The 144,179-nt window shown below is 43.2% G+C and overlaps 3 long non-coding RNA genes across 4 annotated transcripts, besides 1 other annotated feature; 2 read left to right on the plus strand and 1 right to left on the minus strand.

Annotated features, from left to right (window-relative positions):
* Nucleotides 1-760: 760 nt before the first annotated feature.
* LINC02763 (long intergenic non-protein coding RNA 2763) lies at nt 761-60,445 on the plus strand. 2 transcript variants are annotated; one of them, NR_120559.1, is made up of 3 exons: nt 761-984; nt 4,198-4,308; nt 59,822-60,445. It is a non-coding gene; the product is annotated as a long intergenic non-protein coding RNA 2763 (long non-coding RNA). The 2 variants fall into 2 exon arrangements; NR_120560.1 differs by lacking the exons at nt 761-984; nt 59,822-60,445 and adding exons at nt 2,874-3,145; nt 6,288-6,365.
* LINC02764 (long intergenic non-protein coding RNA 2764) lies at nt 52,749-74,331 on the minus strand. Its single transcript, NR_104155.1, has 4 exons — nt 74,206-74,331; nt 71,694-71,890; nt 66,776-66,886; nt 52,749-54,381 (listed from the first exon to the last, which is right to left on the minus strand). It is a non-coding gene; the product is annotated as a long intergenic non-protein coding RNA 2764 (long non-coding RNA).
* Nucleotides 139,610-139,659: an enhancer, noted in NCBI's record as "active region_5534". NCBI's record gives its function as "activates an Ori minimal core promoter by ATAC-STARR-seq in GM12878 lymphoblastoid cells {active_cell/tissue: GM12878}" and the evidence as "EXISTENCE:reporter gene assay evidence [ECO:0000049][PMID:35858748]".
* LOC124902757 (uncharacterized) lies at nt 140,033-143,096 on the plus strand. Its single transcript, XR_007062892.1, has 2 exons — nt 140,033-140,294; nt 142,343-143,096. It is a non-coding gene; the product is annotated as an uncharacterized LOC124902757 (long non-coding RNA).
* The last annotated feature ends 1,083 nt before the right edge of the window (nt 143,097-144,179 follow it).

Below are 144,179 nucleotides of genomic sequence, written 5' to 3' on the forward strand. Positions count from 1 at the left end.
ATCACTGAATGTTACTAACAGCTATCCCTAACAATGCCCTCAGTGTATACCAGGCACTGTTGAAAGTGCTTGACATGGAAGAAGTTATTTAATCCTCACATAATCCTGTAAGGTAGGCACTAGTATTATACCCATTTTACAGATGAGAAAGTTGAGGCACAGAGATATTAAGTGACTTGTCCAAAGTAACAAAGAAAGAGGGGGCCAATGCCGGGCTTTGGACTCACATAGTCTGGCTTTAGAGTCCACACATTTAGTTAGTATGCCACATGGCCTCTCAAAAACCATTTAGGAGAAAGATTTGGAAATTCTATTGGAAATTAAATGATGGGGAAGGTTTTAAGCCTGGGTTGGTGGGAAGACAGGTGAACAGTTGTTTTAGGGGGTAAGAGGATGTACTTCATTGGGTCATCTATGGTCTCTCTGTTTCCTCCAGAGAGAAGGCATATGCTTCAGGCCTCAAGTATCAGCAGACGTGCAGCTCTGAACATCAGTAGGTGGTTTGTGTGTACATGTTTTCTCTTTTTTTCCCTACAGTGTATTTACACTCAAGATTGAGATAAACATCCATTTGCTTTAACACATGTGAAAATACCTTAGCAACTTCCTGCAGCTCTGGTCTGTTGCTAAGCAGTGACCCTACTGCTACCATGGCAACATCAGAGACTCCGGAGTGCTGCTGGTACCAGCCTCCTGTTCCTGACAAGACTTTGGGAAACTGTTAGCAGGGCCTTAGGAGCACTTTTGCTCTTGGGGGGCAGCCTTGCTCTATTGCTCGTTGGCACTGAGGGAAGCTCTCTGGGGAGAGGAGCCCACCAATGCTTGGCTGACAAGACCTCAGTCATGTCTGATGTGGCTTCACCTTTGCTGCCGTCTTCGTATCACTAGGGGAGCCCTGTGGAGTGGGGTGGAGTTCAAGATGGATTCTCAAGAAGTTATAGGAAGCTCTTTATCAATTCAATTCCTGAGAAGGGCCCACTTCAGGTACCTCCACCCAGCAGAGAGGAGCTATGGTACACCTTGGGGTGTGATCAGGCGAGACGACTATGTCCCTCAAGGGTTCTCAGTAGAAACAGAATCTTGCTCAGAGGTTTAGGAGACTTCACTGAAGGAACTGCTTACAGCAGTGTAGGCAGGACCAGGGGAACAGGTGATGGGTAGTGATGCCCCTGAAATAACAGCAGGAAGCCATTACCACCCCGAGCACTGAAGGGACAAGAGGAGGAAATGGCTTTATAGAAATGATATTCCAGTTTTAAAGCTGGTACCATGGAGCAGGGGCCACTCAGCAGAAGAGACAGTATGGGATGCAAATATTGCGAGAGATACAGCTCTGAGGAGGAAGGAGGAGAGTGAACAGCTGAAACTCATCTGTCATCCTTTGATCTTTGCCAGTGTGTCCCTTTAGCCAGATGGAACTGGAAACAGGCCACAAGGTAGCCCAGGTATTGTAGTCTGTGAGGGTATCAGCCTCTTGAGTACAGAGCAGAGATGGGAGAATAATGAATTTGGCGGGTGTGTATGATCTATAAATGTGGGGAAGGGAAACAGGCTAACTAACATGGCTGGGTTAGCTTGACTGGGAGCAGGCGGGCTGGGAGGAACAGAAACTCCAACAAGGTCTACCTGTGGGGTAGGATGAGACCCTAAGAGCAGAGCCAGCCACAGACACTGGAAGGAGCCATGTTTAACAGGGGGCATAGCATCTGGGATAACGAGTAGTCAACATGATGGAAGCCCAACATCCCACTGCCCTAAATGACCCTATAATAGCACTCTCCCTGACCCACAGGCAAGGCTGAGGGAGCTTTATAGGAAGTGTCTGGCCTCTGGGTTGCACAGCTGAATCATATCCCTTCAGGTTCTTCTAAACCTTCCTGTTACCTCCTCCACTTGGCCTTCCATTGGTCTCAATCTGACTGTTATTTCTCAGCCCAGTTACCTTGGATGGACAAAGTTTAGACCAGAACAGCATCAGCACTACCTGGGAACTTATTAGAAGTGCATATTTGCAAGGCCCCAGCTCAGACCTGCTTAATCAGAGGCATTTGGGTTAGGGCCCAACAATCTGTGTTTTAGCACTCTCTCCAAGTGATTCTGCTACACTCTGAAGTTGTGAAATAACTTCAACACCAAAACACTGAAGTTTGAGAACTAGTGATTTGGATTGTGTGATTAGCTTGCAACCCTCCATTTAACCTGAATGATGCTCCTACTGTCTTCTCTGGCTCATTGTTCTGCAGCCTCTGGCTAGCTCCACACATTCTTATGTTCTGTTCTAGCTTGGAGAGTTCCCACCAGGGATCAGAGACTTGGGCACCCATTTGCCTGAGAAGAAAGTTTGGAGAGAAGTAATCTAGGGAATTATGAGCAATTCAGGTGCTTGGACATAGGTAGTTAGCTGTTAGGTCCCAGCTGCAGAATTGGGATTCAGAGGTAGGACACTCTGAACTAGCAGGGGCAAGCTGATGAGCAAGTCAGGGGCTCCAGCATAGGGTGTGATGAGAGGCAGTCCTTCACAGATCTCTCCCATTTCTGCACATTCTGGAGACAAGCACCAACTTCCCTTTGCTCTGAACTATCTTTTCAAGGGTGTTTGTGTAGTGAACAGCCTGGAAAATAGAGATTGTATTTCTTTCTGGAGCAAAGAGCAGTCATAGCTATTGACCCTTATAAAGATTTAAGTTTCCTAAGTTCAGGGTTTCTATCTTATAATACAACCCACTGTGTGTGCAAGTGCCATCTGGCCTTCTTTATGTTGCCTTGTAGACACTGGGGCCTAGGGAACTGGTGCAAAAAATAATGATACACTGGCTGCTGCAATTACTGTAAGTAGTAAACTGCCTCTTGTCTCTGACCCTGGAGTCTCATATCTTCTATAAGTAATCATGAAAATATGGCAGGCTAACTTGTTACCTTGTAAGTATTATAAAATATCAGGCTCTTCACAGTTCTTGAGAGGCACAAAGTAGGCCTGAGCCTCAAGAAAGAAGGGGATGGACAAGCAGCAAATATGACCGAGAGCAGCAAAGCTAACCTGGGTCAGGGTTAGTGCTAGGGGTAGGGCAGAGCTGTGTGGGGTCACAGGGCTCTACCTGGTGGAAAAGGAGGGAAGAAGAGACCAGGATTCAAGATACCCTTTTAGGTAACAGTACCAATAAAGATAATAGACTTAATAGGCTGTGCTACTCCATTTGTGCTGCTATAATAGAATACCATGATCTAGGTAATTTATAAAGAATATAAATTTATTTTCTCGCAGTTCTGGAGGCTGGGAACTCCAAGATCAAGGTGCCAGCAGGCTTGATTGTCTGGTGAGGGAGGGCTGTGTCCTCTGGTGGGGAGAAATGCTGTGTCCCAACACAACATAGGGGCAAGAAGGGACAAGCCCCCTCTGTCAAGCCCCTTTATAAGGATACCTAATCTCATTCATGAGGGAGGAGCCCTCATGGCCTAATTGCTTCTTAAAGGCCCCACCTCTTTATACTATCACCTTGGCAACACCTGAATATTGGAAGGACACATGCAAACCTGCCTGCACATTTGAAACATCTGAAGAGCTTTAAAAAAAAAACAACTATAACCGATGCCTGGGTCCTGCCTCCACAGATTCTGATCTCATTGGTAGCAGAATATGGTTGGCTACCAGCTCATCAGGTAGTCCTAAAATTCAGCTATATATGAGAACCATGGATCTATACTAGCTGTCTCTTTTTACCCATGAGGGAACTGAGGCTCAGAGAGTTGAAGTGACTTGATAAAAGGTCTGTTTGCTTTGAATTTTTCTAGGCTGAATTTCTAGATCCCAGGCTTTGTGTCTGGCTCAAGCCCTCAGAGCCATGGATGCTGCTTTCTGTGGTTCAGAACCTAGACTTGACTCTGGCCAGAGTCTCACCTAAAACTTGACCAACAGAGGCATTCTCAGTGTAGTGCATCAATACTGTGACCCAGAGGGAAATCTTTTGCTTTATCTAGTCAAGTAGGAGTCTGGGTTGCTAAGCAACCAGACACTCTTAGGCAGTTGTGCTGCTCTGTGGTGGTGCTTTGCATGTTAAGGCTTCTGGGGTGGTTTCTAGAGGCCCACAAGAGTTCTAAGGGGCAGCACATGGGAGCTTAGCGTGCTCCCATGTGATCCCTATGTGTGTGCTCCCCAAAAATGGGGGTGCGAGTTCACTTCCATTTTTGCCTTACTTTCAGGGATGTTACAGTGCAGACAAAGATTCTGGTGCCTCACAAGATTTGACACAAGCCAGCGCTTTGTTGTTTTTCTCACCTGTTGGCCAGAAGATTATCTTGGAGCAGGAAAAGGTTTGTTTTAGTTTTGGCCTGAAGGCCTCTTATAATTTTTTAAATTTAGAAAGAATTTCAAACTCACTGAAAATTACAAGAATAAGAACAGTACAAAGTGTGCCCTGATTCCTCTATTTTTAACATTTAATCCATTCGCTTTATGATTTGTCATCTCTTTTTCTCTTTCTCTGTCTCTCTCTGTATTGTATGTGTGTGATATATATTCTTTTTTTTTTTTTGAGATGAAGTCTTGTTCTGTTGCCCAGGCTGGAGTACAGTAGCATGATCTCAGCTCACTGCAACCTCAACCTCCAGGGTTCAAATGATTGTTATGCCTCAGCCTCCCCAGAAGCTAGGATTACAGGGGCAAGCCACTAAGCTCGGCTAATTTTTGTATTTTTAGTAGAGACGGTGTTTCACCATGCTGGCCAGGCTGGTCTCGAACTCCTGACCTTAAGTGATCCGCCTGCTTCGGCCTCCCAAAGTGCTGGATTACAGGTGTGAGCCACCGTGCCCAGTCGGCTCAAACTATATATTCTTTAACCGCATGAAAATAAGTTGTATATATTGTGATCCTTTACCCTGAAATATTTCAGTGTAAAGTGTCTTAAAAGAGGGGGTATTCTTTTTCTCATTCTCTTACAGAACCACCTGTGTAACCACAGGTTCGTTATCAACCTCAATAAGCTTAGTATTAATATATGTTTATCTAATCCATTTTCTGTATTCCAATTTTGTCAGTTAACCCTATAATGACCTTTGGAACACTTTTTCCCACCAAGGCAGGATCCAAACTTGGGATAATGTATTAAATTTTATCGTCTTGTTTCTTTAGTCTCCTTTAATCTGAAATATTCTCATAGCCTTTCATGTTGGGTTTATCCTTTGCTTTGTCATCGTGGATTTGGGCTATTCGTTCCAGGTCAGAATGCTACCTAAGTGATGCTGTGCTGCTCTCAGGGTATTACAACTAGAGTCACACAATGTCAATATGCTCCTTCTTAATTTTGATCAACTGGTCAAGGTGTTGTTCAATTTCCCCACCATATAGTTACTATTTTATCCTTTGCAACTAATAAGCAATTTAAGACCATACAAGCATCAAAACTCCCCGCTGGATTTAGCATCCTATTGATAATTCTTGCCTGAACCAATCTTTACTCTGAAGGTTTCATAATGATTTCCCAACTCCAACATCCTGAGAGCTCTTATTAATAAACTATGAAAGAGGCTTCCTGGCAAGATTCATTTTTGACTTTGGGAGGCAATTTGAGGCTGCCGAAAAGGCACCCCTGTTTCTTTGTCTCTAGGCAGGGGCTGCACATAGTGTCTGCCCATGAAGTTCACTCCCTCCAAGCATGCTGCACCTGCCTGATTTGGGTTTTAAATCTCTGCTTGGATACATGTTTTAATCTCTATGTTATACAGGGTTCTGAATAGTGAATTCATCTTATAATCATTGGCATTAGCAAAGCGTTTCTGAGTTTTGGGGTAATGCATTCATTTGTTTATTCATTTAGGTTAGGTGGTTAAGAAGGATTTGAGAGTCTGTAATTACCATGCAGGGCACTAGGTGCTGGGCAGAGTGGTGAATAAAACAGGCATGGAGCCTATCATCAAGAGGCTTAAAGTCTAGTGGGGAAGACAGACATTGTGCAGGTAATTGATAGTACACTAAATTTTACAACAGGGCAAGTAGATTGCCTTCTGAGCATTTATCAGCAGAAGCTAACCTAATCTGGGGGCAGGGCAAGCCCTTCCTGAGGAAATGAAATGATGAGTTATAATGATCTTGGCAGAAGTGGGTGAGGTGGGAGCAGCAAGTGCAAACTCCCAGAAGCGACAGAGCATGGTGTGTGCTCCCATCTAGATGGCTGGGTGTGGGGGCAAGGGCTGGGTGGCTCATGAGAAGACTGAGAAATGGGTCAGATCCAAATTATGGATCTTTTGGATCCAAGCCTTTTGAGTCTTGATAAAGATTTTGGTTTTTATTCTAGGAGCCAAGAGAAGCCTCTGAAGGATTGTAAACAGAAGAATGATCCAATTGTGTTTGTAAATTAAAAGGTCACCCTGGCTGCTTTGTGGGAAATGGATCTGAATGGGTGGGAAAAGAATGAAGCCAGGTAGAAGTTGGGAAATCAGTTAGGAGGCTGTAAAGAAGTCCAAGTGGAAGATGATGATGGCCCAGCTAGGACGGCAGCCGAATGAATGGGAGAAGGTTTATCAATTCCTCTGATTTTCCATCTCTCAATAGGGATCGTGGATGCTGTATGAAGCTTAAATTCCTAAGAACCATAGACACTGTTCAAACACAAGACAGTGCCCCATTAGAGGAATGAAGCTCTCAATCTAGGTGGGAAACACATAGAATCCTTAAGAAAGAAGCTTACTCGTATTTACAAAGAATAGCCAAGCATGGACCGTGGTCTTCCTTGTAGTTAATGAGTTAGGTTTGCTGGGTAATAGCTCACTTGCTCCTTTCTATTTTTACAAAAGCAGATGATTCTGTTACTAAGTATTCCACAGTTTAATTTGATCTGCGTGTCCATTTGCACTTCAGAAGTATTATGGACATGGCCAATTTTGGCTCCCAGACAATACAAAATTATCATGGAATCTTCTCCCCCAGCCCAGCATTCTTTGCTTTGTCTGCAGTTTTTATGGCACATGATATTTTCCCATTAACTTTTATTAGATCCATAATTTTTTTATTAGCATTGAGTAATAACTGTTTTCAGTGGCCCCACTCTTCCGAGGAGTCCTTGATTAGTAGTCCATGATAACAGTTGCTAAATTGAAGTTTCTTCTGCCAGCATTTCACCCGCAATAAATCCAACTATTCTACCTCATCTTGCTTAAAAAGCCATGAAATTCCCAGACATTATCAGAAAAATGACCACAGTCAAAGTGCTCTAAATGGAGATGGAAATTAAGCTCTTGCCTATTTGAATCAAGATGTTTCATAGTTATGGGCTGAGAGTGAGAACTTTCAACTCAAGTGAAAACTCTCCTCACTTCTCCTCTCTGCAGGATTTCTCTTATTAGGGAGATTGTTTATTGATCCACAGTTCCAGATTGGGACTGTGTCTGATGGACAAAAAGGAATTGTTTTAATATTAGCAATAGTAGTTGTTTTTCTTCCCTCATATTAAGGATGAAATGAGCATCAGGTGGGAACTTGCCCAGAGCAGAGTAGGATATGGGGCTAGCTGCTCTTGGAGATATGTTGTCCGGTTCAAAAATCTCTCATCTTGTGCTTCCAGTGAAGTTTCTGTTACCTAAATTTAGTGTATCTAATATTTAGTGTGCCTAGTATCAGTTCAGTTCAATTCAATTTGATAGGAGATTTTTGATATTTCTTACGTTGTGGCCAGCCAAGATCCCTATATTCATTAGGATTGGTTAAACTACAAGTGACAGAAACCCCCAAATTTCTCTCATGTAAAAGAAGTGTAGAGATTGAGAATCCAGGATTTACTGGACAAGTTACAAAGTGGTCAGGACCTAGGCTGATATCTTGCTGCTGGGACATCCTCAACATGTAGCTTTCAGCTCATGATTCAAGATGGCTGCCTGAGATCTAGCCATCTGTATTCTAACAGTAGAAAGGAAGAAGGGAAAAACAAAGTCATGCCGCCTTCCTTTAAGGACACTTCCAGGGAGTTCCACGTGACCCTTCCACCTAAATCCATTGGCCAGAATTGACTCATATGGGCATATCTATCTGTAAAGGAGGCTAGAAAATAAATATTATTATTCCAGGCACCTTGTGCTGAGCCAAAATGTTGGGGATTCTATTACTAAGGAAGAATAGGAGAATCCATTTTGGGGGACATCTAATAGGATCTAACAACAGATATTCAAGCTATCTTCTCTAGATTTTTTAAGAGCTCCCCATTTGTTCTTGAGTATTCAGGAAACCAATTTTAAAACAGATGCTTCCTGTCTTTGGAAAAATGAGGTTCAAATTTCACAATCCAAAGACTGGAAACTGAGCAAAGAAATGCTTCTGGTATATATATAGCTGATGACTTTGAGAAATACTAGGATACACAGCAGCTTCAAACAATTATCCATCATCCATCTATCCATCCATCCATCCTTTTGACACATTTATTGAGTACCTGCTATATGCCAGACCCACGCTCATGGCTTAGAAAAAGCATATGATGAATAAGTTATTTCTCACACTCAAGAAACTCATGATTTGGTGTAGGAAAATGGTAGGTAAATTAATAATTTCAGGTGATAAATGCTATAATAGAGATAATCATTCATTTACTTTCCCATTCAACAAATACTTTTTGAATACCTACTATGTACTAGGTGCTCTGCTAGACACTGAAGATACAGAAATAAAAAGTCAAGTTCTCTACCAAAAAAAAGTAAAATGCAGAGTGATAAAAGGATCTAGTGGAGGCATGGCTGGGAACAATGGGAACTTGTGGAGGGTAAGCTTACTTCTGCCTGGTTGAGTCAGAAAATGCTCCAGGAGGAGGTAACTGCTGAACTAAAGCATGAAGGAGGAGTAGAGCTTTGCCAATACAAACTTGAGCCTTTTCCTTCTGCCCATTAAGCATTGATAGAATTACCCACCTTTACTTTCCTGCTTATATGTAATTCAATATGTCATGGGTGGGTGGTATTTGGTACCAATCTATACTAGAGACTTTGAATGATTCTGCTACCCAACTGGGTACAAAAAGGTATTTACTTGGTAAGGTTTCTTGTGTGAATGGGTAATAGGAGATATTTCCAATTTTGCTTGGTTTTAAGCAGAGTTGTGATGGCAATATTTTAAATCCGTCTTGGGTCTAGAGGGCCTGACAAATGCATTTCCACCATGGCAAGGAACTGGAAACCAAAAATGATTGTGTCTCAAATGAAATGAAGAGTCTGACAAAATATGTCCTATCAATAGAATGAAATTAGTTATCTGTCAAAATGCATTTGTCCTCTAAATAACCATCCATATGTTTTATGTTTTGGTATTAAATAGACATTCATCAGTTTATCACACTAGCGCTGTCAGAGACCCAGCAATTTGGAACAGAATTTTAAAGATCCTTCTAAAGCAATAACCTAGGAAGAATTTTGGAGGGTTTGTTTTTCTTATTTCTCATTTCTTTTCCATTTCTTCTTTTGATTCCTTTGGCTCCCTTCGGAGCCTGCCGTTTATTACTAAAGAGAGGAGGATCATCTATTTAAATCAATCCAATAATACTATGTTCCAAGGCATTAATTCCTGCCTGCAATCCGCTCCTTGCAGAGAGTGTTGTTTGCCTCCTCAGCTTTCCGTCTTCAGGTGTGGCCTGTGAAGGGGAATGCTGGGTTTGTGACCACTGAGTGCATGAGGTGTGGGCTCCCTTTGGCTCTGTAGCTTCCTTACTGAGAAGTGTGGCCCTGAATCAGGCAGAAGAGGGGGAATGGGTAGGGGGGGTTTGCTGGGAACTCTCCCTCTCTAGTCTGGGCCACTGTCCTTTCTGATTTGTCTGGGAAGTGGGTTATAGGCAGTAAAAATATAGTTCCAAGGGGGCAAGCCAGAGGGCTAGTGAGTCTGCAAGCCTCAATGGTGGGTATTTCAGTCTGTTTCTGGGTAGGGAACTGGCTGCTAAAATGATTACTATCTTGTCAAGCATTTTGTCCATTGAAGAAAACTCATGTAACTTTGCAGACAGAAGCACATTTTGACCAAAGCCCAAAACTATCCATTTAGATAAACCCTAGAATTAATGCTGTGGTTATTAGCGTTAGTATTTGCCCAGGACAGAAATTCATTATAAATAAATGGTTTAGGAGTCAAGCCAGCTGAAGCTCCCCTGGAAGAAGGAAGAACCATGTGGAATTTAAATGACATTTTCACGATGGACACACTGCATTTCCTGAAGCAGGGAGGAACATCGGCCTCCTCTGTTGGTCCCTTCTCCTCTCAGGAGTTACACTCCCAGAGCCTCTGTTACTTGTGCTCTGGAGTGGTGTTTTCAAACCCCGATGGAGGCAGGGTGGGAGGACAGAAAGCAGGCATGAAAGGAGACAGTAGGAAAACCAGGTCCAGACTCTTTGGGAATTCAGGTTTTAGATCTACATTCCTAGGGGAGAAAAAGAGAGAAGAATGGCCAGAGAAGAAATAGATGAATGGAAACATAACATTAATTGCCTACATCGGACTCTCTGGATCTTGGCTTCAAACTCTTCATTTCATCTCTGCTCTCTGTATTTACCTGTCCCCATCCCAGCACACCTGGTCACATTGGTCAAAGCAAAGTTCCCAGCAGGACAGACCTTAGTGCTTCAAGCTCCACCTGCTTACTGTGAAAAATTTATTTCTATTCTAAGGGTCCCAAACATATAAAATTCCTAACGATGTTTGCAGCAATATTGTAATTAGCACTTACTCATTACAGTATCATTATTTGTTAGGGATTTGGATTATCCATAAGACAATACTTTGTTTTTTTTTTGAAGAAAAGTAGTTGACATTTTCATCTTTACAACCCAATCCCCTAGCACAGTGCCTACTCCGATGCTTTGATCCTACTATTTTGACCCCACAGTTATGGCACTTTGTTAAGTGTCAAACAATGCATTTTGACACCACCAATCAAAATGAGAGCTGTTGATACCACTACGTGATCAGAGGTTTGTTCTTGGCTTTTTTAGTGACTTGGAGAAGTAATATACATCTCGCCAAGTTTTCAGAAGGACACCAAAATTTGGCTTCAAAATATGATAGACCACTCTTGGACCACAGAGTGAGCCTGAAATATCTCAGGAAGAATGTTTATAATTTTTTCATGGGTTAACTCTAAAACACTGTAGCCAAATCATAATAAACATCCATGATTGAAATAACACGAAATAAAACTGACAGCAACTAAAACCACACATGGTTTATTGGTAAGGATCCACATGATACAATTGAGATATACAAAACCAGATTAAAGAAGACTGGAATTGTTCAAAATGGTGGCAAAGGAAGCTTCCTAATGGTAGAAATAATAACTAGTCATGTGATATGGACAAAACTTAATCAAATATTTATTTAAAATGTTATATAGAAAATGATTTTGATAAAGATTGATTTTGTTAAATGAAAATATGTAAAGAAAAATGGAAATGGTTTAATAGTGACAGTATGTAAAACTGAGGATTTAAATGAACTCAAGAGCATGCATAACTGAAAAGACTTGCTCTCTGGAAGTTTAGCAATGTTTGTATAATTATGAATTAAATGTATGAATTGATAAACATGAAGAAAAATGTCTCCAGAGTCAGGGGTAAAACTGTAGGTGAAAAGGTAGGGTAAAAACAGTAGAGCCCCCAAATTCTATATTTTCCCTGGCATGCACTCAATAGAAATATAAGTAAGCACTCTCCTTACTATAAAAAGCATAATTTAAAAAAACCTTTTTGCTTTTTATCTCATTCCCTTTTTTTCTTCAAAAAAAAAAAAAGTGAATAGGCAATACAAATAGTACAAAGATATGTGGACAAAGTCAATCTCCTTCTACTTCTGACGCAGTCCCTTATTTCAGTCCCTAAAGGCCATTTACCAATTTGTTGTTTGTCTTTCCAAAGACAGTCAATACCAGCGTTCTTCAAACTTTTTTGTCTATAACCCAGAATAAAAAATACGCTTCCCATTTGTCTTAGTCTGTTTTGTGTTGCTATAGCAGAATAGCAGAGACTAAGTAATTTATAAAGAAAGAAACTTATTTGGCTTATAGTTCTGGAGGGTGAGAAGTCTAAGGTTGAGGGACAACATCTGGTGAAGGCCTTTCTCCCTCATCCAATGTTAGAAGGTGGACAGTGGAAGGACAAGAGAGTGTGAGAATAAGGGAACAAGAGGGGGCCACACTTGCTTTTATAACGAGTCCACTCTTGAGATAATTAACCCACTCTTGTGATAATGACATTTATCCATTCATGAGGGCAGATCCCCCATGACCTAATCAACTCTTAACCTTCGCTCCTCTCAACACTGTTGCATTGGGCATTAAGTTTCCAACACAGGAACTTTGGAGGACACATTCAAACCATTAAAAACCCACTAGCAATTATATAACTAACAAAAGTTGCACCAAACAATACTTACCTTTACTATATATGATAAAGAAAAACATAATAAAATTAATATCAAATGATCTAATCAGTATTTAAATAAAACATATAAAAATCTCCAAATAAAATATACAGGCACTAAGGAATCTTGGTTGCAATTTACTAAATTGATTTTGCCAACTATAAATGGATTGCTACCTAACTAGAAAATCGCTGATCTTCTCCATTTAAAAATATGTATTTATATACTCCACTTAAAAAAAGAGATATTATAGAATATTATACACACTGTTCTGCATTTTTCCTTTTGCATTTAACATTTTGGAGATTGTTCCATATTAATATATATAGGTCTACTTTCTTTTTCTTTTTGTTTTTTTTTTTTGAGACAGTCTCGCTCTATCGCCCAGGCTGGAGTGCAGCAGCTCAATCTGGCTCACTGCAGCCTTCGCCTCCTGGGTTCAAGTGATTCTCCTGCCTCAGCCTCCCGAGTAGCTGGGGCTACAGGTGTGTGCCACACCACGCCTGGCTAATTTTTGTATTTTTAGTAGAGACAGTTTCACTATGTTGGCAAGGCTGGTCTTGAACTCCTGGCCTCAAGTGATCCACTGGCCTTGGCCTCCCAAAGTGCTGGGATTACAGGCAAGAGCCAGGGTGCCTGGCCTGCTTGATTTTGTTAATGGCTACATTAGATTCCATTTTATTAATGTATCGGAATGTATATAGATTCCTATTAATATGCATTCTGATTTTTTTCTTTTGCTACTGTAAATAATATGACAGTAAACATCATTGTATACACTATCTGATAAATTTTTAGATGTGGAATTTTAAGTTTTATCTTATTTTTTCATAAATTATTGGGGTACAGGTGGTATTTGGTTACATAAGTAAGTTCTTTAGTGGTGATTTGTGAGATTTTGGTGCACCCATCACCAGAGCAGTATACACTGCACCATATTTGTAGTCTTTTGTCACTCAACCTCTTCCCACTCTTCTCCCAAAGTCCATTGTATCATTCTTATGCCTTTGCATCCTCATGGCTTAGCTACCACATATCAGTGAGAACATACAACGTTTGATTTTCCATTCCTGAGTTACTGTACTTAGAATAATAGTCTCCAATCTCATCCAGGTCTGGAATTTAAAATTTTGACAGATATTGCCAAGCTGTCATCCAAAGAGGTTGTACTGTTTAGAACTCCTAAGAGCAGTGCATTAGAGTGCCTGTTTCCCTAGTATATTATCAAATGTATTGTTCTATGCCAATTTAGTAGGCAAAAAATGAAATCTCATTGTGATTTTTACTTTGCATTTCCTTTAATGTGAGTGAAATTGAGCATCCTTTCACATGGTTAAAAGTTGGTTGCATTTTTTTTCCTGTAATAATGTTTTTCATTATTTTTTTCCATTTGGCATTTTCACTTTTTTTCAATTGACTTGTTTAGAACTCTACTTTTATGATGAATATTAATCCTTTGTTATATTTTTTCCTTCCTTACTGCTTGCTTATTTTTACTTGGTTTATGGTATTTTTGTTATGAAGACATTTAACGTTTTATGTTAACAAAGTTTATCCACTTTTTTCATGTGTTCTGGGCTTAGTGTTATGCTTAAAGAAGTCTTTGCTATTAAATTATGTTAAAAAATTCTCTTGTGTTTTCTTCTGGTACTCTTATGATTTAGGTTTTTCATTTAAATATTATATCCATCTGAAATTTATTTTGGTATAAATAAATGAAGAAGGGATTCCTTTTTTTTTTCTTTAAGATGGCCTAGCTAGTTAGCCCAAACCATATATTGAGTAATTAATCTTTTTCACACTGCATTGAAAAACTACCTCTACGTACAGCAAATTCTTATGTATATTTGGGCCTACTTCTAATTTTTTGATTCACTTCCATTCCTTTGGCTATTAATTGTTATGCCAGTGGAAGACAATGTTAACTATGACTTTGCAGCATATTTTAATATCTGGTAGGGCTAATACCCCATGTTGTGCTGAACTCCAGTCAACTCCAATGGGGACAGGACCAGATTCAAGAGGCCCAAGAAGAGACCCAGAGTCAGCGAGCTAGACATGGGATTTTACTGGGGACATACCTACAGGGGATTGAGTCCAGTAGCAGTGGGGTGGGCAGGAGAACCGCAATCACTTGCAAAAGTCATGTAGTTTACATTAAAAGTCTTCATAACAAAAATACCATAAACCAAGTTTTCACTCAGTGCCCTCCCCCTAACAACCTCCACCTGTCAACCTTCACTCAAAGCCCAAAACAAATGGACTCATTTCCACAGGAGCGTGCTGGAGCTCAGATGTTCCTCATAGATAGGAAATGCATCTGGGGATTGGCCACTGCCTGATTCCTTAGCTGGGAACTGTGAACTGTATTCAGGTGTGTCTGCCTTACAGGGTCGTTCTCAGAGTATGCTTAAGTTATTGCTATCAGGTGCGTTTACCGTATACCACCCCTCCCCTCCACTCTACCAGGCTGCTACTCTACCAGGAATATTGTGGCCCTTCTTGCATTTTATTTTTTTATTTGAAATTCACAGTCTGATATGGTTTGGCTGTGTCCCCACCCACAATCTTATCTTGAATTATAATCCCTATAATCCCCATAGTCCCTATGGGTCTAAGGAGAGACCAGGTGGAGGTAATTGAATCATGGGGGCAGGTTCCCTCTTTCTGTTCTCATGATAGTCAGTGAGTTCTCACGAGATCTGATGGTTTTGTAAGTGTGTGGTAGTTCCTCCTTTGTTCCTTTTCCTTCCTGCCACCTTGAGAAGAAGGTGCTTTTCTTCCCTTTCACCTTCGGCCATTATTGTAAGTTTCCCGAGGCCTCCCCAGCCATGCTGAGTGGTGAGTCAATTAAACCTCTTTCCTTTATAAATTACTCAGTCTTGGGTAGTATCTTTATAGCAGTATGAAAACTGACTAATACGCAGTCCACCTGAGGACTCTACCCTCCCTTTTACTCCTTCCCCTGTTGTTTTGGTATTGACCATGTTGAGTTTATAGATTAATGCAGGAAATGAACATTTTTGTAAGGAGTCTTTCTCTCCAAGAAGAGGGACTGTATTTATGTTTATTTAAACCTTTTCTTTTCCTTTACATGGTTAAAGTTCACTTCATATAGAGCTTACATATTGCTTGTTAAGTTTTTTTTGAAATATATTTTCTTTGGATTATAATTCTAAATGGGATCTTTTCTTCCATTATATTTTCTGATTGGTATTTATTTCTGGAAAAGCTATTGAATTTTGTATATTAATTTTGTAAGCAGTTATCACAGTCTTATTGTTTGGGTACTCTTTAAGTTGATTCTCTTTGGTTTTCTAAATAAACAATTATAATATTGGAAAGTAACAATAATTTCTCTCCTATCCAATTTTAATCTTTGGTTTCTTGTGGTTTCAAAAAGGCACTGAAATTATGGGGTTTTATTGTAAGATGTTTTTCCAGCCTGACTTGAAGAATGGTCAGGCATCTGTATCAGGAGTCTTGACTGCTGAACCCCTAGTGAGACATGGTAGAAAGATGTTATAAGAAAGGCCTTTGGCTCCGAACTGCTGGGTTCAAATACTAGCTCCACCATTTATGAGCTATGTGATCTTAGGCAAGTTATGTAACCTTTCTGTGGCTCAGTTTGTTAATTTATAAAATAATAGGATCTATCTCACAGGATGTTAGGAGGATTAAACAAGTCAATATACATAAAAGTACTTAGTAATGTCATTAGCATATGGAAAGCTGCAAAGCATTCAAGTGTTGGTTAATATTGTCAATAGAACCAATAGTCATAGATACTCTGGCAAAGCTTAACTCTACAAAAATATATAAAATATTTACTAGATCCTTAAACCATAAAGAATCCCCAAACTCTTCAGCATTTTTCCATAATTAAAACTGGTTCTCTATAAAGAATCTGATAAGTCTGATAAACTTATTTACATTAAGGCATATATGACCTCTAGATATTAAAATAGTGTCCTCCTTTTCATGGGGACTTGTCTTGGACTGGAGGCAAAGCCTGAAGAAACAAGGCATTCCAGAGGGACCAGCTCCCCCTGAGAAGCCAGTTGACATCAGAGATTTGGTGATCATTCTGTAATTCAACAGCTGTTAATGACCGGGTGCACCAAATGACACAAAGATAGTAAGACTGTTTCCTCCACTGAGGAAAACACAGTCCAATACCTGAGATAGATGCTCATACAGCTAACATTTGCTTTGCAGGTGTCTCAGTTTGTTTTAGACACTTTGGGAGGACCAGCTCAACAAACCATTAGGGATCTCTTGTATGAGGCAACAAACTGTCTGAGGGTTTCACCCTATGGCAAGAGTTTGAGGTATGAGAACATGATCCCAGGGAAGAGGTGAGGAATAATTTCAGTGTCTACCGCTCAACAATCACAGATACCATTTATTGAGCTCTTGTTATGGACTAGATCCTTTAGATATGTGGTTATTACCTCCTTTAATCCTCTCTATACCCCCCAGAAGAATGCATTAGGGGCTTCAGTTAGCAGTTAAGAAAACAAAGGTCCAATGGGCTGAAATCCTTGCCAAGGCTAACCGAGTGGTAAATGGCAGAACTGGGATTTGAACTGGTGACTGTCTATCATGTCACCATGCTTCATTCTGATTGTCTTCTAACTTAGTTCACATGGGCTTATGTCAGATTTCTAAGTGAGGGGGCTGGCTGTACTAGTGGGGGAGTAAGAACTGGAAATGGTCGTTGGCTCAAATCTCTGAGACATCAGTGCTTAACTCTACTTTGTAGCTCATGTTGAGTTAGCCTAGTAAGGTTATGTAGGTTGTTCACTGCATAAGGGCACCTAGCTGAAGGGGCTGAAATCCAGCCTGAGCTGCACTCGACAAGGGCAATTTGGTGGGAGCTGCATGCATTAGAAGGGGCAAACCTCTTTCCAGTTCATACCATGGCAATGTCTGGAATAACTGCAGCCCTGACTCAGAACGCAGCACACATGGGGGTTATTACTACTTTCCTCACTTGGGGTGGCCACTGGAGCACATAAATAACACATTGCCGTGGGCAGTGGACCAAATAGCTTTCAGGTATGTCTAGGGATGACTGTTCTGCCCCAGGCTCTGTAAATGAATTCGTTGGTTCATGATGCCCTGCTTCTGGCATTCTCACTCAAACTCCCCCCTCTCCCCTCCCCGCAACAGGTTGGGAGTAAATTCAAGGCTCTGATCTTACCCAGGAGACAGGGGAAATAAACCAGAGAAAGCTGCTGAGTGATTTTGTTGGGTGGTTGTGGGGGACACGCAGGTTATATACCCATCCTTAGAATAAACCCAAAGATGTGGGAGTGCAGAGGAGGGGAGCTTGCCCAGAGGAGGTGACAGGAGAGCTTGGCCTTGAAGGGTAGGGAGGTGTCTCCTAGGCAGAAAAGGAGTGGCTGGCATGGGCACCTTCAGCGGCAGGAGGGGAGGTGGTGAAATGGACCAGCAAACCACCTTATTTTTTCAGAGAAAGTCCAGTGGTAGGTAGCCTGGCCTCAAACAAATGTCTTGCTTCCACCCGCCCTGGGGCAGAGGCTGGGAGATGTGGGAGAGCAGCCCACTTGGCTCAGAGGGCAGCCTGCCCTGCAGACAGAGCCCTGGTGACTGGCTTTCAAGCCCAGCGTGGGAAGGCCCCAAGGAAGCACACGAGGAAGTGGGTACATCAGCATGAGAGCAGGAAACGTTTTCATTCACAGACGCTGTGGATAAATCCCAAAGAGAGAGCTAGCAAAAGAGGGAGCTTTTTTAAGTTTAAAGAAAAAAAAATAATAAAAGGTCCGTAAATCAGAAGGCTCTGACAAGCTACCCAGGAAATACGCAATTACAGAGCAATCAGCCAGTGCAGGGATCTCAACATAGCCATTGTGTGTGCCTCTGCTGTTCCAGAGGACAAAAGGAGCCAGCACGGCTGGGGATCAAGGCGAGGCGGGCGCGCCCACACCTTGTGGGAAGCGGAGGCGGCCACCGCGTGCAGGAAGGGTCTCCCAGGTGGCCGGAGAACCCACAGGCGTGTACGGACAAGGTGCCCTGGGTGCCCTGGCTGACCCCTGGTCAGCCCGGCCAGGGGTAGAGACCTTCCCGGAAGGCGAAGATCGCATAGGTAACTGGGAAAGTGTGTTTTTTGAGGTGGGGGAACCCCATGCAGCCAGGTCAGGGCTGCAGGGTAGGCCGCCTGCCCCACAATCAGAGCACTGCCTCGTTACCCGCTCAGGGTTGGGATTTTTCGGTGTGACTTTGAAAGCCCAGTGCACCGGCTTTTAATGTGACCTGCAACTTTACTGTTCCCCTCTGTTTGAATCCTGATCCCCACTTACGGTTACATAAGAAAACTAAACTCATGGTACCCCAAGGAAAAAGAAAACCATGGAAGCTAGAGTCCAACAGATGTGGCTTATATTAGATTTAGATACACAGAAAAGTTGCTGAGATAGCAGAGTTCCCATATAGCCCACACCATTTATATTAATATCTTTATACGGTACATTTGTCACAATTAATGAACGAATACTAATATGTTATTTTTAACCAAAACCCATACTTGAGATTTTTTTTAAAGTTTTAACCTAAAGTCCTTTTTCTGTTCCCATATTTCTGATCACATATTTCATTTAGTCATCACGTCTCCTTAGGTTCTTCTTGACTGTGCCAGTTTCTCAGACTTTCCTTGTTTTCAATGACCTTGACAGTTTTGAGGAGTAAGGGCCAGGTATTTTGTAGGTTGTCCCCCAACTGGGGTTTGTCTGTTTGTCTTGTGATTAGATTGGGGATATGGGTCTTTAGGAGGAAGACCTCAGAGGTAAAGCACCATTTTCATCACATCATACCAAGGGTGCATACTGCCAACATGACTTATCACTGTTGACGTTGATCTCGATTGCCTGTGTGAGATAATGTTTGTTAGGTTTCTTTTATAGAAAGAGTTACTTCAAGCCCTCCTCCTCTTTCTAAACTACTCTTTGAAAGGAAGTCGCTGTGTGGAGCCCACACTTAAGGATGAAGGAGTTATGTTCTGCTTTCTTGAGTGTGGAGTATCTACATAAACTATTTGGAATTCTTCTTATCCTCCATTTATTTATATCACCATGGACTTGTGGATATTTATTTTATGCGCTAGGTTATAATTCAATACTACCTTATTTTCTTGCTCAAATTGTTCCAGCTTTGGTCATTGGGTTTTACTTTATTTTTAATTGGTAGTTTGTTTTCTTACTGAGTTTGAAGAGTTCTTTGTATATTTTGAATACAAATAATTTATCAGATATGTTTTACAAATATTTTCTCCAAATCTGTCATTTGTTTTCTTTCTCTTGACAGTGTCTTTCATAAAGCAGAAGATTTTTAATTTTTTTTTTTTTTTTTGAGACGGAGTTTTGCTCTTGTTGCCCAGGCTGGAGTACAATGGTGCGATCTTGGCTCACAGCAATCTCCGCCTCCCAGGTGCAAGCAATTCTCCTGCCTCAGCCTCCCGAGTAGCTGAGATTACAGGCATGCACCACCATGCCTGGCTAATTTTTTTTGTATATTTAGTAGAGATGGGGTTTCTCCATGTTGGTCAGGCTGGTCTCGAACTCCTGACCTCAGGTGATCTGCCCACCTCGGCCTCCCAAAGTGCTGGGATTACAGGCGTGAGCCACCGCACCCGGCAAGATTTTTAATTTTAATAAAGTCAAACTTAAACATTTTTTTCTTTCATTGTTCTTTTGATGTTGTTTCTAAAAACTCATAATTAAACCCAATGTTACATAAATTTTCTCCTTTGTTTTATTCTAGAAGTTTTAGTTTTGTATTTGCATTTTATATTTAGACCAGTGAGTTAATTTTTGAGTAAGACATAAAATGTCTGTGTTCATATTTTGCATATGTTGAAAAGACTATCCCTTTTCCATTGAAAATCAGTTGACTATATTTGTGTGAGTCATTCCCTGCACTCTCTTCCATTCCATTGATCTTGTGTCTGTTCTTTCACTATGTGCTGTGTTGATTATTATAGCTTTACATTAAGTTTTAAAATCAGGGAATGTGAATCCTCCACCATTGTTCTTCATCAGGATTGTATTAGTTATTCTAGTTTTTTTGCCTTTTACCATGTATTAGCCTGCTCAGGCTGCTGTAATAAAATAGCATAGACTGGGCGGTTTAAACAACAAAAATTTATTTTCTCACAGTTCTGGAGGCTGGGAGTCGGAGATCAGGGTAGTAGCATAGTCGGCTTCTGGTGAGGACTTGCTTTCTGGCTTGCAGCTGGTCTCTACCTTGTTGTGTCCTCACATGGCAGGGAGAGCAAAGTCTTTGGTGTCTCTTTTTATAAGTACATGAATCCTATCAGATTAGAACCTTAACTTTATCACCTCCTTTAACCTTATTAATTCCATAAAGGACCTGTCTGCAAATAGTTACAATGGAGGTTAGGACTTCAACATATAAATTTGGGGGCAAGGAACACAATTCAGTTCATAGCACCATATATACTTTATAATTGACAAGTTTGTTGATATCTACAAAATAGCTTGCTGGGATTTTGGTTGGAATTGCATTGAATCTATAGATCAAATTGGGAAGAACTGAAATCTTAACAATATTGAGCCTTCCAATCTATGAACATGGACTATCTCACCATTTATTTAGATATTCTTTAACATCTTTCATCAGTACTATTTTTAATATTTCTTGCAGGATAGGCCTATTGGCAACAAATTCTCTCATATTTTTTGTCTGAGAAAGTTTTTATTTCTCCTTTGCTTTTGGAGGATAATTTCATTGGATATAGAATTCTAGGTTGGTGGCTTTCTTCTTTGAACACTTTAAATATTTCACTTAATTGTCTTGTTTTTGCATGGTTTCTGATGAGAAGCTCATTGTAATCTTTGTTCTTTTATAGGTAAGGCATGTTTTTCTTCCTTTGGCTTCTTTTAGGTTTTATCTTTGTCTTTGGTTTTCTGCAATTTGAATATCATAATACCTAGGGCTTTTCATCTGTTTGTCATATCTGATGGTGACTTTGTTCCTTTATGCTGAGTTTTTTCTTGCCTTTTGGCATGGCCTGTAATTTTTTGTTGAAAGATAGCCATGATGTATTGGATAATAGGAACTGAGGTAAATAAGTCTTTAGAGTAAAGATTTATGTTAATCTGACTAGAAGTTGGACTATATTTAATGTTTGCTATAGCTAAGATACCAGAGGCTTCTGATTTCTCTGTTGTCCTTGTTTTTTTCTCCTATTGTCTTTAGGCTTTCCTAACTGTTCCTCCTCAGAGTGAGTTTGTGTCTTGCAGTGATTTCAGCTGTAATCCACCATTATTATACTGAAGTCCTGTTGGTGTGGTGGTAAGGTGCAAAGGAAGGGGACCATTCTATAATCCTATGATTAAGTCTCAGTCTTTTACTATGCTTGTATCTCAGGGCTGTGATCTTTGCAAGTGTTTCTCTGGTGCTATAGCTTTTTTTTTTTTTTTTTTTGTCTCCTTCTAGCTCCTTACTCTCTACTCTGGCTCCAACATTCCCAGTCTATTTTCTTGAAGCCCTGACCACTGTTGACTGTATGCTTTCCCCCTTAGGTGGGACAGAAATATTGAAGTGGGGTAAAGTTGGGGGAGTTTCTTCCCTTCAGCTGGAATATGGCTTAGGTAACGTCTTTTCCCTTTGAGAGCAGGTCCTTGTTGTGGAGAAGGCTCTGGTTTTATTTCACGATAATTAATCTTCCTCTCCTCCTGCCAGAGTCATCGGAGGGTTCCTGGAGGTAGGGTGGGGGCTCCCCTATGACTGTGGCCCCAGGAATTTCTCATTCTTAAGCTACTTGATGCTCAGCTTCCAGCAATTTGTCAAACTTTCGATTTAATCATTCCTACCAGATTATAGCTTCAATCACTTCCATTGCATGTAAGCAGATCACGTCTCACTGGTTACATCTGTCTCTCCAGATTTGGAAATTGTAGTTTTCCCTGTGGCCTCAGTTATCTGATGGGTCCAAGAAGTCACTGATTTTTTTAAAAATTTATCCAGCCTGTTCTTGGTGTAAAGGTGGGAGTGATGATTTTCAGGCCTTTTATATGCCAGAGTAGAAATCAGAAGTCCCCAACACAGTTTTTATGAGAATTCATACATATAGAAAGTCACTTAAAACCATACCCTATTTTAGGGGTCTTGGCTGAATTAATAAGTGGGGTTAGCTTCAGGACAGGTGGGAGAAAGAAAAGTTTTCTGTGGATGCCTGGTCATCACTGGCTTCAATAACATAATATCCTTTAAGTGGGAGATGACAAAACTGACATAAAGAAAGAGAAAAAAGAGAAAACTGAGATAAAGAGAGATGTTTCCCTTGTTTACCACCTTGTCCTGCTTTCTCATGCCATTGCTATTCTATTAGTTAATTCCCTGGCTTCCAGAAACTCAATCCTTTGGTATTTGCTGTGTAACCAGCCCTGGGGTCCATTAGGCTGTCCACTGGTAAACGCTTGATGCCCATAGCTGTTCTGAGTCTATGGGAGGTTGAAAGGGCTACAGAGGGGCTTCATGGCTGGCTGTGGCCTTGGAGCTCCTTCCATGGGGGATATAATCACAGAGCAAGGGGCTGGACTGAATTGTCATCTCTGGCTGCCTACACACTAAAGGCATTTACTTCCTTTACTATGGTAGCTTGGGATGAGAAATGGGACCACCTCCAATTATGAAAAATGAAGGTGCCATCAAGATTAAGTAGTTAGGCCACATAGAGAACAGATCCCACTGCTCTTCCAGAAAGCTCAGATCTGTTCCCTGCACCCAGAGGGAGGAGTCACAGAGCACTCCCAGGAAGCAGCACCACGCTGAAGAGGAAAGGGTGCTATCCGAGTACGACACAGGCTTAACATGTAGCATCTCTCTTATGAGCTGTGTGGTCTTGTGCAAGCTATGTAATTTCACTGAGTCTCAATGCTATTCTCCAGTGAAATAGCTAACACTTAAGTAGCACTTTCTATGTGTCAGACATGGTTTTAAGATCTTTACTGTAATTCATTCCATTCCTATAACTATCTCATGAGGTATGTTCATATTATCCTTATTTTGCTGTAAAAAAAAAAGGCTCAGTAAGTGGGGGAGGGGCACTTAGGATCACTAGGATTATTATTATTTAATATATGTCAAGTGCTTAGCATAGTGCCTAGTACCCTGTAAATATGCAATATATAATCATAGATAAACCATATAAACACTCCACTCATTTGTTTAAAACCTCTATTTTTTGGTGAAACGTAGCATAGAAAAGTGCACACAACAAAAATATACAGATCAATGATTTATCACAAAGTGAACACCTACAAAATATCACCCAAATTTTAAAAATAGGATATGCACAGCACCCTAGAAGTTCCTCTAATCACTACTCTTCTCCCAAAGGTACTAATATCTTGATTTTTATAGAAATTACTACTTTCTTGTTTTTTTTTTTTTAGCTGCTGAAGATTCTTTTTTTTTTATTATTATTATACTTTAAGTTCTAGGGTACATGTGCACAACGTGCAGGTTTGTTACATATGTATACATGTGCCATGCTGGTGTGCTGCACCCATTAACTAGTCATTTACATTAGTTATATCTCCTAATGCTATCCCTCCCCCTTCCCCCACCCCACAACAGGCCCTGGTGTGTGATGTTCCCCTTCCTGTGTCAAAGTGTTTTCATTGTTCAATTCCCCACCTATGAGTGAGAAAATGCAGTGTTTGGTTTTTTGTCCTTGTGATAGTTTGCTGAGAATGGTGGTTTCCAGCTTCATCCATGTCCCTATAAAAGACATGAACTCATCCTTTTGTATGGCTGCATAGTATTCCATGGTGTATATGTGCCACATTTACTTTTTTTTTTTTTCTTTTTGAGATGGAGTCTCGCTCTATCACCCAGGCTGGAGTGCAGTGGCGTGATCTTGGCTCAGTGCAAGCTCTGCCTCCTGGGTTCATGCCATTCTCCTGCTTTAGCCTCTTGAGTAGCTGGGACTACAGGTGCCTGCCACCACGCCTGGGTAATTTTTTGTTTTTTTTTTTAGTAGAGAGAGGGTTTCACCATGTTAGCCAGTGTGGGCTCGATCTCCTGACCTTGTGATCTGCCTGCCTCGGCCTCCCAAAGTGCTGGGATTACAGGCATGAGCCACCGCGCCTGGCATGTGCCACATTTTCTTAATCCAGTCTATCATTGATGGACATGTGGGTTGGTTCCAAGTCTTTGCTATTGTGACTAGTGCCACAATAAACATACATGTGCATGTGTCTTTATAGCAGCATGATTTATAGCTCTTAGTGAGTGAGATTGCTTGCAGACCTTGAGGGAGTCATAAAATACCTTCCACCTGTGCAATACCTGTATCTGTTTCCTGTGGCTGCTGTCACAATATGCCACAAATTGGGTGGCTTAAAACAATGGAAACTTTATCCTTTCACGTTTTCAGAGCCTAGGAGTCCAGAATCAAGGTGTCAGCAGGCCACACTTCCTCTGAAGACTCCAAAGAAGAATCCTTCTTTGCCTCTTCTGGCTTCTGCTGGTTGCTTGGCAACCCTTGATATTCCTTGGCTTATAGATGCATCACTCCAATCTCTGTCTCTGTTTTCACATGGCCTTTTCCCTGTGCATGTCTGTGTCTCTGTGTCTAAATCTTCCTCTTCTCATAAGGATACCAGTCATTGGATTTAGGGTCCTTTCTTATCCAATATGGCCTCAACTTGATTCCATCTTCAAAGCCCCTATTTCCAAATGGGGTCACATTCACAGGTTCCAACTGGACATGAATTTGATGGGGAACTATTCAACCCTGATGTAAAGGTGCCCTTTACCTCTTGGTTTAATGTAAATAGAAATAGAAATCTAATTTTCACATTTATTTTGTAACTCATTTTAGAAAGTTTGCTGGCATCTGCCATGCCCAAGAAGGATGTACTAGGTAATGGGGACACAAGGAAGGCTAGACACAGCCCTTAAGCCCATCCTTCAGCCCCTTGGAATCTTGTGTGTGGCTAGGGTTCAATTTCAGTTTTTTTCTGGGAAGCTAATAGTGAAGAGCCATTTTGTTTTATAAAGTTTGGGCATGTGAGAGAGGAAATCAGAGACAGCAAGGTGGAGAACCCAGTAAGCTTAGGGAGCAAGCTAGGTGTGGGGAGAGTCACACCTGGAGCCAAGCTCTCAGTTTGAAGGGTGTCTTCTTACCCTAGATGCTTAAATAAACTGTAAAACCTTAGTCAGAGGAGGTGTTAATAATATCACCTCCATATTATCCCTGTGCAAATATAATTTTGGGGTGGTTACATGAATCATGTTAATGGAACTCCCTTTGCAAAGGAAATCTATTTTGATACCATTATAACTTATGGCAATGAACAATTTTCATATACCCGGGAGTTATCTGGATGTTTTAATGAGCCCTCCACAAAATGGGATTTTAAAAAATTGTCTCTTTATTAGAATTTGATATTGACTCACCAAACAATAATGAATTTCTCTCAATCTAGCCAGGAAAAAAAAAAAAGAGAGAGCTGGGGATTATTTTTTCAAATGAGACTGATGAAACTCAGACATTCAATTAAACACATTCCCTGCACTCTGCCTCTGCCTCCTGCCATTCTGCCTCTGCCTTCCACCTTCCCCAGAGCCTATCAGGGCCATCCTTGGCAATACTCCACATTCCTTAGGAGATAACTACTCGCATATACTTTGTACAGGAGAAAATGCCTAAAAAGTGACTTAGGAGTCTTTATTGGGGTCTGTTTTGGTATGCAATTGAACTTTGCATGAATCACTCCCTGGCCCCAATCAAATGTTTTTCTCGTGCAGTGAGGTGCTTTAGGCTGGTCCAGTTCCCCTGGGGTGGAAGAACGCTCTGGCTGGTACTGGATAAATCTGATAAACAGCTTCACCATTGCTCACATTAGTCCTTTAGAAAGATCTATAATGGTTTTTGTGCAAAGCTAATGTGAAAGTTGAGTGTACCGGGGCTCTCTTTGGGTAACCTCCAATTATTGTGTCATTATTAATGTAAGCTCTTCTGTTTCCTCTCATTTGGGAACTCAACTACAGAGACTCCCTCTCAGCTTTTATGTCCTTTTCATTTGTTTACCACTGGTTGGTGAATATTTTCAGGTGGGGGCTGATCTACTGGGTGCTAAGGAGTGTGGCCAGTCCTATGTCTTTTAATTGAAGTGTGTGTCACACTATTTTTCAGAACAAGAAAAATTGTAATGGGGACAGAAGAACATTGATTATAAGTGAAGTGCTACTAGAAGAATTAAAAGGCTCAGAAGGTGAATTTCATTAATGCTGTGTTATCTTGAGAGCTTGGCCCCTTGCTAAAAACCTTCTGGCAAATCTCATTTTCTTTCTTCGGTGGTAAAGGTCTGTGGAGGTCTTAGAGAGTCTCATGAGGCCATGGAGAAGCTGGATCCTGAGGGGAGACCAGGAGTCTCATACAGTTCCTCTTCAGACTGCTGATAGGAATTTGAAACAAGACTTCTATTAACACAGAGATGACCTCCCTTCTACCAGGACCCTGTACTTCAGGTGCAAATTTGGAACTGTGATGAGATGAAATGGGAAAATGAAGCAATTAATTGAGTTGGGTGATGAGAACCTGCTGTGGAGAGAGAAAACATAGCGTTTAGCCCCGAATTTTCCAGCTTTATCTTTTAAAATACACAACTAAATTCCAACCCTTCAAATAGGCTTCAGATGAAAACTTTTATTTGGCATAGTCTGAACTGTCAAAATGTTTTATTACACAGGAAAACATGTGTACTGCTAAGGTTTCCAAAACAGACACACTCGCCAGTCGCAGCCATCACAGATCAGGTGTGCAGTGGGTTGGAAAGGCTCCCACCTGTACTGTCTATTGAGGGTAGATCCACCCGTTGGTGGAGACGTGTGAAATGTCTTCCAAAACACCCTGCTTGGTGTTTGGCCCAGTCAATGGGAAAAGAGATGAGACTCTAGGAAAAAGGTTTTTAAGAAGAGTTTCTGCTTCTCAGCAACACTTTATGTGACGGTGCAGACATGTCTTGTCAGCTCCAGTGTCTCTGCCCGAGTCCCCTAGGATGGCACTTTGCATGCATGCAGTATAACATTTAGCAAGTAAGTGTACAAGGCCTGTCACTGAGGCTTCAAAGCAACTTTCCTGATGAAATTTATGTTTCCAGCCATTAGTATAATAACCATAATCAATCTTATTGCCAAGCACACAGAATCCCTGTACAGGCAATTCTCAGTGATGTGATGTAACTGATATGCCAATCAGATAAATATTGTGTAAAATTGCACTAAACTACAGTGACAAATGGCATGTTATACACACATTAAAATCATGTTTTTCCTTAAATCCATCTCAATATTCAAGGGCATCAGATTAAAGTCCATCATCAAATCAGTGAGTGACAGAGTTGGAGGTTATCAGGTCTTTCAGGGTATTTAGTAAATACTAAATTTGTTTTGTGATAAATATCACAAAACAAACCATAGCAAAACTTAGTAGCTTAAACAATAATGATGTTTCATTTTTCATGATTCTGCAACTGAGGCTGGGTTCAGCTGGGTGGTCCTTTGGTTCAGTGAGTGGCTACTGCGGCTGGGCCATTCAACATAGCCTCCTCACCCCATGGCTTCTGCCTCAGCAGGGATGGCTGCCATGGCTGGGGCCTGGCCAGGGCTTCCTCTTTTTCTCTTCCTCTCTCCATGTGGCCTCTCCAGTGGGTTGCTGGATCTCTTCTCACAATTGTTTGGGATCCATGTAAGAGCATTCCAAGAGAACAAGCTCCAGTAGACAAGTGCTAATCCAACCTCTGAGTCGTGCTTACTAATGTCACATTGACCAGAGCAAGCTACAGAGCCAATGTGGGAAGGGACTACACAAAGAGGGTGTGATTATAAGGAGGGTGTGGCTCATTGGTGGCCACCAGAATAACAGTCTAACATACTAAGAGTGTTCCCGACGGAACCCAGAAAGTACACACACACTCTCTCTCTTATAGCTTTGGATTGGAGTATATTACTCCTGCCACCAGGAAGAGCTATCCTCTGTGGCTCTAAAATTCATCATAGCCTCTTCCTCCTCCTCTTTCTCCTTCCATCCTTCCTCCTTCCATCCTCTTCCTCCTCCCATCCCCTCCCTCCCTCCCTCTCTCCCTTCCTTCCTCTCTTATTAATTTACATAAGGTCCACCTGTTTAAAGTGTACAATTCAATGATTTTTAGTTTGCAAAGGTGTATAACCATAATCATTATCATAATCCAATTTTAGAATAATTTTATCGTTCCCCAAAGAAAACTTGTACCTATTAGCACTTGTTCCCCATCTACCTTCACATTCCCTGTTTCCAGCCATAGACAAACCATAAATCTACTTTCTTTATACATTTGCCTATTCTGGATATCTCACATAAGTGAAATTATACAATATGTGGTCTTTTGTGACTGGCTTCTTATACTTAGCATAAATGTTTTCAAAGTTTATTCATGTTATAACATACATCAGTATTTCATTTTATTTATGAATAATATTCCACTGTTTGGATAGATATACCACATTTTGATTATTCACTAATCAGATGATAGATATTGGGTTGTTTCCATTTTTGTCTAAGTAATGCTACTGTGAACATTCAGGTACAAGGTTTTGTGTGAACATACATTTTCATTTCTTTTGGGTAGATATCTGGGAATGGGATTGATGGGTCAAAGCTCTATGTTTAATACTTTGTGGACTGCCAAACAGTTTTGGAAAGTGGCTGCATCACTGTACGTTCCAATGTCTATTTTCATACTAGTAGAGGGCAGGTACTCTGCTGTTTAAGATGGCTTCGTAAGGATTTAGAGGAAAGACAAGATACTGTCTCAAAACTACTTTTGGCCTCAGAACTTTGATTCAATGGTTGATTCCCAGTGCTGAAACAAATAATGGAATTAACAGAAATGTCTGAGTATTTTGGTGTCCTAGATTTTAGCTTCTAAGACATCAAAGGCAGAAGTGGTGTGGCTGTAGCTTCTAGGTTCTCGGCTTCCTAGGTGATATGCCTTTGCATCACGGTCAGATCCGTCTATCTTGGCAATTCTGCCTGCATCACCCGAGTGCCGCCTCCTCAAGGATGAGGGCATGAGGCCATTAACACTGCCATGGGGAAATCTGAGGTAGACTTGAACCACTTTGTCAGAGTTTAGTAAATCTCTGCCTAATCAAGTTCACTTTCCAGATATTTCTTGTTTTGCTGACTCCCAGCATTGTATCCTGGCCAGCCAATAATCTTATGGCCCAAATTCCTGAGATAAACCTGAGGGATATCCAATTCAAAGCCCCGAGAGTTCCTAGCATAGAAGAATTCCCAGCTACTATGTCCTGCTTACAGCCTAGTGGAAGTGTTTCTGTTGTAAGAATCAGAGGCCCTGAGAGGCCAGGGAATTCAGGTGTGTAGACTGAGGAGATGTTATCTTTCTCCTTGACTTGGCTAGAGAGCCAGGGAGTCATTTTTCCTTACCTCTCCTCAGCCCATCTTTGGAGAGTTAATCTCCTGAAGTAGTAGCTCAGGTTTCTTTTAGATACTCTTGGATTACCTTCTACTTGATGGGTGTGGGGTGGCTGGATCTAGCAGGCAGAATCTGGCCACCCACTTGGCATTACTCATTCCAACCTGCAGGATCCCTTGTTCACATGAAAACCAAGTCCTCTCTGAATCACCACCTGACATAAACAGGCTCCAGCTAGAGCCTTGTATGTTGAAAAATATCTTCATAAAAATATTGCTAAATTCATTTTAGTGGATTCCTGAAATGCCCCAAAAGGACGGGCCCTTCTCTGGACTCCTATCCTCTCTGTGTTGAAGTTGTCCACACACTCCCCATCTACCACAGGAAACTCTCTGAGCAGCTGAGGGCAAGGCTGGCTTTCTTGACAGTTGTTTTGCCACTGCTCTGTTGCTGTATGTCACAGAGGAGGCTCACAGTAAGCATCTGAAGAGGGAATGAATGAATGGATGAGGAAGTGAGATAAAGGACAAAACGTGTCCTTCTGTATCTGATGGGTTCCCATTAGATGAGGAGCCAATCTAATCTATCTATGTAGCTCCCAATTGAAGACCATGACCCAGGAAATGGATGTTGTGGGCAGAGTTGCTCTCAGTATAAGGAAAACCTTTCTCAGTTTTAGAACTGCTGCCTTAGGGAGTAGGGGAGCTCATTTTTTTTTGTGCTCAAACAAAAGCTGGACCTCTGTCTGGAGGAATGAATCAGATTACTGGTGAAGAGCTGGATGACTTTTGGATCTCTTCCAATTCTGAGGTGATCCAGCTGTCATTGGGGTAGCTGTTTTTCCAAACCAACCGTGAAATAGATGCAACTCTCCTCACACATTTCCATCACCAGGTATTTGGGAAATAATTAATTATTTTTTGAGGCAGAATCTCATTGATCTATCATCCAGGCTAGAGTGCAGTGGGACAATTTAGCCTCACTGCAAACTCTGCCTCCCAAGTTCAAGCAATTCTCCTGCCTCAGCCTCCCAAGTAGCTGGGATTATAGGTGTATGCCACCATGCCTGGCTAATTTTTTGTATTTTCAGTAGAGACAAAGTTTCACCATGCTGGCCAGGCTGGTCTCAAACTCCTGACCTCAAGTAATCTGCCTACCTTGGCTTCCCAAAGTGATGGAATTTCAGGCATGAGCCACCGTGCCCGGATGAAAATTTAGATTGGACTTAAGACCTTGTAGTGAAAACTGGGGAAGGCAGCAGCTGCTCTGTCCCCCATGTCTCCCTGGGATGTATCTCCCAGTCTCCCTCATTGGATACCAGCCTCTGGCCTCTTCTTTGTTTCTCCAGCTCTGTGTCTCCCCATGTTCTCATGCCGGGATCTCACCCCTTTGCTCAAGATGTCTCTACTATTCTTCCCTGAGTACAGCCATTGGACTTCTGGGATCCTCTCATCTTGTACTCTCATGCCCATCATCTCTGCTTCCACCCACACCATTAGCCAATGAGGAAGCCTATGCCACCAGGAGCCATCCCTGTGGAAAGTGGTTTATGTGTTTAAGGACATGGAGTTTCCTTTAGAATCTTTGTTGACAAACATTTTCAAATTCAAAGGAGATAGGCGAGAGAAAGCAAGAAAACAAGTGAGCACATTTATCTTTCTCATTTAGAAGAGCCTAGAACCTCCTTTCCTTCCAGCCCCACAACCTCCACTCCACCCAGAAGAGGAAACAGGCACCATTTGATGTTGGTGAGGTCATGGAGGGTGGCGAACGGTGAAGCTTAGTATTCCCCAAGAAATAGGGTCACCATCCTCAGGAAAGCCTTCCCTAGCCCCTAAGATTAAGGGAGCAGCCCCCTCCTTCCATGGCTCCATATGCCTTGCCTTATTATACCACAGCTGTGGCTTTATATTTATTTGTGAATTTATTTGATTATTTTCAGGATTTTCCATAATGTTTTAAGCTCCATCTCTGTGTCTCTCCCCATGTTGTCATACTGGGGGCTGTGTCTGTTTGGAGTCGTTACTGAATCCACATAGGGCCTAGCAGAAGTTCTGGGCTAGGAGTAAGTGCTCAATTAATATTCGTTAAATGAATGACTGAATATGTGGAAATAAAAATATAATTTCTAAAAATATGGACAGGCAGTCTTTGGCATGAAGTTAATCCTCACGGTTGTGTTTGCTCAGGTACTTGAAGGGAAACCAGATGAAGCCAGATGAGAGCACCCACCACCCCAGCCTCACTGCCTTTCACTTCCAGGAACTAGAACTCACCCTCCCATTTCTCAGTCAAGCCTGCAGATGCTGAGACCAGAGCTCAACCCTCACCTTTAGGGGGCCTGCCAAACAGAAAGAGAAAGTCTTTGGTATGCCTGTGGGGCCAAAGGACAGAGACGTCTTCATTTTATAGGGAAGGTGCTTAGACAGTTGGAAAGGGGGAAATGGTTAGGAAAAGTGGTGTAAAGTAAGGGCTTAAAGGGAGAAGACTGGGGAGGAAAGAGAAGCAGGAGGCATAGGGAATGAGGAGTTTCCATGAGGGTTTTCTTCCAGAAGCCCAGGTGGGAAAATTTGCTCTTTGTTTAGTGCAAGGGTTCAAGGTGGCCAGACCAGAGACCAGCACTGATGAGCATGAGTTCTCTGCTTGCTGAGTGACAGAAGAGAAGGGAAAGGGAGGAGAAAAGAAGATCAAAGTCAAGTGCAGAAGGAAAATTGCAGGTAGGCCAGGTTCACTCATCAGCTTATTTGCATCTAATATGAGCACTGGGATGACAGAAAATGATGCCTACAATTTCAGGGCAATTACATCCAACTACCACATTCTCTCCTTCCCCTTCCCCCGTGCTGCCTCCAGCCCCAACTGCGCGGTTCTACTGTAGACCTTGAAGGATGGCAAGGAAGAAACAATGGTGCCAGTGGGTCCCTGGAGAGAGGGGACTGCAGGAGATCCATGGGGAGGGGCTGCAGTAACTGAGACTCTATGCCCATCTCCACCAGCTTGCCTGCCCACTGCCAAACTGCCTATTGCCATGTTTTTGTTTCTTGTTTATCTGACAGGATCACATACATACATATAGTTCCTTGTATACCCAATTCATTGGGTGGAGTACTTTGATTTGTAGCTTAACCCTGCCCTGTACTTAAAAGGTCTGGGTCCCAGAGCCCCGTGGCTGTCTCACATGGTTCCCTAGCAACCAAATGAGACAGCGAAATGTGCAGTTTCATCACCACAAGATGTTAGGTCAATTAATATTCATTAGCAGTGCCTGTGTTTGGCTGCTAGGAGACATTGTGGGGAAAAAAAAATCTTTGTTGCTTGAGTGGGGGATGGAAGGAGTGAAGAGACCAATGAATATGTATATTATGTACTGAAGATGTGTTTTCTTAGACTAGTACACTGGCCTGTCTGCACATGTGCATGCAAGATTTTAAAAGATTAATCTTTGTATTTACAATTATCCTTCTAAGTTTATTATATGGAAATAGATTACAGAAACAATAGGAAAGTTGTACCCCAAAATATTTATCATGGCTCATTCAGGACACCTAAAATTGTACAATTCATAGTGATTTTATTTATTCTATAATTTTTTTTCTTATTCCATTGTATGCTCCAGGTGGGAAACTTGGATGCTTGAATAATACATAAAAGAAGCATAGGAGGAAAAAAATTCAGAAATTTCCTGTGTACTCATCATGTAAAGATAACAGCTTTTAACGTGTTGTTGTATGCCCTTTTAGTGTTCTTTTCATTCCAGAGAACACACACACAGTCACATACGGTTTTACAAAAATATCATTTTATATGTACTGTCTTATAGACTACATTTTATAATGTGGCATTGTCATTACGAACATTTTCTTGTGTCTAACATCATTTTTATTAGTCACATAATATTTCAGTGATTGTATTTCCTATGGTTCATTTAACCAAACTCCAATTTTTATTCACGCATTTAGGATGTTTACTTTTTTTGCTATTAATAATGTTGGAATGAGTATCCTTGTACATTCATCTTTCAGTCCTTGTCCAATTATTTCCTTAGAGCAAACTCCTAGAAGCAGAATTACCCACTTAAAGGTCTTTCACATGCTGCGTCGTGTTTTCTTTCAGAGAGAACAGAACAATTTCCATTTGTACCAATAGCGAATGAAGGTACCCTATGATCTTCTTTATAAATAAGACTGGAAAAGATCATGAAGTTCCCAATGTCCAATATCTGAGTTTTATCAGAGACTTCCCTTAATGAGGCTAAAACGAGAGCCCTGGCTCCCTTTGATGGGGAGGGCACATATTCTCAAAGAGGGGAATCTGGGCTGCAGAAGACTTATGATTTTGACTTGACCCAGCTAAGTATTTTCAGGAAATTTGTCCTCCATAGCCCCAAAGTGCAGCGTGAAACCAGCCAGCATCCAGGTGCTCCCTGCAGTGAGAGTGTACACCACTGGCCTCCAGACTCTTGCCCATCCTGTGTTCCCGATGTTTCTGCCCACCCCCCTCCCCTGCCCACAGATCTAGTTTTAGTCTCATGGCTCTGGTTGCCCCAAGCCCCAGCTCCAGGAAGATGACAGAGGGATCAGGCAAGCCCTGAGGTGAGTGGTAAGCTTGTCTCTGGGAAAGAGAGAGGACAGGTCTCAGTTCCCTTGGGAGTCCTGAGGAGGAAGACAATGTAGTATCAGCAAAGGCCAGGGGCACCTGTGACCTGAGAAACAGGTGACTAGAAAACCAAACCAAACTGCTCCAGATTAGGGCAGTCCTTCCAGTTCTGTTCTAATTAAGAACAGTTTCCTTTGTACTCCTAGAAAACAGAACCCCCCCCACCCTCAAGCTAGGTGGGACAGGAGGTGGGGCAGAAGAGTGAAAACAGAAGGCCTATTTGGCCCCCTTTCCTGGATTCTGTTTAAAAATAGGTTCTGGTCATGGATGACCAAGGACCATGAGCTGAACTTCCCAATCAATGGAACCAACACAGACACTTGTGCCCACTGGGCCAGGCTGGGCAAAAGAGCCCACTCCAGAAAAAATTAGTGGGCCTTGATGGGAGAAATGGGACAGAATAGGGCAGTGGTTATTTATTGAGGTGTGTGTGGACCAGCAGCAGCTGCATCATCTGGGAGCTCATCAGAAATGCAACTGCATGGGCCCCACCCAAACTGCTGAATTGGAATCTCAAAGGATGAGGCCTGGAATGTGTGATTCACCACGTTCTCTATGAAGCACTTGGGGACAGGAGTTCTTTGCAGAACATGGGGACAGGAGTTTTCAGTCTTGGCTTTTTCTGCCATCCCGTGAGATACCAAGCAAGCCTCTTTGTCTCTCTTGGCTTTATGTAAGGATAAGTAGACTTGATACTTTTTCCTTCAACTCTCTCCTTGTTAGTATAAACATCTAAATAAGGTATGCATGTGTGTGTACATGTATGCATGTGTGTATGTGTGTTTGTGTGTCTGTGTATGCATGCACATGTGTGTCTGTATATGTGCATATATGTGTGTGTACGTGTTGTGTGTGTGGTTAGTTTACTCTGGTTCTTCTTTTCCCTTCACCTTCCATTCCCATGAGATGATAAAGAAAGCTTATTGGAAACAAAAACTCAGAGTCAAAACCAACCAATGATGTTTACTGTGAAGTCATCTGAGAAACAGGATGTTGAGGTTCTCTAAGGAGCTGCTTCGCAGCTCCTAGCAGAATAGTGGGTTCTCCTGTAGAAGCAGGACACAGGTCCTTACAGACAGAAGCACAAATAAAATACCAGTTGGATTAGAGGTGATTTAAATTTATGGCTTTCCATCAACTTTATCACTTTAGAAAATGCTCATTCCAATTGAACTATGTTTTCTTTTCTCTTAAAATTAACTGGTTGAGCTTAAGTTTCAATGAAACATTGCTATCCAAGTTTTAAGGGCTATTAAGGGTTCATCACATTAGTGAGGTCCATTTGTTTTAGGGTATACTCTGGAGCCAATGTGTCTGGGTTTGAGTATAGGCTCTAACAGTTATAAGTGAGTAACCTTGGGCAAGTCACTTAACCTCTCTGTGCCTCAGTTTTTTTCACCTACAAAATGGAAATAATAGTGACTAGCACAAAGTATTGTGAGGATTACGTGGATTAATATATGTGAAGTACTTTATAATAAACAAAAAAGCAAAGTACTGGTATGAAAACAGACACATAGACCAATGAAACAGAATAGAGAACTCAAATAAAGCTGTACACCTAGAAACATCTGATCTTTGACAAAGTCAACAAAAATAAGCAATGGAAAAAAGACTCCCTATTTAATAAATGGTGTTGGGACAACTAGCTAGCCCTATGCAGAAGAATGAAACTGGACACCTTCCTTTCTTTATATACAAAAGTTCACTCAAGATGAATTAAAGATTTAAATTTAAGACCTCAGGGCCGGGCACAGTGGCTCAGGCCTGTAATCCCAGCACTTTAGGAGGCCGAGGTGGGTGGATCACCTGAGGTCAGGAGTTCAAGACCAGCCTGGTCAACATGGTGAAACTCCATCTCTACTAAAAATACAAAACTTAGCTGGGCATGATGGTGTGTGCTTGTAATCCCAGCACTTCGGGAGGCTGAGATGGGTGGATCACCTGAGGGTCAGGAGTTCGAGACCAGCCTGGCCAACATGGTGAAACCCCGTCACTACTAAAAACACAAAAATTAGCTGTGTGTGGTGGCATGGAGCTGTAATCCCAGCTACTCAGGAGGCTGAGGCAGGAGAATTGCTTGGACCTGGGAGATGGAGGTTGCAGTGAGCCAAGATCATGCCATTGCATTCCAGCCTGGGAGATAAGGCTCCATCTCAAAAATGAATAAAAAATAAATACAAAATTAAAAAATTAAATGTCAGACCTCAAAGTATAAAAATCCTAGGGAATATCATTTTGGACATTAGCCTTGGCAAAGAATTTATGACTAAGTCTTCAAAAGCAATTGAAAAGTGGAACCTAAGTTAGCTAAAGAGCATCTGCACAGCAAAAGAAACTATCAGCAAACAGGCAACCCACAGAATGGGAGAAAATATTTGCAAACTATGCATCAACAAAGGTCTAACATTAAGAATCTACAAGGAACTCAACATGCCAAAAAAAAAAAAAAAAACCCATTAAAAAGTGAGCAAAGAATATGGATAGACACCTCTCAAAAGAAGACATGCAAGCAGCCAACAAACATGAAAAAAAAATGCTCAGCATCACTAATCATCAGAGAAATGCAAATCAAAACCACAATGAGATACCATCTCACACTAGTCAGAATGCTATTATTAAAAAGACAAAAAACAACAGATGCTGGTGAGGCTGTGGATAAAAGGGAATGCTTATACACTGCTGGTGGGAATATAAATTAGTTCAGATCCTGTGGAAAGTGATTTGGTGATTCCTCAAAGAACTTAAAAGAGAACTACCATTCGGCCCAGAAATGTTATTAGTGGGTATATACCCAAAGCAAAATAAATCATTCTAACAAAAAACACCTACACGAGCATGTTCATTGCAGCACTGTTCACAATAGCAAAGACATGGAATCAACCCATCAATGGTGGACTGGATAAAGAAAATGCAGTATATATACATGGAATACTATGCAGCCATAACAAAGAATGTAATCATATCCTTTGCAGCAACATGAATGGAGCTGGTGGCAAAATCCAAAGTGAATTAATGCAGGAACAGAAAAATAAATACCAGATGTTCTCACTTACAAGCAGGAGCTAAAGATTGGGTACACATAGAAATAAAAATGGGGGCCGGGTGCGGTGGCTCATGCCTGTAATTCCAGCACTTTGGGAGGCCCAGGCAGGCGAATCACCTGAGGTCAGGAGTTCAAGACCAGCCTGGCCAACATGGTGAAACCCCGTCTCTACTAAAAATACAAAAATTAACTTGGCGTGGTGGTGGCTGCCTGTAATCCCAGCTACTCGGGAGGCTGAGGCAGGAGAATTGCTTGAACCCGGGAGGCGGAGGTTGCAGTGAGCCAAGGTCACACCATTGCACTCCAGCCTGGACGACAAGAGTGAAACTCCATCTAAAAAAAACCAAACAAAGAAATAAAAATGGGAACAATAGACACTGGGGACTATTAGAGGGGTGATATGATTTGGCTTGGTGTCCCCACCCAAGTCACATCTTGAATGGCAATCCCCACCTGTTGAAGGAGGGACCTGTAATCCAAACGCGTGAAGGGAGGCAGGTGATTGGATTATGGGGGCGGTTTCCCCCATGCTGTTCTTGTAATGAGTGAGGTTTTTTTGTTTGTATGGTTTTTTGTTTGTTTGTCTTGAGATGGAGTCTCACTCTGTTACCCAGGCTGGAGTGCAGTGGCACGATCTCGGCTCACTGCAGCCTCTGCCTCCCAGGTTCAAGCAATTCTCCTGTCTCATTCTCCCAAGTAGCTGGGACTACAGGTGCCTGCTACCACGCCTGGGTTAACATTTGTATTTTTAGTAGGGGGGCGGGTTTTACCTTGTTGGCCAGGCTGGTCTTGAACTCCTGACCTCAGGTGATCCAACCCCCTTGGCCTCCCAAAGTGTTGGAATTACAGGCATGAGCCACCGCGCCCGGCCCCTGAGTGAGTTTTCACAAGATCTGATGGTTATAGAAGTGGTTTCCCCTGCTCTTCTCTTTCCTGCCACCTGGTGAAGAAGGTGCCTGCTTCCTCTTCTGCCATGATTAGAAGTTCCCTGAAGCCTCCCCAGCCATGCAGCTGAGAGTCAATTAAACCTCTTTCCTTTGTAAATTACCCAGTCTCAGGAAAGCTCCTCATGGCAGTGTGAAAACGGACTAGGACAAGAGGGAAAAGTAAGAGGGCTCCAGGGGCTGAAAAACTACCTATTGAGTACTATGCATACTACCTGGGTGATGGGACTCACTTGTCCCCCAAATCCCAGCATCATGCAATAAACCCATGTAACAAACCTGCACATGTGTTCCTGAATCTAAAATAAAAGTTGACTCTATATATTACATATAATATAAAATATATATAATATGAAAATACATAATATATGTAATATATATATATATATATATGCACTAAGCACTAAGAATGAAGCTTGTCATACTTTGGCTCTGATCACTATTCAGGTCAATTTGACTCAAGTCTCTTCTGTTCAAATTCAGAGTCACGTGGCTTCTCTGAAGCTCAGCCTTGCTGGGGACAGGGCTGGTACCAACTTTCTCTGTCATTTCTACAACAGGATCCAGCTGCATTTGGTGCTAACTGCCTCTCATTTGTTTATGAGGTAACTGCTTTCTCTCTTTTCATTTCACTCTCCCTTCCCTCCAATTTCCATTTCTTTTGTGAAATGGTTAAAGTGCTTGACATAATTAGCTGTTAATTGTTAGCAGCTGTACCCATTATCAGTTTAATGCCTAATTAATTGCAACAATTAATGCTGCCCGTCCTGTCTTAGGAACTGTTGAGGGAAGGCTGGTGTTGTTGAAGTTATATCTTAATTAATTTACCTCCAATTTTTAGCATTTAACTAAAAATCCCAAATTGGAAGCTGTTTTCCTCATATGAGTAATTGATGAGCAGAAGGTCTCAGTTCCACCCTTTGCAAGTTGAGTGTCTCTCAAAGTCAGTATCTGCAGTCAGGAAGTGGAGTTTCCAGCAGCCACCTTACTAGATGGTGGGGCCCTGTGCACAAATGTACTCTTCTCTGTAAATTTTTCTGTGCTGTATTGTTTTGAGAAAATGACAAGCCAAGAACCTCAAGAGCCAACAGCTTCTTCCACCAGACTTTGTTCAAAACTGCACTGGAGTACATATCCCATTGTAGATGACTTGTGTGGGAATCTGACCTGGGTTGAGCATCTTCATGGCAAGCCTGCCTGGGTCATGACTGCACCTCCAGCATTAGTAGGATGTTCAGTCCACTATTGAAGGGAAAACTGAGTGGATGAGTCCTAGTCTCAGCGTATCTAGCTTCTCCTGTGAGCCGGGCTTGGTGCTATATGCTTCACACACATAACATTTTTTTCCTAATTCTCAAAATAACCCTGCAATGTGGACATTATTTTCCTTTCTATCTTCTTATTTGTGGATGAGGAAACAAAGGCTTATAGAGATTATGTAACTGGCAAGTGATGGCATTATAGCTCAAGCCTACATGATTCCAATTGCAATACAGGCTTGCCACCTTACAATCTTACCTTTCTTTGAATGAATGAATAGGTGAATCTTTTGTCACTTTGTTCTGAGGTGATCCATTGACTTTTAGAGTCCTAGGACCCTACATCCCTTTGGGCAATCCCACTGTCTATCATCCTATGAAGAGGCCAATCCTCGTACGGGAGATGGAGAATGGGCCAGGTGGGCTTTTGACTTGGCAGTGGGATATAAAGGCAGGTGGCAGAGGCAAACATAAGAAACAGGTCCCTCTCTTTGGGTCTGGGGGAGTCAGGAAACTATGTATACCTCAGCTATGGGAGGTGTGCTCCAGGACTCTGTGCTGGACAGAAAGCTTGTCCTTGTAGTATGACACAGACCAGGACCTGGGTGGGGGACACCACCACTATAAGACACCACTATCGTCTTAGGGCTTCAGCTCTGAGAGGAGCTCTCCGTAACATCCAGGTGTGGTAGGCTAAAATAATGGCTCCCCAAAGATATCCATGTCCTCGTCCCTGGAACAAGTGAATATTACTTTATATGGCAAAAAAAGGCCTTTGCATATGTAATTAAGGATTTTAAGAAAAAGAGATTATCCTGGATTGGTTAGGTGGGTCCTAAAAACAATCATATGTGTCCTCCTGAGAGGGAGGAAGAGGGATATTTGACATTTAAAAAAAGGAGAAGGCAATGTGACTGTAGAGGCAGAAATTTAAGTGATGCAACCACAAGTCAAAGAATGCCAGAAGCCACCTGGAACCGGAAGAGACAAGGAAGGATTCTCCCCTAGAGCTTCTGGAGAAAGCATAACCCTGTCAGCACCTTGATTTCAGCTCAGTGATACTGGCTTCAGACTTCTGGCCTTCTAGAACTCCAGAATGAAGAGAATAAATTTCTATTGTTTTAAGTCATCAGGTTTGTGGTAATTTGTTAGGACATCCATAGAAAACGAGTATGCCAAATTTGTTTCCTTTGTTATAATATTTTTGTTATCTCTAAGTCTTCAGCAAAGTTTTGTTAAGCATTAAAAAAGACAAGAGAAAAAAATTGCGATGAGAGCTGGAGTTTCTTCAGAATTATCTGGTTGAGAAATTTCTTGGGGTACATATACAACTCATTATAATAACTTCAGGGTGGCAAATTTAGGATTAGGTCTTAATGCATATTTAAGAAAACACTCAAATACTATATAGCTTAAATAAAGGAGAAGTTTTTTTTTTTTTTTTGCATAAAACAAGTCTAGAGTTAGGCAATCCCAAGCTAGTGGGGGCAGCCAGCAACACAGAGTTGTCAGGAACCAGTTCCCTTCTAATTGCTCAAGTGTACAGTCCACATCCTCGTGGTCCAGGATGACTGCTAGAGTTCCAGGCATCACATCTGAGTTCCAGAAGCAGAATGGAGAAGGCAGAAAGAAGGGTCCACCTTCTCACTCTTAAGGAGGCTTCCAGGAAGTTTCTCACACATTTCTGCTTATGTCTCTTTGGCTAGAAATTAGTTACATGTAACACAGCTGCAATGGATGATTGGAATTGGACTGTTTTACCCAGGTGACAGTATGCCCAGCTAAAAAATTAGATCCTGTTGATGAAAAGAAGGGGAAATGGATATTTGGAGGCAACTAGCCATTTCTATCTCACCAACTATTCAAGTTCTAGACAGTGAGGGGGAGGGATATAAGTTAAATTATAATTAACTAATGTGTGGGCTTTTTTTTTTTTTAAGACCTCACCTGAAGTAGATTTTAGTTCTGATGCTGCAGTGTAGTCTAACGTTTGTTTGTGTAAAGTATCCAGGCAACCATGGATAGAATGGCTGTGGGTCTGAAAACCATAAGGAACAGGAGAGGAAACAGGTTGTTTAGGTGAAAAAGAGTTTTTTTTTTTTTATAAGGACAAAAAGATCTGTTTTTCAATAAATTCCTGTCCTATGGATGTGAAAATGAACTACATCTGTGATAAGATAGAAGGGGAATGGGGTGGAAGGGAGGCCAATTTTAGCTGAATAGGGAAAAGAAATTTCTAACAACTGAAAAGCCGGCAATGGTACAGCTGCCTCTCAGAGACGTGACTCCCTTTCTGGGCTGGGAGCTGCGGGGGTGCTGGGAGTGAGCCTAAAGCAGGGGCTGGACTGGATGACTTCCCTCTGATCACATGACTCAGTGGGGAGGCCCTCTAGGAGCTTGTCAAAGATCACAGTGGAGGACACAGCACCGTGGGGGACTGTGTCTAATTAAGAGACAAATGAATGAGGCTGTCAGGGAGAGGGAAATTTCCATGCCCCAGGGTAACAAAGCTACAGTTGCTGCTGGGCTAAGGCCTGGAGGTCTGTGCCAGCTTCCCAAAAAAAGAATGTAGGGAGTGTGGCTTAAGCTTGGTGCCCAGCCCTGAATCTGGACAGCCCAAGGTGGGAGGGGCCCAGGACAATGGGATGGCGGGGCCTCATTTTATTTGCCTCCTGCTGTGCTTAACTTGGTAGGGGCAGTTAGACAGTTCCCAGCATCTTCTGAGACAAGCCTGGCAATCCGAGGGTGTCAGGGCCAAAGATGAGGGCTGGAGGGGAGAAAAAACCTGGATCTTTTGTCTGTATCTATATGGAATTACAGACTAAAGTCTTCTGGACTTCATGCTGAAGCTTCTCCAAAAGGCTGTGACTTGGTGCATGACTGTAGGCTATTTTGTGGATGTTTGAATGATGTTAGCTCTGTTGTGGGGTAATCATAGGTCATGCACTAACAAGAGCTGCCTTTCTATCCAGAAGAAGCACAGTGGCTCTCCTTCCATGAAATGATGGCTTGTCCCCACTGTTGTGAGCATACAGAGAACAGGAAACATGTTTAAGGCTCTGTCTCAGGAACCTGTGGTGGTCTGGCCTATTTTGATTGCAAGTGGCAAAAGCCACCCCCCGAACTAGCTTGAGCAGAAAGGGAAATTTCTTGCCCCCTGTCACCAGAAGTAGATCTGGCACAGTGGGTTCAACACCTCGCACTCTGACATTGGAGCTCTCCTCTTGCTCTGCTTGGCATGGTTCTTTTTGCATATTGGCCCAGACTCTCTGACCTCAGCCAAGCAGTCACCTGGAAGAGATGGTTCGGGGAGCTTCAAACTTACAGCTTGCATTCCAGCTACCCCCAGTCACCTGGAAGAGATGGTTCAGAGAGCTCCAAACTCACAGCTTGCATTCCAGCTACCCCGTGTCTTCATCTCCCCTCTGTTCCTTAGCCAGAGGCCAGTTGTCTCCTAGACAAGTGTCCTGACCAGAGGGTCTTTGGAAACAGGAAGACCCTTAGCAGGGAGCGTGTAGAGAAGTCCCAGCATGGTTCTCAGGGTCTTCCATGCCTTCCTTCTTCAGTTCCTCAGGAGTGTGGGAAGGATAATTTGTTTATATGTGACCAGGCACCTTGCCAGTATTTCTGTCAGCAGTGCCAGGGCTCTGGAAGGGCTTAACGTGGCTGCTCCCAAGCCCTGGACAGGAGCTGCAGCCAAGGAACTCATGACATGTCTCTGAGCGGGCCTGAGCTCCTCAGTCTTTCCCGTCACCATTCCTTGTGTTGGCCTGACCTCAGAGCCCTCAAGCTCTGGACCCAGGCATGACCTCGGGCCCTTTGCTTACTGTGTGTCAGCTGCCTGAGGAGGGCCTTTGGTCTCAGCCTGTAGCTGTGGCCCCTGGAGCCTGTTTTGGAATCATCCCAACAAAGACAGCTTTGACCTCTCCCCTGGAGGAAGCTGCTTTGACAAATGCTGAGATGCTGTTTATGCCTTCTCAGGCTGGATTGCAGGGTCACAACCTGCTCCACTTGCCTAAAAAAACATAAAGTCTGAGGTTTCCTTTTGGGACAGGACCAGGGGCACAGGAATTTAAAGGGTTTGGACATATCTATTAAGCAAGAGAGATCTCAGTAAGACTTGACTTCTATGTTGCCACCATGTGTTCCCTGTGGTTTTTGCCTGTAGGAATCGGGGTTCCTCATGGTAAGCAGTTGAAGCCAATTCTGGCTGACACAGCAGGAAAGGTTTAGTAACAGGATGTTGGGTGTCTCACAGAATCAGCAGAGCCTGGGAAACCAGGCCCCAGGCTACACGTGCAGAATAATGTTCCACTACACGTGGCAGAACTGGCTTAATGAGAAAACTGCTGTGGCACCGCCACTGCCGCCAACTGGATGTTCTAATTTGTATCACAATTTGCCAGGAACATGACCATTGTCACCACTGCTGCCTTCAGTGTCCATGCCACATCTGGCCCCAGAATGTCACCTTATCATCCCAGCAGCTCCTCAGCCACCTGCTTATGTCTTAGCTGCAAAGGAGGCTGGGAAAGTGACTGTTATTGTTTCTACTTTTAGGAGGCAGGATGCATAGGATGGAAAATTCCTCTAATGTAAGAAGGGTGTTTAAAGGGGCTGGGCAGCCAGGAAACTTGACAACGGCCCACCATACCAGCTGTGTAAGGTGTGTACCGCAACTTTGAGGGGAAGCAGTTTGCATGTAACTCAAGGGTGCTGCCTGAGATGGCTGATGCAGTGACCGCATCCTCAGAGGGGAGTCATAGAGGAGGAGAGCCCTCCAGGGTCAAGTCATAAGTGAGAAACACAAGTTCCTGGTGCAGTGATGGGAGGTGGGGGCTTGCAAGGCAGTTTCAGTGACGGTGTCTGGTGTCTTTCCTTTCTGCATCTCCAGGGAAAGATGAGATTTGCTGTGAGTCACTCTAGTTGGTCCTAGCTTCCAGCCCTGGGTTGCTAGACTAGATTAGCAGACTTTCCAGAGTGTGTTTTCCTTAGAGTTGATTGAAGCAAAATGCTGGGCACCCGTCTAGGATTCACCTAGAAGGAATCAAAGGAGAAAGGCAACAGAGTCCAAAAGTGGGACTTAACCCAGCAATGTAATCTGTTTTAAAAATAACTTCTTCCTGTCACTCTCAGCAAGATGTGGCTCCCACAGAGCCTTGCTTGGGGTCTGGGCTATCCAATACCTAAAACGGGTTTCCAAAAATAAAGCTGACATTTATTGAGTGCCATGTGTCAGGCACTTTATGGAAGGCTTACACAAATTATCTGAGTTAATCCTCACAGAAACACCATGAAGTATGAGCTATTATTACCCCGTTTTACAGTTGAGGAAACTCAGGTTTAAAGAGGATAAATAACTCCACTAATGGTTAATTAACCAGTATCAGAGCTGGGATTTGAACCTTAGCAGCCTGACCTCAAAGCCCACGTTGCTAAATTGTCTCTCTAGAATCTTGAGCTAGAAAGTAACTTGACCTCCCCAACATGAGGTTTACATTCTGCTTGGCTCTTCTAGAGTTCAGTCTAAATCAAAGTTAGAAAAAGCTATGCTGGGTAGACCTATCTGTGCTAGGTCCTGCACACAAATATGTAATCTAAACTTCTGGGTGGGGCAGCCCCTTCCTTAGTCACACAGCCCATCATCCTCAGATGCTTCAATCTGAGGTCTGACTAAGTCAGCAAGTGCGAGCAAAGGGTGACCAGGGTGTTGAGCTGAGACTGCAGGCAACACCTCCCTGTAGGGGTGTGAGGCTCTCACTATCTACAGGAGAAGCAGGAAACTGCCCACATCAGCAGGAGACTCCAGATGTCTAGGGAAGAAGGAAAAGAGAGAATCATTGAAAAGGAGATAAATGGAGAACAGAGGGCTGACTGGGAAAGAATGAGGATCCCCCAGGGATGTCTCAGTGGGCTGGAGGAGTGCCCTCAGACTGGATTAGACTTCTCTCTGGACCCCCTCCCTCCACATGCTTTCTGATTGTGTCTTTGGGTGGTTGCAGCCTCTACCAGATGACTGCACATTACACAATAACAAGGGCGAGTTGTGGGATCCTCCCTGTGGTAAGTGCTCAGTGCATGTTTGTTTACTGAGATGAATAAATGAGTCCTATCCTAGGGACAGCAGGGATTTGGGAAAGTGGAGAGAAATCCAGCCTGAGGAAGGAAATCCTTAAAAAACAAAAGTCCTCTTTGAGATTAGGTTCTACGTCCAGGCTAGGCAGAGGCAGTCCTGGAGAGGTGAACACCTGGCAGGTGGCTATGCTGCCTGCTGGAGGGTCCACCACAGAGCCCTTCCCACTCCATGGAGGCTGCTCATGCTCTGTGAGCCCCTGGGTAACAGCCTGCCTGGAGCCAGGAGCTGAGGCTCTTTCCATTCTTGCTTCCAGGGAAAGAAGTGGGTGAACTCTCTGCTCCGGAGTCTGAAAACTGTCAGGAAGGGAGGCATAAGTGGCACCAGGGGTGGAGAAATATGGAACATCAGGAGTCATCCTGGTATTTTGGAAGAAGCTTCAGTGTCAGAGCAGAGTCATCCATTCAGTAGACATTTATTGAGCGTTTAGGCTATATCAGACATTGTGCTAAACACAGAGGGGTGAGTGAGACAGACAGCCCCTGCCTTTGTAACGGTTATAATCGGGTAGAGAAGACAACAAATCCACACTTACAATGTAGTCTGAAAGAATTATTTTGGGGTGCTATGGGAGACAGAAGATAGCCATGGAATCCAGATTTGGGGTTGCTGGGTAGTGACATCTAAGCTAAAACTGTGAGTAGGAATTGGCTAGGAAAAAGGAAGTATTATGGCCTGAATGTGTCTCCCCAAAATTCCTGTGTTGAGATCTAACCCTCAATGTGATGGAATTAGGAGGTGGGGCTTTTGGGAGGTAATCAAGTCATGAGGGCAGAACCCTCATGAGTGGGGTAAGTGCCCTTATAAAAGAGGCCGCAGAGAGCTGCCTTGCCCCCTTCCACCAGGTAAGGACACATGAGACACATGCCCTGTATGAACCAGGAAGCCAAACCTGTTGGCACCTTGATCATAGACTTCCCAGCCTCCAGAACTTGGAGAAATAATTTTCTCCTGTTTATAAGCCATCTGGTTTATGGTCTTTTCTCATAGCAGCATGAACTGACTAAGAAAGGCAGAAAGGGAATAGGAAGGTAGTTTCAGACAGAGGGAGTAAAAACCTGACCTATTAAAAGGATCTGAAATAGCCCAGTCTGGCTGAATGTGAACTCTCAATGGAACAATGGTGAGAGATGTGTCTGCAAGACCTGGTCCGCCATGATGAGGAGCTTAGGCTCTGTCTTGATATAAACTGAAAAAAGCTGTGGCTCTGTGTTTCTTAGTTTCTGTATAGAGCTGCATTTGGAGAAGAGCAAGCCAACCAACAAATAATAATTTGATTTAAATCTGTATTGAGATCTCTTAAAGAATGCTAAGAGGAATCCATTTCACCCACATACCACTTCTCAGAAATCCCCCCTTTTCCTCCCTAATTGTCTCACTTCCCACAGCTCCCAAATCCCAAACTGTTTCTCCAGCCCTACTCACTTGGTTTCCTTCCTCTCTCTTTTGCCCCCTGCCCCTCGCCCCTAGCCAATGCTGTGTGAATCTAATGACTGAGTCAGCTTAAAACAACATTAACTCAGAGCTTAAAACATGAGCTTGATAAACCTTTCTCATCCTAACAGCAATTCCTGATTTTACGTGTGTCCAACCAGCCTTACAAGGGTTGAGGAGGCGGAGTATCTTTGCATTTGGACTTTCTTGAGGCCATCACATACCCTTCTGATGCTTCTACCGTGATCCAGGCAGGGTAGAAATAAAGGTGATCTGAGAAGACCTAACCCAAAGGAAACAAAAATCAGAGCCCAGATCCCCCAGCTGAGCCATTAAACCAAAGGGGCTGGGAAGAGACAGTAAATCCAGACATGAGGCCATTGGATAGAAATGGGAAATGACATGAAAACGAAAACCACTTCAAAATGAAAAAGATGGAGCCAGGAAAATTTCCCTGTACTGAGGAGGGTAGCACCAGAATTTTTCCAAGGCAACTGCAGCCTCATGACCTGTGATGGAGGGAAAGAAGGCTGGTGATGGTAGCCAGCCAGCCTGCTGAGTGGCCCGTGATTGTACATTTCAATTCCTGCAGACAGAGAAACAAGGATAGAGAAAAAAGAAGGGGAAAGGAGGTGAAAGAAGGTGAAAGGGAAGGGAGGAAGGCAAGACGGAAGCCGAAGCAGAAGCAGGAATAGAAACCAGAAATAGAGAGGCAGCATGTCATTCCGGATTCTACCACAGCTCCATCACAAACTGAGTTCGGGGAACTCTCTCTCCAAGAGTCCTAACTCCTGGTTTTTATCTCTAATTGGTTTTAGTAGGAACTGTTGTGGAATGTTTTTTTTCCTTTTTAAAAAATCCAAGGAGATTTTATGCTTTTAATAAGCTTTCCTGTTCCTGAACTGCTGTGGATAAACCATGATCCCAGAAGCCAGTTCCAGTTCTTAGTAGACAGGCAGGAAGCATTCAGTGAGAGATGCTCCCCAAGCACCTCCGAGTCCAGAGTTGTCTTGTAGAAATCCCAGGCTGGACAGCCTTAGGGATATGTGGAACAGACAACCTGAAGGCCAGAACAATCATGAGAGGGTGTGGACCACACCCCAGCAGCCATCCAGCTATCTCTAGGAGCCAGATCCCAAACCGCTGAAGGTAACATTGGTCCTGGATGTGAAAGGATGTTTACTAAGACATGTGTACCCCAACTTCTCAGGCCTTAAGCCAGCCCGAGCTGCTGTGTGTGTGCACAAGTGAGTGCGCGCATACACACACCCTAATATACCCTCATCTAGGATTAGCAGCTGGAACCTAGCCTGATAATGTATACACATGGGTGAATCTAGACACCAATGTGGCCTGAGTTGTCTGAGTAACTGGTCTAGGCTTTTCCACTAGTTCTATGGGCCCTGCTGACACTCCCTGAAAGAGCTGGGCCAGCCAGGCCATTTCCTGGACCCCAGTCTCTAAGAGTATGTCAACATTGCCAAGTGGTTAAATAGAAATAACTTCTCACAACAAGAGTATTCTTTTTTAAAAAAATTTTTATTTCCATAGGTTTCTGGGGGACAGGTGGTGTTTGGTTACATAAGTAAGTTCTTTAGTGGTGATCTGTGCAATTTTGGTGCACCCATCACCCGAGCAGTATACACTGCACCCAATTTGTAGTCTTTTATCCCTCACCCCCTTCCCACCCTTTCTCCCTGAGTCCTCAAAGTTCATTGTGTCATTCTTATGCTTTTGCATGCTCATAACTTAGCTCCCACTTATGAGTGAGAATATACTATGTTTGGTTTTCCATTCCTGAGTTACTTCACTTAGACTAACAGTCTACAATACCATCCAGGTTGCTGCAAATGCCATTGATTCATTCCTTTTTATGGCTGAGTAGTGTTCCATCATTCATATATATATATATATATATATATATATATATATATATACATATACACACACACACATTCATATATATACACATTCATATATATACACATTCATATATATATACACACACATATATATACACATATATACATACATACACATATATATACACACATATACATATATCTACACATACACACACACACACACCAGTTTCTTTATTCATTCCTTGATTGATAGACATTTGGGTTGGTTTCACAGTTTTGCAATTATGAATTGTGTTGCTATGAACAAGCATGTACAAGTATCTTTTTTGTATAGTGACTTCTTTTCATCTGGGTAGATACCCAGTAGTGGGATTGCTGGATCAAATGGTAGTTCTACTTTTAGTTCTTTAAGGAATCTCTCCACTGTTTTCCATAGTGGTTGTACTAGTTTACCTTCCCATTAGCAGTGTACAAGTGTTCCCTGATCACCACATCCATGCCAACATCTACTATTTTTTGATTTTTTGATGATGGCCATTATTTTTTTTTTTTTGAGTTGGAGTCTCACTCTGTCACCTAGGCTGGAGTGCAGTGGTGCAATCTCAGCTCACTGCAAGCTCCGCCTCCCGGGTTTATGCCATTCTTCTGCCTCAGCCTCCTGAGTAGCTGGGACTACAGGTGCCCGCCACCATGCCTGGCTAATTTTTGTATTTTTAGTAGAGACAGGGTTTCACTGTGTTAGCCAGGATGGTCTTGATCTCCTGACCTTGTGATCCACCTGCCTTGGCCTCCCAAAGTGCTGGGATTATAGGCATGAGACACTGCGCCTGGCTGATGATGGCCATTCTTGAAGGAGTAAGGTGGTATTGCATTGTGGTTTTGATTTGCATTGCCCTGATCATTAGTGATGTGTGATTTTCAGAAGATATACAAATGGCCAACAAACATATCAAGAAGAGTATTCTATAAGCTCAGTAGGAAGGCTTTGATAAATAGCTTGAGGGTAAAGGGTGAGGCCTCCCAAGGGACAAACTTGATCAACAATAAATAGCTGCTAAATCGCCTTTTAGAGAAGGTGGGTCCAATGAAACCCAGGGCTCTTGTTTTAGTGAGGGGGGCTTGAGTGTTGGGGGGTAAGAGCAAATTGCTCAGAGAAGCTGAGAGCTGGAAGTACTTTTTTCTTCCTCTGCCTCTCCCTGTCTGGAGTTTAAGCACTCTCTTATGGCCTTGGGTTGCCTTGGCCACCTTCTCTGATGGCATTTATATGAACACATTGCATTTATTGAGAAGGCCAACTTTTGTTCTACCTCCTTTCAGGGGGCTTCCCCTCTCCCACCACCTCCACAAAGGGCTCATGAATGCAAGCCCCAACACCAACCAGTTTATTGGCCCTCTCCCCAAGCCCTTGCTGTTGGTGGTCTCCTCGCCTGTTCTTGGCCTCACTGTCCCAGGCTGGGTCTTGGCTCCTGGCTCACTGAGAGCTAGACTTTGCCAGCTCCCGTCCTTTTTGATTTGGGTGACCCTATTCGTCCTGAGTTTTTAAGCTTTGGATTCTTGAAGTTTTATGCTCTGACTATTTGGGTTTTGGGAAGCCTCTGTTGTTTCAGATGAGAGGACTCCACCATGGCTATGAATCATGGAATCTTCTAGAAATAACCCCTTCTCAGTCCTGTTGGGCCTTATACTTTATACTGGGATGTGCAGATCTGAGCATGGGAAAAATTGGGCTGTAGAAGCAAGGCATTTTTTTTTTGGATGAGAAGATCCTTTAAACTTGCTGGCAAGGGGTTGAAACAGCACCTCCACATTCGAGCTCAGAGATAACCCTGTGAAGAACTCATAGTTATCATTGACTGAACACCTACAATAGTCGATTCTTGTTATTTGCAGGAGTTGTGTTCTGTGATGTTTCTGCTAATGTTGAATTAGCCAATAATGAACCATTGTTTCTAGGGGAAGTGCAGACCTGTGAGCCTCTGGTCACATGTTCCTCAACTGATCCATACATAACCTTGTCTTGTGTGTGTTTCTGTTTAAAGTCACCTTATTTGGTATGCATTGTTGATTCATTAACATTGAACTCATGGCCAATAGCACTAGAACTCATGCCTGAGTGAAGTTTACCTAACACACATATATTCTCCCTAAGGCACTTCACAGCCTTCCTGCACATAGGAATTCTAGAAAGTGCTTTAACATTACACTTGGTGGCCATTTTACATAGTAGAATGACCAAAAAAAAAAAAAAAAATACTTGTTAGGTGAGTGTGGTAGCTCACATCTGTAACCCCAGCACTTTGGAGAGCTGAGGTGGGTGGATTGCTTGAGCCCAGGACTTCGGGACCAGCCTGGACAACACAGTGAGACTTTGTTTCTACAAAATATTAAACAATTAGCGAGGTGTGGTGGTGCATGCCTATAGTCCTAGTTATTCAGGATGCTGAGGTGGGAGGATGGCTTGAGCCCAGGAGGTTAAGGCTGCAGTGAGCCATGATTGTGCCACCACTGTACTCTAGCCTGGATGACAGAACCAGACCCTGTCTCAAAAATAAAAAAGGACATTTGTTTATAGTATGAGAGCTGAAATGAGAAGGCAGAGCCTCCCCTTGCTCCATCTCACCTGGGAATGTGCACATCAGGCTTCTCAAAATTGTCACTGCTCTGTGCATGCTTGCAAATGACCGCAAAAAGTGCTTCGGGCATTGATTTTGGGGTTATACATAAATTTAAGCGAGGAGGTGAATTTGCAAATATGGAATTGGTGAGTAATGAGGATTGATTTTATGTGCCAGGCGATGACGGTGAGGTGAGAACCGATGTGACCCATATTCTGCAGATGTTCTTGGAACTTCTGCATCTGACCCTTCTTTGGGGCTTACTAGAATCCGAGGCCAGAGGGGAGCTTTCTGGCTTCCCAGTCTGTGTTCCAAATGAACTATTTCCAGGGGTTCAGCTCCTCTGAGGGTAGAGGAGTCACCAGCAGGACTCACCTTCGTATTTAAGGTACAGGACACGAACAGCAGCTCTGTTTGTACTGTACAAAGAACAGCCTCTTGTAATTTGGTTCTTTTTGAAGAGTTGCTAATAATTTTGCACTCAATTTCCATTTAAATGGAAACATTAACCTCTGGAGCCTGGAAAGGAGCCTAGAAGGGGCTCATAAGTACAGCTCTTATCTCCATGGCTCAGAGTGTCCCAGGAGTCAATCCAAACATACTTCTAAATCACTCTCAATAGATGAGGGGTTCAATCCTGTTTTGAAAGACCTTTTCCCTCCCTCCCAGTACAAAGTTCACTTTCTTGTTTACTCACCTGATTCAATGTCTGGAAGTTCTTCCTTAAGTCTAACCTGAAGTTTTTCTGCTGGAACACAAGCCTTCTTTTTCCTGGATCACATGCAGAAGACATTGGAAACCTACCTCCTGAGCTGATAGTGAAGCTCCTAACAAGTTGGGCAAGTGACCCCAGGTGGAGGCTGGAACAAAGCCCAGGGATCATCGAAAATAACATTTTGTCAACCAGCAACAAGAAGAATCCAAATGATCCCACATGAGTCACAAAACATTTTCACAGATATTATTCTGTTTTATTTTTGTAATTCCTCTGTGAAAGAAGTACATCAGTTACCTGATTCTACAGATGAGGAAACTGGAGAATAGAGTTAACCTACATCAATTACAGACTGGCAGGGCTGGAGCCCCAGAGCCCCTAGCCTGCACTCTGCAATGATTACGAAATGCTGAGAGCTGGTCAGCTTCTATGTCAAGAAATTAATGATAGCGATGATGTAACCTAGAATTCAGTCACTGGGTATCCCTAAATCCTCCAACTTCCTACTCTAAGATATCAATCAGAATTGGTCTTCACTGCCCCCTCACATGTGGCAGAGAACCCATGCTCCTCCCAGTCTTTGTCCTGGGTGGCCTGCACCCTAAGACCTTGAATGACTTTTTCTTTTTTTTAATTATTGGTTCTCGCCTTGCATTTTGTCTCCTGTGTTGGATCTCCCTGTTTTGCAGATATTATCTTCACTTATGGAGAGGACAAGCAGGGGTCTACAGATGTGAAGTGACACCTGCTTGCTGCATGTGGTTGGGTAGCTGGGATGCTGCACAAATGTACTGTTGGGAGGGTGGAAATTCAGCCATGCACTGTTTGCCAGATCAGGAACTATGAGATGCTGCATCCAACCAGAATATTCTCTTATTTACTTGTGCAAAGGGGTGTCTTCTATTTGCACAAAGACACCTTATAGGCTAGAGGTGGCCCTCAGGAACATATTCGAGGTCACACATCCAGAAAGTCTGTAGCCAGAGTGGAAAGCCAGGTCAGCTTCCATCATCTGGTCTCATGTGCCCTTCTTTCTCCTAGTGCTCAGCTCCTGGAATGGGAGAGGGAGACATGGGGGTGGAGGGGAGAGGGGAAGAACTGCCTCCCTGTTCTCAACTTTCCAATCACCCTCTTCAGCCTACTTATCTTCTGTTTCCAATAATGAAGCAATCTCTTTGGTCAGCAGCCCCCACCCCCATTCTTTTCTACCACTTGCAGTATGAGTTCTAAAAATAGCAATAATTAGACAAGTCTGCACATCATTCCAGGTCTTTCTTGTCTTTGTTTAAATTCTGTTGGTTTTATCTCCTATAATTTCTGACTGATCTGGAGGAGCCTGAGCAGTGTGCAGTGATACCATGTGCAGACTATGATTAAGTGTGGGTATGTGTGTGTGCATGTGTTCACATATGTATGTGTGCTTATATGTGTACATGCATGTATGTTGCATTGTGCACATGTGCAATGTGTGCATGTATGTATGTGTGTATGTGTATCCCTATGTATGTGTATCCCTATGTGTGTGGATGTGTATCTATATATATATATCTGTGTGTAGTGGGCATGTGTGTGTGTGGTGCATTTACATGTGTGTAGTGGGTTTTGCGATCAGGAGGAGGCAGAAAGGAGTGTGGACCCATTATCTGTTGTTATGCATTAGTTGTCCCTCTGAGGATCCTTGACACACAGGGATCCTCTCCTGGATGTTGGTACCCAGTCAGGTATTTTCCGTTTGCTCCTCCAGATTCTCTCTCCAGCCCTCTCAGCTCTGCTCTCTTTCCTGGGGCTGACTTGATGGATCACAGCAATGGTTCCTTGAATTCTAGATTTCTGTCGAGGTTGGCCAAGGAGGAGTGCAGGTGGTCAACTGGAGGAAAAGGGACATGTAGGGTCAGGGCATTTATTCCCCTGGCCTCTTTCCCGCAGACTTGCCTTGGGCTGGTGGTCTTCCTTGATCACTGCGCCTCTCAAGGAAGCCCTCTCTGCAAGCTTATTTCTTTTGGGTTCTGGTCACTGCCCCTTCCTTTATTCCTCTGGATTAATGCATTCTCCCTTTCCCCCCGTGCCCTGCCTACATTTCTGTAAACAGTCTTTCATTAAAGCCTCCTCAAGTAGTCCTAATTTGAGTGTGCTATGTGTTTTCTGTTAGAATCCCGACTGATACAAAATTCTCTTGGTCACTGCCGTTGGCTAGTTAGATTGTAACCCATATGGTGGTCTCCATTTGTCTCTGTCCTTCAATATCTGCGTCTGGCCCCTACCTCTGTGGAGGAAAAGGTTGGGCAATAAGCTTTACTGTTTCTTCAGCTGAGCTATTTGGTACAGGCTGCTGCTTCTCTGACCAGTGGAGCTGCCATTCTGCTGGGAAGGAGGGCATCCTCTCTCTCCTGCCTGTTGCAAGTATTTCCTCACCTATTTTTCCCAAAGGGTATATCTACTGGATCAGTAAGACGGATTAAGAAGATTTTTACTCAGGAATCAAGTGTTATTACCCTGGTCAATTGTCTACCTCCCTCATTTCCACACTTAGAGCAAAGCCTTGCTGCCAAGCTCTCTGGGATCTTCCACACCGACACTGCTGGGCCTTCGGTGGATTTCCAGCCTTGACCACAATGTTACTCCTTTCCTCCCTATTTTCTTTTAATCCTTTCTTCCTCTGATGTACTGCTTCCAGTTATTTTTCTCCCTAGACATTACCTGTTCCTAAAGAAAGAGCAAAGCCCATGTTCATTTAGTGCTTCCTTTTCTTTGGGTAGGTTTCAGTCTTGGTATTGTAGGGGAGGAAAAGCTTTTTCTATACACTCTTATGTCCTGTACCTGGGGATGGGCAAATTAAACTGACAAAAGACAGATCAGCAAGAGAAAAGAAAGAGCTTATTTATGCACACAAAATGTGTACACATGGACACAGTGTACTCAGTGATGTGTAACTCAAAGGGATGGTTAGAATTTGGAGCTTATATACCTAATTTAGGAGAAAAGGTAGGGAGAGCAAAGGCTTCTATGGGAAGGACAAATAGGTTTCTTTAGGAAAGACAAATGGGTTTTTAGGAGAACAAATAAGAGGTAAAGTTTAAGATAATGTTTATGCAGGTGTGGTGGTCTCTCTGTCTTCTTTATGGCCATACAACTCCCCCGGAGAGGAGATTTATGGTAGATTTATTCTTGGTTTCTCTCCTGGGAATAGACTTGCCCCAAAGAGGGAATTTATGGCAGTTCTCATTTCTCAGAAGTATCTCTGTTGAGTCAGATAAGGGAAGCTCTGAGAAGTCATCTTTCTCTATCTGTTGAATCTCAAATATCTTCAGCTTAAAATAATGTTGATGCCAAGTCTGGGATTCTAAGTGAGTCCACACAGTGTACACTGCAGGTTAGTAGCTTTTCCCTTTGGTCTGCTGTCTACTGGCTCTGTATGGGAAGGATGGACCCTGGCCTCAGTAGCTACTGGTTCCACAGGTAGATGGGGAAGGAAGGGTGAATTCTGGGCCCACGAATGGGAGTAACGTGGTTGTGGTGGCAGTGTTGGGAGAAGAAGGTCCATTTTGAATAATGGCTTGTTCTTCCCTGCTAATGTCTTCTAAGTTAAACACGTCTCCCTACAATAGGGATTAACTTCCTTCCACAACCTTCACTTGGGAAATTATATTCTTCTTAGCAACTTAATTTCATCTTTATTTCTTGTGAAAATTTTCTTCCTCCTGTTTTGCATTACATGGCAAAGCTCCTTTTTATTTCATGATAATTAAGGGTATTGTTTCTAAACCCCTTCTTCCAAATTCTAGGGTGGAGAAATCCATTTTACTCCACTATAAGGGCTAGAGGGCAGAGGGCCTCTGAAGTGAGAACACTTTTGTGATGGTCAATTTTATGTGTCAACTTGACTAAGCTCAGTTGTATAGTCAAACACCAGTCTAGATATTGCTGTGAGGGAAGTTTTCAGATGTGAGTAACATTTAAATCAGCAGACTTTGAATAAAGCAGATTATCTTCCACAATGTGGGTGGGTGTCATCTCATCAGCTGACAGGCCTTAAGAGCAAAGACTGAGGCTTCTGGAAGAGGAAGCAATTTGGTCTTAAGATTGCAACACAGAAACCCTTCCTGAGGTTCCAACCTGCTGCTGCCTGGAGGAATTCAGCCTCAGGCTGCAACATCAGCTTTTATCTATGTCTTCAGGCTGCTAACAAGTCCTACAACTTTGGACTTTATAGCCACCTGAATTGTGTGAGTCAATTCCTTAAAATAAATCTCTCTCTATATCTATACCCTATTGGTCTGTTTCTCTGTAGAACACTGACTAATACCATCTTACTCTCCATTGCCTTCCTCAAAAGAACTCACAGGGTGTGTGTTTCTGCCAAGTCACCTGTCCTAGGAACAGAGAGCTTTGTTTAAGTCTCAGGAGCCCGGGAGAAGAGAAGGGGATAAAGTGGGCAGGTATGTGTGGATGAATTCATAACTAAACTTCACACTCCTAAAGATGTAACGATGGTTACCCAAGTAATTTGGAATACCTGGAGGGCAGAGCCACACCCTCTGTATCCTGTCTTGACTTTCAGGAGCCCTCAAATCAGAGTGAATGTTGGTAGGGGAGAAAGTGGGTGAAAGCAGCAAAGATTGGTGAAGCGTCTGGAGCTGGCTGGAGGCTCCGAGGGGATGCACAGCAGAACGCTCAGGGCCTTTCCCTACTGGGAGGAGTGTGACAGAGAGGAGCCCTGCAACTGTTGCCGACCACAATTGGAAGTGATGAGCAATCTGGTAAAGAGCATTGGAGAGGGAGCTAGTAGTCTGGGTTCCTCACCCAGTCCTCACATGACATTTGGATCTTTTCTGTCTCTCTCTCTGCAGGGGCTTACACAGCTCTGCACACCCAGCAGACACTGACAACTGCTACCCAGCTCCAGCTACTTAGAACATGGGAATAGAAACTCTTGATTCGTGCTTTCTTGCATTATCACAGACCAAAGGAACTCAATGCAATTTTTTTAAAAAACCATCTGATTTAGCAAATTCCAAGTGACAGTCATCAGCTAGCCCTTCTCAGTTGGGATAAGGCCTTACTAGGTTCTGGTCAGAGAGCAAATGAGACCCAGAGGAGAGAGAAGGTTTACAGTATGGCAGTTTGCCCACATCTGCAGCCTGGAAGGAGTTAGGAAAATTCAGCAGGCTGGGAAGACGTTGAGACTATCGATTTGTGCAGAGAGTTAGCAAAATGCTGTGCATACTTTATTATTAATGATGACTTTTTCACAAGTTCATGCCTCATTCTGGTGCATCCTCTTCTGTCCTGCTTTCTTCTGCACTCAGTGTGGAAGTCAATGGGGGTGTGGTTCCAAAGGAATGAAAGAGAGGATCAAATTAGCTTGAGACACAGCTGTTTGGTTGGCTGAGGCTAAGCCGGAACTAAAAAAAGGATGCTTTCCTTGGTCTAATCCCAACAAATCCACACTAACATTTTGTTACCAGTGGAGGGTGTCCAGGTTCTTGGCATCTTGAACAAAGAATTGGGCAAAACACACAAAGCAAGGAAAGAATGAAGCAACAAAAGCAGAGATTTATTGAAAATGAAAGTATGCTCCTCAGGGTGGGAGTGGGCCTGAGCATAGGGGCTCAAGGGCCCCGTTATGGATTTTTTGGGGGTTTAAAAACCCTCTATAGGTTTCCATTGGTTACTTGGTGTATGTCCTATGTAAATGAAGTGGATATTTCCTGTCATAGCTGAAGTGTTTCCATTTGATTTAGTTCTAGGAAATGCTTAGGTTTCCCGCCTTCCAGACCCTATTCTCCTTCCTTGATTTGATTTGAATTTGTTCCTCTTCAGGAATTCACCCATGTACATCGAGCACCTAGAACAGTGTCAGGCACATGGAAAATGCTCAAATGTTTGCTGAAGTAATGTTCGAGGTCTAGTGAGGAGTGCAGGAGGAGGCATGGGGAAGATGTGCAACTTGCTCCCTGTGTGTACCTTGGCCGGGCCTCTGAACTTTCTCAATCTCGTTTTCCTTTTCTGTGGGTGTGATGAGAATGACTAGCATCTAAATGCTAGTCATGAAAGACGAGAATGATGATGATAATGATAGCACCTAAACTACAGAACTCAATCCATGGTAATTCTACTTTCTTTCCCTTTTCTTGGGAAGAGGGTAGAACATTAACTAATATCAAAATTGACCAAACAAGCTGTTGCCCTGTCTACACCATAAAATGTAAGCATCAGTAAATGTTAAATGAAATGCATGAAGGAAAAAATGAATAGGTGAGAAGGGGCCTTATAAATTTTGTAATGCAGGAGTTTGAAAATATTTTTCTTTTAAAGCAGGAGAAGTCCCTTATTAAACAAAAGCTCACATGGAAGCCCAGGATATAAAACTAACAAAACCACATCCTGCTGTGATTGAAGTGGATGGGGGTGGGGTGGTGGAATGGCCCTGGGGGCATTTCTAGTTCTGTGGTCTCTTTTTAGGGCTTCCCTCCCCCCGCCCAACTCCACTACCCCCCAACCATCACACCATCTCTGGCCTTGGGCTCTGGTTTGCTAGTAAATATTTAACAACTGGCTCTGGGGTTGGGGAGCCCTGATTTGTCGCATTTTCAGATTTCTGTGGTGTGAATATTTCCACTGCTTTAAGCTACTGATGTGGCAAGACTGAAGGTAGAGTTGGGACTGCTGCTCAGAATTATATGCACCATTATACAGTTATTTCACCAAACCTACAATTGCTGTAAACAACCTCAAGGGTATTAAGAATTTGATGTAGTAAATTAATTGAGTGGTAAATTCTGAATACTTACTACCTTTGTTTTTAATATAATTTAATTATAAGTTTATATGCACGTAATTTAATTTTTTATAATGACTTCAATTAAGAACAGGAAAGCAAAATTTTCAAAAATTGAGCAACTGGCTTTTAGGAGCTAGTATCAGCTGGGTCCAGCACACCACTGCCTCTGGGACATCTCTTTTGAAACCTTGGGTTCCAAAGAATACACTTTGAATGATTGATGTATAACTCTTAACATTAGAAGGTAGGAAAAATGAGAGGTTATGACTTTATGAGGGTCATAGAACTAGTAGTTATTTTACTCTAGAGCTAGACATTATTCCTTTTCCTGTGGTAGAGAACCTACTCTTCTTGCCTTCTGAGACATGCAATTAAACTATATCTCACAACTCCTCTTCCATCTAGGTGAACCACTTGGCTGAACTCTGGCAAATGGGTTTTGACTATAAATGATGTGCACCACTTCTAGACTTGTCTAGTTACAAAACATCTTGTGTGATCCTCTGTGCTCTTTCCTGATCCCCAGCCAAGTGGAAGAAGCCAAGTGAAGGGCTATGGGGACCTAGAAGATGGAGTCGTCACACAGTGGAAGAATTGCAGATCTCTGAGTCACCATTTGGACAAGAACCTACTAGAACAGGTGCCTGAACAAGAACACTGGACTTTGTGTGAGTGAGAAACAAACTTTTATTGTGTTAAGCCACCGAGATTTTGGGTTGGTTTTTATAGTAGCTGGTGTTGCTTACACTGACTAATACATCTTGAAAGTAAATGATGCAAAACAATTCTACTTATTCACAGGGGGTGGTATTTATAAGGGAAAAGAATAACAGGGTGGTGTCAGTGATGGGTCCTGATAAGTAAGCAACAACAAGGAAGGGGCCCCAGGTAGGGAAGAACAATTGTTCTGAGAGACTGTTAATCACAAACAACCTGCTAGCCCCACATCCTGTTCTCAAATACTTTGCTCAGCATGTAGCCCCAGCAGCATGACTTTGTCTGCATGTAGACCCTCCAGCATGACCCTATAAAATTTCCCTCCAGCCACTGCCTCTTGGCAGACAGTCCCTTCTCTGCTGTGCTGCCCACTGCTTTCTTACAACGTTATCTTTGTACTTTCTCTAATAAATCTGCCTTTCTTTACCCACAACTGTCTTGAAAAATTATTTTGCTGTTCATGATGCCAGCCCCAGCCAGTTGACCAACAAGAGTCAGTGGTAGGGGGAGGAATTAAGTCATCCAAAGGATAAAAAACTCTATGGAGTGTAATGAAAGAGCACAGGAGAGCAATCTAGCAGACTAATGAGTCTGGGGGATCTTGCATGAAATGACTGTGGGTGAGAATAATAACGATGATATTAACACAGATGATTGTAGTGGTCAGGACTCTTCAGGCACAAGTAACAGACACCAATTTGAGCCAGCTTATGCTTGGAAAAGGAACCTTATTTTAGGTACACAGGAGCATCTCATGGAGGCCAATGGCAGGAACACAGCTTCTGAAGGGTCTGGAATCAGGACCTGGGAATCACAGGGACCCTGCCACTGTTTCTTGTCTCCATCTTCATGTCTGCTTTGTTGCAGACCACCTTATCAGTGACCACCTCCTGCCCCATAGTGAGTGAAAGGTGGCTATCTCCCAGCTCCTAGATTCACTGTTAAAAGCTTAGCCAGCCACAGACTGAACTGCATCTCTCTTTGGCCTAATTCCACACATACCAAATTAGCTCTCTTTAGATCATAATTCCAGAGTCCATAAAGAGAGACTCTAGTTGGTCTAGCTTGGTCAGGTTTCCACCCTGGTCTAATGTGCTATGACCAGAAGGTCAAGTGTATACAGTATGAACATGGCTGAAAGGGGCCTTCCCTCTAGACAGAGGGAGCCAATTCCCCAAGAAAGTGAGGTCATTGTTGACTCAAGGTGGCTCCTGAATATTTCTGTAGGCAGAAACATCCCACCAGGAAGAGGGAGGAAGGGGCGGGGTTGTATATGCACAATTCTTCTCCCAAACTCACCCACCAGTCAGGTAACTGACTCCATCTCCTTGTGGAGGGGTTAGGGATAGAGGAGAGAAGGTCAGAGTGTTACTCTGGAGAGCTTCCTCCATCCAGAGGGAACCATCATGAGTGGGAAAGATGGGTTCAACCTGCTATCAATAACGTTTAGAAAGTGTCAACCACAGTCCTGACACAGAGTGAACAGTCAGTGTAGGTCAGATCCCTTTCTCTCCCTGCCCCACCCCCAACATTCTCTCTTCTTATCACTTGATTTCTTGCCACTGACAGTGATAGTGCCACATGGAGCCATATTGAAGCCTGAGGTGAAAGGGAAAATAAATGACAGTAATCTGGTCCTGTCTTGATTTTGTTCTTCATAAAGTACTTGCATTGATTTTGACTCTTAAAATATTGTATTAACATATTCTTTGCCTTGATTACTGAGTATTTGGCACCCTCTTACATTTTGTGCCCAAGTCAAGTGCCTTGCTCACTTCAGCCTGGTACCAGCCCCACTTGTCAGAGGCAGTTGAAAAGTACCCCAGGATACATTTCCTTCCACAACAACCAGCCCTTCCTGACTCTCTGATTTAAGGTTTAATTTAATATGGTTTTGAAAAATAAAATTTTTTTTTTAATTATGTGTACAGGTGGTGCAGGATATTTCCCTGACCCCTTTGCAAGACTTGTGACAGGGGTACCTTGTGTACTTAGCCTGCAGCATTCAACTCCTCGTGGGAGGGAGTGCATGAGTGAACAAGGTGGGAACTAGAGTGCACAAGCACTGGAACCAGCAGGCTACTGCCACACTGGCAGAGGTGAACTCCACTCACCAAGACACACTGTGTTCCACCCCTCGTGGGAGGGAGCATGCAGATGAGCAGGTGCAGGAGCTTGGGAGAGTGTTTTTGGGCACTGGCAGGAGCAAACTCTGTGCGGTCCCAGCAGCAGCATCTAGTGGGGTGTTCATGACCCCTAAGTCCCCAGAGGGCATGTTACAGTGCTCTTTTAGCTCTGCCATCCATGGACAGCTTAAGTGTTAACAGTTCAGTTGGCCCTTTTATATTTGCACACTTGGCTTCTGAGCTCTTCCAATGTCCAGGAAAAATGAGGTTGCACAAACAAATTGAAGGATGGTAAATGTGGGGGATTTTATTGCTGATGAAAGTGGCTCTCAGCTAGAAGGGGAGCTGAAAAGGGAGTGGGGTGGGAAGGAAATCTTCTCCTGAGCTCCAGCCATCTTCAGCCAGATTCTTCTCCACAGTTACGCCATCAAGCTGTCCCTCTGCAGTCAAACTGCTTCTCTCTAATGCCCAGCCATAGTCCCCAATGTCCAGCTGCTTCACCTCTCTGCCAGCTGAGTCTGAAGTTTTTATAGGCACAGGATTGGGTGGCGGAGTGGGCCATGGGTGATTTAGGAAAAGGCAACATTCGAGCAGGAAAACAGGGATGTCAGTTCTCACTTTGGGCCATGGTTTCAGGCTTGAGGGTGGGGTTTTGTTGGGGACCTGCCCTTTTCTGCCTAGAATTTCTCTGCCTTCTGTCCTTATCACATGCACAGTGTCATTGAAGTTATCCAAGAAACTAGTAATAGATGTTGCTCCTACGAGGGAAAATGGCAATGAGAGGGAGGAAGGGATATATTTTGCCTTAGAAATGTATTTTTAATTTTTTAAGGAAAGCCTAATTAAGATGATTTCTTTACTACAAAAGCAATACTTGTTCACTATAAAAAATTAGAAAATACAGATAAAGCAGGAAACAGAAACTATAAACTGTAGGGGAGAAAACATTTCTTTTCTTTATCTTTTTTGGTTCTAAGTTGAGATACACTCCTGAAAACAAAAGTCAGACTAACAAAAGAAAAACAAGCAGAAGTTTATTAACATGTGCTGTACCCATCACACAGAAGAGGCCTCAGTTCAAAACTCTTTTTCTCTCTCAAGGCAGCGGCTTTAGAGGCCTTGCTTAAATAGTATTTTAACAAAGAGCCATAAATTCTATTCAATGACAAGACAAAGAGGAGAGTATCTTCAGGCTTCCAAAAGGCAGGAAAATGTGGGAAGGTAGATTTACAGTAAGAGTAAAGTCAGCTCCCAGATCCTCTGGCGGCTGCTGTCTCTGAGCTCTGCTTCTGAGCTGATAAGCAAATGTAAGGAAGGGGCCTACCTGTGGGTACGGAAGGCAGAGAGGAGGAGCAAAGCATGCCCTGCATTTCAATCTTTTTTAGCTCAATAGTCTCCAGCATTTTAGAGAGAAATATTTTGGTTTCCTTCAAAACATTAATAACTCACCATTCCACTAATACATACCTTGGTGTTTATCTTTTTTATTCATATATGTAGATTTTACAAAAATAGTATGGTTTTGAATAATATTTGCGGTCTTCTTTTTCCATTTAAAATACATTGCGTATCAATGTCTAAGTTAGTAAATACTTCTCTACATCATTATTTTTAGGGGTTCACATTTTGACTGTGTCACAGTATTTGACCAACTCCCTATTGCTGGACATTGAATCTTTTCCCCAGTTTTCATGATTGTAAACAGTGCTGAGCCAAACATCCTAGCTGTGTAATCTTTTGGCACGTGTCTAATTGCTTCCCTAGGATGAATTCCTAGAACAGGACTTGCTGGGTCCAAGCGAATGCCCTCACGTAGAGGTTTTTTAAAAAAATACTTGCTGCCAAGGTACCCTCTAAAAAGCCTGTGCTGGTTTATACTCTAACAATGTGTATGAGTCCCATTGTCAGTTAATTTAAAGCCCAAACCGGAGGGCTGAGCAGAAAGTGAGGCAGATACAACTAAACCTGTACAACCTGAACATGACTGTAATACTCTCATCTTATGGTAAAATCAGTGGCATCTTTAAAGGTGCCTGTACTGGAATACTGGAAAGGGTACAGAGAAGGATTTCAGACAAAGTGAGACAAGAAGCCGGAAACCCACAAGTAAAGTTACAAGGAAGATGATCTTCTCTTTCTTTCTCATAACAGCAGTGAGCTCTGATCCACTAGGGCGGACAAAGAGCCCCTTCCCCATTTATCCCAACTCTCATCACTGTCTAAGCTTTTTCTAGATTTCTAACCCTTTTTTCAAGTTTTAGACATTCAATTCCCTTGGCTCCCTTAAGGAGCATTTAGACAATGAGAATCATCAAATGGTAATAATCTTCTTTTTGTGAGGGTTGAGGAAGACATTTCTTTTTAGGTTTGCTATCTGCTACTTTTCCTAAGTCTCGGGTATATACATCCCACAAATTATCATCACCATTATTGCCAAGAAGCCTCCTGCTAGTGAAGCACCCTTTCAGATGGCTTTCCTTTCTTAAAGACTCCTGGGAGGTGGCTTGCTTTTTGTCCCTTTCTGATAGCTGCCACAGCTGATTTTACATCTTGGGGGTTTCCTTCTCTAAGTAGAGGATATTTAAAAATTCTAATTATTGTTGTGATTATCTTACTTTGGTGGTTAAGACGAGCAAAGTGAAGATGTTTCACTTTGTGCATTCGATGTATGGAGATCTTTTCTGTAGACATTTTTTCCCCCTTGGGAAAAGACAGAAGTGAAGGCCTTTCCATTGTTCAAGGTTCAAATAATGGCTCCACATGTACCGTGAGCTCAAAACAGTGTTCTGTGGCTCATGTGACCCAACAGATGAATGTTTTGGTCTACTGAATATCCCAAGAAGTAAAATAATAGTTGGAGTTTGAGGAAGGGGCATAGAAAAGGCCCAGACCCAGGTCATGTGCTTGGGTGGCTAGACTCATCTGGTGTTAGGCTTGTCTAAACTTGTCAGAATGAACACGTGGGATCAAGTGCTTCTCTGGTCCCCGTCGGCCTCTTACATCAGGTCAGTGTGAGTCTTTTATTTACTCAGGGGCCCAGAATAGACAGTATAGCCTGGGAGACTGGTGCCTTTTCCATCTTACTTTTTGGTCCATCTGTGCAATAAATGGACTTCTTTTTAAATTGCTTCACGTCTTCATGTTTCAGAGTGTTCAGCTCAGATAAACCAATGGAGTGGACCAAGAGACTGTAAATGATTGACATGAGTCCACTGAAGTCATCCTCCACCCAGCACCCTCTAAGATGATCTCAGGAGGAGGATGTGGTCTTTCTGGCTCCCTGTTTCCTTACTCTTTCTGAAGCATATAAATGTTTCTCACTTTCAGACTTTTTTTTTTTTTTTTTTTTTGAGACAGGGTCTCACTCTGTCCCCAGGCTGGAGTGCAGTGGCGTGATCTCAGCTCACTGCAACCTCTGACTCCCTAGGTCAAGCGATTCTCCTGCCTCAGCCTCCTGAGTAGCTGGGACTACAGGTGTGCGCCACCACACCCAGCTAATTTTTGTATTTTTAGTAGAGACGGGGTTTCACCATGTTGGCCAGGATGGTCTCGATCTACTTTACGATATTTAAAAACCACTAGTTAACAGAAAGAAGCTGTGTAATAAAACTAGCAAACATGTGCCAGGTAAAATGAGGCAATTACCTGAAGCTCTCATGTGATCTACCTAGAAATGTGGATGGGGCTGGCCTGTTGTTCAGAATCCCTACTTAGATTCCCTTCCTAGAGCACCAAGAGGAAGAAGCTCTAGCTCCATTTATTACCAAGTCTCTGGGGGTGGAGCCCCTCAACTCCCCCGTCTCCTAGGCCAGGAGTCCCTCCCCTTCCTCTCAGAGCCCTGGAGACCCATTTAGGCAGAGCATCAGATATACATCATTCTCAAGGGAAGAATGAGAAGACAGGGGATGGGTGTCTTTTTCCTAGTACTCAGAAAGCAGTAAGTGAGTGGATAGAATTTCTCTAGTTTAATTCATTCTCTTAAGCCTTTGACACTAGATACCCCACTTATGGAAGCTAAAATCTAGTTTTAGATGGTATCTGATATTGTAAAAAAATTTTATGTTGAGCTATTTTAAGTTTAATATGTCCATGTTTCATTATGCTCCATAAAGAGCACCATGCCTGAGAGTTGTTTAGCCATAAAGAACAAGTTTGAGTAATGCTGAAACAGGTCATATGGACGCTTCTTAATTCAAGCGAGGCATTTACATCTTGGAAAGATGGTGGATTCATGTGAAGGTATGTACACATCTTCCACTTGCCTCTAAACAAAGCATAAGCTAAGCAGAGGGATGAGCCATTCAACACCCTGGCCCCTCTTCTTCTTGACCTTCTTATGTCCAGCCATGTTTTTTTCTGTGGTCCTCCTCATTCCTATGACCATACTCTGTCTTGCAGGCAACATAAACTACACCACTTTGCAAATCTCAATTTCAAACACATCATTTTCCAACTTACCAATTGTTCTACCTTTCTTGCACTGATACCTCCTGTTTTACAAATCTTTGCCTTCTTGGAGACCCTTAATCCTTTGACCCCACTCATCCCTCATTTTCCACCAGCACCTGCTTAGCTTTACTTCCTTCCGAGTCCAGCTCAAATTCTATAGTTTTTCATTACAATTCCTTAACAAATACCTTCAGTTTCTGTGCTCTTCTCTCCTTTCATTAAACTTTTGTCTTGCAAAACTCCTGTTGGGCTTCTAAGTGCAACTTTCTTCTCCATGCCTGTTCCTGAGCAGCGGAACCCTAATGGAGAAAGCCACAAAACAAAGTTTTTTTTAAAAGAAATTAATTCATGATTACACATTTCAGTTGGGGACTCATAGCTGCCTGGCAACTCTATTGTGTTCTAATAGACTTATTCTTCATTTCCCAACATAATCATTTCACATCTTTTCCTCCCTCTTCAAATTCCACATTCCCTTATCAGCACTCATTCTCCATAGGTGACCTCAATCCTTTCTGAAGAAATAGAAGCTACTGGATGCTAATTCCCTACTGATCCTACAAATCCACCTGCATCAGAAACAATTTCCTCCTCCTCTCTTATTATTATGGAGAGAGGATTTCTTCCCTATTAAAAGTCAATTCTCAGATGCTCTGGTTCTGCCTCCTACATTCTTAAAGATTGTATTTCTTGGTTATCCCCTGTCTCTACTGTGTCATTAATTTCTTCCACTGTACTGAATCATTTGCATCATAGAAACATGTTCTAGCATCTCCTGACTTATGAAACATCAAGAACATAGTAACCTTCCCTCAACCCTGTGCAATTCACCCAGTGTTTCCTTTTCTTTTCTTTTCTTTTTTTTTTTTTTAGTGGGTAGGGGAGGGAGTTGTTTGTCTTGGTCTCATACCTCATATTTACAACTCAATTCATTCCCATCTGGCTGCTTCCACACTCTACTGAAACTGCTTTTCTAAAGGTCACTGATGACTTTCCAGTGGCCAAATCAGTCCTCCTCTTGACTTCTCAGCAGAATTTGACACTGTTGTTTGTATTTCCTTCTTGAAACATGAAACTCTTTGTGGATGCTGTGACTTCTTGGGTCCTGTGTTTGTTTTCTTTTTCTACCCCATGATCCACTTCTAGTTTTCTTTGCTGGGTTCTCCTCCTCCAAATGCTGGACTTCCTTGAGGCTAGATCATGAGACCTCCTTTTCCTTCTCTACATTCTCTTTCCAGGTATTCTCATTCCCGTGACTTTAAAATGCCATGTAGGTACTGACAATTGTCAGATTTGTCTCTCCAGCCCAGCCCTATCATCTGAACTCCAGACTTCCATATCCAAATATCTACTTCATATCTCTTCTGGAATGTCCCACTGACATCTTGAGTTAATACATCCAAAAGAGAACTCTTCACTCCCACCTCTTCACTCAAAACCTCTCTTGCCTTGCCTGCTCTGTCTCAATAAATGTCACTGCCACTCATCCAATTACCTAAATTAGAACTCTAGAAATTGTTCTTGATTCTTTCCTTTCTCTAACTCCTACCTTTCTAATCCAACAGCAAATTCTGTCAATTATACCTCCAAAATAGATTCTGCATTCATTTCCCATTTTCTACTGCCTTCCCCAATCCACGCTGCCATCTCTTTCCAACAGAATGATTGAAATACTCTTCTAACTAGGCTTCCTGTTTCAACTTTACCCCTTGTATTCCCCAAACAGCAATACAAATGACCATCCTAAAATATCTGTTAGATCATGCCACCTACTTGTATAAAATCCTTTAATGCAGTGTGAGTAAACCCAGCTCTTTCCCCTGCCTAATACAATACTATGCCATCTGTCCTTACTTTCACCCCTTTAGGAATGGGTTCCCAATTCTGTTTGTTCCAGTGAATCTGACTTTATTTAAACACTCTATAGATTCTTCCTCCTCTGGGTGTGGCCTACTGCTCCAGATGATCAGCCTGAAATGATCTTCCATGGTTTCTTTCCAATGAGAGCTTCTCACAGAGGCCTTCTCTAACTGTAGTATCTAAAGAACATACTCTCTTTCCATTATCTACCTAAGTCTTTTATTTCTTTGTTTCATTAGCATAATGCAGAAGGGTTTTTTTGGTTGTTTGTTTTCTATAATCTTTACTAGAATTTACATTTTATGAGGACAGGGTCATGTCTTCTGTGTTTTCATCATGTCCCTCTGGGATAGTGCCTAACTTTCAGGAGTGTAATTGTAGAATGTATGGATGAATAAATAATGAATGTTAAATAAAGATATTTATTATAACACCCAGCCTATTCAATAGACTTAATGGATCTCAGTTTACCTTCTCCTCAGTTCATGTGCACCTCCTCCTTTCTGGGATATAACAGGGTAACCCATTATGAAACTAAACAGTTTAAACAAACTATTTCTGTGCAAGATGAGTGACCAGTTAAGGTTCTTATTTTTTAGGATTGGTCTTGCCTTCTTCAAATCCGACAGTCACTGTAGAGTAGGCAACAGGGTTTAATAAAGAAACAAGGGCTATGAAGAGAAGAGCCCAGGAATGAATCCCTGCAATCCTACTCTTGAGCTGCGCAACCTTGGGCAAGACATAGCCCTCTCTGATCCTCCATTTTTTTTTTTTTTCATTTGTAAAACGCGGAGAGTGATATCTCTTTTGTCTACTTCAAAGGGTTATAGTGGCAACTAGGTGGGATAATGTAAGTAAAAGACCTTGTCAATTGTAAAGTGTTGAATTAATGATTTCCAAGAGTTTCACCAAACTCTTCTTGTCAGGAAGTCAACCATGACTTTCACATCCCTCCAAGGAATGATTTAAAGGTGACTTTCTATAGTGCTTGACCTCTACTAGGCTGGGACTAGTTTAAGTCCTGTGATCTCTTCCCACCCCACCTCCAGGTCCTACTTGTACCTTTCCCATAGAGAACATGTCAGCTGTTCTTTCTCCATAAGGCACAGTTCTGTCTGGTGGGACAGATAGCATGTGGGGCTCACCAGCCATTGCTGCAGAACCAATGGATGATATTTCCTGTTTGGGTCGGTCAAGGCTGATGGTCTGGGGCAGCCAGCCACACCTGCTGTTCAGTACGCCCCTGCCACCCACAGGCCCTGCTAGAGGGGAACTGGAGCTGTGAAAACATAGCTCCCACTTCCACCAGCCTTGCCCTTTGTGGTAGCTGAACAGACACTTCAGCTGGCTTGGCTACTACCAATCTTAGCTTCCACGAGAAGCGAGTATTTTGGCTCTTACAGAGCTCACTGCTCAGGAGTGAGCTGGGTCACGATGCTATACAAAGCAGTTTCCCCAGCTCCCCAGTTTGGGAGTGTTTGGCCCCAGGGTGTATTCTGGTGATCTCACCTGTAGGTTTTCAGACAGCTTCACGGCCATGGGTGTCCCCCAGCCTTCCCCGGGGTTCAGGACTTGGCTCATGTCATCTTTCTGCTTTTAGTCCCACCCTGTCCTTCTCTCTCCTCTCTTGTCTTTCTCTGTTTTAACCTTCTGACACCCAGAAGGTGGGGATTGTTAATGGGTCCTCTTATTCACAAGTCTCCACATTCTGTCTTATAGATTACTGCAGTGGCTGCTCAGTGCAGGTGTTGAGTGCCAGGAAGGTTGTGTCTCTCAGGTGGGGCAAGAGCTCTTTGCTGCCCACACTGTGATGCAGTCATGCCCCTATGTTCTCTCAGCTGAAGGCTCTTCTGCATTGTCCAAGAGACCAATTTTATATTCCTTATCCCGGCACTCAAGGTCCTTCCTAATGTGGCTCTAAGTGTTCTCTCTAGGCTTTCTTCCTCCCATGCCCCAAGTTCCTGCTGGGGCCTCTCTGCTCTACTCTGTTCACTAGATACATCTTCTTTCCCTGCTTCAGTCCTCCCACATTCCAAGGCTTACTCAAATGTTTCTTCATTGATTTGACCCATGCTGCTCTCTCATCGCTCTCAAGGCCAAGTGTCTCTCATCTACGCAGCACAGAGTGGCATCTTCTTTGCTGTTTTGCTTCATTATCCTTGTGTCCCTTGTGTATTATGTTTTTTTCTTTCCTATTAGGTTTTAGGCTCCTTAAGGTTGGGATGGTATCTTTCCTTAGTGGTCAGGAGCATATTTTGAGACCAAGACAAATTTGAGTGCAAATTGTATTTCTTCCTCTTATCAGTTATGTCACCTTTAGCAGGTTACTTAACTTCTCTGGGCCTCTGTTTTTTTATACAATGGAGATGATAATAGACCTTACCTTTTAAGGTAAAAAAATGAGAAAGGAAGAGATAATGTATGTAATGTATTTAGCACAATACCTGGCATATAATAAGTGTTCAATAAATGATAGTAATAGTTATTTTTTTTAAAGTCTTCTTTATCCCAAAGCACCCATCCCAGAGCAAGTAGTTGATGCTTATCCAACAATCGTGGATTATGTAGCAATCTATATAGATTAATTCATACCAAGGGTTAAGAAGGAAGGAGCAGAACCATGAACAGGCTTGCCTAGGGTGCCATACAGTGTAGCTGATGTCAGTGCACAGGTCTAAGAATGCTGATGAGCTGTGGAATAGGTCAGTTATCCCTGGTTTGGCCTGGAGGAGGGTGTGGCATCTACTTCAGGCCTCTGCTGTCCTAGTTCCTGGTACTAGGAGGACTATATTGCAACTGTATCTCTGCATCCATTAATTGTAGCCATTTTACACCTACACAAGATGATCCCCTAAGATACCAAATTATGCTATCTCCTTGTCTTAAAAACGATCACAGGGCCAGGCGCAGTGGCTCACGCCTGTAATCCCAACACTTTGGGAGGCTGAGGCAGGAGGATTACCTGAGGTCAGGAGTTTGAGACCAGCCTGGCCAACATGGTGAAACCCCGTCTCTACTAAAAATACAAAAAATTAGCCAGGCATGGTGACAGGTGCCTGTAATCCCACCTACTTGGGAGGCTGAGGCAGAAGAATCACTTGAACCCAGGAGGCAGAGGTTGCAGTGAGCCGAGATTATGCCATTGCACTCCAGCCTGGGCAATGAGAGTGAAACTCTATCTCAAAACAAACAAAAATGACCACAGCATGAGGCCTCGGGATGATGGAGAGCTGACCCTTTTCTTACCTCGGTGTGCACCGTCTGTCTCTGTGGGTGTCCTCAAAGCTCCCAGGACCGTGCCATGCTAGTAGCAGCTTCAGTCCCTCTGGGCCCAGCTGTAGAGGTGCCCTCAGGTCAGAGTACTGCAGATGGAACTCAGAAAACTTTGCAAAAGCAGGGGGGAAGAGGGGGCGGGCAGCTTCTGGGAGAGAGGGAGTCGGAGCCTGACAAATGGAGATACCTTGTGTGAGATCAGCAAAAGAGGAGACACAGACACTTGACCTGGTTTGGAATTATTGCAAATCTATCAGGCTCTGTGCAAATTGAGACCATAATTCAGATTGTTCATATCATCACCAGCATCCCCATTTCCATTAAGCCCTGCTGTTCATCTCTCCTGGGCCTGGCTCTGTCCAGCAGCTAATTGAAGGGGTCAAGCTAGCACTAAATCAACAATCCAGTCCAGATAGGTCAGCCCCCACCCCAGTCCTTCCAACTCAGAGGCTGTGGTTAACCTTGAACGGAATCTTATCTCCTCCTCAGCCTCAGGAGAAGCTTCAGTGGAAAGATGCTTGTTAACAGGGCATGGTGGAAAGGGTACTGGACTGGAGGCCGGAAGAAGTGGGTTTGAACCCCAACTCTGCATCTCACTAGCTCTGTGACCTTGGGCAAGTTATAGAAACTGCTGAAACCTTGGGTTTCTCGTCTGTAAAATGAGAAAGATAAAGGGCATACCTGCTCTATCTACCTCAAAGGGTGGTATTAGGCAAATGCTGAAACATAGGCCGAGATGCTTTGAGGTTTATAGAACACCATGCAAATGTGGGTGCTTGTGGGTGCTTCCCTACATGGCCTCCAGGGGTTGTGCCCAGTGAATACCTAGCATCTGTCCAGCTTCTGTTCAGGCTGGCCTTGTCTCAGGTTTGAGGCTCTGTCTCCCTGTGGATCATGTCCCCTCAAGTAGGAGACTCAGAGAAAGAGCATCAGGTACCAATAGGGCTGGCAGCAAATCTGCCAGGCTGAGCGCTGGGCCCTCTCCCCCGGCCCTACTCAGATGGAAAGGGAAGCGGAAAAGGACTTTTATTGAGCACCTACTTGACAGGCTCCTCACTGGCCATTCTTCCTGCGCTCATACACTCTCCTTACCAAATACTTTGAGGTAGCTATCATCATCTCCAGCTTTCAGAGGAAGAAAGTCAGTCATAAAGAAATTAACTCACTTGCCCGCGGTCGCCTAGCCAGTGAGTGGTGGGTCTGAATTAGATTCATTCTGTCTGCCTCAAAGCCTACCTCTTCCAACCTCACCTGCTGACTCTCAACAGACCTTTCTGTACTTTGTCCTGGGGCAGTCAGGGCCAGGGACCAAGTAGTCACCCTCAGGGAGCAGGACTCCTTGCCACAGAGGTAGGGGAATGCTAAGCACAGGTGAGGATTTCCGCCTGCTTTGGAGACTGAGGGCAGCAAGGCATCCTGGGGATTGCCCTGTACCTGTAAGCTCAGGTCTTGGTCCTGCCTGGGGTCAGCCCCCCATGCCTACCCTCTCCCACCTCAGCCCCCTATCTGTGGGTGCACCCATCTTGTTCCCCCTGCACACAGCCTAACTGGGCTCTGACCCATCAAGGAGCTAGGTGCAGGGCACTGTGCTCTAGCCCTTGTCCTCTAGCCCCGGGCCACAGGGTGTGTCCCCATCACTCACCGGGGAGCCAGTGCCAGCCTCATGGCCTCCGAGCAACACAAACCACCCACTGTGGCTGGGGCTCCTTTCCCAGTCCAGGATAATCATTTCAATGGAATGTTTTAAAGAGTCCTTTTCTAAATTAAACTAATAAATGGGATAGTAGCCGAGAGGCAAGAAGGGTCTCTGCTTAACATTGAAATAGAAATTAACCAGAAGGGGGAAAAATAATGTCCCCAGAGGTTATCAGGAGGCGATTTGAATCCTGTTCCCCTGTGGATGGAGTCATCTGAAGTCTAGCTGGGTCTGCCTGCTGTGAGGACCTCAGATGCTAAGGGGAAAATGAAGTCAGCTGCCACAGATGCCCCAACTCCCAGCTATGAGAAAAACTCTGGAAGGTGGACTTCATTTTCCATGTTTTATTCAAGATTTTTTTTTCAGATATGTCTCGTGCTCAGACTCTGAGATACCACAAAAGCATCCAAACCCAGCCTGTGACATTCACCCTCGTTCCTACCACCTCCCTTGCTGAGGAAGGTCCTTTGACTCTTCTTCCAGAGGAAAAGAATAAAAAATCAGAACCCAAATGGCTATGGAAAGGGCCCTCTCTACCCTTTCAGCTGGGACGGGTCATGGCCTTGTTCAGTGCCCACTGTGGGGGCTCTGGTTCCAGGACTGACTCAGGGCTACTTCAGCTTCTATCTGGCCATCTGACCGGGGTGGCATTCGAGGGGAAGTGACATAGCCTCCTGCCACTAGCCGGGAAGGGCCATCAGGTGAACAGCTGCCTCTGGTTGTCTGAGACACCTCATTAAGGTGACATTGGTAGCCACCTGCAGAGGCACAATTTGAGGTGTAGCTTACCCTGGTCTCACCTCTGCCCATCCAGGCTGCTGGCTGCTTCCTCTGCTCCTGGGGAGTTGGCCCCAGCCCACCAGGACCTCCTCTCAGCTTAATGTTCTCCTCCAGTTCCCCTTCCATGTGCTGACTGAGTATGGACCTCACCCGCAGCATACAAAGGTTTGCTGGTTGGTAGGCCAGACTATCAGGGCCCCTCACCCTTCTGGCTGCTCAGGTGTGACCCCTGCTGGTGGGAGTTGAGCTGGCCTGGGGGAACTTTTCTGGGACTGGTCGCTGTAGCTTTGAGTCTGTTTCTGGCAGGAGCAGGCTCTGCTGTGTTTGTGTACATTTGTTCAATCAGTGGACACCCGGGATTCCTGAGAAAGCTCCAAAGGCAGCTGTAGCCACAGTAGAGAGATAGCCATCCTGCCCTCTGCTAGGCTGGCCTCACGGGAATCATGTCACATAGGCCCCTCCAGGCCACAATCAGGGCTCCTTTAAGAAAGGCAGACTCTATACATCAAACCACAGCACCCTGTGCTCATCGAATCATGTGATAGGTAGAGAGGAATGCCCAGTCCTAGCCTTCCTATGGGACATTCCTTCTGATTGACACCAAGGCGTAATGACTGGTAGAAATTCAGTGCATTCATTATCTCCATGGGTACGTTTTTTAATGGAGAAGGGCCTGAAGCCAGCAATGATTTGACCTAATTCCAGAGCAAAGAGTTGGTTCCAGTGTCAAGCCTGCAATGGAGTGATGATTCTAGGATAGGGTTGGGCCAGAGCCTTTCTAAGAACACCAGTGGTAGCAGACGACACTACTTACGGAGTGCTTACTGCGTGCCAGGCATGCTCGTTTAAAATGATCTGCTAGTAAGCATCTTGCCGTCGTCCTGCATTTGAATTCTGATCTGTCACCTGGTAGCTGCGGTCTTTGGGCAAGCCTCTTACCCTCTCTGAATCTTAAGTCCTTCTGGAGGTAAAAAGACGTACTTCACAGAGGAATTGAGATGATTACATTTATATGATCCTTGTATGTGCTAATCACAAAGGCACAAGCCTCCTTGTCCAGTGATTAGCACATATTCAACATTCAATAAATGGTAGTAGCTCTTTCATTTCATCCATTTCCTTTTTCTTTTTTTTGTAAAATGAGCATGATTTTGTGAGGCTAAGTGAAAAAAATATAGGGTATTAGTGCTTTGCAAATTGGAAGGGGGATATGCGATGTGTTTATTATTGATGTGATTTCTCACCCTAGGCAGTAACACACTTCTCCCCTCACTGCAACCTCGGCCCCCAGCAGAGCAGCTCTCCTACCTTCTGAGTCTGGCCCCCATCTAGCAGATGAGAGGGAGAACACATCACGCTCAGGAGCCAGACAGGCCATGCAGCGGTACCATCCAATGTTGTTCCCTCCCAGAATCATCCCCAGATTCGCCTTTGACTCCTGTGATGGTATCTCATTGGATAAGCCAAACTGATTAGCCACGTCAGAAAGTTTTTTATTCCCAAAGTTCAGAGAGCACTCTCCACATTGCTTCTCTGTGCCTTTCTTTGTGAGAGGAAAGGAATTAGAGTGGATCGTATCAAGGTGAAGGTAAGTCCCATTCTCTCCCTGCTTCCCTGAGAGCCAGCCTGGACCTGCTCGGAGGAACACTATCTTCTTATAATTGCATTTCCTTTCTGTCCTCTAAAAGCTTTTGTGCACTACTCCTTCACCGATTCATAGTAATACACTATTTGGTCGGCCTTCTTTTCTCATTTCCTTTGCTTTATTTGGTGGCTGTTCTCGTTTTTTTGCAGACTCTACTCAAATACATTTGATATAAAGGAAAAAACTTAGGATTTAGCATCGGGAAACTCAGTTCTGACACTAGCAGGGTGATTTTGGTAAAATCACTTAACTCCTTTGTGCCTCTGTTTCCTTCATTTGGTAAAATGGGATTAATAATCAAATTACATAATAGACATTAAACTGCCTTGTAAACAATAAGTGCCATATAAAACTAGTTACAAGTCTCACAGCCTCTGAGTCCTCTTCCTTCTTGGCCTGGATCTTTTTCTTCCTAGCTACTCAATACAATGAAGACAGAGAAAAGCTAACATTTATTTAGAAACTGAATAACCAAAAAAAAAACAAAACCACTAAGTGCCAGGTGCATTTATATGTAGTATTCATTTAAGAAGTTTTCTCTTTGTTATGGAGATTTAAAAAACTTGCCTCAGTTTAATGTTATTGGTTCAACATTACACAATGATTAATCGGAGGATTTGAATTCCAATCTGTCTTGATTCAAGAAGCGAGGCTTTTCTGCTTGTGGTAGGAGGCTAAATAACGGCCCCTTGCAAATATGTCCATATTTTCATTTCCGGGACCTGTGAATGTTACCTCATATGGCAGAAGGGAATTTGCAGATGTGATTAAATTACAGATCTTGGGATGGGAACTTTATTCTGGATTATTGTGTGGGACAGATGTCACCACAAGTGTCCTTGTAAAAGAGAAGGTGCTATGAAGACAGTAGCAGAGAGAGATGGAGAAAGTGACCACGAGCCAAGAAATGCAAGAAATACAGCTGTGGTAGCTTGAAAAGCAAGGAAATGGATTCTCATCTAGAGTTTCCAGAAGGAACCAGCCTTGCTGACACCTTGCCTTTAGGCCAGTGAAACTGATTTCCAATTTCTCGCTTCCAGAATTAGAATAAATCTATGTTGTTTTAAGCCCCCAAGTTTGTGGTAATTTGTTATTGCAGCTGCAGGAAAAGAATACACCATTCTATCACGCTGTGCCCTTCACCATTTCATATCTCTTTGCCACCTAAAAGGTCCAAATTATAGCCTTTCCCAAGCTCTCCCATGTCCTAGGGTGACAGACTGTTCTTCCCAGTCAAAGCAATTGGCTGGCAAATACTTAACAGATACCTACTAGGAGACCAACCCTGTGTAAGACATTAGTTATCTGTGGTGCAACTCTAAAATGCAGTAGCTCAAAACAGTAAACATTTTATTACCTCCCACAGTTCTGTGGGTCAGGAAGCCAAGTGGTTCCGGTTCAGAGTCTCTCATGGGGCCTCAGTCAAGATGCTAGCTGGGGCTGCACTTATCTGGAGGCTTGCCTGCGGCTGGAGGATCTACTTTCAAGATGGAAAAAAAGGTTTAGGACTTAGCATTTTAAAATGTCTGACATTTCTTTCATTCTATAGTAAGTGATTCACGCAGTTGTTGGCAGACCTCAAGGGCTATTCATTGGCAGGAGGCTTCGGTTCCTCACCATATGGGCCTCTCCATTGGGCTGAGTGTCCTCATGACATGGCGGTTACCTTCTCCCAGAGTAAAAGATCACACAGAGAGAGGGGGGCGGGAAGATAGGAAGCACCATGTTTTTATGACCTACTCTCAGGAGTCATATATGCTGTCACTGCCGCCACATTCTAATTGTTAGAATCAAATCACTAAGTACAGCCCACATTCAAAAGGAGGAGAATTAGGCTCCACTTTTTAAAGAGACAAGGATTTGTGAACATATTTTAAAACCACCACCGGAGTTTATGGTAGAGATGACGGACCTGAATATTCCCACACTAGGAAACAACACAGGCCAGGCTCTAACAACAAGCAGAACTGAACTGTCTCTGGAGTGAGGATGCGGAAAGTGAAGGTGAGGACTCCAGTGGTCAGGGAAGTCCTCTGGGAGCCAGGTGTGGAAGAATGGGTAGGAAGTTAAGAAAAACAGACACCACCTCTAAAACACAATGAGAAGCAAATGGTGACAATGGGGAAGATGTAGTTGAAAAACAATGGGCCAGGCGTGGTGGCTCATGCCTGTAATCCCGGCACTTTGAGAGGCTGAGGCGGGTGGATCATGAGGTCAAGAAATCGAGATCATCCTGGCCAGCATGGTGAAACCCCCTCTCTACTAAAAATACAAAAATTAGCTGGGTGTGGTGGCACGCGCCTATAGTCCCACCTACTCAGGAGGCTGAGGCAGGTGACAGAACAAGACTCTGTCTCAAAGATAAAAAAAAAAGGAAAACAATGAACGTGGGTATCTGATAGACTTGGCTTGAACTTCATCTTTACTACTTCCTTGAACTCATGCTGATATTCATGTTTAAAGGTAACTGTTTAGGAAACTGCCTGTAGTGCATTCTATTGAATTGGTTGGGCCATTCTCAGTTAAATCTTCTCATCCTTATGAAAGAAGCTATTGGGAATTTAAGGTACAGAGATTGGTATAATTTCAGTCAAATTCTGTTTCTGAAGTGAGTAGTCTCGTACACAGTTTACCTGACAGCATGGTAGTGATGGTAACAGCTTTGGTGAAGTTTAATTCCTGTCTCTGTATCTACAAGTTACCCTTCCACCAAAGGGGCATCTCTCTGATTTTTCCATATCTAGTCAGCCCACCTTGAGTAACTTTATTTATTTATTTATTTATTTTATTTATTTTTTTTTTTTTGAGACGGAGTCTCGCTCTGTCACCCAGGCTGGAGTGCAGTGGTGCGATCTCCGCTCACTGCATGCTCCGCCTCCTGGGTTCACGCCATTCTCCTGCCTCAGCCTCCCGAGTAGCTGGGACTACAGGCGCCCGCCACTACGCCCGGCTAATTTTTTGTATTTTTAGTAGAGACGGGGTTTCACCGTTTTAGCCGGGATGGTCTCGATCTCCTGACCTCGTGATCCGCCCGCCTCGGCCTCCCAAAGTGCTGGGATTACAGGCGTGAGCCACCGCGCCCGGCCTATTTTTTTTAAGAAGACAATTTTGCATGGTTTTGAACACAGGGTCCAGATAGTAATCTGCACATTTTATCTTAATAGGCAGACCTTGTTATAAAGCACCTTCTCTAATCCCTCTAATCCTTAATTACCTTCAAGGCTATATTTAACATTTAACTCTACTGCAATCTCTCCATTGTTTCTGCACCAAACTCAGGAACACTGCTGCATGCTCATTTTCTTGACTTTGGACTACAATACCGTCTGAGTTTTCTGCTTTAGAGAAATGAATGAAAATTCAGACCTGGAGATGGTTGGAGCCAGGACATTCAGTGAAGTCTAATGGTTGTGTTCAGGGTGAGGTTTTGTGGAAAGCCCTTGCTGATGGGAATATAGGTTGCAGATTCACATCCCCTTACCCCATGCCTAACCCAGACCTTATGCAAGTTGGGGTCACCAGCCATTGGCAATGTTTCTATTTGGAGGACCACAGCAAGCTTTGTTGGATGACATTCTCTCTACCCGTGGTTTTGGAGTAAAGAAAGGTGAAAAGGCCCCTAGAATGTTTTCCTTTTCCATTCTCACCTCCAACTCCGGTAATCACCAGCACAGCAGGAATTTTTTTTTTTTTTTTTTTTGAGGCAGAGTTTTGCTCTTGTTGCCCAGGCTGGAGTGCAATGGCGTGATCTTGGCTCACCAAAACCTCCACCTCCTGGGTTCAAGCAGTTCTCCTGCCTCAGCCTCCAGAGTAGCTGGGATTACAGGCATGTGCCACCACGCCCGGCTAACTCACGCCTATAATCCCAGCACTTTGGGAGGCCGAGGTGGGTGGATCACCTGAGGTTGGGAGTTCGAGACCAGCCTGACCAACATGGAGAAACCCCATCTCTACTACAAATACAAAATTAGCGGGAACTTTATCTGGAGATTTTAAGCCCTGGAAGTTCCATCATGCCACTTTAAAGGGCTCTGGACATCTGTTGGTTAAACACTTGAGATATCTGGTTTGTGCTGACTCTCGTTGTCTCTGCTCTCCTTAGCTTAGATGCCTGGATGTAGTCATGTATTCTGCAATGCAGAGTGATGCATTCTGTGATGCAGTCCCAAGATTCTTCCTGGGTTTTGTGGCAGATGCTGTCAAAGTCCCACCCATATCCCCTGGAACTTACCTGTGTTCCAGCCAGACTTCCATGGTGAGCACCTAGGATACTTTGCCTGTCAGCTTTCTCTGATTACCAGAGCCCACTCTGTCCCTTACAGCTGGCTGGAAGTGCCAGTGAGTGAGCAGAAACAGACCCCAGTTTCCTTGATCCTCAAAGGAGACAGGCCTGATGCATGTGTTCTACACTGATCCTAGAGCTTCCCAGCAAGATTGAGCTCCAGTTGTTACAGCTGTAACCTGTATGCCACCTTACCCTATATTGGTTTTCCTTCCACTTCTCCCATCTCCCTTCCCCATTCCACTGCTGATGTTTCCTGGGATCGCCTCCCAAACAAACTACTTGCTAGAGGAACTCAAACCAAGACAGACTCCAATGACTGCATGCCAGCCAGCCACTGTGTGATGTACCCATGGCACTACCTGTGTCCTGGAGGGCCACACAGCATAATGATAAGATCACAGCTTCTGGAGCCCTCTGCCCAGGGTTAAAAGGCTCAGGGTGGCCATCTGGTAGTTGTGTGACCATGGACAATTTACTTAACACTCTTTGTGTCTTGTTTCCTCATTTGTAAGATAAAGTAATAGTCCCAGTCTCATAGCATTGTTGTGAATATTAATTGAAATATCCCATTAGCACTCATAATAATGTCTGGCATATAGTAAACCATGCATATAACAAGTATTACCATGATTATCTCCATCGATGGTACCACCCTTCCCACAGCTCTTCAATTCAGCAATGTCAAGGTTGTTCTTAACACCTCTCTCTCTCCTGCAAGCTGCATAACCAAGTCTAGTCAAGCCTGTTTTCTCAATATTTCTCACATTCACCTGATACTCTCTGATATAGTTTGGAAACGTGTCTTCACCTGAATCTCATGGTGAATTGTAATTTCTAGTATTGGAGGTGGGAGGTGATAGGATCATGGGAGTGGATTTCTCTTGAATGGTTTAGTAGCATCTTCATGATAGCGAATGACTTCTCATGAGATCTGGTTGTTTAGAAGTGTGGTACCTCCCCAACCCCAAGTTGCTCCTGCTTTTGCCATGTGATGTGCCTGCTCCCTCTTTGCCTTCCACCATACTTGGAAGCTTTCGGAGGCCTCTACAGAAGCAGATGCTGCTACACTTCCTGTACAGCTTGCAGAAACATGAGCCAATTAAACCTCTTTTCTTATGAATACCCAGTACCAGGTATTTATTTTTTTCTTTTTTCTTTCCTTCTTTCTTTCTTTCTTTTTTTTTTTTTTTTTTTTTTTGAGATGGAGTCTCACTCTGTTATCTAGGCTGGAGTGCAGCAGTGTGATCTCGGCTCACTGCAGCCTTGACCTCCTACCTCAGCCTTCTGAGTAGTTGGGACTACAGGTGGACGCCATAACATCAGGCTAATTTTTGTATTTTTAGTAGAGACAAGGTTTCGCCATGTTGGCCAGGCTGGTCTTGAACTCCTGACCTCAAGCGATCTGCCCACCTCAGCCTCCCAAAGTGCTGGAATTACAGGAGTGAGCCAACACGCCTAGCTTCAGGTATTTCTTTACAGCAATGCAAGAACGGCATAACATACTCTCCTTACCTTCTGCTGCTACCTGAGCTCTCTCCTGGATTGCAGTGACAGCCTCCTAGCTGATCTCTTTACCTCCACAGTGTCCTCTAATCAGTCATTCTCCACGCTGCAACCCGAGTGATCATTCTGAAAAGTAGATCTCCTCATGCCACTTTTCTTCCTAAACCCATTCAAAGACTTCCCGTTTCCCAGAGGAGAAATTCCAAGCACCTCCCCTTGACATAAAGGACCCCATTAGACCCTCCTTGACCTGACCCCTGCTGGTCCCTTCAGTCCTACCTCTACTTAGTCTACCTTGCACATACATCTAGTCACATTCAACTGCTTCCAGCTTCTCACACACACCAGGCCGTTTCACATGTTTGTGTCTTTGTTCCTCTTGGTTGTGCTGCCTGTAATACATTTTCCATCTTTATTCATTTGGACACAATTTATTTTCTGAACTCAGTTTAGATGTCTCCTCCTCCAAAAAGCCTTCCCTAGATGCCCAGGCTGGGTCTAGTGATCCTCCCCTCTGCACCTGTAACACTTTGTACCCTCTGAAATTGCCACTTACCACTCCATAAAAATATTAACTATTTGTCTCTCCAGGTAGATGGAAAACTCGTAAGACAGAATCTGAGTCTAATTTGTCTTTGTATCTCCAGAATCCAGCCCAGTATTTGGCATGTAATCTGTGTTCAATAGATATATTTTTGCAGTGAACTGATACGCACGGTGACATGGTTTGGATCTGTGTCCTCGCCAAATCTCATGTTGAAATATAATCCCCAGTGTTGGAAGTGGGGCCTGGTGGGAGGTGTTCGGATCATGGGGGCAGATCTCTCATGAATGGCTTAGTGCCATCCTCTTGGTGATGATTGGGTTCACACGAGATCTAGCTGATAAAAAGTGTGTGGCACCTCCCACTCTCTCTCTTGCTCCTGCTCTGGCCATGTGATATGCCTAATCCTGTTTCTCTTTCCACCATGAGTTAAAGCTCCCTGAGGCCTCCCCAGAAGCCAAGCAGGTGCCAATGTCAGGGTTGTACAGCCTGCAGAGCTGTGAGCCAATTAAATGTCTTTTGTTTACAAATTACTCAGTCTCAAGTATTTCTTTATAGCAGTGCAAGAATGGATGAACACACAAGGAGACAGAAAAGCTTGCAGAGAGGGCAGTATATAGACAGGGCTTAAAAGTGGCTGCTAAAATGGGACTGGACCGGTGCCTGTGAGCTCAAACACAAGTTCACATACTCTCCTCAAGCAGGCCTAGCATCCACCCCCCTCCCTAGGGTTCCAGTTTGGTTCTAAGTAGTTTTTGGCTCACAGCATCTTTTGTTGTTCTCTGCACTGCAGAGATATTTGCTGTCACTTTGTTGTCAGACCCAGGAAACGTTGTCTGGCTCCCAGAGGTCAGTGACTCATGGACTCACGGTAGACACACAGATTGTTTGTGAGCTAGGGCTTGCTGGAGAGTATCTGGATAAACAAGAGAAACCCAAATCAGGCTGTCTCTCTGCCTGCTGAGAGCACTGTTTATTGTTCCAGCCTCAGTGTTTGGAAATGTAAACCTCTGGCTGACTTTTCACTCCTCTGGCTTCACCACAGAGTTCAGAAATCCACTGTGGCCACAAAGGCTGTTTTGGAAGAGCTTTCTCTCTTTAGCTGTCTCTGCAGTTTTAGGATGCTGGAAGCCATTTGCTTTTCTGATTTAAGAACATTTTTCCTGGAGTGAGGGAGGGAAAGTCCAGGGTCTGATTGGTGAGGCTGCAGGGGTGGAACTGGGTCACCTGGACCTGGGATGCCTGCAACTTGTGGGCTGGCTGGTTAAACCATGAGAGGGGACAGGCCCCCCTCTCTCAGGTATGGTCCTGGCCTTTAGTCCTGGTCTTTCCCACAACTAGGGCCCTTACCTGATTGTTGGTGCCAGCTCAGACCCTGGGAGTCTGGTATTATGGTTTCTCATTTCCAGAAATGTTTCTTTGGGGTCATTGGTGTCAGGTATGGGGAGATAAAGTATGGCTCCTTTTCTTAGGAATTCATAGTCTAGTTGGAAAGAGAGAGAAAATAATGAGTAGTGGTCAATGCCCTAACAAGGCTAGGAGAAGATTCCTCGAGAGCACAAAGGGGACAGAGTAACTTAGCTTGTCTGGGGAGGTGGGTGACTTGGACCAAATCCTAAAGTAGGAGCAGGAATTCCCCAGGAGGGCAAACCCTCTATGGTGCCAACCATCCAGCTTACATTGGCACTCACTAAACAGCAGCTATCCACCCCCAGTAATACTCAGCAACGCTTACGAGGTGAGAATTTCCCTATTATTCCTTCACCTGCAACTCAAAGCATTCATAGTCCACCAAAATTACTTTCTCTTTCTTCACTATTTTAACTGCAGACAAGATGCAGTCTGGATCAGAGTTTAAGTTGGTCCTCAGCTTTTAACACATCAGATCCATCATTAGTAAGGACTAGAATTTTACCCAGAAGCTGCCAGGCCCAATAGTCTCTGATACAAAAGCTGCATTTTTTCTCCTGACTCCTGAAGGCTGGAACATCAGCAGGGCTGGAGATAGAAAACAGGAGCCCGACATTTTAAAAACCTTTGCAGCATGGTGGAGCTGCTCTTTAAATACCGAAATGCACATGCTTAAAGACTAGAAGCCGTGGCTGCATGCAGACTGTGTCAGAAGGAGCTGGAAAAGCCAACCCGGGCTGTAATTAACAGGATCTGTAATTGTGGCATAAATAAGAGCCCAGGCACTGACAACTATTGTTATTGAAATGTCATGTTTTGAATGCAAAAATACAGTTAAAATGTAGGGAAGCTGAGTGATATTAATGTATGCAAATACGCTTTAATTAAAGCTCAGCAACCACTGGCTTAAAGAACTTGATTTAAATACTTAAGCAAATATTATAATGGCTCCTATGACAGGTGACATAAATGGTAAATGACACTGCAAACACTACCAGGAAATATCTACTCCCAGACCTCTTTACGTGTATGATGTTGGCTGAAGAAAAGCAGAAGTTCCCAGCGTGGGAATTCTCCAAACTGATCTCTGGGATATCTGGGGTTTGTGGGAACTTGGGCCCTGGGTATTAAGGCCTCTTGAGGGCAGGTCTAAGAGGGTATGAATGGAGCAATGACCACACTTGACTGAAATGACCTGTTGACCAGCTGCCTCCTCTATCAGACCTTTAACTATCTGAGGGTGGCACTTATGTTGATTATCCTCACTGATTCATAGTTCTTTTCCTAGCCCCTGGCTCTGTGCCCTGCACATGGTTATATAGTGCTCACTATATATTTGTCGAGATGAACTTTTCTGTATTTTTACCCCTGGAACAATATTTAGTGAGGAAATTTGACAACCGCTGATGGATCTCAAGGTCCATGCCCTCTCTGGCACCTTGACAATGCTGCTTCTTAAATGTACAGCCAGTCTCTATGTCTCTGTCTCTCCTCTGGCTGGAATCCCAGCAGTCTACCTTCTCGGCAAAGAGAACAAATCAGTGTTGCACCTTCCAGTGGAGGATGTGCGCTCATTAACGGATGTCTTAATTACATATAAATTGGTAAGGGCAGGTCTTGAGAGGTCTGGGTTCTTGCTGTGACATTCAGTATTGTGAAATTCAGAAATGCTTATGGGAAGTAGTACAGATTATTTTCTAGTAAGCAAGGATCATTTTAATGAGGGTAGAAGAAGTTCAAACAAATAAATGTTTAGAGTTGCCGGAAGATGTGGAAATAGAGACTCAATCTGTACAATTTACTAATTCATCATGCTAAAGATATTATAAATATGCAGTGAGTCTTGTAAGATAAAAGATATATAGTAATTTTGTGTCATATTCAGAGTGGGATAAGAGAAACCATGCCTTGGAGAAGATAATCTTTTGTGATCACACCTTTTCTTCAGTGATTTTTTCAAAGACAAAATAATGTAGAGCTACATGAATGGTCCTAACCTACTGTAGATGGATTTAGTAGCTGTTAGTGGTCATTGTTAATGGTCATTAGCAGAGAGTTGATATAATTTATTGAGTACTTACCATACACTAGGCATTTAGCTGACACCACTTCATTTTATCTCCATAACAACTCGGCATGGTAGATGTTATTATTCCCTTGTAATTAATTAAAAAACAAACTGTAGGTCAAAAGATTAGGTAACTTTTCAAGGTCTTACAGCTAGTACATAGTAAAGACAGGTTTAAAAAAAAAACAGCTCCACCTGATAATCTCTGTCTTCCAATTGGTTTGTTTAGACCACTTATAGTTAATTTAATTATTGATATGGTGGGATTGAGGTTTACCATTTTATTATTCATTTTTGTTTGTTCCTTCTATTTTCTGTTCCCTTATTACCTCTGTAATTACTTCTTTTGAATTATTTGATTAAGTATTCCATTTTAACTTATCTGCTGGCTTTTTGACTATTTCTCTTTGAATTATTTTTAATGATTACTCTAAGGATTACAATATATATACCTAACCTTGCACAGTCTATTTAGAGTTAATATGTTATGACTCCAAGTAAAATGGAGAAAACTTAGAAACACACTGCTCTCTTTATCCTCTCATCCTCTCACTTTATGTTAAAGTTGTTATATATATGTATCATCTACATACATTGAAAATCCCACCAATGTTATAATTTCTGCTTTCAACAAGCACATGTTTTAAAGGCATTAAGAGATGACAAATAATGTTTTATATTTATCCAGGTATTTACCATTTCTGTTGCTCTTCTTTCTTTCCTAAAGATACAAGTTTTTCTCTGTTTCTTTTTCCTCTAGAATTTCCTTTAATATTTCTTTTAGAGCACGTCTGATGGTTATGAATTTGCTCACTTTTTCATTTATCTGAGAATTTCTTTATTTCATCTTCATTTATAATGAATATTTTTGCTCACTATAGAGTTCTAGACTGAGAATTATTTTTCTTTTAATGCTTTCAGAGTATAGTCCCATTGCCTTCTGGCCTTTACAGTTTCTAATGAGAAAACCATGGTATTTCAAATCACTGTCTCCTTATATATAATGTGATGTGTTTCTCTAGCTACTTTCAGAATATTTTTAATCTTTGATTTTGAGTAGTTTGACTATCGTATGTCTGGCATATTCTTTAAATTTATCTTTTTTCAGACTTGCCGAGCTTTTGGAAACTGTAAATGTATGTTTTCCACCAAATTTGGGAAGATTTTACTCATAATTTCTTCAAGTATTCTTTCTCTTCTCCTCATGGGACAACAATGCCCTCTTCATATTATCCCACAAGTCCCTGAGGATGGTTCTGTTTGTTTTAATTTTTGTCTCTGTTTCTCAGAGACAATTTCTAATGCTATCTTCAAGTCCTATTGAGACTATCTAGTGAACGTTTTTAAATTTCAGATGTTTTACTTTTTAGTTTTAAATTTTCCACTTGGTTCTTTTTATGGTTTCTATATCTCTGCTGAAATATAGAAATTGACTGCTGAAAACATTTTTCATTCTTTTCAAGTTTTCTTCAAACCTCATACAAGATGGTTATAATATCTGCTTTAAAGTCTGTGTCTGATAATCTCTAGGTTAGCATTTTATGATTGTCTTTATCCCTTGAGATTTGTCACATTTTCCTGCTCCTTTGTATGCAAGTAATTTTGGATTACATCTTGGATTGTATAAATGCTATGTTGTGCATACTCTGTATTCTATTAAAATCCTCTAAAGAACCTTGATTTTTGTTGTTATTTTAGTCTGAACAAGTTGGGGTCAGATTGTAAGTTTTGTCTTACCTTCTGTGAGTAATGATACACGTCTCCATTCGGTTCTCAAAACCTTTGCTAGGCCGCTTTCTGTCTCATGCCTGCACAGCTCAGGGGTTCTTTGAACATGTGTCTGTTATAGATAGAATTAGACGATTTTATTCTCCAGGGTTTTCTTCTATGACATTTCTCTCACATTTTCCAGCCTCCAAGAGGACCTCCTTTTCCCAGTTTCTCTTACCAGAAAAATGGTGTTTCCATCAAAGTTTTGGCTGCAAGTGCCACCATGGGGTACCTCTCCATGTGTGCAGCTGTGCTCAGGTCAATGTGGTGAGAGAGAAAGCAGGGTAGGGAGCCTCAGGAAGTCACTCCCATATGGCTTGCTGCTCTAGGTGTTAACAAGCCTTCACAATCTGTTTGTTTTGTTTACTTTCAGAGTCTTAGGATAGTTGCTTTTTCTATTTTGTCTAGAGTTTTGAGTTGTAATTAGTGGGAGGGATTTACTGGGCTTACTCAACCTTGTAATGTCCTTACTGTAAATGTAGGGTTTGAACTCAAGACTGACCATAAGACTTCTGTTTTTGTTGTTTTTTGTTTTGCCATGCATCACACAACTTTTGCTTCTTATGCTCTTAAATACATGACCATCAAATTGGCCATAAAATTATCCATGAATCTGCCTCTGCCTTCCCCACAGCTGCACATGGTGTTTCTGATTCAGTGAAGAAGGTAAAGCCAGCAGAAGTGAGCAGTTAGTTTATCTTTATGGAAAAAAAAACCTTAATTACAGGATGATCTGCCCACTTAATCAACACTTGGCCTCTTCTATGGAGAGAAACTCTTTCCCCCTACTCACTCCAAGTTAAATAAAATTGTCCTGACAATCCTTGATTAGTTTTTGTGTCATGCCTATGGCCAGAGTCTGGGAGAACCTGAGGAAAAAAGAAAGAAAAAAGAGAAAGTAGAGAAACTGCAGAACAGAGTACAAACAAAACCTTCCTTTCAGATCTCGTTCTGTAAAAGGAGCACAAGAGATGCAAATGAGGTAAATTCCCCCAAGAGAAATGAATTTAATTATAGAACAATCCCTGTCACACCCCCTCCAAAATCTGAAAAATAATTAATACCAATATACTGAGACTCAAATGCACATGTGCGAAATATGGGGCTGTGGAAGACAGATGAGTGAGCACGAGAGAGGAGAGGGTCCTACATATTTATAGTCCGAGTTTCATGGCAAGGCTCCATTTTGTGTGTGAGTGTGTACTTGTGTGTGTGTGGGGGATTTTTTTTCCTCTCACAATTCCATACAGAATAGTTCTGAACTACACATATTTTACTGTTTCAATTAGCAAAGATTAGTATTTGTTTTTCTTTCTTTCTAAGCACTGAGGCAGTAATTATGCCCACGATGAGAGAGTTTTGTGGGGCACTTTCTCATTTGCAGGCATTCCCTGAACAAAATACAATAATAAGCCATAATGAAATAAAGTTGGTTCATTGGAGAGGACTGGCCTCTCCAAACAGACAGGCCATGAAAGGTAGATTGTGAAAGAGGATTAGCAAGCAACCGTCATAAATGTATCATCAGGCAAATTAGCAAAGCATTTACTACTCAATGGTGGGAGAAAGTCCTTTCCAATAACTTTCCCTAATGCCACCATAATTGGGGAAATATCTGCCTGCACAGCTGTGCGGCTCATTATCTGATCGGGTACTCAGCTCTGCTATACAGGACTAGGCACTTGCTGTAGAAAGGATTTCCGTGGGGCCCTGATTAGGTGTGAGCATCCCAGATAGCTGTGCACTCCTTACCCCCATGGCTCTCAGGGCGCTACGAAGTTTATAGTGGAAAGTGGAAAGGAGTGTGGTTAAGAGTTATCTCCTTTAGGGGTATGTTTACAGAGCTTTCAGAAGCCAGCTTATTTGTTTTTTGAGATCTGGAGAATATAGCTTATCTGTGAGGAGTAAGGTTTGCGGATACACTTTTTTGTTAATCTGCAAATAGTTAGACAATTATTATTACCTGTAGATAATAATCTACATTCCTCTTTACAGTCTATAAAGTACTTCCACAGGCATCCATTCATTTGATCTTTACAGCAATATTGGGGGTAGATGATGATTATTCTCATTTTACAGCCTGATAAGCTAAAGTTCCCACAGGAATAAGAAACTTATTTGAGATTAAACAGTGAGTTAAATGGCAGAGTCTGGGATTTTTAACTCTTGCTCTTTCCATAGCTGAAAACACACCTGTTAGCAGCATCCTATCCATTGCTCAGCTTGTCTGGCAGAGTGAAGATTTGTGCAGGTCATGTTGCCTCCACAGCCTGCAAGCTCCAGCCAGTTGATGACTGAACACTTCTCCCCTCCTGTACCACACCCAGCACCTACCCTGGTTCTTGTGTTTTCACTTAGAGGATCTGTCATGAATATGGATTGATTTAAGACTGGTATGTAGGATGGAAATCAGGGCCACCAATATTGAGTACAGTGCCTGTACATGGTAGGTTCTCTATATTTGAGGAATGAATGAATAAACTTATTAAAAAGCAGCCACGGCTGGGCGCGGTGGCTCAAGCCTGTAATCTCAGCACTTTGGGAGGCCAAGGCGGGCAGATCACAAGGTCAGGAGATTGAGACCATCCTGGCTAACATGGTGAAACCCCGTCTCTACTGAAAAATACAAAAAATTAGCCGGGTGTGGTGGCAGGCGCCTGTAGTCCCAGCTACTCGGGAGGCTGAGGCAGGAGAATGGCGTGAACCTGGGAGGCGGAGCTTGCAGTGAGCCGAGATCGCACCACTGCACTCCAGCCTGGGGGACAGAGCAAGACTCCGTCTCAAAAAAAAAAAAAAAAAAAAAAAGGAAAGAAAAAAAGCAGCCATATGGGGCAAGCATGAAGTAAGAAGTGTGGGGTGAGGTAGAAGGAAAAGTAAGAGTGAAGGTCAGCACAAGCAAGGGGGTCATACAACTTGAACACAAAGAGCTTTTGGGAGGAAGTTTCAGCATATGAAAATAGCTCAAGTTTCAGGCTCTCTACATGGTGTGACTGGGGAAATTGAACAATGATGGATTCTTCCAATTAAGAAAAAGATGTTGGGAGTAGCCCCTCCATACCTGGTGTGGCCACCTGTAACTCCTTCAGTTTTGGACCTAGATGTCTTAGAAGTGATCTCAGATCAATGTTCTCATGTCCACTTCTGGTCTCCAGTATCTTGATGTCCTGAGTGCTAATTTGTCTGCTGGTGCAGTGACAGATTTAAAAACAAAGACCCCAAGAAATAAGGGCCATGGAAACTCCACTAGAAGGCACTTGGATTCCGTTCATTCTTTCCCTGTTTATGAAGAAAGGAGTCAAAGGCTGTTCCCCCAGGTATTCTAGGATTTTTATTTACCCGAGTGAAACCTTAAGTCTCTGAGACATCCTGAACTTTGGTAATTTACTGGGAATAAGACCTTAAGAGGCCAAGAAATTTTCTACAGCTGCTGTGAACAGGTTTCATTTAAAAATACAAGAACTTCTTGGCCACATAGTATCAAAATAATGAACATTGCCTACAAATTGCTAGCTTAACCAGGTTTCCTGAATAACCTGGGGCCTCAGCCTAGGTGGGTCCACAACCCAGGACAATAGACCCAACCATGCCCCCTGCTCCTTGTTTCCACAGCTCTACAGCCCTCTCAGCTATTGTCTTATGCCTTCTTCTCAACCTCTGCCTACTGATTCCCAGTCACAGTCTTTTCTAGCGCTTTCCATTGTTCACTCTGGAGCCTTCATTCAGTCCTAATTCCCTATATTTTTGGGATCTTTTCTCTATCTTCTGGCCATAACTAAAATGTGGTTCCTCCCCTGAAGATGCTGCTATCTTTCCACTGCATGGATCCTGTGGTGGTTTGAATGTTTGTATTTTTCCAAAATTAATGTTGAAAATTAATTCTCAATGCAATAGTATTAAAAGGTGGCACCTTTAAGAAGTGACTGGGTCATGAGGTTTCCACTCTCGTGGATGGGATTAGTGCCCTTATAAAAGGGCTTGAGAGTCTGTTTGGCCCTTCCTTTCCTTCCACAATGTGAGGACAGAGCAAGAGGCACCATCTATAAAGTAGAGGGCAAGCACTCACTGGACCGAATTTGCTGGTGCCTTGATTTTAGACTTTCCAGAACTATAACAAATAAATTTCCATTATTTATAAATTTTCCAGTCTATGGTATTTTGTTACAGCATCCCAAGACTGAGACCCCAGAGGAGGTGTTGACACTCTCTTGGCTTCATCATTGCCATTTTTATTCCCTTATCTCAGGCAATAGCCTCAGTCCTTTGTGGCTGGGGTCATGGGACTAAATCACTTTTTATTCTTCCCAAGTGTTTTCGCCTACAGATTTTTACCATCACACAGCGTATTGACTATTTTCATATTTTCCATATTCTAAATGCTCTGGCATTTGGGGCATTGATCCTGGAGAGACTGCTAGGGATAGCAAATGACTCCCCTGAGAACACACCTTTGATATACAAACCAACCAATCTAGGGCCCACACTTCCAACCATCTCCTTTATCAAACTCTCACATACTAAGACAATATTCTCCCTGTTTGAAATCATCCCAGGGCCAGGTACTGAACAACTCGGGACCACCCCTATGGCCCAGAGACCCTCAGAATTATTCAAACCATCCAATCCTAAGTGTACTCGGCGTGTCGACGCTGCCTTGCCCATTCCTTCCCACAGAAACCCCAGGAGAGGCTCTGGTCATTCTCTTCCCTCTCCCTCTTCTGCCCCCTGACTGTCCCTGACCCTTCCCCATGTGGCCCTGCAAGGCGTGTTGTGTCTCCTCCTTTTAGGAATCTGCAGGTATAGATTTCCTTCTTCACAACAATCATTTCCACGTCTGCAGTCTTACCACACTGCATTAAAACAAATCCCGGTACATTTTTAAAACATACACACTCACCCATACTTCAGGTCTTTCCTAGTCCTCACTTCTACCTCATCTGCTGCCATCATCATGAGGAACTTTAAATCCTGTGAGAGAATGAATAGATGAATGAATGAATGTCTGACTTGGCTCTGACATGCACCAAACAAGCCGCTTCACCTGTCCTGTCTGAGACTGTTTTCTCATCTGTGGAACTGGAACAACACCACCCATGCTACAAAATGGAGACAAGGAATAGGTGAACAAATAGACAAATCACCCAGAACCTGGAGCTAGGCATAGGCGGGGTTGAGTATTTGTTCCCTTTCTTCGTTTCCCCTTCATTACTCAAGGACATTGGGTGGTGGGTGAGTCACTGGCAAGAATCTGAGAATTTTTATTGGCCTCAGTTTCCAACTGTCAGTCACTATATCCCCAAACCCCCACCTTTTTTTTTTTTGAGACAGAGTTTTGCTCTTGTCGCTCAGGCATGAGTGCAATGGCATGACCTTGGCTCACTGCAACCTCTGCCTCTCAGGTTCAAGCGATTCTCCTGCCTCAACCTCCAGAGTAGCTGGGATTACAGGCACCCGCCACCACACCCACCTTTTTTTTTGTATTTTCGTAGAGATGGGGTTTCACCGTGTTGGCCAGGATGGTCTCAAACTCCTGACCTCAGACAATTCGCGGGCCTCGGCCTCCCAAAGTGTTGAGATTACAAGCATGAGCCACCATGCCCAGCCTAATTTTTTGTATTTCTAGTAGAGATGGGGTTTCACCATGTTGGCCAGGCTGGTCTTTTTTTTTTTTTTTTTTTTCTGTTTAGCTTTTCCTTTTTTATTGTTAAAGTACATGTATGAATTTACAGTAAGTTTGCATTTGTTTTTTTTCTTTATTTTTTATTTTATTATTATTACACTTAAAGTTTTAGGGTACATGTGCACAATGTGCAGGTTAGTTACATATGTATACATGTGCCATGCTGGTGTGCTGCACCCATTAACTCATCATTTAGCATTAGGTATATCTCCTAATCCTATCCCTCCCCCTTCCCCCACCCCACAACAGTCCCCAGAGTGTGATGTTCCCCTTCCTGTGTCCATGTGTTCTCATTGTTCAATTCCCACCTATGAGTGAGAACATGCGGTGTTTGGTTTTTTGTTCTTGTGATAGTTTACTGAGAATGATGATTTCCAATTTCATCCATGTCCCTACAAAGGACATGAACTCATTATTTTTTATGGCTACATAGTATTCCATGGTGTATATGTGCCACATTTTCTTAATCCAGTCTATCATTGTTGGACATTTGGGTTGGTTCCAAGTCTTTGCTATTGTAAATAGTGCCACAATAAACATACGTGTGCACGTGTCTTTATAGCATCATGATTTATAGTCCTTTGGGTATATACCCAGTAATGGGATGGCTGGGTCAAATGGTATTTCTAGTTCTAGATCCCTGAGGAATTGCCACACTGACTTCCACAATGGTTGAACTAGTTTACAGTCCCACCAACAGTGTAAAAGTGTTCCCATTTCTCCACATCCTGTCCAGCACCTGTTGTTTCCTGACTTTTTAATGATTGCCATTCTAACTGGTGTGAGATGGTATCTCATTGTGGTTTTGATTTGCATTTCTCTGATGGCCAGTGATGGTGAGCATTTTTTCATGTGTTTTTTGGCTGCATAAATGTCTTCTTTTGAGAAGTGTCTGTTCATGTCCTTCGCCCACTTTTTGATGGGGTTGTTTGTTTTTTTCTTGTAAATTTGTTTGAGTTCATTGTAGATTCTGGATATTAGCCCTTTGTCAGATGAGTAGGTTGCAAAAATGTTCTCCCATTTTGTAGGTTGCCTGTTCACTCTGATGGTAGTTTCTTTTGCTGTGCAGAAGCTCTTTAGTTTAATTAGATCCCATTTGTTAATTTTGGCTTTTATTGCCATTGCTTTTGGTGTTTTAGACACGAAGTCCTTGGCCATGGGCCAGGCTGGTCTTGAACTCCTGCTTTAGGCGATCCACCCACCTTGGCCTCCCAAAGCACTAGGATTACAAGTGTGAGCCACCACAGTCGGCCAAAATCTTTTTTTTTTTTTTTTTTTTTGAGACAAAGTCTCAATCTGTTGTCCAGGCTGGAGTGCAGTGGCACTATCTGGGCTCACTGCAACCTCCGCCTCTCAGGTTCAAGCGATTCTCCTGCTTCAGCCTCCCGAGTAGCTGGGATTATAGGCATGAACTACCACGCCTGGCTAATTTTTGTATTTTTAGTAGAGACAGGGTTTCACCATGTTGGCCAGGTCTCGAACTCCTGACCTCAGGTGATCTGCCCGCCTCAGCCTCCCAAAGTGCTGGGATTACAGGCGTGAGCCACTGTGACTGGCTATTTCTCCTCTTATGGTAGACTATCGGGAAGAAAAGAGGTAGTGAAAACAGACATTGGTGAAAAGAGATACTGATTTGGGGGGCTCAGAAGTCCAACCCAGATCCTCAGAAATTGTTACAGGTTTCCATAGCCTCCCCTGCCCTCATCTGAAGGGTGTAGCAAGGAAGTCCTGCACATATCCTCAGGCTTGTGACTTCCTAGATGGACTCCAGGTCACCTGGGCCTAGGCCAGGAGGGCCCACCGCTGGTGGGAAGCGTTTCTCCACTGATCTCAGAAGATCAGGAAGGATGAAAATACAAACTCCCCAGCGCTCCCTTTCTTTGGAGCAGGATCATTTGTCAGCCAGAGTATAAAAGTTACAATGCAGGTCTCTGCTTTGATTGGGTGGGCCCACCACCCTCACAGGGACTTGGGGAGAGGAGGGTTGCCCCCCTGTCCTTCTTTGTGCTGTATGGTCCAGGTTCAGGTCCTTGATTGCTTAAGTATTTAACCTTTGCCCCATTTCTGGTTGGGGAGCCAGCCCTGAATACATGACTGGGTGTTACAGCTGTTGATATGCCAGTGGCTGCAGCCATTGCTGAGAATGGCTTTGAATCCAACAGCCGCCCATCAATCATCCAGTGGTACCATGTGCACAGTGTCACTCAGGTGGTTGTAAGGAATAGAGAAGAAAAGGAAGCATGGATATCACCCCTTCCTTCATCAGTTTCTAGTCTCAATGAGGAGATAGATTTAGTAGACCGAAGAGCAATATGTTGCATATGTAAAGGCATGGTACATGCTCTCCATGCAAATCATGGTACATACTCTTCACGCAAATCATGGTACATGGTCTCCACGCAGTTGTATCTGGAGTAGAGGAGGCATGTGAAGGAATTACAGAACAAAGATTCAGGCAGGGGCTGAGGAGGAGAGGGCCTTGAGGAGGAAAAGGACATTCCAGGGCTGAGCATGGTCTGGGGGAAGGGGCAACCATGCTCACTGAGAGTTTGCCACGAGTCAGGCATGGCACAAGTGCATTCACACTCTTCTGCCAACCTCGTAAAGGCCTTAAGAGATGAGGCTTCATTATTCTCATCCCTGCTTTCCAATGAGGAAGTAAAAGCACAGAGAAAACTACTTAAGGTCATGTGGCTAAGATGTAGCTGCAGGCAACTGGCTCCAGAATCCACACTCACAACCCTTCATATAATTACAGATCAGGGATCTCCATCTTGGCTGCATATTTAAATCACCAAAGATGCTTTTACAGAAAACCAAGGCCGGGTCCCAATTCTAGAGATTGATTTAGTTGGCGTAAGGTGAAGAGGAGGCATGGGTATTTTAATAAAGCACTCTGAATATTTCAAATGTGAAGCCAGGGTTGAGTATTACTGCTTGTGACATTATGTGAGCATTGGTTGTGAAGGTGAGTAGTGGGAGGCAAGTCAGGTAGGCTAGGTATGGGCAGGTGATAGAGACACATGAATGTCAGCAGAAAGAAGAGGAGGAGAAAAGGGAACTTATCCACATTAGGCATGCTTGCTGAGTGGCTGCTATAGGCCTGTCACCAGCCCTGGGTTATTCCATTTAATCACCCCAAGGTAAGTATTATTCTAATTTTACAAAGGAGGAGACTTAGTAGGAGATTACATAGCTTGTCCTTGTCTGATGGTAAGTAGCAAAACTAGGACTTAGATCCATGTCTGTTTAATAGTACCATAGGTACTATGTAACCTACTTGTATATAACCTATTACATTGGTTATAGAACCATAAGCTGTGTACCATATCACACATGATAATGAGTAATGAGAAACATTATAGGTTTTATTGCATTTGGTAGGTATTAAGATAGTCTATGTTATGCTGCAGTAATCAGCAACCCCTAATTATCAGGGCCTTAAATAATGAAGGTTAATTTTATATTTTATATCCACTGTGGGTTACCAGGGGTGTCTGCTCACCCTGGTAACTCAGGATCCAGGCTAATCTGAAATATTGGTGGTCACTGTGCCAGACAGAAAGAGCTCTGGGGGGTCTCACATCAGCAATGAAATGTTCAAGCCCAGAACTGATGTCTATCGTGTCTTCTTACAACTCACTGAACAAAACTAGTCACATATGTGCCTATCATAGGTCTCTAAAGGGATAACCAGAAATATTCAGAAATGGTCTTAGTGACTGTCACGGGTAGCCCAAAGACAGTGGTGTTTTAGAAAGTTGGCCTGGAAGTGGTTCACAACAGGGATAAGATGGGGAGATTGGACGCAGCAGACTGGTTATGTGGATTGATCACTGATATTTCAGGGCAAAGGGATCTTGCACTTGGTATCAATAGTGAGAGTGGAGCGAAAGGGATTTCTCTACCAGAGCTGACATAGGATTTGCTGATGTTGGATTTAGAGTGGCCCAAGAATCAAATATGACTCAGGCAGGACCAACTAGGGCAAAATAATGAAGAGGCCACATTTCAGGCCTTACTGTTTCTAACCCTCTTGTTTTAGATCCTCCTCACCTGTAATGCTTTCCTCTCAAGCATAACTCTAGAAAGTATCTGCGCTTTATAATGTGATGGCAGACTCTCTCATCTTCAAAATTTATTAGCTGAGAACTATTATTAAGACTTAAAGAGCGATTCTAAGGATGTTTGCCTTTTAATAACGTTGAAGTCTTTGAAAACTAAGTTAATAAATCTCCAGTAATAGGCCTTGAGGCCACAAGTGAAGAAACAGTTATTTAATGAGAACTAACTATAGCCAGTCCCCATCTGATGGACTGGGGCTGCGGCAATGAACAACTGACAAAGTCATTGCCCTCACAGAGCGAATATTCTATAGTAGAGAAGATAACAAACAAATAAGTGACAGCAAAAATGGTTAAATGCCATGGAGAAAAATAAAGCAAGATAAGGGAATGAGGAGGTGCTGGTGCACGTGTGTGTGTGTGTGTGTGTGTGTGAGAATGGGTGTGGGTGGGTGTGGGTGTGTGTAGGTGTGGGTCATCTTCCAATGATACTGCCATTGCCAACAACATGAAATTCCTTTTAGAGAATGCCTTTCAAAGCTCAGTCTTTCATGGATGAAGATGTAGAAATTTCCTGTTTTGTCTCTGGCGTTTCTGGAAGCAAATCACATAAATTACCTGATTGATCCAGGCTGAGAATTCCAAACCAGCCAGTGGAGCAGCTTGGGATACCCTAGGAGGGTGCCTGCTGGGCACTTGGCCAGGGGACATCCCAGACGACAGTGCAGCTTTCTGCTCAGCCCCACATCCTTTTCCTGTCTCCTCCCTGCCCTGACCCCCACTGGTGAAGAGACAGCAGGCTACCCAGTCTGATGGGACAACTGTCTAAACAGGTGCCTCACTCTGTCTCTCAGCAGCCTTGTCAGGCTGTCAGAGTGATTCACTCCCAGGGATAAAAGATAACAGCGGACTCGCCAGCATTCCAAATGGCCTAACATTTGCAGAAGCCCTGGCCTTGGGACCTGCCCACTGGTTGCCACTTCAACCTCAAATGAAAGCCAAATAAATAAGCCAAAGCACACATTTATTGGTCTCCCAGAGAAGGCCATTTCCCCATGGAGGAAATGCTCTTAGCACAGGCATTCGAATCCCTATATTTTATTTTTAAAAAACAGCATCGCCACCCCAGCTAGGTCATGCATCTTCCCTTAGAGCTGAACAAAGGTAGTGAGCGGCTTCCCTTCTCTGCCTGTGCTTATCATTCTCCTGGGCTGGTGGCAAGGTCCACTGCTCAAACAGTTAATATTTTTTCTGACACAGCAGTGACTGTGTTTGGAATTTCAGATGGAAGGGATGTCGGGTTCTACATTTCAGAGGGAAACTTGGGAGATCAGCCAGGTCATTCATCTGCCAGATTCTGTGCTTGCAATAACGGAGTAGCGGGGAGGGGAGGCGGTAGAGGGAAAGAGAAACTTTCCAAGACAAAATCCAACAGGAAGAAAGCTAAATGCATTATGGCCTATTGGCAAGAACAATAAACGAGGCTTAGGTGACCTGTGTTCTCCCCAGCTCTACTACTCACCGCGAACGAGTGAGTGACTTGAGGCAAGTCTGTGTTGTTCCTGTTTCTCCATTTCCTTATCTATTTAAACATGGTTTTATGTATAGGTTAGATGTGGGGGTCAAATGTTATAATAGATGTCAAATTTCTTCCACCAGATTAGGGGGGAAAGTGCTTTTCCGGTGTAAGGCATCATTATCAATACTTTTGTGGAATCTTACCATTCAAGAATTAGAGGCTCGATCGCCAAGGTTTAATTCCAAGGAAAATCTTTGGATTAGATGAGTAAATTCTTGGCAGAAAGAGATTATGATTTACATAGAATCATAGAATAATAGGAACCAAGAGATCTTAGAGGTCATTCTGTCCCATCTCCCATCCAAAGGCAAAATCCCTTCTATAAAACCCTCTGTGTTCCCACAGCAGCTTGTAACATTATACACAAAATCATTTGCTTTTGTGAGTGCTTTAGATCCACAGGCTATGTCTTTGCTTTTCCTTTTTAATACAAAGTTCCCTAGAACAAGAGGAGAGCACATAGTAGGTACTCAATAAATATTATGTTGAAGAAATGATGGTCTGAACATTCCTGGCAGATGCTGCTTCAAACCCTGCATTAAAAGTCCCAGCAATGGGGCACTCCCTGCTTGATGAAACAGCTTATTTCATTCTTGGTAGCTATGGTTATCAAAATATTCTTCCATACCAGAGCTGGAATAGAACTCCCCAAATTCTACCCTCCTTTGGTGCTGCCTTCTGGGTCTCTATGGAAGACTTTGCCTCCTTAGCCCCACAACATTTCTTGCTTCCTAAAGCACTCTTCATTTAGGTCTTTTCTCTGAATGAACTATAATTTGTTAATGCCTATCTTAACTCATGATGCCCAGAATAGTCCAAATATGATCTTGCTGGCACATGACTCAGAGGAACAATGAGTACTAGTTTATTATTACTATGTCATTGACCTTGAAGGGCACTTTGCATCTGTTGGAGCTCATTCCATTTCTTTAAACCCACAAAACAACCCTGTGAGATGAAGATCATTATCCCTGTTTTATTTATGAAGAAACTGAGGCTCAGTGAATTAATTCAACTTGCCTATGGACTCACTGACAGAAAGGGGCAGAGCTAGGGCTTGTTCTTAGCTCTATCAGGCAGTCTTCCATCCCATTCCTCTATTCATCAGTTACTTAGTAAATATCTACTGTGTGCCAGGCTCTGTACTTGGCTCTGGGGATGAAATGACCTTAATGTTGGTTCCCTCTAAAATACCAAGCTGCCCTCTGTGGCCCAAGAATATAATTCTTGTCTAGGGGAAAGCTGTGTTAACATAGCACTTTGCAAACATCATCATTCTAGCAATATCACATTATAATTGTGTGTGTATGTGTGTGTGCGCCATTTCCCCCCATTATGCTGGGCTTTGGTGTTCGTCTTGGTTCCCTCACCACCTTAGCATTAGAAAAGGTGTTCAGTATGGTGCCTGGCACATGGTAGGTGCTAAATAAATATTTGTTGAATGCATGAGATGCTTATTTGCTAAATCAAAAGTTATGTCTTCTGTGCCTAAAGGTAGAATTTCAGAAAGGAAAATCAGACACAAATGAGAGAAGAAGAGGATCCCTTTCCAGCTGGCCAGAAAATCAAATCATCCCTGGCCATTGCTTGGGTGACCAACGTGCCTGAAACCACATTGTGTCCACTGGGACTATGACTTTCTCTGACCTGGGACATAATTCCATGAATGCGGCCTCTGAGGTTTTCTCAGCTCTCTGGGCAATTGTAGCACCCTTCTGAATCATACTGAGCTTGTGGCCCCTCTGAAATCCCCAGATGTTTTCTACTTAAACTGTTGTCAAGGCAGAGGACTTTCATAATGTGCACTGCCTCAGGGCCTAAATTTGTGATTTCGTGACTGTCTTTGTTAAATTTAACCTACCACGTCTAGCCTATTACTCTGAGTGTGGATTTTGCACTTGCTGCTTTAGTTGACTCTCCTGGTATTGTGTCACCCACAAACGTGATTAGAGTGCTTTCTGATTCTTTTTTCATTCTAGTAATTGATAAAACCTCTGGACAGGGGAGGGCCAAGGACAGAGTCCTGAGGCACATTGCCAGAGCTAGGTCTTCAGGGTAATCTTCAATCAACATTTTCTAAATAGCACTCTAAATAACTAAGACTTGACCTAACCCTATTATTATATTGGTGATATTTTTAGCTTGACTACAAGAGTATTGTAGGAGTCATTGCCAAATTTCTTACTGAAATCTACAGACTTCCCAAAAGACAATAAATTAATTTGGTTTGGAGATTTTGAATGAAATAAGCCATGGAGAATGGGATCACCACTTTATAAGGAAATCATCTCCTTAATGATCCAGTCTGGACTTCTGTTGAAATTCAACACTGAGCTTTTGTTTCTGGAGTTTCTGTTTACCCTTTTTGTGGGAGTCCAGAATAACAGTCTCCTGTTTTAGTCACTGGCCTGTGTAACAACCCAGTAAAACTATAGACCTTACATACAAAAATATGCTTATATTTTCAAGAACCTCAGGCAAAAAACTCTTGGTTAAGTCTATCAAAGAGAATTATCTTCAAATTGGAAAGGATAAAACAAGCCACAGATTGGATTATTGCACAGAAATATTCACTCTCCTCCATCACCCCTTGGGTGATAGTGTATTCCCCTACTCCATAGACATCAGGCTTGGCTGTGTGCCCTGCCTTGGCCTCATGGCAGGTGGAGTAGACATTCCTGTCCTTTAATATGGGCTCCAATATGTGACTGCTTTGGCCAATGGATGATTAGTAGATAGGATAAAGCAGAGGCTCATATGATTGGGCTTGGCCTTTCCTCTTCTGCTGTGGTCATGAGAAAAACGTTCTTGGAGTAGCTGATGGGTCCGTAGAGGATGAGAAACACACAGAACATTGTCTCCAGCTGACCCGCAGACCTGTGGCCAATTTCAGCCTAGACCACCTGACCCCAGCTGAGCCCAGATATGTGAGAAAGAAATCTCACGTGCTGTGGGTGTTTTGTTATGCAGCATTATTGTAGTAATACAGGGCACACCATTTGTATCCATTAGACTGTCTGCCACAGTGCTGAGTGCTTAGCAGGTGCTGAATAAAAATCTTTTGCACTGAACCAAATTGAAAATGTGCCTGTTGTCTCTACGGCAGCTTCAGAGCAAGGCTTTTGCTGAAGGCCCCGACTTGTAACATAATCTTTCGAGCACAGGTCCACAGCTCTGAATCTCAGTTCTTCTGATGTGGTTAAATATTTACATACACCCATGCCCACACGCATCTATTAACCATCCATCAGGACATAGCCTACAGCTTCCTTTGCCTGGGAGGGCTGAGCTATTTTGAAACCAAACCGATTAAGAACAGCAAGGCCCTGAGGCTGAAAAAAGACCCAGCAACCACAGATCCTCAAAATGTACAGCTCTGGGACCAAACTGACACATGTGGGCAAGACATGGACTCGATTTGGACAAAGAAGTTCCTGTGTCTCATATGCAAATATATATCTGGCATGATTTTTCTGAGAGAAGGCATTTGAGTACTGTTGGTGATGACTGTGGCAGGAAGATAGAGATAGACTTAATGTCACCCCATGCATGAGGGCAACTGCCAGGTATATGGGGGCAGGGGGAGAGTACGTTTCTGTTCCGTAATAATTCTGCTAATACCTAATAATAATAACCAATAATACCTAGCAATACACTAACAATAATACCTAATACCTATCTAGCACTTATGTGCCAAGCCTTTTATGTGTATCATCTCATTAAATCCTTACAATAACCCTCTGAAATAGAAATGATTATTGCCATTATTTTACAATAATGGGGAAACAAGGACTCGGAGAAGTTAAGGGACTTGCCCAAGGTCACACAGCCAGTATGTGAAGAAGCTGGAGTTCAAAGCTAAGTCAGACCAAGTAGACAAAGGCAAATAATATACAATCCCTGCCCTCAGGGAACTCACATTTTAATTGGTAGATTAACTCATAAATTATAACTAAAGGGTATTTTTTAAACTTATAATTATTAGTCTGGGAGTGGGGCATAGGAAGAAATCGTGAAGTGGGGAAATAGGGAATCTTGGTAGCTGAAGCTTGTCTCCTGAGCTTTGATGGAAGAGAGTTTGCAAGTTTGAGGGAGGAGGTAGGGTGGGTTTGGATCATAAGTGGAGAATGGGATCAGGAGGAAGAAGATGGGGACAGGAGCCAGGAGGTGTTGCTGGGCTAGGCCAGGAGGAGAGGACCTAGTTCTGCTCCTTGTGGGAGCAGACCTGGAGGACATAAATGGGCCAGGTGAATTAGGTTGTGTGCTTCAGTGTGTGAGACACGCGAAAACCTCCATCTTCTTCCCTGTGAGATTTTTCTGTAAAGTCTACAAAAAAGTCGCAACATCTGAGTGTAGCTGATTACTTATGATAAAGTGAAGGAGCTGAGGTCAAGCCCAAGGGTGTGACAAGAGAATCGCACCCTGGAGTCAGAGTGGGGCTGCTCTGAACACGCATGGGTATCTTTGGGCTCCGTAGGAAACGATGCACCCCTGACCTGATTCAGCCAGCACAGGGTGTGGTCAGTTAAGGGCAGAACCTTTATGGGGAGAAAAAGGCTTCTTTCTTGCAGGTGAGTTTAGCCCCAGGGCAGGGAGCACAGCGTGGCAAGCAGTGGGAGGGCTCAACTTCTGGCCCCTCACCCCCTCTGCTGGCTGTCTTTGGACAGGTATAAACTGCAGTATGATCTTCAGGGGACCAGACATTTGTCTGACACAGAAGGACAGCAGACATCTGGGTTACAAGGTTGTGATGATGCTGAGAGGTGTGGAGTTGTGTAGAGGTGTGGAGTTGTGTAGAGGTGTGGCCAGGTGGCCTCCAGGCCTAGGAGAGGGAAATGCGTTCTGCCTGGCCAGGAGGGCTCTCAGGTTGAAAAGATCTTCTGTTTAAGCCGAAGCCTGGGGAAAGAGTAGAATCTCATCAGAGAGATGACAGAGACAAGGCCCTTTCTGCCCCTGGAAAGCAAACATAAGTATGAATTTAGAACACTCTAGGTGGCTGATAGCATCATGAACTGCAAACATTAGCTCTCTACAAAAATTCTCCATAAGAAAGGAAGACCTCCATGCTTGTCACGCATTGCAGCTTCAAAGCAAGTCTTCTACTTCTCCTTCTAGTTAAGCTATTGGTCTTAACTTCTCCTGCACAGAAGATGCCAGTGGACTCACTGATCATCCATAACTGGTGTGTGAGATGGGTAGGCAGGAGGAGAGGATTCCTGGAGATGAGGGTGGGAAGGAAGTTTGAGCAAAATGTAAAGGAGTTGTAAAGGGGTGCAGGTAAGGTTTCTATTACAAGGTTACTGGGGACAGTTAGTTATCATTAGCTCTCACACCAGTTGGTACATCTGTTGAGCTACCCTGTCTCCTAGCAAGGCACTCACAGAGCAGGACACAGGACAGGTGAGCTAGGATGTAAGGCTTGGAGAGGGGAATCCTCTTTAGGAGGACAAGGCTGGGTGGGGTGGCAGAGAGGAGTCCAGAAACACAATGGGCAACTAGTAGTCAGGGCATAGGGAGGGATGATAAACTTCATTCACCTATTCTCATTTTCAAATACTATGTGGTAAACAGCTACCATGTGCCAGGTATGATGCTAGGCCTTGGAGTATACAAATGAATACTTCTTTTTCTCCTCTATCTACTTCAGTTTATTTTCTAGGTCTGGCCATGATACATACTCACCACTTTGCCTATCTTGACTGTACCAGAATTCACGATTCCGTTTTCAGAATTCAGAACTGACATGCTAGCATCTCTCTTTTCTCTCTGGAACACAGGGGGTCTGGAGTAGGAGTGTTCCCTAAGGAAGCAGGGACAGTCAGTGAGTGAAGAGAAACAGGCTGGGCCGAATGGGAGTTGTGTCCAGTCAACTGGGAAGAACAATGGAATATGGTGATTGATAGCTTGCATTGGCTCTGAATTCTTAAGGAAAATGAAGCCTACAGCAGAGCTATAATAACATATATCATCTCTTCCCTGGGAAGGAGAAGCAGTTGTACCTTCCTACCTATTAATCACATCTTCCATTAATCAGGATAACTCACCATAATTGTGATTACAGTTGGGAATCAATTAATGTTCACCTTAAAATAAAGTGTAGAGAGGAGAGCAATTAACGTAATAGAGTTAGAGCATCAAAATGACACAAATGTTATTGACAATTATGAATCACATCTTGCAGTTTTCGGGTCCTCTGCTCTTTCATGGAGGGGTTTACAGTGGAGGAGGGGAAGCAGTATCAGATCTTCCAGGTGAAAAACGTGAGGTCTGGCTCTCCTCATTACTATCCACTAAAGCAACATGCCAGTGGCTTCCAAGCCATCTTCTGCCTCCCTTTACTGCCTCCAGTTCCATTGGCTGCTCCATGGACATCATGCTTCTCTAGGCTACCCCTGTCTACATGACTAACTGACTACTAGCCTGAATTCTTAAGGAAAATGCAGCCTGCAGCTGATTAACAAGCCTCCAGGACAAAAAGGAACAGGCCCAAAGAAGAGCCAAATTTCCCTGTTGTTAGAAAGCCCGATGTATCTCAGGCTTGGCCTAGCTTTTTTTTTTTTTTTTCCCAAAAGAAAAGTCTGTGGTCTTTCAGACATGGACCATTTGGGTGTTTGTTTGATGGGTGTCATCTGGAAGGGATTAATAATATGAAATAGATTTAACATAACCTAAACAGAAAAACAATTCATATTGAACTCTTTAAGGAAGCACTTCTTGCATCTGTTTATGCTCTTTTCTCCCTTGTAACAACCCTGAGAGGGAGGTAGGCTGAGGTTTTTATTTTCTTTCTTTTGACTTTTTCAGATGTAGAAAGCAAAGTCTGACTGAGTGAAGGACTTGCTAAGTTCACACAGTTACAGGCAGGCTGGAGCCCAGGTAGGCTGTCTTATCATTAGGCCTGCTGTACAAAAATTGTTTTAACACATCTTACCTGATGGGCGCTCAAGTCATATTCAACCTGAAACAATCTCCTTTTCTGGATGAAATGCTCCTTGGGAAGCACTCCAGATGATGGTAAAAGATCCTGAGTTCAGTCCACCCCAGGCCTTTAACACACGTCTGCCAAAACTTGAGGAAATCTTGCAAAGGAAAATTTAGACTTGAAGCATTCAAATTCACCTGGAAGAGATCTCAGGGGTAATCAGATCCACTGGTTCATTTTCCAGATGAGGAAACTGAAGCCTGGAGTGGTAGGGGAAGTAAGGAGTGACTGGGGTCCATTTCCAGCTTTGGACAGAAACCTCATAGCCTCACTGGGCAAAGGGGATGGGATTGGGTTGTAATCTAAGAGAAATTGAAGCTGCAATAACTGAAAAAGAAATATTTGCAGGCTTTACCCAAATGCTTTGTGTAGATTTGGTCTGTGTCCATATGTGGTTGTTGATTCAAATATTTTGAGTCCTGCCAAATTTCCCATTTATCTTAAAGATGAATTTATACATATTTGCTGATTCTTTAAGTAGCTAATCTTTCATCTTTTAAACTCTCTGAAAATTCCAGATTAGCGTCTGAAAGTGAACATCTATAGATATGTGTCTGTCGGGGGAACAGCCATTGCAGGTAAACAGAAGCTCTGACAGAGGTGAAGTTCCGGGGTCTGGGCCTAGCCCCTTTTTTCTTCCCTACCCAGAAAAGGGCATTTCATACCCATTGCCCAGGGGCCAAGCCCTGGGGGCTGCCTGGACAGGGTGGCACAGCCCTACATGAGAATGGCTGTAGAGGCTGAGATTTCTGTTTGCTAGCTGAGGGCTTCTTCCCTCCACCTCAGCCATGCCCAAGGACCAGTCTGGCTACTGCAGCAGCCGGCATGGACCTCTCAGAATACAGCAGTGAGGCTGTTATCCGTAGTCTTCACATCGAGCCTTTGTATGTCTCAGAATGTCAGTTTTGATTCAATTGCCAAATAAACTTCAGAACATTGATGACCCACAGGCACTGAGTTTTTTCTTTTTTCTCTTTTAATCTCTGTCAGAAAAGAGAAATTGCGTATGGGGATATTCCAGGGTGATTGATCTGTAATCCTACCTACAGGCCGCCCTGAGATCTGCTGCCCTAATTAAGCATAGCTTCTCTTAAGATCAATGCCCAACATCCTGCACATTAGTCATTAGAACTTCAAAGGCCTCCATATCCACTAGATGGCAGTAGTCAGTTAATCATGTAGACGGGTAGCCTAGAGAAGCGTGGTCCCCGTGGAGCAGCCAAGCTCTAGGATTTATAATCAAGTCCAGAACGTCTGAATATAAAGATACCCTCTCCCCTCCTCCATGCCCCAGGGATTACTCTTGCTCTTTTAATTATTCTTTAAAATAACAGCTGCTTTGGGCTAGGCCATTTATGATCCACACATGACTACGGCAGAAAAGACATAGAGACCTCACCCAAAAGCTACAGCTGGGGGAGTGGTGTTTGAACTGTCCCTTGCTGAGTCAAGATGAAGTGCATTCAGCTGCTAGCTCCTACTGCTAGGAAAAGATTTCTCCATTGTCCTTTTAAGCCACAGCTCTCCAGGCTTTGAGGCCTTCAAATCAGGGACCTCAGCCAGACCCTGAGCCCCAAACCACAATTTACCACACAACTGTGCTGAGCTCTAACCAAGCACTAATATTAATTTATGGAACCACAAAGCTATTATTACAAAGTTTGTATTCTATTTATTTTTTTTCTGAAAATAAAAAAAAAAAAACACCTATTGAAAAATATGTCTGAACTGGAACCCAGCCTACATATTTCCTAGAACGACTGAATTGGGACTTGAGAATGTTCTGTGAACCTGAGTTGAACTGAATGTATATTTCATAGGCCTGGTGCCCTGGTTGAGACCCAGTTCTTTAAAAGACCCTTTATTTTAGCTGCAGGTGCTTCCAAGTCTGTGCTGGCCCCCAGTTTTGGAGAGTCTCAGAACTGGGTTGCCTGGTATGTACCCCCAAGGCAGCCTTTCGTTTAGAGATACCCCCAGCTCCTTCTGTAAGCTCCTTATTAGGCTGTTTTCTCTCGTTGGTCTTGATCATTTCTGTAGCAGCCAGAGAGTCTGATGGTTGGATCTGAGATTTATGTAGGACACTTGGCTAAAATATAAACAGTGGTTTAGAGAAAGGGAATCTGCTTTGTGTCAACAGTAATGTGAGGCTGGGGGGCCTCCAGCAAGCTGAATTGGATGTTTATCCACTGAATAAAGTCACTACATCATCTGGCCCTGTCTGAGCAGAGGGGCCCTGGTGGGAGAGCAGCAGACTCCCTGCCAACTCTGTAATCTGTTTCTGAACTTGCGGGAGGCCTCTTGGGCTGCCTGTCTCTTCTTACCGCACCTCACCTGGGTGGGCAGATGGAAAGGGGACCACCGAATCAGATTTAGTAAGCATCAATTTCTACTTCTAGGTGAGTTGATCACTTTTTGAGGGGGCACTTCATTTTATCCATGTGACAGCCCTCTGAGGACTTTAGGTGGATCCAGGCTTTGTGGGGTTTGAAGCTTGTACAATTAGAGGGAGGTGGCTTTAAGAAAAAGAGAATAAAATTACAAACACAAAAGTGAATCTTGATTCAGAATGACACAAAATGAATCTCACACACACAAAATCACTAGAGCCCTAGAAAGTCAGGTCTCTTTTGAGATCTCTTCAAGCAGTTTATCAGAAATGCTTATATAGAAACACTTCCACACATGCACACACACACACACAAACACACCCTCCATCCCTGTCAGCCAGACTTCCCCTTCCCCCAGAACACTTCCACACAGAAACTCCCCACGATCCCAGGACCATGAGGTGAAGGGGGTGGGAGGCTTAAGCTTTGCCAGGCAAATCTGCTCTGCAAGTAGTGTGATGACCGCCATTTTGCTCTGGTGATGCTGACTGACACATTATAGACTTGTGCAGGACACAGCCCTGATAAGGTGTGAAGCTGAAATTTGAAATCAGAACTTCTGCCTCTAAACCCTAATGTGCTTCCCACGGCAGGCTGCAGTCTCCCTCTATGCTGCCACAGTGCTCTGGGACTCTGTTGGTCTAGCCTGAAATCCACTCTGGAGGGCCAGTTTTGGTCTGAGTGGCAAATCCTACAATCCTCTTCCTTATCCTGAGGCCAAGGAGAAGCCCTAAGGACAGGAGAGCGGTGGTCCTTTCTGGGGGAGATGAACCGTTCCTGCTGTCGCAACTCCTTTCCTTCGAATGCTCGCTCCATTCTTGGTTGTTGACTCCTGCACCTGAAAAGGGCTTCACATCTTCTGCAAGGGACTGGCTTTCTGAGGGATAGGCTCTGTGAGAGGGGCTCTCAGGAGAGGCTGTCTGAGGAAGTGACTCTGTTTGAGAGGAGCTCTTGGATGAAGGGACTCTCCGAGGAGGGGCTTTTTTCGGAGGGACTGTCTGAGGAAGGGGCTTTCTGAGGGAGGTGCTCCCTGAGAGGGGCTCTCTAAGAGAGGGGCTGTCTTTGGGAGTGGCTCTCTGAAGGAGGTTCTCCCTGAGGGAGGCTGTCTTTGGGAGGGGCTGTCTGAGGAAAGGGCTGTCTGAGGGGGCCTCTCTTTGAGGAGGACTGTCTGAGGGAGGGGCTGTCTGAGGGAGGTGCTCCCTGAGGGGGGCTCTCTAAGTGAGGAGCTGTCCTTGGGAGCAGCTCTCTGAAGGATGTTCTCGCTGAGGGAGGCTGTCTTTGAGAAGGACTCTCTGAAGGAGGGGCTCTCTTGGCCTGTCCTGTCCTGTCAGACCCACAGGGCTAAGCGTGTCTTTGTTATGACTTTGTATCCAGGCCTCCCTTTTGAAGGCCTTTCTCTACTCTCACTTCTGACTGCCCTTCCTCTGAACCCTGTCTTCTTACTCCCTCCTCCCTTTCCCAATAAAGTCTTTCCCTCTGAGCAAGGATCTATTGTTAGTCATTTGTGTCTTAGGGTGAATTTAAGTCATTTGGTTTCTTCCTCCAGGATGAGTTGTAATTCTCCATTAAGGAACAAAAGCCCTAACCCTTCAAAGGAATGGGAGGCAGGGGAGTAGATGAGGGTTGTGACCTGACTTGGGGATGGGGATGGAGGGATTTCCACAATTTTGAAATTATATCTCAGAGGCAGCTGTTATACTTTTTTTTTATTTGTAAGGAAAGAAAGACAGAAAATTTAAATGGATTGGCCATCTACCAAGGTCCTGTGCTAGATACTTTCAGAAATGTTACCTTATTTAATCCTCAGAGCAACTGTGAGGTAGGTATTACAATACTCTTTCAGTGGATGACCTGGCTGAGGTTAGAGACAGTTACAGGGTCACCTAAAACAGAAGGAATAATTTTTTGGTAAGCACCTGTCTTGTGCCTGGCACTCCATTATTTCTTCTCCCAAGTGTCTCATTTATTCTTAAAGCACTGTCAAGCATGTAGTATTAGCTCCTGTTTTTAAATGGGAAGGTTGAGAATCAGAGTAGTGAAGTGGCTTTTCCAAGGTTCCAGGAATGTGAGAAATTACCTTAATGCAATGTGGCCTCTGCATACTCTACTAGATAAGTTCTGTCAGAGGTGTCAGAATAGGAGGATTCACGGGCCAAATTAAAGTGCTTAAACTCACAGTTTACTAAATCTGTTGAAAACCCAAAGCAACAGCAAGGGGAGAGGGATAGGGTAGGTTAGCTCACTTCAGATGGGAGCTGCCAGGTGGAAGCACCATACTCCTTGGATCCTGGGGTATATAAGCTTGTGTATCTTCCCTCTCTCTGCTGCATCAGCCTTCCCTGCTGATGGTGTGGTTATGAGGATCACAATTGAGATTTGAGCAAGAAGGCCAAATACACACCAAAGATCTCTTGGGCCAAAGCATAATTTTGCTGTCTGACAGGAGGAATATGGGGGCTAAAACAAGTTTGCTTAGCTATAGCTACAGCTTGCCAATTAGCCTTCCGAACAGTCGAGAATGTATTTGCATTTCTTTCTTTCTTTTTTGAAACAGAGTCTCTCTCTGTCGCCCAGGCTGCAGTGCAATCTTGGCTCACTGCAAACTCTGCCTCCAGGGTTCAAGCAATTCTCCTGCCTCAGCCTCCCAAGTAGCTGGGATTACAGGTGCCCGTCACCATGACTGGCTAATTTTTTGTATTTTTAGTAGAGATGGGGTTTTGCCATGTTGGCCAGGCTGGTCTCAAACTCCTGACCTCAGGTGATCCAACAGCTCGGCCTCCCAAAATGTTGGGATTACAGGTGTGAGCCACAGCACCCGGCCTTATTTGCATTTCTTATACAGAGCACCTGGGGCCAAAATGAGACCCTGTGGGTGTCAATCAATGGGTACCTAATTTAGAGTTGATAAAGCTTTTAGCCCAGAGATGGCATGATTATGACTTGTTATCTCTATGACTTTCTATCTATAGTTAGTAGATAACACTCTGATTTGTTTTATTATATGTCCCATTTACAGTATATATCTTTAGGATGTCTTACAGGTTACTAACTCAGTAGCTATAATTAGCATATCTTATGAATTCTGCCTGTCTCACAAGCTGCTTACTCACTCATCATCTACACTTCACACATCCTATGGGTTTTGCCTATACCTCGTAAGCTGCTTGTTTGCCTTCTATCTATGCTAGCTTTAGTTATCCATTGCTATATAGTAAAATACTCCAACACTTAGCAGCTTAAAATAACAATTCACATTTTCCATCTATCATAGTGTCTGTGGGTCAGGAATTTGGGAGCAGCTTGGCTGGGTCGTTCTGGCTCTCATGAGGTTGCAGTCACAATGTCACCCAGGGCTGCTGTCATCTTAACTGGAACTGGGGGATTTGCTTCCAAGATGTCTTGGATGTGGCTGGCAAGTTGGAGCTGGTGATGGCGGTAGCACCACATGAACTGCTCTGCAGGGCTACTTGAGTATCCTCATGGCATGGCAGCTCTCTTCCCCAAGGGCAAGTAGTCTAAGGGAGAGCAGTGTCTTTATGATCTGGCCTCCAAAGTCTCACACCATCATTTCTGCAGTATCCTATTGGTTATGCAGAACATCCCTGCCCACCCTGGGAAAGGAATATACCGGGGTCAAGGAGCTAGGACCACTGGGGTCATCTTGGCGGCTGGCTTCCACAATGAATCCAAAATTACCTGATGCTTGTATGTCCTTTTAAGTTTCATCCACCCAGTTTGCTTTCTTGATTCTATAACAGAATTGGCTATCCAAAAATAATGCAGCAAACTCACATTACAGTCCTGCAGCTAGTAGGTGGTAGAGAGGCCCATCTGCTTCCAAACCTTTTCACTTCCCCAGGCTGCCTCCTTGGGAGACTGGCTGTATCTCATGCCCTAAGCTCTGAGCAGATTTTGAAATATTAAGTTACAGCTATTAATAACAAGAAAAGCAACTATAACAGCGATCATAATCATCATCATCATCACTGAAGCATGCTGCTCAGTAGAAACATTATGTACAAGGCCCTCACAGAGCTGCCCTAGGGGGAACTGAGAAGAGCTCTGGGCTAGTGGCTTAACAGGAGAAGGAGGTGGTTGTTTCCTGTAGAAGATACTTTCATCCCCTAGACATGGGACTCATGACTGAACAGCACCTAGAAGTCCTTTAAACTTAAGATGTGAGACATCATAGAGCCTCTTACATCTGGACACGCATCCCAATCTAACTTACATTTCAATTTACCATCCTCATAAATCCTGACCACTACTTTTGGTTATAATATTGTCCAATGTGTTCAATTCTGTTTTGCCTCCATTTATGGTATTATATTTGCTTCTAATTAGTGGCATCTCCTTTCTGGGGCCATGCAGAAAGGTCATTATTAATTCATGCCTGATTTTCCCAGAGGTTCTGGTCTTGGCCTTTGCCAAGAACAGCAGTTGTTTTGTCCTTACTGATGCACATGTTCTATGATCAGTCACATAGAAAGGTTGCACTCAAGTTGTGTCTGACTTTGCTATGGCCTTCCAGGATTGCTTATAATGGGTTAAACTGTCCTAAAATTGCTCCAGTTATAAGCAATCTTGTTCTCATGTTAGTAGATGGCATTTCTTCATGTCGCAGCTACGAGGGCTCTTCCTTTGGGTTGAGAAGCCCTTATATACCACTAGGTTGGGATATGCATAAAATTAGATTTTCATTTGTTTATAACTTCTTTTGAATCTTCCTCTCTCCCAAAGGAGAGGGAGTGGAATGAGTCTTTTCACATGTGGTTCATTTGAAGTTTTACCATTGTTGCCCTTTAATTATTGGTACAGTTAATTAAAAAGAACAGTGGTTTTAGAGCCTCATTGTTTACTAGAGATGGCTAATTGATGTTTTACTTTCTGTGATGGTTAATGTTATGTGTCAACTTGACTGGGCCATGTGGTGCCCAGAAATTTGGTCAAACATTATTCTGGGTTTTTCTGTGAGGGAGTTTTTGGATGAGATTGACATTTAAATCAGTAGACTGAATAAAGCAGATTTTCCTTTCTAATGTGGATGAACCTCATTCAATAGACTGAAGCCTGAATAGAAGGCCTTTGAACTGAGAAATTGGCTTTTTTTCTGCTTTTGGACTTGAGCTGAAACATTGACTTTCTTGGGTCTGAAGCCTACTGGCCCTCAGACACAAACTATACCATCAGCTTTCCAGGGTCTCAGACCTACTGGACTTTGGAATGGAACTAAACCATTGGCTCTCTTGGGTCTCCGGCTTGCCCACTCACTCCACAGATCTCAGGACTTGCCAGCCTTCATAATCATGTGAGCCAATTCCTTATAACAAACACATACTATTGGTCCCGTTTCTCTAGAAAACCCCGTATAATACACATACCTCTTATTTGATCCCTGATATCATCTCCATGATTAGGCAAATCGTAGCAGGTCCACTCCAGTGATATGCTGCCATTTATCTAACTGAGAGAGCCTTCACTATTTCTTCCCACCCCAACCACTAGCAATGGTGTATCTTTACTTGGTAATCTCTCCAGTACATGTTCACTGTCCTGTCCTTTGTCACCCTATAGTTCAATGAAACCTTTTGTCTCTCAGTCTAACTCCCACTCTATTTCAGGAGTTGTCCTGAGGCAGCATTTTGATGTGTCCTTGTTCGGGGACCATTTGATAATCTTCATGAGTGCATCTCACAAGGACAGATAAGGAGATGGCTTCTTGGAGGATGGCTTCTTTGGCAGTCTAAAGTCCAAGTTCCCAGCTCCGCTGTCTGGGCCCTTGTCAAGGTGCTGCAGATGATGCTTTCAGGACTCTAGGCAAAAGTGCCACTGCAGGTGTCCTTTTATACGTAGGAGATTCAGCACCTACTGATATTGTTTGATGGTACATTTTCATTTCTAATCTCAGCCTCTTGCAGATACCCAATCCACCAGGTTTCACATATACCTCTACCTTTGAGTGGAGGTCCAAGCAGCAAGGGGTCTTGAGTTGGAGCAGAGGCTGGTGCAGTGAGATCTGTTTTGATATCCTATTACTCTGACTGCACATTACACTGCAGCACCTTCTACGGCACCCATGTAGACACATGTGCTTTCTGGAGCTTCTGGTAGTTTGTTTCTTCCAGGCTCCAGAAATGATCCCTGGACTTCTGAGCAAGCAAACTGCTGCGATCAGTCTTTATTTAGATGGTCTCCTGTGGAAAATCAACTTTTAGCTGCTTATAGAGATCTGATTAAAATCAAGCATCTCTGTGATGACCATCTGTGTAAGAAAAATATCAAAACCACATGTACCCTAAATTTTGTTTACTTGAGTTCTGTTCTATCTGGAATAAAATAATCTTGCCCATGCCACAGGTGACTGTATTTAGGTGGATGTGGTATATCTGGACAGTGGCATCTCCTTGTAGATACCTTCTACTCCTATGTGGTGGTGATGAGCTCTCCCCTAACTAGGAGTATGGTGACCTCAGGGATGCTGGTTCTAATTTCCCTTTACTTTATAGCTAGCCATGACTTTTAAGTGAGTGAGGAAGCCACCTGACTGGGTTCACTGATGGCTCAGTGTGATACAAGTAACTGAATAGAGCATGGGGGCAACTCTGCATTATCCAGCCCTGAGAGATTTCCACATGAGTACATGAGACGGGTCCCTCATTCTAGTAGGATGAGCTAGGGGCTCTCTATATGGTTATTGCCAAGGTTATCTACTTGTACATTCCCTCCGTCTCCTGCTAAATCACTTTTGGATTATGGATAATGGCCTCATTCACTGGTCTTCTCAGTGGGGAGACATTTCTCATTAAGGCCAAACTGCTTTGGCTGAGACACCTGTGGAAAGAGATTAAGCTGACTGGATAGGGTCAGCATCTAAATCTATTATGATGCTAATCACCAGAAAGGCTCTTCCTCTTGCTATGTGGATATCATGGCTCAAGTTGTTTTACTCTCAGTCCTGACCCTTGTGTCCCTAGCACAGGTAGGCAGTGGCAGTAACTGCCAGGGGTCCCCTCTTCCTAGTTGTTATGCAAATCCCTTTTCTTTTGCACCAGCTATCAGCAATATGGGCTTTTTGAGAGTCCCTTTTGTATGACTATATCAATTAGATGTTGGCCTGTTAACTATATGAGACTCTTCCCTTTTCGTCAGGGCAAAAAAATGTCTACTGACCCTGGAGGACTGTTACTCTGGGGTTGAGATTCCTTTCTGTTTCGTTTGTTTGTTAAGGAGGCAGCAGCTCCCTCTGTTTTCAGAGATATGGCATGTCACATCATGGCCCTGTTGCTTCTGCCCAATACTGAGCATGAGAGATGGACATTCAGTGGACTTTCTACCTTGCCTACCACCCCCAGTGGCGGGTGGGGCAGTCAGGTGTCACTGAAATATGGAGTGGCCTTTCAAGAACCAACCATGTCCCCTTCCCGTCTCCATCTTTTTCTCTCTGTGTCCCATCTTGCCCACATAGTAAAAGTCCTAAATGGCCACCCCCTTTGTGGCTTGGTTTCTTTAGCCACTGAGGTATGCAGGGTGTGGGCTGAAGAGTAGAGAATTGGGCTCATGTTTTTGTAATCTTGTCTTTGACCCACATTTGTATCTATAGCTATGACCTCTCAATAGCCTCTTGGTAGGAATCCTGAGCCTAGAAATGCTACCATAATTTCCCTACATGATACATATATTAACCTTTTCTGCTTCTTCCTTTTAGGGATATCTCTCCATATTCCACTCTACTCATCCTTCTGTTTTTTGCATTTTGAATATGAGATCGTATATTTTTATTTTTCTATGATTTTTACCTTTTCTGCTGTTTCTGTGAATTTAGTAAAGGGGGAGATCTTATCATGTGCTCAGTCTGCCATCATGAATGAACAGGAAGCCAGGTTCCGCTTTCAACCTCAATTCTCCTTTCTTCATTGTGTAGATCAACTTCTCTCCCTACCCCCTACTCAGATCTGAGCTCCTGTTTATATATGCAAAGACTCATTGATGTGCTCTACTAAACAGTAGATTATATATTCCAACTCTTCTCTTTGGCAGCCTGGGATAATTGGCAGAAGGTTTAAAATTTCCATCTTTCCCTTCATCTTCCCCCATTAATCTCAGCCAGGGGAAGGAAGCTATATAGATTTATATCCTCTCTAATATAAATTATGTCCTCCTAAAAAGGCAGATATAATTGTTTTAAGTAATTTTTTTTCTCTATTGTAAGTAACAATTGTGGAGTGCTTATGTACCAATAATTATATAAAGTAAATTGACAAACATTAGTTCAGTTAATTCTTACAACATCCTGAATGTCAGTGTTTCATCTATGTATACAAGTGAGAAAACAGGGACTGAGAGCGGATAAGTAGTTGACTGTCATCTCACACCTACTGAAGGGCAGAACTGGAATTCAAATTCATGCTTTGTCTGATTTTAGAGTAAACTTTTTCTATAAAGACCCTGATAGTAAATATTTTAGGCTTTGCAGGCCATGTAAGGAAGGTCTCTTGCACATATCCTTTAATACATCTTTAAAAATGCAAAAACAATTCTCACCTGGTGATTATCAGAAACAGGCCATACCAACAATCATATGAAAAAAACCTCAACATCACTGATTGTTAGAGAAATGCACATCAAAACCACAATGAGATACCATCTCATATCAGTCAGAATGGCTGTTACTAAAAAGTCAAAAAATAACAGATGCTGGTGAGGTTGTGAAGAAAAAGGAATGACTATACACTGTTGGTGGGACTGTAAATTAGTTCAACCATTGTGGAAAACAGTGTGGTGATTCCTCAAAAACCTAAAGACAGAAATACCACCTGACCCAACAATCTCATTACTGGGTATATACCCAAAGGAATAGAAATTATTCTATTATAAAGACACATGCGGGCCGGGCACAGTGGCTCATGCCTGTAAACCCAGCACTTTGGAAGGCTGAGGCAGGTGAATCACGAGGTCAGGAGTTTGAGACCAGCCTGGCCGACATGGTGAAACCAAATAAATAAATAAATAAATAAATAAATAAAATAATTAGCTGGACATAGTGGCAGGCACCCGTAATCCCAACTACTTGGGAGGCTGAGGCAGGAGAATTGCTTGAACTTGGGAGGCAGAGGTTGCAGTGAGTTGAGATCATGCGACTGTACTCCAGCCTGGGTGACAGAGTGAGACTCCATCTCCCAAAAAAAAAAAAAAAAAAAAAAATACACAGGCACAGGTATGTTCATTGCATCACTATTCACAATAGCGAAAACATGGAATCAACCTATATGCCCATCAATGATAGACTGAATAAAGAACGTGTGGTACATATACATCATGGAATACTATGTAGCCACAAAAAAGAATGAGATCATGTCCTTTGCAGGGACATGGATGAAGCTGGAGGCTATTACCCTTAGCAAACTAACACAGGAACAGAAAACCAAATACTATGTGTTCTTACTTATAAGTGGGAGCTAAATGATGAGAACACATGGACACATAGAGGGGAACAACACACAATGGGGCCTGTCAGAGAGTGGAAGGAGGGAGAAGATCAGGAAAAATAATTAATGGGTACTAGGTTTAATATCTGAATGATGAAATAATCTGTACAAAAAAGCCCCATGACACAAGTTCATCTGTGTAACAAACCTGCACATATATCCCTGAACTTAAAAGTTAAAAAAAAAAAGAAGGAAGAAGAAGAAGAAGAGGAAGAAGAAGAAGAAGAAGAAGAAGAAGAAAAAGAAAGAAAGAAAAAGAAAAAAGAAAGAAGAAGACAAGAAACAGGCCCTGGGCCACATTTGACCTGTGGGCCATGGTTTGCCAACCCCTGTTCTAGAGCATCTGCTTTAACCACCATAGCCAGGAGGGGATGGCCAGACAGGGAACAATATCACCTTGCTGTCCCCATGTCAGCACCATGAATGCCAGGCATGTTGCAGCAATGGTTTAGAGGCAGGCAAAGCCTGTTCTCTTCAAATAGCTAGAATGTCCCAGCTTTCTGAAATGGGAATTAGGACAATAAGACTGATTTTTTTTGCTTGTTTTTAATCCCCATGTCCCTATCTCCTGGCATTTGTCACACTGAACATTTGAGGCCCAGGTGAAGAAGCTGTGAATTCTGTGCCACTTTTCTCCTCCAAGGCTCCAGGAAACAACTGCTTTGCTCTTCCTTCTTGCTGAGAGACATATATCATAAGCCTGTTTGGGGAGAAAAGAAGAGGTCAAAAGGGTAATAACTAGAGTTGGGGTCTTCGCTTCCTCATTGTTCTCAATCAATAGACAGATAATTATTTAATGTTTGTTATGGAACATAAGGGAGCCCATTTGGTAGGCAGGTAATAGGTTAGAGCTTAGAGATGATAAAGACCTAACATAAGAGAGATTGACAATGGGATGACTTTAAGGAAATAACAGGGCTTGGCTGCAGGATATGAAGCATGGACGGAAACCTATTGTGAGAGAGCCAGCCTGGGTGACTGAGAGGATGATGATGCCACTAAATAATAGAAAACATCGGGAAAATCTGGAGGGGGAGATGTCAAAGTCTGTACTGGATGAGTTAAGTTTGAGGCTATGTTCACATGCAATTTGACATACAGGTTCAGAACTAATGAAAATGGCAGACTAAAGTGTTCTGAATTTAGCCCCAGGACAACTTGGACCTACTGGAAAAATTTGTGCCGAGGTGTCTCTTTACAAAAGCTTTGTTTAGAAAAATTATTTTGGAGGAGGAAGAGGCCTTGTATATTGTGATGCAACATTTCCTGGCTAGGATATGATGCGAGCTGCAAGCTAAGGTCATGGCAGTAAGAAAAGAGTGACAGAGAGATCCAAAAGATACTTTGCAGTGAGAATTGCATAAACTTGGAATTAAAATTGAATACGTATTTCTTTAAACACACTATTTTCCCCAATATTTTATTTTGAAAAATTCTAAATGGACCATTGGAAAAAAATAGTACAATAAATGCCCATATTCTCTTCACATAAACTTACCACTAATTAACATTTTTGCCATATTTACTTGCTTTCTCTCTCTTTAAAGGAAAAAGATTTTCATTATATAACCACATTATAATGATCACTTTAGGACATTTAATAAAGGCTTCACAGTCTTATCTAATATATAACCCATGTTCAAATGTCTGTGATTTATTCTAACAATGTATTTTATGTTTTTTTTTTTTTTGGTATTCAATCAATGGTCAGGTATTGCATTTAGTTTATCATGTCTTTTCAATCTTCTTTAATTTCGAACAGTTTCCCTGCTCTGTTGGTCTTTTATGACAGTGACCTTTTGAAGAGTCTAGACCAGTTCCTTTGAAGAATGCCTGATGGTTAGGATCTGTCTGAATGCTTCTTCATGATGAAATTCAGGTTAGCATTTTTGGTGGGCATAACATATAGATGGGGCTGCATCCTAATAACAGCACCACAGGATGAAGCAGGTAATGTCAATCTGTCCCATTACTGTTGAAGTTAATTAAGTTCCATCATTTGGTTAAGCTGGTGTCTGCCAGAGTTTGACATTTTCAAAGGTACTTTTCCTTTTACCTGTTGGGTAACACTTTGAGATTATTTGAATGTCCTAATTTCTAAAATCCATTCCCATTCACTTAATGTTTTAGCATCCATTGATTATCCTTGCCTGAATCAATTATTACATTGGTGGTTGAAAAACTGAGGTTTTCTAACTCTGCAATTCTTTTACATTTGCTGGGTAACATTCTTCTGTGGAAAAGAACTTTTCTTCTCCCAGCTTTTGTTTTTTATTATCATTATGAACTCATGGATTTTTAAGGTTCAATATGTTTTAATCCATTCTTATAATTTTTCTAAGAATTGAGGTATAATTTACATACAGCGCAGTGCCCCAATCTTACATATACTGTCAGGTGAGTTTGGATAAGCATATACACCCATAGGATTCACACCCTTATCAAAATATAGAACATTTCCAATGCCACAAAAAGTTTCCCCAAGTTCCTTCCTAGTTAATCCCTGTACTCATTCAAGGCAATCACTTTTTCATATTAATTTTAATGCCCCTTTCATTCCAAATTTGGTCAATAAGAGCCCCTTTATGCTGGCTTTGGGCTTTTTTATTATGCTTCCATCTGTTTTTGAGCAGTCCTAGCTCTGCTGCACACCCGTCTTTTGACTTTACTTATGGTGTTTTTTTGTTTTATATTGTTTTGTTTTGTTTTGCTGTATTAATGTTTATTTTAATGTAGTTAAATAATCTGGTTTGTTTTCATTGCAGCTAGATCTTTAACCCTAGTTAGAAAGCCTTTCCTCACACCCAGTACCTATACGATTCCATCTTTTACATTTTTAAAAATGTATTTGGAGTTTATTCTGCTGAATGATATGAAGAAAGAAGCCACTTTTATCATCTCCTCAAAGATATTTCAGTTGTCTTAATGCCATTTGTTAAAAAGTTTGTCTGTTCCTCAATGATTTGAGATGCCAGGCTTTATAATATACTAAACTTCCGTACGTATTTGAGCTATTTCTGCACTTTCCCTTCCAGGCCACTGGCTTGAATTTTCCTTTGTCTAATGTTAGAATCATAATCTTTCTTTCCTATTATTTCCATTTGCCTGATATAACTTGTGCATCCCTTTATTTTTAGCATTTTGAATCATTCACTTTAGATGTTTCTTTTGTGTTCACCATTTCTTTGGCTTTTGATCTTTGAGCCAACTTTCTTTTAATAGACAAGTACATTTATGTTAATTAGCATGACCAACGTTCTCTGCCAACTTTGTCATGTTCTTTTGTCATTTTTACTGTCAGTATTATGTTGTATTTGCTGTGCTTCTTTCTGTTATCTGTTCTTTGCTTATTTTTCTTTTTGGTATTTCATCATTCATTTAAGAATGTGTATGGTTGTTCTAGTACATTCTACTTTTTATGGTACCTGCAGTCTCCTTTTCTCATATTTAGGCATCTACTATTTTGTTGTCAGGTTTAAATGTAGTCTTTGACTCATCTCTCCTGTCTATGTGACAGTCAATGAATTTATTCTACTTTTTTCTTTATTTTTCACTTTCTCAATAAAAACCTGCATTATATCTACTTTTAAAGAACTTTTAGCGTTTGTATTATGGCCTCTCACCCTTGCCCCAACCTGGTTTTAGTATTAGAGCAACTAATGTATTTAGTTCTTGCTCTAAATCCTTTCCTTGATGTTTTCCAGACACTTCTAACCGGAGGAAGCTTAATTTCTAGTTGATTCTTCAGAAGGGGATTCTGAGTACAGATTTCCCTTCATTCTTGCATGCTAAAAACCTTTCCTCCAGCCTTGATATTTAAAGGACAGCTTGATTGTATATAAAATCCTTTGCTTACACTTTTTTTTTGAATTTCTTAGAAATACTGTTCAATCATTAGCAGAAGTTAAGAAGTCTGACTTCAAATCTTTTCTTCCAATATCAAGAGTAGAGAAAAAGTTTTAAGTTTGATCAAGATATATGCTTAATGTCTCAGACTTAAGCATTCCAGTCAATATTCTCAGGCACATGGTGGCTCTTTCAATATGTAGATTCACGTCTTCTTTCATCTGGAGAAAGTTTTCTTTTAATGATAAGTTTAAATATTATTTCTATTCATTTTTTCTTCTTCAGAGATTTCAATTACATATATTGAATTATCTTTGCTATCTTCTATATTAATCATTTTCTGACATTTTTAAAGCACCTTCTTTCCATCATTTTTGTTTTCTTGACTGTTTCATGGCTTTCATTAGTGTCTCATTATATTTTTAGTTAAATATATTCTCCCTTGGGCACCTTGTAATTTAGTTTTCATTCTAAGATGATTTTGTCTTTTTCTTCAATTTATTTCCTATGTTTAATCGACTCTTCTTTTTCATCTTTCTGGGAGTTTTTGTCCAGTTCTGTTCCTAGTATTTGAATTTCTAATTTGAGTTGTTTTTATACGTGCAAGTACGTGCTTAAAGATGTTTAATCCTGGTTAAAGTGTTGTGTTATAGTTTTCTCCTGCTTCAGGTTGGATTTGGGGGAGAATTTTCACCAACTGAAATATTTTATATCTCATTTTTATTTTTCTTTTTGTGGTAACTTTGTACAGATACTGTCTGTCCTTCTCAGTTCATTTTCAAATATTTATTTTCTCAGACTATTTTTTTTTTTTGAGATAGGGTCTCACTCTGTTGCCCAGGCTGGAGTGCAGTGGAGCCATCTCAGCCTACTGCAACCTCTGCCTCCCGGAGTTCAAGCGATTCTTGTGCTTCAGCCTACCGAGTAGCTGGGATTACAGGCACACACTGCTACACCTGGCTAATTTTGTATTTTTTAGTAGAGATGAGGTTTCGCCATGTTGGCCAGGCTGTTCTGGAACTCCTGACCTCAGGTGATCTGCCCACCTTGGCCTCCCAAAGTGCTGGGACTACAGGAGTGAGCCACTGTGCCTAGCCTATTTTCTCAGACTATTAGTGACAGTTGTATGTAGACAGGGATGTGGGAGGCTTACCATAATTTTTTTGGTTCGAGAATATCTTCTTATTGAAGTATGAAATGTGATTTCTGTACTACATGGTGCCTTTCACAGGAGACGAGTCAGAGTGCCTCCTGAGTTGGTGATTCTTTTTTGTTTCCATAGGGCCATTAATTTTAATTTCAATTTCCTGTTCCTTCTTTCCCTTTGCCACTCAGCCTCCCGATGATGCTTCTTTGAAGTTATCTTCTTCTCCCTCAGAAGCAGCCCCTTCTTAAGGTCACCATCTTTGGCTCACTGAGCCTCCAAGTCTTGTCCAATAGATTCTTTAGTAGCCAGAGCTCTGATCCACCAAGGCCCTGGCATAGTCTCATCTCCTTCCGACTCTGGGTGGTATTTTTTTCTAATTCGCTCCACCCTCCCGGGTCCTTGTTTCCTTCTCCTCTCTGGTACATTTTCCCAATGGCGCTGATGGTTTGGTTTACTTCCAAAACTTGTGCATTTTGGAGTATTCTTGGCTTCCTATACATGCTACAGTCTGGGGTTATGACTGGTTTTATTAGGTCTTGTGTTAATTTTTAGATCTTTTTTGGGAGGATATATGAATTGATTTGGATTCAATTAGCTATTGTTATCCTACTGGAAGTTGGAGCGCTCATAAGCTTTGGAATTGGAAATACATGTTAGAGATTACTTAGTTCAAACCCCTCTATTCACAAGTGACAAATTTAGTTCTAGTAAAAGCAAACAATTTGCCCACTGTTGTACAGGGGCAGACTCAAGACTACTGCTCTATTCCCTCTCTGTCCCATAGCAATAAAATACCCTTTCAAAATGCAGATAAATTGCAGTATGAGGAGAAATCCCCAAAGTCAGAAGTCTCAAGCATTTCTATACATTTGTTTAGTTAGTATCCTGGCAAGCTACAGAGAATAGAGGTTGTTCTCCTGAGTTGCTTGGAATTCTAACAGACGCACAAGGAAATATCTCTGGTCCTATTGAATTTTCAAGTCCTGGAGGAAATTGCCTCCATATTTTTATCTCTGATGGTGCCAGCTCCTAGGGGTAGAGGAAGTGTAGAGGCTCTTAGGCATCTGATCTAAGCTGGAGTTGTGCTTGCATATGGGAAAGTAGGAAAGAAGAAGAAATAAGAACACAGAATTTTCTCTTATCTTCTCCCCCAGAATTCTTAGAGATTATTTTATCATCATTTTCAGTTGATTCTTATCTATCTGGCAAAGAAACTGTAAGGAAAAACCATGATGAGTCAAGGCCCAAAACACTGGCTAAGGCTAACTTAGTCAACAATAGTAATGGTGGACCTACAGTGTGCTAGACTGCTGAACTTTGGGAGAAACAGTGAGTTATAAAGCAAAATTTTTGCCCACAAAGAATCCACTGTCTCAGTGAATGAGTTTGCATGCATTATACAAGCAATGTGGTAAGTGCTATATGATGTAAATACAACTAACAAAGAGAGCACAGAGGTGGAAACAATGACTCTGCCTTGGACAGCAGAAGTCTTTGCTAATGAGGTGGCATTTGAGTTGAAGTTTAAAGAATGAATAAGGGTTTGCTAGGCAGAAAATGCAGAAAAGGCTATTTCATATTTAGTAAACTGGAAGCAGATGGGGAATGGTTAGAAGATTAGGCATGGCTCTGTACCAGAGACTAGAATTTAAATGTCCTAGTATATATTGAACTTTAAGTGAAAAGCAATAAGAAGTGGCAAAGGGTCTTAAGTAGGTCAGTGATGTGATGCATTTTGTGTTTTAGAATGTTGGTTAGGTTGGGAGGGGCATGCCTGGAAGCAGAGAGATGAATTAGGAAGCTGTAGTCATACAACTGAAGGAAGGCCTGTACCTTGATGGCCTCCTAATGAAGGAGGTCATTGCCTTGATGACCTCCTAATCTCTGTGTTCACTCTTATGTACAACCACTGCCAGTTGGAAGTCTATCAGATACCTCAAATTCAACTTGTCCAAACCAAAACTCATCATGTCCTTCCTTGCTCCTTAACATGCATTTCCTATTTCACATTTTGAGCTCTATAAACTCAGCCAGATGCCAAGGGTCAGCTTCTCCTTCATTCCATACATCCAACAGTCACCAACCCTTAAACAATTCAAATTCTTAAATATCCTCTCTCTTGATCCCAATTGCCACTGCCTTGGTGAGGATATGAGGAGCATAATACAGAGTAAAACACTATGTAAGGAGTCAATGGATTAGAGGTCTTCATGAGGTTATACAGATTCTGAAATGGGAGTCCTACAGTGTGAAAGGTAGGAGATTATGGCCAGCCAGTGTGATGCTTGGAGCTGAGATTTCAAAGTCGTACAGTTTTTGTTGATGCTAATGTCTTGGTGTGGCCATGTGAATGAGGGCTGGGTTTGGGGGGTGAACATTATTGTCAGAGAGAAGGAGACTAAGAAACTGAGAGGTCATGGTATTGAATGGATCATAAAGAAATGATTCAATTTGTTTATTTTCTATTTCAACCTTCAATCATGTATGTTTTACTCCTGTTCTGTTTCCTTATCTTGAAAGACTGAGAGTCGAGCCCTAGTACTCCAGAATGTGCATGCATTGGTATGTGTTAGGAATATGTGTGTGTTTGTGTGAGCCTGGAAGTGGGGGTGATGGTTGGTGGTGGGGTGTGGGTTGAGTGGGCAGGAGACCAGGAGACGCAGGAGAACTTAGGGAGAGGTTAAAGTGGGAAGGGTATCAGGCAGCATTACAAGTTGCCTGGAGATGGGGAAATAACACATGGAAAAAATAATAAAATGTTAACAAGGACACTCATCTTGTTCACAATGTGGTCTGCTGCGGAAGTAATTATTGAAACTGTGAATGCTGATGAAATTTTTGAATTAGAGCACAGATAGAAATGAAAGGACTGAGCACTGAGGTCTAAACCTTGAGAAACTCCCACACTTAGGGGTGAGGAGCAGGAAGAGGAGTGTTGGCCAAAGATGATGAAGGAGAACCAAGTACCTTCTTTCCAAGGTTAGTGGAGGAGGAAAAAAAAAGCAAGAAGCACCGGTAGTGTTGACAGCACTAAAGGATACAGAGAGACCTTGGGACTTGGTGCCTGGACGCCTGGGGTGGCTTGAGCAGGAACCACTATAGCAGAATAGAGCTTGGCAGTAGAGATTCAGGCAGTGGGTGGATGGAGAAGACACGTGGCCAGTAATTGTACCCAAAGGGTTGAGGAACACATCTGTGCAAAACGGGAGAAACGAGGTGATGCTAAAGAAACACACTTATCAAATGAAGGAGGTTTTGTTGTTGCTGCTTTTTTTTAGTTGTTCACATGAAATCTAAGAAAACCTGTGTCTATTTGTGTTTCATTCTCTCTGGGTGAGGAGAGGAGGAGCTCAGGAAAGGTGTGTTTTGCAGATAGGAGGGAAGCTTAAAGTGCTCCCCCCCAGGTCCTCCGTATCCTTGTTAAGGAAGGATGTGAAAACACAGGGAGTTAACCTGCTCTCACTGGCCCAGACTTTCAAGGGCTATTACTTGGAAAGAAACAAACTCCAGCTTTCTAAGATCAGCTGCTGACTTCTCATCCTTTTGGCACTGGGTAATTTCGAGTTTTGACACCTTAAGGGCAATGAAATTCAAGTTCCACCTTCTCTGCCAGCCTTGGAGGGTGATGCTGCTGTCTCTCTCTCTCTCTCCATGTGAGTCCTTAAATCGTCTATCCCAGTGTTTCCAGATTATGATTGGCTTTTCATTGACAGACTGCGTTGAGCGTTGGCGCATTCATGGGGTAGATGGTTGTTTCCTGTTCTCCAGCCATGACAAATCGCTGACTGTTGGCATCACTGATAAAATAAGTAAGGCCTCTGCCACCCTAGCTTCTATTACTTTTTCATATGAGTTACTTTAATAGAGAGACTTAAATGCTTCTTTCTATTGCTTTGCCTCAGCACTTCTGGGGTCATAAATTCTTCTCCCTCTTGTCTGCTATTACTGGCATATCAATCATTTCTAGTTCTGTAAGCACTAAAATTGAAAGAAAACAAGGTTGTGGCTTTATGCATTTTTAATTTAATGAAATCCAAGCTTTGAAGTTGAGGGAAACAATGCTTGTGGCAGAGCGGTGTGGCCACCAGGAAAGTCTTCGGAGAGGCTGGATCAATGGAAGCTTTGCAGGCAATTTGAGTCGCTGCTCTTAATCTTTGGGGAGCTCCCACCTGACTTAGTGTGTGCTTCTCCTGAATTCTAGTCAGATCGTAAATCTTCCTTACTCACCCCTCTTCTTCCATCCCCCCTCCAGAACATACAGAACCTGGCTGGGAAGGGCCAGTCTGCATTCTCAGCCTTGGAGCAGAATCCGTGCATCATTTGGTTCATATCGAGGGCTCCAGGATGAAGTGTTTATCTGGTTGGATGACAAGGAAAAGAAAAAAGTGTCTCTGTTCTTAAAAATCTCTCTTTAAGGTAATTCCCTTTAGCACTTAGTTCCAGGGTCTCCAAAGGCTGATAGTCAGGGAGTCCTTTCTCACCTCCAGCTCACATTCCATCCTTTGGAGAAAGAGCCTCCCTCGAGATGGAAAAAGTGCAAGTTGGCATAAGGCCCAAGAAAGAATGAAATAAAATGTCCCTCTAGGCATGGCCCAGAGGCATGATTAACATGACTGCTCATCAGCATAAAATATATTCAATTATGAGGGATTAAGAGGCTTGGGAAAGCAAAATGCTAAAGCAGATGAAATATGAGCATATTAGTGGAAAACAGTACCCCAGGACAGCACAGGCTGAGGCTGCCTCCAGGTGGAAGTGCCTGTCACAGATGCTGGAGGTGCACAGCTCTGTACTCTATGAGGGGGGCTGCTTCCCGCTTCGGGTCCTAAAGTCCTTCTGTGCCCTGAGGGAGGGCATGGGGCTGGAGAGGCACCCTCTGCCTAACCTGGGCCCATTCACCCTGACAAAAGAAAGTGCTTTGCAAGATCTTTAGTTTTCCTTATAACAGTGGTTGTTGAATTAAACCATACAAATGTGGGCCGACCATGGAGATGCCTGCAAAGGGAGACTACCTGGGTAATTGTCTAAGATTCTCTCCTGTGGATTTACACAGTTTAGGCAGAGAGGGGAGTGCGTGAAGAATGCGGTGCTTGCATGGAGCAGACTGGGGCAGGGCCTTGGGCAGGTGAAAGCCCATTAGGCAAAAGACAGAGAATCAGAAGAATGGCAAGAGCAACCTTTGGGATAGAAAGTGGTGACCCTAGAATCAGGCCCAGAAGGCCTACCTGCCTGGAGTAGAAGATCAGCAACCAATGAATTAGCTGAACAAGTATTTGGGGGCACCTTCTATTTTCTTTACACTGTAATTCATCGTGTATTTAGCAATGCAGAAAAGCACTGGGTTGAATCCAGAGCTATTGCGGGGAGCATGGGAATTGAGAGAGGACTTGTACTAAAGAAGCAGCAATGGAGAGAGACTCAAGGCAAGGAACAGTTCTTAGGTGATATACCATGGTGGAATTCCAAGAAAAGTAGAATGAGATACTCCAAAACCAGAGCAAATTGTTGGAGAACAGTGTTGTGATTGAGAGTGACCTTTAGGGTTAGGAGGAACTGTGTTTGAATGCTGATTCTTACACTCACTAGCTGTGTGATTTGAATGAGTTACTTAACCTTCCTCTAGCTCCTTGTCTTCATCTGTGAAATGGGAATCACAGTGGCATCCCTCTCCTGAAGTTGCTGTGAGAGTAATGTTTAGCAAGGCTTGTGAAGCTCCTAAGACAGTGGCTGTCACTGAGTAAGCACTCAGTACATTTTTATTAGTATTATCGTCATCATCATCAGAGATGGAACTGAGAAGTATGAGTGGAAAATAAGAGAAATGGAGAGAGTCAGTGAGGTGACAGGAGTAGATGGCAGGGCTCTGACAATCTTTCAGCCACATTTGTCTGGCCTGGGGCTGTTTGCTTTAGACCAGGAATATAATGCTGCCCATGCAGCAGGGGTCTTCATGGCCACTGATGGCCAAGGTAGGGGAGCCAAACAAGAATGAAAATATAGGAATTCAGAAATGTCATCTGGTGCTTTGCCAGATACATATGGGATGGGATGAGTTGGATTCATGGACAATGAGTAGGGTATGTGATTAGGTGCAGACACAGTGGCTTAAGTAACACTGGGCTACCTGTTACTTGTCTCCATAGTGGCGTGGAAGAGGGAGCCCATTGACCTCTAATTGGCCTTTCTATTCCCTAGATAGAAGCACTCTATTTGGACTGGTTTACAGAGGAATGGTTTAAAGCAGCTTTGCAAACAAGGCTCAAATGTATCTACCTTCTTTTCTTACTTAAAAAAGGGGTTTTAATACAAAATAAGAGTTACTCTCATTCACCCTAGAAGAATAGAAGGGTAGGTTTTCTTGCAAAGCTGGCCTGTCAATTTCTTTAAACAAAAGCACTGTGAGAGTATCACCTGTAAATCATTTTGTAATCTATTCATCCATTCACTCATTTGACAACTGTGTACTGAGTTCCCTTTATATGAAAAGCACTGTGCTAGTACTTGGGAATAAGCAAAGAAGCCTTCAAGGAACTCATAAGAGAACAAGTCAGGTTAACACACATCTGTCATCAAAGGAGGAGAGAGCAACAATAGAAGTAGGGGATGAACTGAGCCTCTTCTATTTCTGGGATGTGTGTCAAAGTTTCAGAGTACAGATGGTGAAAAAGTGTTGTAAGATGGAGCCAGGGACTGGACCTTCATTCTCTGTGAGATTTGGCATGGTATGACCACCTCATGACTAATAAATATCTCCCTCCAAGGTGTAGAATGAAAGTTACAGAGAGAGAGATAACTGGGGTAATAAACATACAGCATCTCTCTTGGTCTCCAAGTCTCCAGATCATGTAAACCTCCAGCTCTGGGACCAGAATTCAAAATAGTTACTTTCCATGTGTGTGTTACCTGGCCGGATGTAGCACCAGAACCAAGGAGGAGGGAAAACATGTCCCTAGTCCCATCTACCTCCTAAGTCACATTCATCTGCTCTAAGTCCCTCAGTATCTGGCTCCCTGGAGGCAGCACCTTCACTTGAAAACCAGGTGGCCCAATAAAACTGAAGGCAAACCTGAGAGCAGGGAGGTCTATCACAGGAGTTGAAAAAGGGCAACGGGGGTGGAAATCTTTTCTATCCAGCAGAAGAGGAAATTACTCATTTCCTTTAAGGCTAAGTTACCCTGTGTTAGGGTGGACTGCAGAACAAACTAACATAGGCAACAATAAAGCCCAAGCTGGAAAGCTGGGATAGAAACTCTGCCCCCAACAGGGGTCTGTAAATAACTGTTGCATGGATGAATGAAATGCATATGTGCGTACCATATTCTTCTAGCCCAAGATTTGATTTGGTTTCCATGTCTAGAGGCCAGATGCCTACTGGGAGGTCTTCCAAATCACCAGTCTTGATTTTTTCTTAACTGCTCTCAGGGGATCCAGGGAGTGATTCTGGTATCTGGCACCAGCAGCATGGCACTGTGCCCCGAGAGTATCAATGCACTGCTCATATTGGCTTAGGTCCATGTACCCGCTGAGCAGAGCCTACCACCCAGATGGTATAGACTTGGATTCCAGTCCACTTGGAATGGCCATGTCTTGCCAACTCCATCTCCAAGGGGACAGTCTGTACAGAACTCACATGCCAAAATACCCGGGAGTTTGCCAACCAAAAGGTGGTGAGTGGTCTTGTCCCATAAGCGCCACTTAAAACAGGCAGCAGATGGGAAACTGGGGCAGGAGGTGGAGAACAGCTGGATGATATTTGCTGCATAATAGCTCTTAAGGGATTTGAAAATCATTGTTTAATTTCCCTTCTCACCTTCTCATGTAAACAAGTGTCCTATATCAGGGGTGTGGAAATCAGAATTTTTGGTGGTTGACGCTCATCTTCACAGGCTCTGCAGCCACCTTCTTCCTGCCTGCCAATACACACACATGCATGCACGTGGACACACACAGACACGAGTGTGCACCGATGCACACATACGCATTCAATTCTGTCGACAGGGGCCTTATTTCATTTATTAAGTATCTAAAGCCTTGCTAGGAGCCTAGGCTTCCTCTCTGAAGTCTCTTTTAAAAATTAAATCTGGCTCTTTGGGGCTGCAGCAGGAAAACGGAATTTGAGATACAGTAATTCTAGATATTTATATCCTCCCATCATTTGCTCAGTTAGTCTTCTGCAGCTGCGGTTTGTTAGGGATTATCCCACCAAAAGGAATAACAGAAATACACATATTTAATAAGATTTTTTTTTCTCCATTTCTGTTTCTGGTTCTAAATAGGCACTTGGAGGAAGGGAAGCTCTACCATAGGAGAGGATCTCAGGGCAAGGAACAGTTGTCCAGCAGCACAGGGTTGGGGGTGGGAGGGGGGAGGGGAGGGGAGGGGACGCGCCTGCAAGGAGGGAGGAGGGAGGGAGACGGGAGCCTGGAAAAGCTGGAACTGGATCCTGGTCCCAATGTTCATACAGAGGAGAGGACAGTGGTTCTGCAAATGCCCCTTTACAGAAGAATTTAAAGCGCAATTCTGATTTCTTTAGCCCATGGTTTGAAGGCCAGGTGTTCTGTGGTCTGAGCAATCCATTACCTACCTTTCTTCATCACTTCTGGGTGGAGTTCATTTGGCCCCAAAGAGAAGTTCCTGATCTTGGAGGACTCTCCCTCTCTCACTTTGACTTCATGGAGCCTTTCTTCCTAGGGGTGGAAGGGCTGGCTGGTAGATACCTGGGTATGGGTTACCACACCTGCAGGCCCCAGGGGCGCACAAACACCCTTGGCCTCAATCCTGAATGACCTCCAGGTGCACAAATGCTCCAGGGCTACATTTCCATTGGCCTTTTGACTCCTATTAACAGTGTCCTGGGGACTTTTGGCTGGGGGTGTTATATAAATGTTTTTTGAGTCTCATCTGCAATAATCCCTCAGTCCAGGCAAGGGTTTATTCTTTCTTCTCTGAGAAAACAGAGAAAAAGACAAGACTTTTCTTCTCTTTAAAAGCTGTGCCCTTTCTGTTGAGAACCACTCACTTCAGCACTCTGCAATGTGGTGAATCTCCCCAGGCTAACTCCTCCTATGATGGGAGCTCAGCATAAAAATTACAGCTGCCTCAGAGGCCACCTGACCCTGATGCATCAATCCCTGGAGTGAGGCCAAATCACCACTTAAAATGACAATTCTGTACAAAGTGGCACAATGACATGTTAAAAATATATAGATGAATATAGATGTAATATGAAAATATGTATTTTTACTGCTCTCCCCATCAGAAGCAGGCATGTTAAAGGTATTAATCGGCATTCCTCTCCAGAGGGATCCTCTAGTTATGTGCTTTGGAAGCCAGACAGGAAGTGTGAATCATGCAGCAATGCAAAATTAATCCAGACAAAATGAAAAATGAAATGATGCAGCCAAGGTATCTGGGATGGAGGGGCCAGGAGGGTGAGAAGTCCTACCCTGTCTTCCCTGGCTCTCTGCGGGAGAGGAAAGGCTTTATTTGTAGGGGGTGGTTGCTGAGGGACCTGGGACCTCCCCAGAGCAGGATGAGTTGATATGTTCTCTCATTGCCGAGGAGTAGAATACCTGGGGAGGGAAGGTCAGTGCAATGGCCCAGGCTTCCAAACGGCTGGCCCTGACTTTGAGGGCACCTCGAAACTGGTTGAAAGCTTGGCAGGTATACCCGGAAGACACAGATGTGGTTCCTGTCCTCCCACCCCCACAGTGCTGGCTCCAGACATGTGCAGAGTTGGAGGTGACTCAGACCGTGCACGCACCTGTCCCCAGCAGATACTACTCCTATTGTAGGGAGTGGAAATTTCCCAGAGTAGATTCCTTCTTCAGAGGTGGGAAACACAGAAACAACCTTTTCTTTGTATCCAGATTTTTTTTATTTTTAAAAAAGACAAGGGCTCTTTCTGTTGTCCAAGCTAGAGTGCAGTGGTATGATCATAGTTCACTGTAGCTTTGAACTCCTGGGCTCAAACGATCCTTCCATCTCAGCCTCTGAAGTAGCTGGGACTACAGGTACATGCCACCACACCTGGACAATTAAAATTTTTTTTTTTTTTTTGTAGGGATGGGGGTCTTGCTATGTTGCCCAGGCTGGTCTTGTACTCCTGGCCTTAAATGATCCTCCCGCCTTGGCCTCCCAAAGCACTGGGATTATAGGTGTGAGCCACTGTGCCCAGCTTATTTGCAGATTTTAATTTCCTAAAAGCCTACCCATGGGTAATTCCTGAGTGTTTTTCTCAAATAACCCCTCAGTTCAGACAGGAGAGATAATCTTTTGTTCCTTCCTGTTTAAGGACAGAAAATGACTTTTCTTCTCTTAAAGTATCTTTCCATTGCAGGCAACTTGCTCTGGGTCTTTGTAGTGAGATGTGAAATCTCTGGTCCTGACAGACTCCATGGATCACATTTCTGGAGTGAAAGAGTAATTAGGTAGCACGCTTTAGTGTTTTTCAGCCCCTTCTGGGTTTACTGGCAATCACACTGCAGTTTTCTCTTTCTCTGTCAGCTTTAGTATTTGCTACTCTGTCTATATCCTTTTTACTCTTGTTTTAGTTTTTGGAGTTCTAATGTCTGTCTTTTTGAAAACTTTTAAATTCAGACATAACCTGCACAGAGGAAACTGTACACTAATCTCACATATACAGCCTCAATGAGTGCTTCTATAGGAAGACGTCTGATAATCCCCTACCTAGGACACAGAAAATCCTACCTAGGACACACAAAAAGGAGTGTACCTGAACAAGACCAGTCCTGTTTATTCTGAGTCATCTGCTCTTTCTTGAGGCAAATGGGACACTCAGTCAGCCAGCTACCCTGTCAGAGGGAGGGTTGATGGGGCTGGGGGGCACCTACCTTCCCAAGCACAGTAGAGAGCTACAGAGCTCAAGTTCAACCCAGGTCAAGTTGAACAACACATCAAGCCTCCTGGGAGGGCTTCCTCTTGTCCGTTTCTCAGTCCATTCTACCCCACTCCCCAGGCCCAAGCCCATCACTCACTTCTATCATGGTAGTGAGATTTTTTTTTCTGCAGTTTCATATGAATGGACTCATATAGTATAAATTCTTGTGTCTGGCTTTTGTTCATTCAACATTATGTCTTTAAGGTTCATCCATGCTGTTGTGCGTGTCAGAAAGTTTTTTATCTTTAATATCATGTAGTACTCCATTATATGCATTTACAGAATTTATTTATTCTGTTGATGAACATTTGGGTTGTTTCTAGTTTGGGCTAATAAGAATAAAGCTGCCTTGAACATTCTTTTAGATTTTTAGTTGTTGTTGTTTTAGTGAACATATATTCTCATTTCTCTTGGGTACACCTAGAGTGGCATCACTGAGTCATAGGCTATGTGTGTGTCTAGCTTTGGTAGATCCTTCCAAATCATGTTCTAAAGTGACTACAACAATTGACACTCCTACTGACAGTCTATGAGTGTTCCACTAGCTCTATATCCTTTCCAACACTTGGCTCTGTCTCTCTTTCTACTTACAGTTGTTTATATAGGTAGTTGTGTGCTTGCTTGCTCAGGGCCCCTTACTCCTTAATCAAACCCTAAATTTCCCAAAGCATACTGTGCAGGGATTGGGGTAAACAACTTCTTGGGCTGTACCAGTGTTAAAACCAAAAGTCTCAGGATTCCTGGGAATCCTCTTAGTCCTAGGCAAACTGGGATGGTTGGTCACCCTAAGTGCAGTATAATGGAAAGGAAACATGCTTTGGCAAGAAACTATTCTGGTATGAATGCTAGTTTATTCACTAACTAGTTCTTAGTTAAGGGAAAAATCAGTGGATAGATGGGTAGACAGATGACAGAGCAAATGTAGTAATATGTTGATAGTAGAAACTAAATGATAGGTATATGATGTTAACTGCCAATTCTTCTCACTTTGCTGTATGTTTGGAAATACTAATAACAAAATGTTGAGGGAAAAACAAAATGGAAATAATGCTTGTTGTTTGTAAGGGCATCAGATCTCAGAACTCAGAAGTGACTTCTTTCCTGTTATGAAACAGCTAAAAAGAACAAATGCCTTCATCATCCTGGTCTTTCAGTTCAGCTGCCCCACCTAGTTCCTCTATCTCTAAAAACCTTTCAGAAGAAGAGAGACAAAGGATTAAATAGCAAATAAGAGCAACTGGAGAGAACTTGTTTTTAAATTCCAGCAGTCATATTGCTTTGCTCATAGTCTTCTTGTGAACAGAGCAGGAAGCTTGGTGTCACCTCTCTGCCCCCCATGACCTGAGGCTGGTCACAGGTAGAATAGGCTGGGCTATTAACCATGACCTGATACCTGCTTGAGCCATATTCTCCAGCCTCTCTAGATTCTAACTTTGCTGTCATCGCTTGCAAAGCTGACTTACTTTTATCCTCTTTCAAAGACATCTCTTGTTCCCATGGCAACTTACTGGGGGTCTTCTATCACCATGGGAACATGGCTGCTGGGTTTAAATACACCTTATAACCACAGCAATAAAAAATATGGGGAAAGAGGGAGACTGGTTGTCAAGGAAACAGGCTTCAGGTCTTCTCCATGAGAGATAAGCTGGAGAAAAGGAAGTGCTGTGGGGTGTTTGGAATCAACACAACGCCCAATCCTGGTCCTGCTGGGACAGCCATTCATTGTGCAGATTCCAGGGCGTGAGTGTGTATGCAGAGATCTTTCTGTGTTGGCCATCTGAACAACCCCATAGGAAAACACCTTGGGGATTTCAAGGGTCTCACAGGAAGCTGTCATATCTCAACCTGAGGAATAGAAGCAGCATGGTCTCTCTCTCTTCACACACACACACACACACACAGACACTGGGCAGGTCACTATGGGGCATCTTTCGTATTATTAAGAGGGCAGCAATTTTGTGGTGAGCAGCCCAGGAAAACCAAACCAAAAGAGCAAAGATCAAAAGGGCTTAAGAAGGGCTTAAGTAATGGGAAATATGAATTCTACCTAGGACACAGAAAAAGGAGTGTACCTGAACAAGACCAGTACTGTTTATTGAGTCAAATGCTCTTTCCTGAGGCAAATGGGACACTTAGCTACCCTGTCAGAGGGAGGGTTGATGGGGCTGGGGGGCACCTACCTTCCCAAGCACAGTGGAGAGTTGCAGAGCAAAGGAAGGCACTTGACCCCTCCCCAGTGGAGGGAAAAAAAAGCCATGGAAGAGGCATGGTGAATTCCTAGATCATAGGCTTCCGACGACATCCAGTACTGTGCACAGTGACACTAAATCAATGTCACTGCTCTGAGAGATCCAAAGAAACAAAGCAAATACCACCTAATTCAACTCTGTATCATTCCTACCCAAGTGTCCATGTCCTTATGCCCATCTGGGAATTGTATCTCTAGCAGGCTCAGTTCAAGGGAGAAATACGAACAAACATATCTAGGCCTGGCTGACAGCTCTCTCCCTTTTCAGCAGTTTGCAGAATCCCAGGTCCTCAGACTCATGTGGTTGCTCAGAGCCACCCATGGCGACATCCTGCCCAGCTTGACCCTCTTCTCAGCCCATTCCCACAACCCCTGACCTCTCACCACATCAGAGTTTACCTTTTTTCCCCATAGGCATGGAGTAGGGGAATAAGAAAGAAGAAAGACAATGTTCTTAGAAAATTCTGGGTTTGAATTGCAGCCTCACCACTTTTCAGATCCATGACCTTAAAGGAATCTCTTACTTAAGTTTCTATTTCTACAACAAATTCATAAAATAATTTTAAGGATTAAATGAGATAATGAACATAAAAATGCACCACAAACTATGGATGCTATGCACTTATGAGGATTGACTATTAAACCTCTGGGGAGCACCTTTCCATTCTAATGGGGGGGTGTTAGACTACAGGAGTGATTCTGAGGGGGGCCAGTCCAGGTCTTGCTCAGAGCCAGGGATGTGGACATTTCCCGTGGTGAGCCGATGTGCACAGGGTCTGTATTCTGCCTCCCTGGATGCCCCTCAGAGCCAAGCACTGTGCTAGGTTCATAATAGGTTCCACAGTGGCTGCTGATGGACACAGGCATGGTGTTATTGATGAAGACTTTTGGTGCCCTTCACATTGCTCCACATAGGTGGGAGCCAGTGTGTCCACCATACCCATGGGGCAGGCAAGGCCTCTCCAGCAGTGAGAGCCAAACAGCCCAGGTGCAGACCCAGTGGAAGCAACCATGTGGGGCAGCCGCAGAGGCAGGGCAGGAAGGCTAGGCAGTGCGATTTTCCCCCAGGACTGCCATGATTCACAGTCTGGCTGCCCGGAGGGGACCTCTCTGCAGCTCTCGACTCCATTATCTTCAGCTCACTCCCCACCCCTGGCCACTGCCCCATTTTCTCCTCTTAACACTTGCAGGCCACCCTGGTAATAGCTCCAGGAAAGACAGATTATCAGTCCCTCTCCAGAAAGGACCAATTATTCATGGCCTCACCTAGAGTTTTATGGGAAAAAAAAAAAAAAAGGCAAGACGAGCACCATTTCCTGCTGCCCCTGGGAGGTGAAGCCTGAGAGCAGAACCTAGACCTGGGGTGGGCTAGACAAGAGCCAGGGAGGAGGTCGATGGAATGGCAATGAGGCGGAAAGCGGATGCAGAATACTGGCAACAGGATGCAGGGATGAGATCAGGAAAGAGCCCAGTGCCGGGCTCCCCCGAACCCGCCTGTGCGTACTGCCAGGGACTCGAGGCACTGTGCCTGGGGCAAGGCCACAAGGCATACATAAACTCTGCCCTCCAGTAGATACACCAAAGCATCATTTTTATAGAAAATGAAGGATATATTTTGATGCAAAGTGCAAATTTTCCATGAATTTTTAAGAAAAACATTGAGACTTTAGATGTTTTTCTTGGTACTTACCCCCAACCCCCAATCATGTCCTTAGAGCCCTGGGGGGCATTTGTTCTTTTCTGCTGTTGATGTGTTTCATTCACTCATCCATATGTCCATTTATTCATTCAACAAATAATATTAAGTGACAACTCTGTGCTAGGCACAAGAAATGAAGTAGGTAGCAAAATACACATGAATCTTGACTTTATGGTGCTTATACCATTGGGGAAAGCTTTGAAAGCCTAATGAGCCAAATTTCTCTTTTTTGTGTTTGAAGAAAGAATGAGCCTCCCATCACCAAAACTGCGCAGGCAGAGGTTAGATAAGCAACAGTTGCTTGTTGAATGAATGTGTGAATGACAAATGGTTTTCTGCCTCGGATGAGAAGGCAAACCGGCTGACTTCTCACATGCTTTCTAACCCATGACTCTGCCTTCTCTCCCCTGGAACGGTTTCTGAAGCTCCTTTCTACTTGTGTCTTTTAGAGTCTCATGCCTTGATCCCTCCCCAGTTAAACTCCGCTTCCTCCTGCAATCTGGGCAGCCCAGGGTCTTAGAGTCTTTCTATCATGTTTGTCTCCTTTGGCCAGTCAGGCAGTAGAATCTACATGAGCATAGCATTTAAGAAAAATAAAATCAATTGTCTATTGATAGGGGCTGGAGAAAAAACAGAGAAATGAAATATTTCTTTCCTCATCCTGTTTTGGCCACCAAATGGATTTGTTTCAAACATGGTAGGAGGCCCAGCAAAGGCAGGGTGGTTCCTATTCCAAGAGGTATAGAACCCTAGCTCAGAAATACAGCCACCAAAATGGCCCAGCTCAGAAATAAGAAGGAGAGGCATGTGTAGTCCTACACACTCTTCCCTCCAGCCACGATCACAGTTACCATCTCCATGGATGCAGGAGGGGACAAGAAGGAAGTCCCTGGGCATCTTAGAAATTGGGTTGAGCTTTGGGTGGAAGGTTCTGAATGGCCTAGGCTCCTATGGTATGACCATTCCCACTGACTCCCTTGGAGGTAGGGGTGTGTGTGTGTGTGTGTGTGTGTGTGTGTGTGTGTGTGTGTTGCATATGCCAGTGTGGTGTGTTGCTTTCAGAGCTCCTGTCAAATGCAATTTAGTCATGTTTTCATACATCCACATTTAACCCTTACAACAACTCATTCAGGGTAAGTGACGTCATTTGCATTTGAGAGGCATTGAAGCTGCATTTCGAGGCTGGGCGTGGTGGCTCATGCCTGTAATCCCAGCACTCTGGGAGGCTGAGGTGGGTGGATCACCTGAGGTCAGGAGTTCGAGACCAGCCTGGCCAACATGGTGAAACCCTGTCTTTACTAAAAATACAAAAATTAGCCAGGTGTGGTGGCATGTGCCTGTAATCCTAGCTACTCAGGAGGCTGAGGTAGGAGGATCCCTTGAATCCAGAAGATGGAGGTTGAAGTGAGCCGTGAGCCGAGATCAGGCCACTGCACTCCAGCCTGGGAGACAGAGCAAGACTCCATCTCAAAAAAAAAAAAAAAAAAAGCCCTATTTTGGAGGGTAAAGAAAGTCTCTGACTCTACGTCATCTTGGGCACTGTGATGCCTCTCCTTTTAGCTCTCACACAGTGTGGGCTTCAAAGACAACATTGCTTAAATGCCCAGCTCCCTCCAGGTGGGAGAAGTAACTTGCTCCAAAAAGAAGGCCCATTTGCCAGAGTGGCTCAGGATCAGACCCCACTGGGTGCAGCTGCAGGCCTTGAGTGCTCAAGAAACTGGTGCTTCTGGGAAAGGAGACCAAGCAGGTCCTATACTCCTAGAAGAGCTGCTGCACCTCAGGCAGTGTGCACCCACATTGCTGAGCTACTTCAGTGCTCACCTTGGGCTAGAACCAGTTTCCCAGGCTGCGATGTGGACATCTCTGAGACTCTAAGTGACTGGGAAACTGCAGAACTGGTTTCCAACCATGACTCAGCAGAGACACATCCTCTTCCCCACGGCCCAGCACCACTGGCATAGAAGCCCCGCTCAGCACCGGGGAGAGAGTATTCCACTTTCTTGTCTGTCTAGGTAATTTATCACCCAGAAACAGGGTTATAGAGAGATGTTTGACTCTGAAATGACTCTTGTGGGGAACAGGAAGAATAAACCTGTCCCTTAAGTGCCATGTCTCATTCTGGCTGCAGGGGAGGGACAGGAGGAGAGTAAGGTAGAAAAGAAGGTGGAGCAGGAAAGGCACGAAAGGGAAGCTGGGTGAATGTGAGAAGTTCTGTGGAGAAAATGGTGGTATGGGGTTACTAGATGAGGAGCTAGAGCCCTAGGCTGGGGTGTCAGGTTTCCCTCTGACCCGGAAGCAGAACAGTCCTTAGACATTCTTGGTAGAATCACTGCTGCTCAGTGATATGTGAGTTTCAGAAGCCCTGGCCCCACCCTGGGTGTATCAGCACCTCATAGTTAGGGAACAGAGACCTCACAACACCAGGAACCATGGTACCTCTGTGGCTCTCGGGAGCTGAGGCTGGGGCAGAAATGAAGTGATGTTTGTCCTGGGCCCTGGATTAGCTCTGAGGCCAGGGTTGGGAGAGGGGAAGTGCAGCTCTCAGAACAAAATCAAACCAAAGCTTGTTCCCATGAGGAACAGGAAATTTAAGGGAATGAAGTGCTGTACTTAGGTTTCCAAGACCCTATGCTTGCCTCAGTTTCCCTCAAGTCCATTTCCACCCAATTCCATTGAAGAGGATGCTCTGTCATTCTGCTGCCTTTCACAGTGAGGAGAATCACTCTGTTCCTACTGATTGAGTAACCTGCTTCCTTTCTTCTTCATTTCCAATGATACAGACAGGACCTGGACTAGCTTAGACGAATGAGGCACTTGCCTCTGGCACAAAAGGGGGCACCAAACACCTCGGTAATCAAGGTAAATGATATTTTAATACAACATTTAGAAAATAAAAAATCAATGCAAAAAATCCTTGATGCACAAAATATTCAAAATTTCAATCAAGACTGGATTGGTACTAATTTCTCCATTTGTCTCAGGCTCCAGTATGGCTGGGCACTGCACAGTGCTGGATACAGATATCACTCAATGTGCCTTCAGGGTGGGAAGGGAGTCCAGCAGAAACAAGACAAACAGGCCCCCTTTATGCGTTGGAAATTGAGCTTCCAGTCTAGTGGACAAGGGAAACAGTGGAACAAATGGGTCAACCATCAAAACTTGACAATTGTGATTGGCTTGACAAACAGGGTTTTGTGGTGGATGGTTTGGATAGGATAGTTAGAGGAGCTTACCTGGGAATGTGATGTTTCTGCTATAATTTGAGGGATAAAAAGGAGCCAGCAGTTATAGGTTGAATTATATTCACGCAAAATTCGTATCTTGAAGCCCTAACTTCCATGATCTCAGAGTGTGACCTTATTTGAAAATAGAGTCATTGCAGCTGTAATTAATTAAGATGGAGTCATACTGGAGTAGAGTGGGCCCCTAATTCAATATGATGGGTGTCTTTATAAAACAGGGAAATTTGGACACAGCCACCCATGTGCACACAGGGATAACACAGGCAAAGATGTCAAGATGAAGGCAAAGATTGGGGTGATGCTTCTATATGCCAAGGAACACCAAACATGGCCAGCAAACACCCAGCAGCTAGGGGAGAGGCCTGAAGCAGATTCTCCTTCAGCTCTCAGAAAGAACCAACCCTGCCAGCACCTTGATCTTGGACGTCCAGCCTCCCAAATTCAGACGATAAATTTCTTTTGTTTAAGCCCCCAGTTTGTGGTAATTCATTAAGGCAGCTCTAGCAAACTAATACACAGGCCATGCAAAGACAGACATCCACGGGACACGACCAGTAAGAAAAGTCCCTGAGGGGAGTAAGGGATCAGCCTGTTTGGGGAACTGGAAGACGGTAAATGTGTCCATATCACAAAGAGTGAGGTCATGAGGTGAGCAGGGGCTAGTTCATCTAGGAGGACACTCTGGAGTAATGGATTTTACTCCAAGTACAAGGGGACCTTGCTACTTTCCTATGACCCCTCGACTTCACAGCAATTTCACTGAACCCAAGATATTTCCAACCCCACTGAGCTAAAACTTGCTGTGTTTGTGAGTGAGCCTAGGGGTGGAGTGGGGCATTAAAAGCAGAAAAGATGTCAAGATTTAATGAACACCTCCTAACTCCCCAGTGGACAATTCTGGATGTCCTGGGTTTTTGTTTTGTAAGGCCAGCCTCTGCCAATTTACTAGCTTAATAACCACTATGAATGATCAGGACATTGAGCCACCAAAGTCGTCCAAGTGAAGATTTTAGATGAGGATGTGGAAGTGAGGGTGGGGAACCAGGAAGCAGAGAAGAAGACTGACATTTTGAACCCCTCCTATAGAAAGTGGATGTGAGGACAAAAGAAGTACTGAAACTCAGAGGGACTGGACCTCTTTCTCCTTGTAAGTCAAGCTGAACATGTAAAGAGGAGCTGACAGGAGAGTTTGTCCTGCTGGCATCAGCCTCCAGGGAAGTCCCCCAGCTTCCTGGATGTCTCTACTCTTGCTGTTGTCTGCTTGGACCCCATCTTCAACAGCAGCTCCTAGGGCTTGTCTGGAGGCCCTAGATCAAAGGTGCTTCCCAGCCTGAGCACCTGTAGAGGTAGCAGCTGTATTCTTTAGGTACAAGAACAGCATAGTTTTCCAGCGTGTGTATAAAGGTGTCTTCTTCCTCTGGGCAAATCACTCCCAGGGGCAAGAGCCACCAGTATCAACTTAGCAATCTTTGTCAGTGGCAAGGAGGTGACACTAATCTAAACCACAATTTTCATAGCCAACTTAAGCTTATTTTCTTACCTTGTCTTTTCTTAGAACTGTATCACTTCTTACACAGGTTCTTTTTCATCATTTATAAAACCATGGAGGCCTGGAAATGAACCGAGAGTGACTATTCATGCCTGAGCTAATGTCTCTTCCCCCAGGGATACTGCTGGAAGATGGACAGTGAATTGTCAGAATTCAGAAGTTCCAGGTCAGAGGTTGACTCAGCCACCCCTGGGCTGATGGAACCATCAGAAGGATCCTCTGATTCAGTCCCCAAACTGGGCCCTGTGGAGCAGCATCCCAGACAGCAGGAATCGGACCTGCAATTACTCCTTGGGACTCAGGGAGGAGTTTTAACAAGAAAACTGCACATCTTCAGAGCAGGTGGTCTTTTCTGTCTCTATAATCAAACAAAAATTTTTTTCGACTGTTCTATAACAGACTGCTGCCTGGGATCCTAGAACTGTTGCGTTTTTGATCTTCCTCTTCGCAGCATGGACAGTGGATCCCCTTGATCTGCAAGCCCTGCCCTGCCTCTCTCTGCACGCTGGGGGTTCAGGGAGGCTACACCCTTGGGGGGCACTGGGAGCTGCTGGAGATGTGCACAGCGAGCAGTGGAGAGCAGTCGTCTCTTCTGATCTACATGCAGGGGAACTGGTGAGAGTTGCCGTAGGACCTCTGGTGAAATTACCTTGGCTACTGACTAGTAAAGAGATGAGAAAGGAGAGGTACTATAGATTTTCTTTAAGAAATAAATATTGTCTCCTCTTTCTCTCTTTTCTCTGGTAAACAGTGCCCAAATTTGGAAATATCACGTGTAATTTATTGTCCCACTTTAAATGTTTCTTGTAACCATGAATTACTATTCTTGGATCAGATTCCATTATAATAAACTCCCACTTGGACTCCAAATTCTTTTACAACAGTGGAATTTTGCTTGAACTAACGCATTGTTATAAATCACATTTTCTGACCCCAGCCTGGAGTTCACACTTGGTTTTCAACTCCACAACTGACCAAAAATGGGATCTTAAGCAAGTCATCTCAACTCTTTAGCCCGCAGTTTCGTTTACCATAAATTAGGAACATTAGATATAGCTGACCTAATTCCTCATAGGTTTGTTGGGAACTAATAAGATTATTTTGTAAAAGTGTACTGGAAATCATAAAACTCCATCAAAATGTTAGCTTCTTGTTTGTTGACAGAACATCAATCACATTTGAGGAAGGCATTTTGAGCTCCTTCCTTATGTGGTGGTGATTTGAAATCCCATCTGCTTTGAATATTTCATATTCCTCTTTGCTTTCCAGCATTGGATATGCCTGAAACACTCCTGTAACCTTGCATTTCCTTACCTGTACAACAGGGAAACTAGTACTGGCCTGCCTGCCTTCGACTTTTGGATCATTTTACTTTTAGTTTACCTCAGGACATGTAGGACTTTGATAATGTTGGTGGACATCTGATTTATTGATGCTGGGCAAAGAGGGGCACTCAAGCAATACATGCAGTGCCAAGTGAGATGTTGAGGGAAGCTCAGCTTTCTTAGAAAGCTTCCCCGTGCACAGCTGTGATCCAGGTGCATCAGAAGATGCTGAGAGCTCACAAGAAGGGAAGATGAGACTGCTAAGGCTGAACTAGAGGCAAGGATTGTATCAGTAGACTCCTTCCTCTTCCTTTCATGATAGGATCCTGCTGTGGTTGAATGTATGTGTCCTTCCAAAATTTATAGACTATAAATTTATTGAAACCTAATCATCAAGGTGATGGTATTAGGAGGTGGTTAAAACCTAATCAACAAGGCGATGGTGCTAGGAGGCAGGGCCTCTTGGAGGTGGTTCAGTCATTAGGGCTCTACCCTTGTGAGTGGAATTCGTGCCCTTATAAAAGGGCAGTAGGAAACAGGTCTTTTTTTCCTTCCAGCTTCCACTATCTTGGAAGCAGAAGGCAGCCCTCACCAGACATCGAATCTTGTAGCACCTTTATCTTGGACT

The sequence above is a fragment of the Homo sapiens genome, chromosome 11 (genome assembly GCF_000001405.40).
Source record: "Homo sapiens chromosome 11, GRCh38.p14 Primary Assembly".
NCBI classification, from domain to species: domain Eukaryota; kingdom Metazoa; phylum Chordata; class Mammalia; order Primates; family Hominidae; genus Homo; species Homo sapiens.